Source organism: Chelon labrosus (assembly GCF_963514085.1).
Source record: "Chelon labrosus genome assembly, chromosome: 20".
NCBI lineage: Eukaryota > Metazoa > Chordata > Actinopteri > Mugiliformes > Mugilidae > Chelon > Chelon labrosus.
The window spans coordinates 2,860,778-3,004,956 of NC_140353.1; the positions used below are offsets into that span (position 1 = coordinate 2,860,778).

Here is a 144,179-nt window from a genome sequence, read left to right on the forward strand (position 1 = left end):
CTGTTGCCTCCAAGGTTGGACGATTTCTATTTCCTGACGGACCCAGAGGAGTTCATCGATTCGCACTTCCCCGATGAGGAGAAGTGGCAGCTCCTAGACACCCCCATCTCCCTGGAGGAGTTTGAGAGGAGGGTCTTCAAGACGTCAGCCTTCTTCATCCTGGGGCTCAGGCTGATTCAGCCTTATCACTTTCACATTGTCACAGGTTCAGCATCAGTTTTTTTATTTTTATTTTACAAGGGACGTGCCAAAATCTTTTGAAAGTGAGAAAGTTTGCATGCCATCTAGTTTTTCTCCAAGAATGAGCATTAACTTGATTCAAATCATTTGAAAACATTTGTTTCCTACTCAGATGACGGCGAGGCAAACATGTCCCTTGGCTTCTCCAGGCCGACAACATTTACCTATGAGACCACGCATCACCAGGACCTCCTCCACAGTGGCGCTTCAGAGCAAAAGGAATCCAGCAACTCCTCGTTCGGCCTCCTGACAGTCTCCCATCGGAGCATGAAGCTGCAGCTCCTGCCTCCTGCAAGGGGCACGTACGACGTGAAGGTGTTTGCCAGACCTGAGGCTGCTACCACACCTCTGGTCTGGGTGTGCTCCTTCACAGTTGAGTGTCCAACCCCCAGGGCCATGGAGGAGATCCCAGAGAACCCCTTCTTGTCTTGGGGGCTTCAGCCCGTTGCGGGGTCATTGGGTGTTGCAGGCAGCAGTCAGGGCAGTGACGCTGCCGAAGTGAAAGAAGGCGTCTTTGATTTGCTGCTGAAAACCTCCAGGCCTCTGATGGTGGTCTGTGAACTGGTTCACCCGGAGATGGACGCTGCTGTTGCCAAACGCTGCCTGGCTACTCAGATTCAGCCGGACCTCCTGACCTGCCACGTTCTGTGTCCCATGCACGGCTTCTACCGGCTATCTGTGTTTGTGCGGGACTATGAGAAAACAGAAGTCAAGTTCCAGAACGCGGCAAACTTCCTGCTGCACTGCAAAGGGAAGGTGGTTGGTCCAGGTGAGCTGTTCCCACCGAACCTGGGCTCAGCGTGCGGGCCGGGGACTCGGACATCCGAGGCTGGGTTGATCAAATTTAGTCACACGGCTGCAGTAGTGAACACCCAGCAAGGCAAGTGTAACATCACCTTCCACAACCAGCGGGATCTGGAGCTCCACAGCGTGCTCAGCAAAGAAGAGCACCAAACGGCTGCTTTTCCACTTTCACGCCACCTGTTCTGCACATACACAGACACCAAGGTGACAGTGAGCATCACCCTACCCGGTGCTGGGGTGTATCGGCTGGGTCTCTACGCTAGGATCACCCCCGATGGAGATTTCAACCCCATGTGTGACTTTGTTCTGAGGAACAGCTGCGATCAGCCGGGGCCTCCGTTCCCCTGCGTCTATTCAGCCTGGAGGAAAGGCTGCGTGCTCTTTGAGCCTCGCGTGGGCCTGCTGGAGGCCCTCTCCTGGGTCCGCTTCAGAGTGCGTGTGCCCGGGGCCCAGAGAGTGAGCGTGGTGGGCGAGACTCGAACTGATCTGAAAATGAACAAGAGCCGAGTGTGGGAAGGGGAGGTGCACAGCGGAGCCGGCGTGCAGCAGCTGAAACTGGCCGCCTCCTTGGAGGAATCCAGTGACATGACCGTCCTGATGACCTTCGACGTCAAGCAGCCGGAGAGAGAAGAGTGAAATCCAGTCGAATGAAGATGCTGATACGGACTAATGCAAATCGGACTGAATGTCAAAAACATTTGCAAACTCAAACTGTGATCCACGATCCTTCAGGTTTAACTAAATCACCACAATACACTTTAACGCAGGCACAATAAAGTGGATTCAAAGTGATTTTAAAATCCTTGTGAATGTGTAAACTATTTAGCTTTCTGTATATAGGAGTAGAAATACAACAGCAAACTCACGTGGCATTATTTTGGAAGCTGTCTGTGTTTAATCCAGGTAGTAATCAGTGCTTAACAAATGAATAAGTGATTCGCTTGAAAACGGTGCTCAGCTGTGGTGCTCAGCTACATCTCACAGATCGAGAGTGGATTATTATTTTTAAGAGAAGCAAATCTGGATTTTGAAAATGATGTTTGTGTGCAATAAAAATATGATGTGAGGACAACAACTAAATCCAAGTCTTCTGTTTTCAGTTGTCACAGTAGCTCATCATTGAAATTTAGGATTTTTTGAATGGGTAACTGTCTTGGAAGCAAAATGACAGTTTGAATTAGAATTCATTTATACACCGGTCAGGCATAACATTATGACCACCTGTCTAATATTGTGCAGGTCTTGCTTGTGGTGACTCATCAGAGAATGGACATGGGCCTTCTGAGGGTGTCCTGTGGTGTCTTAAAACAGAATGTTGTTAGTGGGGGGGCCTTTGAGGGGAGGGGCCTCTGTGGTCTGTGTCTGAATTTGGAGGCCAGGTCAACACCTTGTTCTGTTCTTCATGTTTTTTTGTAGTTGTTCCTAAAGAGTTTTTGTGTGTGTGTCTGTGTCAGGCTGCATCCTGCTGGGGATGGCTGCTGCCATCAAGGAGTGTCATTGCTATGGGGTGGGGGTGCCTGGTCTGGTCCAGGTGGGTGCTACATGTCTAAGTAACATCCACACCAATGAATGCCAGGTCCAGAAGTTTCCCAGCAGAACACTGAACTGTCACAAGACGGCTTAAATGTTATTAACTTCTCCTGTCAGTGGTTTTAATGTTGTGGCTGATTGGTGTGTATGTACATACTAGCATGTATAAAGCAGTATTGGGCTAGAATGTTTTCACACATGAGAAGAAGAAACCGGACAGTCAGAATGAAGAATCTCACTAAAATAAGTGATTAGACCACATTACTTTTAGCTAGGTGTACCTAATAAACTGCCAACGTCACCACGATAGACGCAGCCAGAAACAGTCAAACCCAGGGGACAGTTTAAGTTGGAGATACCCTTCTTTCCATCCCACCAAAACATGCAACATATCACCTCATTAGCCTCGGAGCTAGAAAGAACGCCCCAGCAATCCCACGTAATAAAAGCGAACAAATCCAGCCCTGTACAGTGATCCATTGTTGTAGTGACCTGGGCCCACTCAGCAGGCTTTGGCAGACGCCAGCGGGAGCGATGAGTGTTTACATGTGGCTGTCATAATAGCCCACAAATAGCTCCGTGCCTCAGTAAAAATACAACAATGGAGGGGTGTGGAGGGAAAAAAAAAAAAAAAAAAGGGCGGTTAACGGTGGAGGAGATATGGAGAGAGCGTGCTCTAAGTGTGCTAATCGTATCTGGGAGGGTACGCTTGCCTTGAGTCGCTGGGGAGAAACTGGCGGCGCGGTGGTGGCAGCGCAGAGAGGCGAGGAAACGCTGATGTCAGAGGTTAGCCATGTGGAGGACTGTATCTGCCTGGCAACAATACAAGGACACACGGAGAGACGCTATCTTCCTTTCTCTTTAGACACAGAGACAGAGAGAGTGAGGAAATGGAGGGATATGTGGGGTGGGATTCCTCACATTCCCTCAGCACTGTTTCAGCTGCCACTTCTCCTCAGCAAAGTGAGTTAATGCTCAAAACACACAAACAGAACAAGCTCTTACACACACACACACACACACACACACACACACACACACACACACACACACCATAGACGGTCTGTTATCCCATTAACAGGGAGCTCTGTGGCTCAGGTTTGAGCGAAAGCAAAAGTACTTATGACACCGAGTACAGCAGCAGAACGGAAAACAATCGCACTGAGTGACAAAAGAGCAAACTCCGATCAGCCGTATAAATATTTAATGTATTATGTGGTGCAATAAATACAACAATTAGTTTATAAAAGCATCAGTCACAGGAAAAAAACAGAAGTTACAGTAGTTTTTTGTGCAAATGCAGTCGCTTTAGCTCACGTTCTGTGAACATCCTCAAAACAAACGTGGGAGTCAGCTTGGCACATTTGAAGTTGCTTCTCATCGCTATGTGGAGACCTCAAAAAGGTAGATTTCCTTTTACTTTGGACGTCCTGTAGATAAGGGAGGAAGAAATGAGCCCTTTGCTTTTTTTTTCTTCATAGATCTAATTCTGCCATGGAGACATGAAACGGTTCTTTTTTTTTTCCCGCTCATGGCCAGCTGGTGCGTGGCATCAGACAGAAGATATTAACCACAATTTCACCTCCATCTTCTTCTGAGAGGCTGTGAGAATTTGATAGGGCAAGTGTGTAATCTCAGGTGCGGGAACAAATAAGTACACCTGAGTGAAATCTTCTCGCCGTCTGAGGACTGCGAGGTGACGAGTGCGCGATTCCCTTTTCCACCTTGATAGGACAGAACAATTAGTATCAACGGTCCCCTGAGGCCAGAGAAGTATTTGGTCAGTCATTCCAAGCCGCCTTTTTTTTCCTCCAATAAGCACAAAAATACCATAAAAACATCAACTTCTTCAGGAAGTGCGTGTGTTCAGCACCGAAGGGCCGCTTTGAACATCGTTCAACCAGCCTCACAGTACAAGAACTTTTACATTTCCCTCCACCGAACCAATTAAAAGCAATTAACACCAAACTTTGTTTTTGTCCTATAACTTCAGCTACAGAATGGCTAGCCTCCACGTACAGGATGAAGACACCAGAGTGCTCAAGTGTTGCCAGAGGGCCGCGCAGCCGTCACACGTAGAGGCTTGTGGGGGGCTCGGTGGGGCTCCCATGTGCAATAAGTAGGAGTCACCCAACTTTAGTCACAAACTCAATCCTCCTCCTTTAGTGAGGGGGAGGGGGGCATACTTTGCAGGTTTTATATCCTCACTAGGGCTGCTGGGAGTAAACCATAAAAAATTTAAAATTTAAAAAATAAATGTTTGAAAAAAAAACGAAGCTTTTGTTCTAGAAACCTTCGGAACTTGTTTTTCATAAATAACTAAATATAAATACATCTAAGAACGGTCTTTCTATGGTACCCAGCCCTGTCCCCTCCCCCCATCCCTCCCTCCCCCCTCACATCTTTTTGGTCAGTTTGTAAGAACACCTGAATTATCCTGAGCCCGCCAGCGGCCTCCTTTGTGTGACCTTGCCTACTCTGCCCTCTGGCTCAGTAAAAACACATTGCTTTAAAGAACGACTCCACGGATTCCTTTCACCAACACTGTTGAAGGACGGATCCTCGCCTGACAACGCCTCCTCCTCCTCCTCCTCCTCCTCCTCCTCCCCGCCTAGTCCAGTTGCGGGGAGAAGGATGGAGCTCTGAACGCAGCTTTAATCTCTGCTTTTCTTAGCTGCAGCCAAGGCACTGCTGGATCAGAGAAACCTGATGTCTCGCAACGGATCAGATCCTCGAGTTTTGCGCTAGAAAAAAAGTTGCATCTGCTTTTCTTTTTTTTTTGAAGCTTGTGCGAAAAGGAAACTTTTTGTTTGCATCTAGAACGCTCAATTCACAGTCTTATAAAAATACTATTTGTTGTCTCGAGGTAATTCAAATTCTTAGCAGATATGTAAAATAAGTTGTTTTTTTTCTTTGCTGTACCAGTTTGGTGAAAGGCAATTCTGTCAGTTTATATGTGGCGTCATATTCACTTGACATCTCAACACATGCAGAATAGTGTAGACAGACTTAGTAGTAGCCGTGTATATGCGTCTATATCTGTTAGTGGTAATTCGATTTAAATCTCACAAACATCTTACATAACCCTCGACTCTTTAAGGACTCGTTTTTGATCTCTCGGCCAATTAAGAGTTTCTGTGGCTCCGCTCGCTGACGGGCAGCGGGGGTTTCAAAGTCGTGAAACTTTCAGTCTCCCGTACATCTGCCCCACAGCTATTTCACTGTCACTCAAGGTAACTCTCTGCAGTATTACATAAGCTAAGAATGACGGCAACTGTTGCTCCAAACAGACAGCTTAGAGAGTGCATCTCTGAAAAGAGGATCCAGCTTAAACGAGAGTTGTTATTTTGTCAGCGAAGGATTTAAGTTATATATTATATTATTTTTTTAAAAGCCCACTATAATCTATTTGCATTTTTTTTAACACCAGGCGTTTGTACGCACACGTAAGCGTTTTTTTTGGCATTTAATTTTACACCAAACCCTTGACTTGTTACATGAGCGACAAGCACTCAGAGCAGGGATCCAGCGGACCGCAGAATACAAGCTGTGAGAGACTGAGAATTTAGCAGCTCATTTGTTTCCCCAGCTTTGTCCTTAAAGAGCTATTTGAGGGTACCGCAAGTAGAATACATAAAATAACACAAGGAACAATTGCACTTCTTATTAAGAGTAAAAGAGAAGGACAGTAAGAGAGGAGGTAACAGACCGAGCCCCTCCTCTCCACGCTGGCCCCTCTTTTGCTGGCTATCTGGAACATGCCTGGGTGATACACGTTAGGAGGCGTACAGCACCGCTATGTTTTGTGCTATTTCATACTATCTGTGATTTGTCTAGGAGACGGCGGCACACCTAGCAGAAGACGGCACGGCTTGTTCAGATTAAAGTGGACGGATGGGGCCAGCAGCGTCGGGGCTGAGTTCAGGCTCAGAATTATTTGAATCTGCACGGACAGACAGAGAGGTCATCTGGAGGAAAATAGCTCGCTATAAACGTAATCACTCTGTTCGTCTGGAAGAGTGAAAAAATGATCAGTTGTTTCAATTGTACTGACGGCTGACGGCGCTGTCAGACTGACGTGTACGTTTATTTTTGGTTGCCGGCGGCTGAGACACGTTTCTTACATCAGAAAGCTTTCGTCTCACCAGCAGACTTTGCTGTGAATTAGGTGATGAACTTCAAATATACTCTGAGCAGAAACCTCATTCCTCTACTAACAGGCATTTTTTTTGGTAAGCTGGTCAATGTACGCTGCAGCCGTAAGCAACGACCAATTGACCCAAACATTGTTTAGTCTCCATGTTACACTGCTAACCCCATAGTGAATGAAAGCCATCCATCTCCAGATACTGTGACAGGGCTCCGACACATTCTCAGCTTCTAAACATTTTTCAAGCTTTTGTACTGTTCTTATAATTTAAGTAGCGTTTACTGCACCTATATATATGCAGCTGCACAAATAGCAGCACAAGACAATCTTCAGATTGTTTATCAAATGATTTTTCTTACTAGTCATTAAATTTCAAAACCTGTGTAGGAGCCCTGGTAAGAGGAAGACATGCATAGAACATTAGTGTGTTACACCATCGCAGAGAAAACAGCAGCATAACTACTCATTTAAACAGGACACTAAGGCTGAGTCTCTGGAACATCACACCACTGATACAAAGCCTGATACCTTTTACTAACGACTCCGATCATGTTTACCCCTAATTACCCCCCAAAAACAATAAAGTGAATCAAGGTTTTTCCAGACAGCTTCCTTTTTTCCCCCCGGTCCTACCCAAACGTATCGACACAAAAGATTATGGGAATGTTCACACTTATAACAAAAGCAACAAACGGAATGGTGCAATGTGTGATCCACAGCCGGCTGCACTGACGCTGAGCTTAACATCCTCCATCTATCCATCTATATAGTACCTCACTGTTTAGTAGCAGCAGTACAACGAGCAGGATACGCTGCTCTGAGGAAATGTTTCTGAGGGACGTGGAAGCTGGAAGCTTGGAGTGGTTCAACGCGTTTTGCGACAGCTGTTACGCAACAGGGACAGATCAGTTTTATTGCACTTTCATGAGATTCACTTCAGGAGTCTTAAAATAAAGCAGTGGGACGGCGTATAGCTATGTGATTAATGGCCTCATTCATCAGCTGTCTGCAGCCAACAGGCTGTCTAATGTTTACAGCTCTATGGCCAAGCGCTGCCTCTGCCGCAGCGTGGCTTTGCAGACAAGCTAACAGGTGGACCGTGGATTGGGTGACAACAGAGGAGGAGCGATTCTTGAGAAACCCCACCAGGGAGCCCACAAGAATCACACGGCTACCCAGAAATAGAAGCATTAATTTGCCAACTGTGATGAAGAGAAACACACACGGGCTGTAGGAGTGTGTGGTTTGGAAATTCCCTTCAATTGTGAAAGTCTCATAGCTCGCAGGCTTCATGGCGTAATCACGCTAAAACTATCTGGAAACATGGGGCTCTTGTGTGACGTTATGTTTCAGATTTGTCTGCAGTTGTGAGCAAGTCCCTGTCAAACATCCCTGCCCTGATCTGAATTAATACAAGTGACCACATCAACTCGTCACTTCCACTTCATAACAATGTTCCCGGGCTCAACTGTTCAATAAATAGTGAAGCAAGAAGTAAGGCAAACAGCCACACTATGACATAACCGGACTTGATAGGTTTATGCTACCTCACAGGGAAACAAAGTGACATAGCACATAGATGAATGGAGTAGACTTCTAGCAGCTGCAGTTACTCAAGATTCATGCGGTGTGAACACACATTGACCATTCTAGTGGAGTGTTCAGTACGTAACCCCCGTGCCCTCCCCGTCCCTCCCGCAGTGCTTCCCTTAAAACTTCAACAAGACAGATGGAGTGAACGTACACACGCACTCCATCATGGTTCAAACAGGTCGGGCTGGCCCTGCAGCTCCAGCTGACGGTTGAATTGGTCGATCTCTTTGTTGGCCTCAGCGATATACTCTTTGATAAACTCGTCCATGTCTGGAGTGAAAGCGATGTAGGGAAAACGACAAACCAGAGCACACAGATGCAGCCACATCTGCAGAGTGACCATGTGTCTAAATGTCAGCCTCCTATCCACATTAACGGTTGTTTAAAACGTATTTGTGCCTGATTGGGTGTAACTGGGATTCAACAATGGAAAGGATACTGGGATGGAAGCTTCTTTTCTCCCCGAAGATGTCAAGATATTGATAGCCGTTGTAGAAGTAGCCTGGTGGTAGTGGGTCCAAGTGTCGGGTCACCTGAAGAAAAACATCAAGTCAATATCAAGTTCAGATTATTGATCCCACATTAATAACCCTGGATTTCCACAGGAGGCGGCCATGTTGCAGCTGGCTATGTTCTGTCCTTTGCATGGCTTTAAAGCCCACTGGAAGCAATTCAGAAGCTGAGAGTTTTGTCTGCGTCTAGCTGTTAGTTTGCTGATTGGGTCATTTTTAAGTGTTCACCAGTGTTCTCATCCTGTTAGCTCTCAGGCTCCGGTGGCCGTGTCACAACCAAAAAGCCGCCTGCTGTGGATATTAGAGGTAACACTTCTCAAACTAGCCCAAGCTTTTCTTTTCAAGTCATTTTGCTCTTTGGCACCTTTTATAAAGTAATTATTTTCCATTACATCATACATTATTATAGTTTACATTCTGAATGTCCTACCACTGTGACAGTATTACACCTTATATTCTGACTACACCCTTTATTTATTTTCTATGCTCAGAGTTAAGTTTATTTTCTTTATTTTAGTTTAGTAGTTTATTTCAGTTGTGTGACGGGAACTCGTAAAGTCAGAACTTCATTACTCAGCGGAACCTTTGCTGTGTATACGACAATAAACTTGTTGAATCTTTTGCAGATGAACACAGCTCCCTGCAGTTTCGAGCTCGTAAACTTGACACTCACGTGTATGTTCTTGATTTCTTGTGTTGAGAGAGTATTTTTAGTCTTCCTTGCCTTCTCTGTCTGCCTCTGTAAACATCAATAAGGAACAACAGCCTTGTGGTTAGCACATTTCATTTCCCTACACCTGATTCAAGCTACATGACAGTATATTTATACAGAGAGTGTACTGGGAAGTTACCGGCTTGGCACACAGTCTCAGCCAGTCCTTCAGTCCATCCTCACGGAGGCCGACACCATCAAAGATCAGGAAACAGGAAGTGTTGGTCTCTTTGGGGCCTGGGGTCACAGGGTCAATGCTTTGCTCTGGGAGGACACTCAGGCTCCCACTCACGACATTGTAGCTCACCTCCATCAGTTGGTCTGAGTCTGGAGGTGTCAGAGATGAAGGAGCTCAGATTCAAGTCTCATAAAGTTCGCACCTTGTGTAACACCTGCTACAGCGGCTTCATATAGTACCCAGCATGCTGTTGGTGGGGTGTTAATGTTTTAGAATCCATAAAGTCCCTCTGATCCCAAAATGGCTCACAGAATTCACATGTAGAACAAAACGTAATAAATTATAGCAAATATGTTCTAATTCAATGATGTGTAGAATGTAAAACAGCTAAATACAAAAACCAAAGTAAAATGACATTAATGATACGCTACCCTAAAGACAGTGACTGAGATACACACTGAGGAAATGTGAGTAGTCGTCTCAGGATCATCCAGCAGCCACACTCATTTCATACTGCACTTTCCAAACTATACAAATATCCGCACATTCGTTGTACATCTTCTCACAGGCACCTGCACTCTCTCCTCATGCAACACCTCCATACAGGTCTTTAAATCAAAAAGGAGTGAGAAAAAACTACGTGGAGGAAACCAAACCAGTGCACTATGAGCTGAATCCTAAACACCAGACACCAGAGCAACAAGCGAGCAGTATTTCCTACCGTCTGGAGCTCCTTGCCTGCCTTGAGAGAAACCTTTTCTCTAATAATTTCCCCAAGACTGGGAAATGCAAATGCAGGTGAAATATTTACCAAGGGAAGAAGTCACATTTGTTTAGTAACGCTTATCATTAGCAAGTTCTGATCTGAAAAAATGTCAAAGGTTGTGTATTTTATAAGATGAAAATGAAATGAAAATATGAAGTACTTACCGGAAAACTTGACTTTTCCCCAAATATTGTACACATTTCCTCGGAATGGGCTCGGCCTTAGTGATGACTTGATCGCTAGAGGGAAAATATAAGAGTTTTAGTAGCGACTGTTGTCAAACAAGTCATAAAATCTAACAATAATATTGGAAAGCAAGATTGGTGAAAAGAATTGTAAGTGCATCCTTAGGGAACACAGATTATTTCACATCAACGGCTGATAATTACTTTGAGACCTCAGCTGTCTCCATATTTGGAGAGAAAGACAGCTTATGTAATCATAACCTAATCCTGCCAGCTCATATCTGGAGCTTCTGTCACGTGTAAAGAGTAAAAAAAAAATTATAGAAAAGGAGGGAGGGGGAGCTTTCTTTCCATCTCACCTTTACAGCGGGTGACAAACAGAGGCCTCTCTAGGGGCCGGCTGAAAGCCACACGCTGCTGGGTGAGGACCAGAGTCCCGGAACCAGAAAAGAAGCGTCCTTTGCACCTGGAACAAAGAACATGTGCACATTATACAAATGGTGAGAAAGTTAAGTGCAGAGCAAGCCAAATGTTTGGGCTACATTTTGTCTTTGGCTGGAAAGTTGTTTACACTACCAGCTGCTCACAGAAAAGAGGCCAGTGTATTTGATTTGCTGGCGAAAGTGAGGGTGCGAATGACTCGATCTGTAAATGTAGATACTCGTGTCAGTAGGTGAAAAGGTTTCCTGTACTGGTCTAAGAGCGAAGGACGTGTAAGAAGCCCTTCAAACACAGCACACAGACATTAATGCTGGAAGATGAGTGAATTAAAGAGCCAGACTACCCAGAGTATGATCTGAGGGGAGGATTTAGCAGAGGTACATATTAGGCTGACCATCGAGGCATGAAGGCTAAATGGACCAGTTCCAAGGGGAAAGAGACCCCCTCTGTGTACATGGCAACTGCGTGGCCAACAGCTTGTTACTGTGCTGCCAGAAGGCAACTGGTGATAGAACACGAGATGCCCTGAGGGGCTTTACAGCAATCAGCAGCCGATACCCCACCACTGCAGCTGAGTGGCAATTAAACTGCAGGGAGGCAGAACTGAGGGAAGCCAAGGCAGGAATGAATCTGTCGTTCAGCAGCCAAAAAGGTGTTTGAGTGTGGATACAGGAGGACACGCGGTTGTCTTACCATCCAGGGTAGAGGACGTAACGTGCTCTCAGCATCTGCGGCTCACTGAAGCTGCTGTCAGACAATATCGGAGTCACATCTTCATTCCTAAAGACAGAAAAGAAGTATACTTTACTTTCAATGATAAACTGTAAAATGTCCAGAAATATAAGCATATATAAACAATTACTTATTAAATACCCTCTATCCATAAGAGGCATTTAACATCAAGAATGAAATATTGTTTTACAATATGCCGAGCAGTCCTCGGACCCAACAGACTCAAACATAAGACTCAAAAAGTGGAATACAATGTAGCCTAGAGTGAATATTTTAGGCGAAGATAAAAGCGGTTAAGTGACAGCGTGCAGCATTGATCATGATTCTGTGGGCGCCTACCTGGTGACAGCTCCTCTCTCTGCCAGTATGAAGGCAGCGGTGGGGTTGGCAGAGCGTACCAACTGCTGAACATGCTGCATGAGAGGGTGCTTCTTCTCTGCTGTCAGCCCAGTGAACACCACTGTACTCACAACACCTGACACACAACGAGGGCGAGAAAAAAAAAAAAACAGAAAAAGAAAATGTGAATGTGAATTCTGGGAGAAAATGGATCACTTTCCTGAAAATACAAAACGCTGTCTCTTGCCACTGCTGAAATACCATATTTTACACTAGGTTTGATTCAGTGGCTGCTACTACTACTGCTGCTGCTACTGCTGCTGGAAGCTCAACTGACATGTTGTTTTCTTCAAACGACTGAAACACCATAAATGGCATAATGGGGGATTTTGAAACAGGTTGTGGTGATTGTTCATTCCATCAGACAGCCTTGTTTATGGATCCAGAAACAAAGATGATAATGTTGATGACAGTAATCCAAAATAAAAATTATGTAATTTCAGATAAAATTTGAATATTAACTGTAAAATCATAAACTTTCACTGATGCTCGGGGGAAAGTGTTACTGTGAATGTGTGATGTTTCAAGGTGACTTTCATTCTCCCTACAACAAGAGGTCCCTCTCCAACAGATTTCACAAGTAAAAGTCCCTTGATTCAGCATTTAACACTATTTAAATCACCTGATATTTTTTCTGTTAATCAAGAAATTGTATTAATAAACAAAACACAATGTGGCTTTAAAAGAATGTATGTGTTTTATTGTTGGGAAGGAAGTAGTAAAATGCAACAATTGACTAACCTTGACTGCACTGCTCCAACAGCTTAGGAAAAGCAAACCTAAAGAGACGAGAGACAGAAGGACTTAAGTTAAATATGCAGTATATCTGAGGATAGTGCTATCAGCTGGCCAAATTAAAATATAATTTAACCGCTGCACTGTAGATATGACTACAAGGTTAATGTACAAGATCTGTGTTTTAATTTATTCATTAAAAATCCTCTTTATTTAACCTTCGCTTGCACAGTATCATCACTAGAGAGAAGTCTATTTATGACTGATGTTTGCATGCCAAAGTTGTGCAGCAATAAACAGACTAATTCCATGTTATGGCCCTTGGCTAGCAAGCCCCCCCCCCCGCCCCGTCCCGTCCCGTCCACGTTGAGGCATTTTTCATGGCATGACATTATGGCTATGACTGGCAACTGACCAATGTAAAAGCTTTCTGTAATCCAATTTATATTATTTATTTTAATAATTCATCCCAAGTTTTCCGATCGATCAGTGTTACACAACGCTTTCTGAACAGCCACTGCGAGCCAAGTCTCCCTCCCGCCACCACAGACCCTCTGCTGCAGCTCTCAGGGAGCCTGCAGGCTGGTGGATCAGCAATTTGAAAGGCATTTATCTTTCCTGTCCTGATGTAATGAACTGTCTACATCCATCACAAAGAATAGATCATGACTGACTGATGAGCTTCAGTGAGGAGGGTGTGTTGGTCGCACATGTGGATCTGAGGGCTTAAAGGGGCTATGCTGAAGGGGGTGACAGTCGGGTCAAGCCTAAGCTGGGCTAACCACACCCAATTAGCGGGACAGTAAGGGTCCATAGACTTCCACACAATCTATAGCAAGAGAGTGACAGGGGGCTTTCTGAAGATGGCTCAAATGGAAAAGTCATTGCTAAGCGCATTGCTAACTAAACCACCTATTACACATTTTTTCCACTGCTGAACAACAAGCCGTTTGACTGGAGGGTCATTACAGCATGTTTGGGCACACGATCCAAAATATCTGCAAGATTTATTATTGATGCTCAGCTTTGTGAACAATCACTGTGTTTACAATGATCATTTTATACGGTTATCTCAGACCCGTGTGTGACAGCTGAGATGGGCTCCAGCCTCCCGTAACCCTCCAGAGGACAAGTGATGATAGATAATTGATAGATGGATATTTATGTCATTATTTAGTGTTTATGATTGTTACTTTTCAGAATCGAATACAGGATGTTTGCTATAACACTTTAACGTTTTCCAATTGAATTCCTGGTGCAGACAGACAATGGCAGTAGTCCTCAAAGCATGTTGTATAAAGCAGACCCTCTAGATTGAATTCATCTGTGTGTCAGTATCACTGGCCAATCCAGTTTGCTTGTGCACTGGAAAACAACCTATTAACCGGAGTGGTATGTCATATTGTGTGGAGCAGCTCAGTCAATCTAGGACACCGACAAGCTCAGTAAGCTACATCTAAAGCCTGTAACAAAAGGAGAGTGAGATTAAATGTGGGGCTGATCCCCTCTGTAAAAGGGACCCGGCCGCAACTTTTAACAGTTAAAAATGTCATGTAACCTTATCCTAGAAACCCCCAGGGCTTCAACAATTTATCAACATCCAGCACTATCTGTAATCATCTGCTCTGTCTGTGTTACTCAAAAATATTTTAACAATGGTTTGTTTTAGCTTATGTAACCTCTTTAACTTTGCACAGAGGGTCAAAATATGCCTTAATGCGCGGTTAACATTTGCCGCTAGCTGTTCACCTTTGCTCATTGCTATTTACTTTATCCTGTCAAAGCTCGTTTCATGTGTTACGTGGCAGAGTCGAGACCCGGAAAACTTACCTGTGCTCCATACAGGAGGCGAGGGGGTTCACACAGGCAGTGACGGCGCCAATGGTGAAACACGCCTGGACGACCGGGTCGGGGTGGAAGAGCACGGCCTGGACCACATCCAGAACATCCGTGTATCTGCGAAGTCAAGATTTCAATTGATCTGAATACCACAACAAACAAAGCAATGTACTCAATAGCATTAAAGTTACAGACTAATGAATGAATGTCAGATGGTTATTTTCACATATTTTGTGGATTTAATGCTTCTTTAGCTCAGTTCTGCTTTGCTGGATGACTGCTTTCTTACCCAGGTGAGAGCAGCAACAGACGAGGCTTGCCTCTTGTGCCTCTCTGGCTCTCTAGGAAGCTGGACAAATACTGCTGGAGGTGAGAGGCTGAAAAGCTGTTCAGACCAGGCTCATACACCACCAACCTGTGGATGTAAAGATTGAGAGTATTATTTAATTGTGCATTTTTTAAAATTTTTAATATTATGATTTTATATCGAAGATAAAACCTCCTACTTTTCGCACTCCTTGTTTAGTTGGACGAGGAAGTTGCAAAGTCGCTCCTTATGGCTTCCTGGCAGTCCAGTGATGATGGTGATGACAACCTTTTGACAAAAGCCAGATATTAATAACTGTGTTAGGTTTACCGTGATTAAATTAAAAAAAGAAAAACTGTTTACTGTAGCTACACTGTTCCTCCACTGCGTCTAAAGTCCATGCACTCACCTTGTCTGCATGGCTGGACCCTGGTTTCCTCAGCTCTGCAGAGGGGAAGAGCACCCCCAGGTGGTCATACAGAATGGGCTCGGGACCAATGCTACTCAGGGCAAAGTGCTGAAGAAACCTTAGAAAGGTCAGGAATGTGGACACAAATTATTGGCAAGTGTGTAGTGATCATTCATTTGTGTTATTTTGTCAGGTTAGATGGTCAGCGCTGATAAAAACAGTAGATCAGGAAGGAGAGGCTTAAATGCTATTTTGGGAGTACATACTCATGATTAAGCAATACCTAGCATCAGGTTTTATTACTTGTTTAGTGCCACTCTGAGGCACTCGGTGTGTACTAACATTTCCTGCTCTGGCAGCTGGGAGTATGAAGTCTTCAGGCTGCCTCTGCGTTTGGCCACTGGTGGCTCCTGACTGTCGTGTAGTTTCTGCAGCCTGGTGTGCCTGACAGAAAAAAAATAAATAAACAAATAAATCTTTCTAATTTCTTTTATGAGCATTTCATGGACAGATGTCAGTATAATTATGGAAACTGGAAACTATTCAACCAATTATACTTTGTGATAACTGAAACTGGTAACGTAAAATCTGTCTCCTTACATGTTTTTCTGGTTCCAGGTCAGGTGTTCTTGCTCCAACACATGCAGAGTTAGTCCAGACTCAGAGTTTTTCCACACGGACAACACCTACAACAAAAAAATAAAAGCTGTATCTTTAATGGGCAGGATATGAAGAGGAAGTGGGCATTAACGTTTCATTCGAATCATTTAAGCATACAGTTGTAATGTACCTTAAGCACGAAAAACAATGTAAAACCAATGCACACATTTCAAACATTCAGATGAAAATTCCAAATAACAATAATTGAGTCAAACTGAAATCAAGAATTTACAAGTAAAACCTGAATTTTGTTTTTTCACCATATCATAAACTTAATTTTGTGAACAACTATAAATGAGCTCATATGTATCATCCCTCTGAAAGGTGTCAGAGGTCTCTCTCTCTCTCTTTAGGTCTCACCTGGGAATAGAAGGCCCTGTGGCTCTTAGACCTAGGCTGCAGGGCAAAGACCAGACACTGATCAGAGCTGTGGAGAGGGAACGGGAGGTGTGGCAGCAGGCTGGCGTCGTATTCGACAAAGAGAGAAGCCACGGCGCTGTACTCCTGGTAAGAAGAGGACACAGAAATCACACATATGTAGGTACCAGGAGTTCAACGGTACATGCATATGTACAGCATGATCCAGTCAGTTAAATTAAATTAACAATGAGCAAGCAGCTCTGGTACAGAAAAAAAGTCTACTGTGCAGCTTACCACACAACACAACTGATATTTTTTTCAAGAAAAACACATAATAAATATACATACCGGATGATGGAACTTGATGTTGCTGATGTGATCCTTGGACAGAGTAATGCTGCCATACTGAGAATGGACAAACAGGATCCCCTCCGAGAAGAAAATGATCTTCCCTAAAATTAAATTTGAATGAATAATTAATTATGTCACATAATGTACAACTCTGGTCCAAGTTCAAGACAAGATTACAAAATAACTCCAAACATTTACTACATGTGTAAGACGGTCACCTTCTTCAGGTGTGGAGAGCTGGCTGCTGGAGAACACATACGCAGCATCTGCGTCGGTCAGAACAGTTCCCAGACAGGTGCCATCCTCTTTCTGTTTAAAACACATATTTTAGGTCATTATGATAAACACAACTACTGAATATAGACTACCAAATATCAAAGAACTTTGAGTACAAGGCTTCTGGACTTACCTTAGTGAGCTGTTGAGCTTGCTCAGACTGCTTGACATCAGATTCCATCTGAAAACAACATTAAGCATTAACATGTGTAATTACTTTAAACATATGTTCTGTATTGTATTTTACATTCATGGCCATTTTATTTTTCAGCACAACACACACCAGCCAGCAGGCGTAGCGAGGCACGGTTGTAGTCAGGATGGTGTAGCAGCTGTCTGAGGACACAGTGCCATCTGCAGGACAAGAAGACAAGAAGAATCAGACACAGAAGATGAACGACCAATAAAATCATCATGGAAGGGAATAAGACTTATTTAAACTTTTTTTTGTTAACAGTGACCCGTGGATTTGTTCTGCTAACTATGTTAATCAAATTTCCTTTGTGGATTCAACCAGCAGTCCATTCTAATTAGTCATAATCTGATCAATATCGTACCTCTCTGTTGAATGTTGATACTGGACTCTAAGAAGGATTCAGAGAAGACCACAGAGCCCAGGTCTCCCATGTTCCTCTGCAGATCTGGGATGTCATGGACAACCAGGGATGCCTTAAAGAAAGTAGAATTAATAAAAGAAAAAACACAGAAAGCTGTGTACATGTGTTGTTTCATTGCTATCCTGTATTAAAATAAATAGTAATGATATGCTTCTGAAACTTACTGTTTTTATAACATAACGGCTGTCTTTATCAGTCAGTGGAATTATTCTGGGGAAAAAAAAAGTGTCAGTTTAGGACTTTTATAACAAAACCCAAACACATTCAAAGAACCGTAAGGATTGTTAACACTCACTTCCCTTGGTTATTCACAGCCTGAATGCTGAATTCACATTTGGACCTTAGAGAGAAAACACATAACGAAAACGTACATTAATAAAATGAATTTCAAGCTGCAGTGTAGTTGTCTTATACAGTTGACAAAGGTGAAAAAATATAAATCTGTACCTGAGAGAACTGCGGTACTGACTTAAGTTGTATGCATCCAACCCCATCAGAAAGGTGTTCTCTGCCACATCTTTAGCCTACAAAAATATTAGGGTTAGGGTTAATGAGCAACTGTACATGTTACAGTACATGCTATAAAACCAATGTAAAATGCGGGCTCTTTTTTTTGTTACCTTGGTAGCACTGGTTGTAGAGGAGTAACATTTGATTCCTGAAAGGACTGCTTCAACAGCTGCTGAATAAATCTGCGACAAAAGTCTGAAAATATATTTTTTTACTTTAGACATTCTCAAAACTTTTACAGCAAATAAAGAAAAAAAAATATCATGTAATAAAAAATTAAATCACTCACAAGACTTCTGTTTGCTTTTGTTCTGTGTTTTTGTTTCCTGTGGAAGAAAAACACGCACATAACGAACAAATTATAGACTCAGATGCCACTAGTTATTTAAAATATAAGAAAATGCTATTTTACAAATATGCAGGTAATATGCAGTATAACACAAGCGAAGTAATACACTAAACCTCACCGAGGTACGGGGTGTGGGTGGTTCCAAAGAAATAGGTTCGGGAGCAGGCGAGAGGTCCTTTGGGGGCCACACACTGCAAAAGCTGATGGGATAAAACGTGTTAGTTTGAATTATACTCGCCACAGCAGCATGTTCCCAGTTAACCAATGACGCAAAATTGCCCATATGTCATTTTTATAGGAGACATAGGATCGGCAATAATGTTTCTTGCCACATGACGATGATTTATCAAAATAATACTGACTACTGGTTGTACCAAATTGCTTCAGCAGATGGTGCTGCAGCAAATCTTTCTCTTTTCTCTCTTTCACTTGAATACCATTATTTATTGAACTTTACTTTTTGTACTTTTTGTAATGTTCATTAATTATACAGATTTTGAAGTTATAGTTAACCTGTCCAGTTGTATTTATCAATAACAGAATACAGATAAAAAATTCACTTGCATATGTTTATCTACTCTTCTGTGCATTCTGTATAGTAATATATTGTAGAAGTAGTTAATAGTAAAATGAGTGAAGTGTAGTTGTAGTAGTAGTAGAAGTAGTCATTGTCTGTGTTTCGTCAGCATATATATAGAACAATGGAATTAGTAGAAACAACTCTGTCTGTAACATACTGAGGAAGTGACAATAAACATGACTTGAATCTTAATTAGACACAGTGGAAAAACAGTTTGCAATACTGGAGAGTGCTGACAGTGGCAAGTGTCCTGCTTTACCAAACACATTGGCACAAGCCCAGATTTGAATAAGTGTGATATAGTAATGTAAATGTGAGTGTTGTTGTCCTTCACCGAGGTGCCGCTTCTCACCATGTGTCTGGCTGCAGAACCCTGAGGCCCTGTGCTGCGGACCTGATGACTCTCTGACGGAAAGTTAAAAGAATAACTCTTCAGTTCCTCCTCCGAGGAATGTTTCCCAAACAACACAAACGGCTGCCGACTTGTACTGTAACAAAGAAATATTTGATTTGGCAATAGTATTCTTTCATTCTACAACTGTAGACTATACAAGAACATAACTTGATGCATTTGACACTGTTATAAAGAACACCTTTTGTCTGTGATGTTGCTTGAGATCAGTCCATGAGAGTAATATGTACGAAATGCCTGTGGATTGATGAGAATACAGGTTATGATCACACAAGTACACTGCACTACTGTAAGACCAGACCATGGACAATGCTGGCTAAAAACACTGTTGTAAATTAAATAAAACTTAATCGGACTACGGCTCAATATTCTCTCAGCCATCACCTTTGGCATGTCCAAGTTCAGTTTGCAGGAAGTGGAAATGGACTACAATGCTCTCCAGAGAAAGTGGTTCAAATACACTTCCCATAATTTCCCAGTTTGGGATTAATAAAGTATCTATCTTCTAAAAATATATTTCAGTACAGCACAACTCACAAACACAGTTGGTTATTAATCTTCTTTTCACATCTGATTTTATTAAGATAAGTTATTTGGACACATGTTCCAAAACCATATATTTAAAAATTAGTAATATCTTTAGATATTGTTCTCTTTAATAGGAATATGCAGATATAAACCTACCTCTCCTGCTTGTGCTTCTGACAGCTCCAAGATAGAGAGATGACTCTCCAGGTCCATGCTGGAGAAAAAGCCACTCCACTGCTTCTCAAAGGTCACCAAGTCCTATAACAACAAACAGCGCCTACGTTAGAGTACATATCTTATTAACTGGTTAGGTTCAAGCCTTTACAGACTTGAGATGACCCTGAACCAGCCAAAGAAATGACGACTGCATTAAAACCATTATGATTCAATTTGTTGGAAAATATATTTTTAGATACTGTAACTGACAAGGAGGACACATTTCATAATTTAGTCAATTCTTAAGAAACGTTTTTTAAAAAAAGTATGCATAGTTCTTAATTAAAGCAACTGACTTATGGGCACTGTGTCTGTTACCTCTGAGAGGAGGCCATCCAGGGACACCGGGTCAAGCCTGTTGTAAACCTTCCACAGCTTCTCACTCATGTCCATTAGCTGCAAAAGCACAAATATATAAAACCAAATGAAACAAGAAGCATGGGACCACAAGATCATACGCATTCTGTTTGTTCCTTTCTGGTGGCGTTATTTTTCATTTCAAAATACCTTGTATTTCGTGGTAAAAAGGCTTCCTCCACCGATGCCTTCTAGGGCAAAGGCTTGAATCAGGGGCCACTTTTCCACCATAAACATATCAAACCTTTGGGTGTGTCCTAAAATAAACAACAGGGCAAGTAAGACTTCCTTTTACTGGTGGCGTAATTATAACTAATGAATCTACATTGTACTATAACTTATTGAGATGTACAGTGATTCAAACGAAAACAATTCATGTTTAGATGAAGCTGTGATGATCCATACCCTGGGAACTGTAAGGTACTCCGATACGACAGCAATCCTGCACCATTGTGACAAAACTGGAGATTTTGAATTCCTCTGCAGCTTCTTCATCTTCATACTGTGTGTGTAGAAAAGAAACTTCAGGGGTTGTCAACTTGAGAAAGGCGTTAATCTCAGCTGTGCACAAATTGTAGGCACTTTGGAAAACAACTATGCAACTGATTGTGCAGTCATTTCGAGGTGGATATGACAATATTTAAATACTGTGGACATGGTTCACACGCTTAGCTCGGGCATACAGGAAGTGTAATAAACAGGAATGATAGGTTTATAAGGGAAGGGAAACGTTTTGGACCTCTGCCTCGGTCATGCAGTAGAGATGCAGGTTCCTCCAGTGTGACACATATGGTAACAGGTAACTGTAGTTTAGTGGGTTGCAGTACAGGTGAACACACTCCGCCTTAATCAGCAGGATCACATCTGGAAAAGAGACATGCGCAGTGTCAAGAGTAGATAAATACAAAAGCAAATGACACAAATATGATGACAAACACAGAGATCAACACTCACCATCCAGCATTTCTTCGGGAAATTCCTCAAGGACATTTTCCAGATTCACCTGATTCCGTCCGTATAGTCCATAAAAAAGGAACTTGGCCAGCTCAGTGCATCCTTCATTGTATCTGCTGTCAATTCCTATGACAGACAAAAAAAGACTTTGGAATGGCCACGCGAATGCAATGCAGTTAACCGGGCCAGATAAACAATCTAAAAACTACTTAACATACCTAGAGAGCACAGGATGCCATCGGGGGCGGCAGCACCACCCTCGCAGAGCAGAGCTTGAACTTGACGCAGGCGACAGCAGCTGGAACACGTGACAATAAAAAATGTAAAATAAGAATACTGTCATGGATTTGCTGGCTACTAATACAAAACTCTCGAGTACATTTTAAGCAAAAGGGTTCATTCTTAACTTTGGAAAGAACAGTTTCAAATTAAACTAGTTAAGTTGGAAATTAGATTTTGTTTAAACAAAGCTTTTCCCTGAATACACGCTCGCAGTTATATTTTTATTTATTTATTCAAGATCAGTGTTACATTTTTAATTTCAGGTTGTTTGTTTTAGGAAACCCAAGTACATTTACTCAAGTACTGCATGTGAGTACAGTTCTGTGGTATGAATACTTGGTTATTTCTATTTTATGCCACTTTCCATAATAAAATTGGTAAAGACATTTCCAACATTACTGGCTTATATGATATCATACAAAACGCAGTGTGTGCTCTGGGTCACATTTCAGGTGTTTATGAGTCGATGACAGTTAAACCAAATACTGACTCTCCTTCTAAACTTCTCATGTGGTGTCATTTCAAAAAATGCTCAAATAATTAAATAACTGAACATCTCACCACCAATCACAGATAGAGGAAAAGTCCCACCTGGAAACACCTCAGATTTATCTGCTGTCTCTTTATATTTATATTACTTTTATATGTTGCTGTCAATACCTCTATGACTACATTTTTTATACAAGACCTTTATTATTAATTAAGTATTTTTACATTGCTGAATATCTGAATACATTACACACTGAACACATTAACGGTAGGGTTTGGCAATAAATCATGGGATGTAGGATATCTCTAAGAATGGATGCTAATAGCATAGCCGGCTAATATAAAACTGCATAACCACCTCGCTAACGTTAGCATTATTGATAACATTAGCTACATGATAACTGACGTTGGAACGTCGATTATTAACGGACAACGGCTCGTGCTAACGTTAGCCGGGCTAGCTTGACAGCTTCCGTCGAGCGTTTTCTGTAAACACAACCTCGATATAAGCATTACCTGACGGCTGTGTTGATGCCAGAGAACTTCCCGTTCACTCTCCTTATACCGGCCATTGCAACTGTTATCACGGCACAACACGAAATCGAACGGCGTAGTTATTTTTCTCCTTTGAGGCCGACAAACTACATTTTCTTCTCCATCACCCTGGAGAATGTCTACACAAGATAGCGTAGCAACGGGGCGAACCATTCGATGGTCAGGTGGGACCAGAACAGCTTATCTACACTTCCGGGAAATCCTGACACAATAAATCACTGGTTATTTTTACATCCAGTATTTTACTCACTGGTATGCTATTTTATCTCATTTCAGCCAATTTAATCTATTAAGAGACGGATGTTTATGAACTCAACAGATGATTTACCCCCATTTCACCATAGTACTGCCTTGTTTGGGCCGCTTTGACAGCAGCCAGCAGCCCGCAGCTGCAGGTGATGGTGCAATCCCCTAGCAATCTCAGTTGTAGAATATGGGGGAAATCCTGCCCATGCTGTAGTTATATTTATTACTTTTATGACGCTATTATAACCTAAACAAATGCAATATTATATTTTTTTTATTCATTATTCATATTTATTCCTATATATATATATATATATATATTTTTTTTTTTTTTTGCTATAGGAAAGGAAGTTCAGTTTTAAGCATTTTATCAGATAAGTTGCCACTTTGGCTCACATCTTTTCCTGCTCTGCAAAACACACTATTGTTATGGATGACTGTCTGCAGTGTGGATGATTCAGCATTAATCTACGAGAGAAACAATCACAGGATGTCTTGCAGACTAGTTTTATTGTGCAGAGGGCACTTAACGTAGTAGATTAAGGCAGAAAAAAAAAGGAAACGGAATCAGACAAAGTGATTATGTGTTTGCAAAGTCTCTCAGTGGTTCAACTCAAACTAAAGTTTTAAAACGGACATAGATGTATCAACAGTTTTGGGACATAAACTGCAAACAGAGTTAGGTTTTGTCATCCCAGACCAATAAAGGGCAGAGTTGTGGCCTTGGTTTTGTTAATGGTTAAAGGCAGATTTTATCTTAGGTCTGTAGTAGTTTATGTTTATGTTTGTGTAAAGTATTCAGTGAGCAATTATGTGTTTGTGTGAAAGAGAAAGTTGTTCTGTGCATGTTGGTATGGAATGATATCAAGTAGCCTGCATGTCTTTTCAACTAAAGCAGTTTTCATTGAGGCAAAGACAGGGCACAGTTCTTTTGTATTCTCAAGCATGAGGAAAACACACGTTCATTCCAGTTTGAAACGTGGAATGCACTTCCTTGACAACGGCTCTGCGGGTGCCACATGAAATCAGGAAGAGTCTCTCCTTTCAGACTTTATAATGCTTGTTTGGGAGCCTGAGAATCCAGTTCAAGGTGTCATCCTGAGCTGACAAGGACCTCTGGGCAGACTTGCTGGAGCACCTGCGAGAAATCATGTCCCCCGGTGAGTAACTATTTTCTGTAAATTAATGTTTTCAGAAATTCTTAACGCAATCAGTAGCTAGGAGAACTTTGTTTTAATTATCAATATAATTATCACTTAGTCTGAGCTTTCATAAAATCACTAATAACCCATTGCTGTGTTGTTCAGCAGACAGTCTATCTAACACAAGGCAGAGGATGGTGGTCGTTTCTGCGGTGGAAGTATGGGCCTCTCTGAAATCTCTGCTGCAGGATAGCTCTGGGGAGAAGAGTCCCCAGTCAAAGTTTAGTTCTCTGGGGTCAAACCAAGTATGTGATTTGACAGTGGAGGGTAACTTGATCAGCTTGCACTATGCAGATTTAAAAGAAGACATGACCGAGGAATGCATCAGCCAGACATTGGATGGCTGCTTCAAGTCTTGCACAGAAGGAATCAGGTCATTCCTGCTGCTGATCCAAGGTGGATATTACACAAAGAGGGACAGAAGAATGGTAGAGATCCTGCAGGCCCAGTTTGGAGCTGAGGCTTTGAAATACCTGGTCATCCTCTCAGTGGAGAACGGAGAGGTTGTCGACACACTGGACGACATCCTCCTCGATCTGATCAACATGTGTGACGGCAGGTATTCCCGCGTCGCGTCGTCTGCCCCGAGTGACGGGCTGCGCGCGCTGCTCGAGATGGTCGACTACATGCTGGCCGAAAACGGCGTGACCGGTTACACCGACGCCACGCTGGCTGCCGTCAGGAAAAGGAGCACGGAGAACTCGGCGATGAACATGCTCAAGCAGAAGGTGCAGGAGGCCGAGGAGAAGGAGCAGGCCTTCAGACTGCTGATCCAGCAGCAAGAGGACAGGAGAGCCAGGGAGGTGGAGGAGCTGCAGGCGAAGCATGCTGAGGAGAGAAAGAAGGAGGCGGCTGAAAGGAAGCAGTATGAGACGAAAAGAGAGGGCCTGGAGGAGGCTGTGATGAGCCATAGGTCCATGTTGCAGTTTCATAAGGCCGCTCCTAATGGTAAGAGTTACTTTTCAGTTGCTTAGTCATGACTAGACTGTATTTCAAATACTTATCTTTGCACAAAAACACAGGAACATGTCATGTTGCAGAATAATACTTATCTCACACAACTTTTCCTTGAATGTTTTGACACTCTGATGCAGCAATGTCTCACTGGGGGGTGATATAGTTGCACATTTCACCCCTAGTATCAAATATTTAGTTTTGCACATAGTTTTACACATAGTTTTGCAAAGACAACTTCAGCATTTTTTTGTTGTAATGTTACTAAAGATGCTTTCTAACATAGAGTTTCTTTCCCCCTTTTTTGGCTTTAAGATGAAGCAAAGAAGATATCCGTCATCCTGCTGGGCCTCTCAGGCAGCGGAAAGTCTTCTGCTCTGAATCTAATCGTAGACAGAGCAGATAATCAGTACTCCGTTAACGGGTCCAGTCACGAACCAGCCCCACCAACTTTGTCTTGTGAGAGAAAGGAGGCGCTGGCAGCCGGGAGGCAGCTCATCCTGGTGGACACCCCAGAGCTGTGGGATGAAGACGGAGTAGAGAACGTAGAGCTGGTGAAGGACTGCCTGGCTCTGGCCCTGCCCGGACCCCATGTCTTCCTGCTGGTCCTCCAGGTGGGGCGCTTCACCCAGGGAGAGTGCGAGATGCTCGGGCACCTGCTGAAGATCTTTGGCAGAGAGTTTGCGGAGCACGCCATCGTCCTGTTCGTTCAGTTTGAGGCCAACCAGTACCGGCCTCAGAAGATCAACGACTACGTGACCGGGGCCCATTCAACCCTGCAGGAGCTCATCCGGAAGTGCGGCTGTCGCTACTACGAGCTGAACATTACAAAGAGCCAGAATGCTTTGAGCTACCCTCAGGTGAAAGATCTCCTCGCAGGAATCAACAAACTGGTGGCCTCGCACGGGGGACGCCCCTACTCGACGAAGAGATTTTCCGTGCAGGAGCTGCAGAACAGGAATAATGTGATTGAAGACAGGAAGGAGGGGGCGCTGGAAGACAACTACTTATTAAGGGGTGATTAATTTCTGCTCTCATATGCAGAGGGAAAGAATGATGCAATGAAATACAATGCATCAACCAAGCATTTAATGTTATCTCTGTGACTCTTCTTATGTTTGTTTTTCTTTGTATTGATATGTCGATTCAGTTATGCGCTTGAGCTGCCAGCGCAGATATTTTCAGTATGATTGAATTACATTCCAAATGCTGTTTTTTTTTTTTTTTTATATGATATCATGGTTTGATGTTCAAAGGTAGATCACATGCACAAAATTTCCACTCTGAATGATTTGCTTCCAAACAGATCGTATTTACATGGCTTATTTCCTCCTGAAAAATCAAACTGCACGCTGAACACAAGTCAGACGAGTCGGACGAACGCATCAGGATTTCTTTCCCGTCTGTTTATCCGTGCAAAGCAGAGCAGAGGGAGGGAGGGAGGGAGGGAAGGGGGAAGAGCAAAAGCTGAGCTGTAGATTTGACTCCCTGCAGGACGCACCCGTCGGTATGCAGGCTGACAAGTTCACCAGATTTACTTGTTGATATCTCGATTGCCCAAGAGTTCCATCCTTGAGGGCCTGCCTCCAAATGCACTCACTTGCCAACAAACTGACACAACTGCATAAAAATAACGCCGATGTGAAATTGTGTCAAGATTTGATTGTAGCCGTTATTGCGTAACTCTTGCTTTAACGCTGTTGTAGGTATGCTTTAATGTCTTGTGGTTTTTATTATTTAGCTTTAGTCTGCTCTGTAATGTCTTACTTTAGGGGCTTTTATGTTGTTGTTTCTTTTTTTTTTTACTTCATGTGACGCTGATTGTACAAAACTACTAAAGAATTACATGACAGCAGAGATGAGATCAAGTGTATTTTATTAATGCCTTCATACATTTGATAAAATAATGTGAATTTTATTGTTGCAGGTTTGTACAGGTGGTTTCATTATGTCCATTATGCTGGACATCTATCCCTAAAGACATGTGCTAGTTACAAATGAGCAACGCATGTAATAAACACAGCAGCTTCATGTGTAATAACCAGTGACTGAGAAGAAGCAGAAGCTGTGGAGGAGACAGCTGTGCGAATGCGCCCTCCTTTATTTAACTGCTCGGTGTCGGTTCCACGATCGACTCCACGCCCATGGTTCTGTCGATCCACTCGGTGTAGTGGGAGATGATGGTGTAGATTCCAGGCTTCTTCACCTGGCCACACTTCTTCCCTCCGTTGGAGGTGATGCCCACTGCGACGCCGTTGTAGAGCAGCGGACCGCCAGAGTCGCCCTGGGAGAGAAGAGGAAAGAAAAGCGAACAAACGTGAAAGGCCGTCGCTGTGTTTAAATCTGCATCTGACGCTGGGTGATTCCCATTAGGGAGCAGCTAGGGCCGTGTGGTCCCAGATAACAGGACCATTCAAGGGGCTTCGTGGAGATTATATCAAGCCACAGGAGGTGCTTTACCTGGTATGCTGCAGTAAAAACAAATAAACACATAAAAATCTAACTTTCTCTGGACAATATCTGACTTGTGATATCAGAAATCCTTTCCTTTTCTCCTTTAAGCCTCTCTCCTTTTCTGTACATGGATTTCTGCAGTATGAGCAACAGTAGCATTAGAGACGTGGTTAATCTTAGCTCCCTGATGAACAACAAAGGAGCTGAAACTTACATCACAGCTGTCTTCTTTCTCGTGTGGTTGATCACAGGGGTCTGGGCACACCCTGTGCGCACATATCATGTTATCGGTGAACTTTCTGCCAAAGTAGTCGCTGCGCTTGCACCGCTTGGAGCTCATGACCTCGATGACCACCTCTTTGAGCTTGTCCGGTCTGGTCCCCAGGTTGTCGGTGGACCCCCAGCCGGCCGTCTCGACCTCGGCGTCGATGCCGGGGTTTGTGCCGCCGGCTCGCAGGAACTCCAAGGCTTTCACAGCCTCGGTGACGTTAATAGGATGATTTAGCTGCAAAAAAAAATCAAATGTGACTGTTTGATTTCACAGTTAGAGTTCGGTTTATAACCTCTTACTAGAATAACAACAACTTTAGGCAGATTGCTGGCTAAAAAACACACACTTACTTTGATTAAAGCAATGTCGTTATCGTAATTTATCTCGTTGAAGTCTGGATGATTGTGAAGTTCCATAATATCAAAGGTTTGCTTTGTCTCTTCAGATTCACTCAGAGAATGTATACCAAGCACAACTATCCTTCCATTTGCCCTGTTAAAAAAGAAAAAGCAATAATACCGTACTGAATAATCAACACATGCCTCCATAAAACCATCGTCGGCTCCAAAACAGAAACACTCGCGCATAGAGAGACCACGAGATTTGACCCAATCTGACAGTTTCCGTCGTCCACACATTCATCAAGATTTAAAGGATGTTTCCTCACCCGGTTGGCATACAGTGTACGGCAGTCATCACCCACTGATCGGCGACCACAAAGCCTCCACATTCATGTTTCCTAGTCTCTCCTTCTTGCACCTGGATGGAGGCCATGTAGGGCCGGGAGTGGGGTGCAGCCTCCCTGCCCCCAATTATCCCCTCGCCTGAGGCAGTTAGAGGAAAAATTTACATTCTGACACCAGCACCAGTGTAGATTTGGAGAAAAAGTTGCATTAACGGCACAATAACACAGTCTGAAATGATATAGGGCAAATCTAAAGGATGAATCATTGAAGACTTACTCTGCAGAACGAAGGCAAAAAGGAAAAAAGCAGCACCAACGAGCGCTTCCCTCTCTGACACCATGATGCCGTCTGACTGACCCAAAAGAAGCAAGTGTCCTGTTTTAAAGGTTCGAAAGAGAGGAAACATAAATCAAGCTGCTGTTGCGCAAACATAACACGAGTGGGAGTCTGACTATCCTCCCGTACTCCTGTTTCCTGGAACCAGAAGCAGGAAAGCATAAAACACGTTCTTGAATTTGTTTTTATTTTATTGGATCTTTTTCTTTTTTTTCAAATGTTCTTTAAATCCAGATGAACAAAGCATTAAGGTTTCATTAACGGGTGACTTTTCAATCAGAGCTTAACGCACCTCATCAGACGTGACGTTAATTCAAACCCAGTCCTGACCTCAGGCACCTGAACACAGCGCTCTCAGGAAGACGACGTAAACTTCTTATCTTCCCGTAAACGGAGCAGGAAAACAAACCAGAGGGGAACACGGTCATAAAATGTGTTACCCAGTGATTAGCAGTGTTGTGCTCACTCATTCCAATGTGCAACACATATCTACAAGACGTTAATGTTGAGGATGTAGTGATAATCCAGCAAGACTTTGGTGCAATTTGACGAAAGGGAAGAATCTGAGACGTACAAATTCAGTCAAGGACATAATTTCTAATATATGTCTTTAACAACATGTGAAGACCTCAGTAGAAAGGATAAAACATCTTGAACAGTGTTTGGAGTTTGGAGACATTTCAATGGTTTAAATTTTCATTAATATTTAACATGCATCAGGATCAACACTATTATGGCTTCAGATAAAAAAATACTGATCTGCATTCACAATGACAGTCAGTCTAGTCCGGTCCAGTTGGTCTATACCTGAGTCACCAGAAAGTTCCTATACACCGATCAGCCATAACATTAAAACCACTGACAGGAGAAGTGAATAACATTGATCATCTTGTGACAATTCAATGTTCTGCTGGGAAACTTTTGGACCTGGCATTCATTGGTGTAGATGTTACTTAGACGTGTAGCACCCACCTAGACCAGACCAGGCACCCCCACCCCATAGCAATGACACTCCTTGATGGCAGCAGCCATCCCCAGCAGGATGCAGTCTGACACAGATATACACACAAAAACACTTTAGGAACAACTAAAAAAAAAACATGAAGAACAGCACAAGGTGTTGACCTGGCCTCCAAATTCACTAGATCCCAAACTGATCAAGTATCTGTGGGATGATCCACAGAGGCCCCTCCCCTCAAAGGCCCCCCAACTAACAACATTCTGTTGCCAGACACCACAGGACACCCTCAGAAGGCCCATGTCCATTCTCTGATGAGACACAACTGTTTTGGAGGTGGTCATGATCTTATGCCTGATCGCAAATGTGAGTTATTGTTATTTGTAGAAACGTGAAGCCAGTGCGGTGTCTGCAGCACCTGAGCAGATAAATGACGTAACCTAAATCCTCTCTGACTTCAACACCTTGTGTCCAGATATTAACAGAACCTGACAGCAGCATCAGTTCTCTCCAGCCGTCTTCAGTGAGGTGATAGTAGATTGATAACATGTTAGAGCAGGACTGTGGAAGCTCTCACGTGAAGCCATTGATTCAGTAGGATATTTTTTTTGGTGCTGTAACCGCTGCTTGCAATGGTGTGTAATTATTCTCTGTGTGAAAGACGATCCAGCTTGTGAAGGACCTGAAGCTCCACCACTGACGTGTGTCCTTTTCAATACAGGTCAGGACGTCACCTGTCAAAGGGTTTTTTTATGCTCCAAAGAAACTGTAATTACCAGTTATTAGTTCCCACCAACTGTCTCAAATGTAATATTCCACCTTTATTTCCAAAGTTTTCTAAACTTTTTCATTTAATTTCTTTGTTTTCATGAGGATCCACTCAAACCGTGCCCCTTTATTCAAGCAGCTCAGAGAAAATGCCGTTTAACTAAAAACCTCTTGGCTGCTGTTTGGACAGAATAATCCGGCTGTGAACGCATAAAGAAATATTGCCGTGGGTCTGGAACATTTCTGTTTGGGGTGGAGTCACGGGGGCAGATTTAGGAGTCAAACATTTTATCCAGGGAGCATATCTTAAAGTTGTTTGGTTTCATAAGGGGCTGTTGCACCTGGTAATTATTTTTATGGCGGGCGTCCTGTCAACTTCAATTTATTTGTTCCCCTCATACCACCAGCCTGTGCCTGTGGTTTTCAATGGACTGTAGCGCTGCTTTGTTCTCTTAAATATACTCTACATTTAAAAAGTCTTAAATCATTAAGCGTGCACATCAAAGGACGCAGAAATATTCACACACAACCCGTCATCTGCTCCACGATGCTTTTCAATCATTGTTCATGCACTAAACCGTGGAGTAGAAGAGAGCGATGAGGTTAGGTTGGCACCAGACAGTTAAAAGATTTATAAATAATTCAGACTCAGATTCAGAGTCAAATAACTTTATTTGTCCCCATGGGGACGATTTAACGCACATGTGTGACGTGAAAACAAACAAACTGAAGAAGTGACTGAAATCGAGAAGACCTACCAGTGGCTGGAAAAGACGGGACTTAGAGACAGCACAGAGGCACTAATCATGGCAGCACAAGAACAGGCCCTAGGTACAAGAGCCATAGAGGCCAAGATCTAAGAGGAGATCAGACCCAGGGTGCCCTGAGACAGTCCAGCACATAGTAGCAGGGTGTAAGATGCTAGCTGGGTCAGCGTACATGGAGAGACACAACCAAGTGGCTGGTTAGTGTACAGGAACATCTGTACCCAGTATGGAATAGAAGTACCCAAATCCCAATGGACCGCACCACAGAAGGTGGCTGAGAACAACAGGGCCAAGGTTCTGTGGGACTTCAGCTTCCAGACTGACAAACAGGTCCTGGCTAACCAACCGGACATAGTGGTGGTAGACAAAAAGCAGAAGAAGGCGGTGGTGATAGATGTGGTGATACCATCAGACGCCAACAACAGGAAGAAGGAACACGAAAAGACTGAAAAGTGCCAAGGGTTGAAAGAACAGCTGGAGCAGATGTGGAAGGTCAAGGCGAGCGTGGTCCCCGTGGTAGTAGGAGCACTCGGGACAGTGACCCCCAAACTGGGGGAGTGGCTCCAACAGATCCCAGGAACAACATCTGAAGCCTCAGTCCAGAAGAGCGCATATATCAGTATCTTAGCAAACAGCTCTGTTGGAGCCACTCCCCCAGTTTGGGGGTCACTGTCCCGAGTGCTCCTACTACCGCAGGGACCACCCTCACCTTGACCTTCCACATCTGTTCCAGCTGTTCTTTACTGATACTGATACTGATATATTCAGATTCTACACGTACACTTTAGTCAGATGTATGTATCTATGACAGATGTATGTTTATCTCGTTTTCCTGCTGTTCTCTGTCTCTACCTGGCCGGCCTTAGGCAGATGGGTCCTTCCATATGAGCTTAAGGGTTTCAGGCTGCATATAGTAAAGCGTCTTGAGACAATTTCATATTGTTATTGACACCATATGAATAAAACTGAATTGAAATGTTGCCTGTGTCTGCAAGGAAGAAACTTGGATATTACTCTCAAAGTGTAAAATGATGTCCGACAGACATTGACATTTTAATTTATGTAATTCAATCCCAGGTTAAACATATCCTCTGTAGGACACGGGGTTAAATGTTGCACATGCGTTTTTAAACCTTTCATAGTTTGATGCTGACACACGGAGGCAGACAGAGGAACAGGTCGGTTTTGTAAAATCCAGACTTACATCGCCCTCTGCAGGATTAAAGAAGAACAGCAGCATGTAGATGGAAACAAACAGGCTCATCAGTGCAGATGTAAAGTAAATTTAAATAGTAAATACTTTGCTGTAAGTTTTAGGTTTAGGTGGAGTTACGGTAAAGAGACTGAACGTTAAACAGTAAATTACGCAAACAAATGTGTTATTGAACTAGATGCCAGTTTATTATTATTATTATAGACATTTGCTCTGAAAATGGGCCTATTATGATAATTAAAGTGGCACAGATGCTTACTAAGAGCTGCCTTTCCTAATGCCCTTGACCTGACACTGATCATGTGATTTTATTACCGTAAAGTGAGTGGAAATGATGCGTGTGCAGGAGTTTTGTTGTAACATTTTCCTCCTCGTTGCCAATTAAGTCATGAGTCATGAACTTACAATTACATGTTGAGGAGGATATAATAGTTGGAAATTACAGGTTAAAAACTGACAAAAAAAACAACATCTGTATCCACCTGGATGGAGGATTTACCAACTTTTTTTATTATTAATTTATTTATCACATTACACTGCATCACATTACAGCTGATATAAAGTTTATTTAGAGTCACGCACGCGTCCCACACGGCGGCTGAGTGACACGAGTTGATCATCAACATTTCTAATTGCTTTGCTGCACCCCCCCCCCCCCTCGGTTTCGATCATCACTCAGGCATTGTTGTGGTTGCCATGGAGACGAATTAAACCTGCAACCGTAGCCTGGAGCGGCTAAGCCCACCCAGCCAGGGATACAGTGTGTGTGTGTGTGTGTGTGTGTATCTGCTCATCCATGTGTGTGGTCTGGCACTGAACCAGTTATCAGTGGTGAGTTAACAGACTCATTTTCAACTTCATGTTTTCTAAATGTTTCATTGCTCTCTCTCTCCCTCTCTCCCTCTCTGTCTTCCTCGCTCGCTCATTCCACCTCTGCGTCTCATTCTCAGACACTGAGTCAGCGTGGCTGGCTGTCAGTCTGTCTGGCAGGCTGCTCCTTCCATCAATCAGTTTGTCTGTCTTCTTCTTCTTATTCATTCAGCTCGACTCTCTGTTTACGTCTCTGATCTCTCCTCTGATTGGCTGCAGTTCATTTCGCCTTGAGAGCTTATTCTCCCTCAAAGGACGCAGACAACCGCAGCAGCTACGCTTCAAATACAAATATACAGAGCGGAATATAAACTGATGCTAATGCCTATAATCCAAATGCACGCAGAAAAAAATAGTTCTTAATTATGACCACCTGACTAATATTGTGCAGGTCTCCCTTGTTGTGACTCACAAGAAAAAGGACATAGGGCTTCTGAGGGTGTCCTGTGGTGACTGGGGCCTTTGAGGGGAGGGGCCTCTGTGGATCATCCCACAGATACGTGATCAGTTTGGGATCTAGTGAATTTGGAGACCAGGTCAACACGTTGTGATGTTCTTCATGTTTTGTTGAGTTGTTCCTAAAGTGTTTTTGTGAGTTTTGCTGCTGGGGATGGCTGCTGCCATCAAGGAGTGTCATTGCTATGGGGTGGGGGTGCCTGGTCTGGTCTAGGTGGGTGCTACATGTCTAAGTAACATCCACACCAATGAATGCCAGGTCCAAACGTTTCTCAGCAGAACATTGAATTGTCACAAGATGATTTAAACGTTATTCACTTCACCTGTCAGTGGTTTTAATGTTGTGGCTGATCGGTGTATATAAGAGGGGCTTTACGCAGCAAGGCATTTAAATGACATATAGTTCAGATATTGCATCTTTGTTGAGCTATGAGCTGTGTTCACCTCTCAGTTTAACTATGTCTTCAGATTAGTTCTATTAAGCTGCAGATGATTCTAACTGGGATATAATTAGTTGAACAAATCATATTTTGCAGTAAAAAGTTAAAATTTTCTACGATGCATGAGGAAATACCTGCAACTTAAATGTTAAAAAAATAAAAAAATAAAAATAAAAAAATAAATACAGATTGACCGTGTTTTAATTGCTGCTGCCACACATACAAAAACATTGTGAGCAACTTCAAGGAGAGGGACTGAACCACCGACCCTGTGATGAGTTCATGGGGATGTGGTTTCAAAAGCATCTCACAGATAAAAACATACACAATAAAAAATGAGTGTGTTACCCGGGGACACTCCGGGGATCGAGCCACCGACCCTGCGGTTATGTGCAATCACGCACACACACAAAAATAAACAAACACATGGAGAAATTCAGCTCTACTCCAGGTGAACAACAACACCTGCTGCATGTGCACTCCCAGATATAACCATGAGTTTTAAACCTTTTAAAAGAAATTCTGTTTGGTTTAAACCAAATTCACAAATATGCTTCTTTTAAACTTCAGTCTTTTTTAGAATTAATGCATTATGAGACAAATGTCTCACTGGGACACAGAGATACACAGCCTGGCCAAAAAAAAGTCACCACCAAAAAACACACACACGTCACACACTTTAATATTTCGTTGGACTACATTTAGCTTTGATTGCATCACACATTCTCTGTGGCATTGTTTCTATAATCTTCTCCAATGTCTCCAGATTTATTTCCATCCAGTGTTGCATTCATTTTTCACCAAGATCTTGTATTGATGATGGGAGAGTCTGACCACTGCACAAAGCCTTCTCCAGCACATCCCAAAGATTCTCAATGGGGTTAAGGTCTGGACTCTGTGGTGGCCAATCCATGTGTTAAAATGATGTCTCATGCTCCCTGAACCACTCTTTCACAATCTGAGCCCCATGAATCCTGGCATTGTCATCTTGGAATATGATCCATTGATGGAATAACCTGGTCATTCAGTATATTCAGGTAGTCAGCTGACCTCATTCTTTGGACACATAATGTTGCTGAACCTAGACCTGAGCAACTGCAGCAACCCCAGATCATAGCACTGCCCCCACAGGCTTGTACAGTAGACACTAGGCATGATGGGTGCATCACTTCATCTGCCTCTCTTCTTACCCTGATGCCCCCATCACTCTGGAACAGGGTGAATCTGGACTCATCAGACCACATGACCTTCTTCCATTGCTCCAGAGTCCAATCTTTATGCTCCCTAGCAAACTGAAGCCTTTTTTTCCAGTTAGCCTCACTGGTTAGTGGTTTTCTTAAGGCTACACAGCTGTTCAGTCCCAATCCCTTGAGTTCCCTTCACACTGTACGTGTGGAAATGTTCTTACTTTCACTATTAAACATAGCCCTGAGTTCTACTGTTGTTTGTCTTTGATTTGATTTGACCAAACATTCAAGTGATTGCTGATCAAGGTCAATCAGGATTTTTTCCGACCACATTTCTTCCTCTAAAATGATGGTTCTCCACTATCCTTCCAGTTTTTAATAATACGCTGGACAGTTCTTAACCCAGTTTTAGTAGTTTCTACAATCTCCTTAGATGTTTTCTCTGCTTGATGCATGCCAATGATTTGACCCTTCTCAAACAGACTAACATCTTTTCCACGACCACAGGATGTGTCTTTAGACATGGTTGTTGAAGCTACTCATTGCATCAGTTGGGATTAAATAACTTGTTGCCAGCTGAAAGATAATCACCATCACCCATGCAGTAATTATCCAATAAGATAATTAGGATGACTTCAATATTTTGGTTAAATTAAAAAAAAAATGTCTGATATGAAATACAAATCTCTTATTGTTGTTTCTTTATTGTCTCATAAAATTTGACTGTCCAGGTTTTGATTAAATGAACGAGATTACGTTTACCGAATGACTCTTCCCAGAGCAGCTTTTAAATGCTCTGATGTCAAGTAACAGAAATCCTGATAAACTTTATTAAAAGTTGAAATCTCTCCCACCGCCGTCTGCCTCTCTCCTCTCTCCTCTTCGTCCTTGCAGTCGAGCGGTGGTCGTCTCCTCGTCGCTGGCCTTGCTCCAGAACAGAGGGATTACCGTTAAACGGGTATAATCTCTCCTGTTTCCTCCATCGGCCCGGGCCCATCTGATGGGAGCCGGTGTTTAAAGGGGGCTCCACAGGACGAGACGCTCTTTAACTGTAATCTCTCTAATCTCTCTTCTTACTGCAGGCTGGGGTCTCACAGGCCCGTCATCCTCACGCGCTGCGGCTCACGGTCATATTTCACCCAAAAACCTTGTTGACAGCTTATATTTAAGCTCCAGAACATAGAGTTTTACAGTTCCTTTTCAAATACAGACCCTCTAAAAATAATTATAGTGTTTAATTAATATAATAAATTCTAGTAAATATTAAAGTAATGAGTCCGGTTTTGGTGCTTATCACTAATCTGATAAGAATTTGCTTTTATTTGGATAGAATCAATGATTAAAGCGATTTTAACAGGCTTTAGTATTCATGCATTTAGCAGGAATTTATTGTTTTAAAAAGGATTATTGTCAAGTAAGTTTTTATATTGTTAGATGCCGAGAAAAAAACCAATATTAAATTATATACATTTCAATGAGATAAAAATGAAAAATGCTAATGTGAATAAATAAATGCCAATAAATCTTAATTTCAAATGCACACGAGACATTGAATAGACTATTTTAAAATAATTTTTGGATACTCAAATGCACCTCTTTTGGAGGATTTATCAAATATTTGTTTCAGATGCATGCACCATGTTTGTGTGCATGCATGCATGAATGTGTCTGTCAGTGTTTTCCCATCAAATCATGAATCTAGTAATCTGATGCTCATCAGTGTGTGTGCATTTGCATATAATGATATGCCTACAGCATGTCTGCTCGTCCAGCCACATCTTAAAACAAATGTGTGCAGGTTTGAATGCGCCCGTGAGCGCGTGTGAAGCCCGTCAGCTCGTCTTCTCAGGAACGGTAAAATGTTTAAAAGCATTCACCTGCGATCAGTTGTTAAAGTTTTTCCCAGAAGACGTGTGTGAAAGTAACAACTCTCGCATGTGAGAGCGTCAAATCCTCCATGTTTCCCAGGAGAACGGTGAATCCTGCAAATCTGACGTTCCTCTTCCGGGTGTTTGTCCCAGGAGGATCAGCGGGAGATTCCACCTTTCCCACATTGCTCCTTGATCCACCTGACTCCTCCTCGCCTCACCCATAAGCCTTGGCTTTTGTCCCCATCTGCGCAGGGCGCTCAGTTTGTTTGTACATCCAGGCAGCGTGGTGAGAACGTACGGCGGTCCCACAAAACTCCCGACTGGCTGCACACATTCCCACAAAGACAGAAAACGTGCCTGGAAACACCTCATGGAGAGGATACAACAGGATGTAACGGTGTAATTACAGTGGAGGAATCAATATTAATCCCAAAATAAGCAGCTCAACTTAAAATGTATTTGTAAAAAGAAGCTCTCCCATATCTCTGAGGTCAACTCATGAGTACACTTCTGTCACACATTTGGTAAAATAGATACATGGTTCAGGTTTTAGACAGAAAATTAAGTCTAGAGACAATCAGCCACATTATTATGACCACTGGCTGGAGAAGTGAATAACATTGACCATCTTGTGACAATTCAGTGTTCTGCTGGGAAACTTCTGGACCTGGTATTCATTGGTGTGGATGTTACTTAGACATGTAGCACCCACCTAGACCAGACCAGGCACCCCCACCCCATAGCAATGACACTCCTTGATGGCAGCAGCCATCCCCATCAGCAAAACTCATAAAAACACTTTAGGAACAACTAAAAAAAAAACATGAAGAACAGCACAAGGTGTTGACCTGGCCTCCAAATTCACTACATCCCAAACTGATCAAGTATCTGTGGGATGATCCACAGAGGCCCCTCCCCTCAAAGACACACACTAACAACATTGTGTTGCCAGACACCACAGGACACCCTCAGAAGACCCATGTCCATTCTCTGATGAGTCACCACAGGGAGACCGATACAATATTAGGAAGGTGGTCATAATCTTATGGCTGATTGACATGTAAAATATTTAAGTCACTTTTTTTTCTCCATTTTCATTGTTTGTACTATGAGAATGTGATTGATAAGGAAGATGGAGTCAGTTTTTCATACGTCTACATTTACACACTTACTGACTTGGAACATACAGATCAATTCTTTGTTGTAGTCGGCATTGTGGACCTGCAGAAACTGATCCACAAAAAGATGTCATCATCATTGTGAAAATCTTGAAACCATCAGCCCGTTTCTTCATTACTCTGCAAGAAGGAGTAGTCTCCTCTAGTTTTGCCTCCACGTACTCACAGGCTCTCTGCAGACCGAGCTTGCAGACGACTGTGCAAAGGCTGACATTGTCCGTTTTCTCAAACAGCCGCTGACATGCCATTTCCAATTACACTGAACAGAAACGCCGCAAAAGTCGTTAACATCCAACTTTCTGCATGCACACTTAATTAAAGAGTTTGAGTGGATGTAAATGGAACGAGAGCTCATCTCCTTTGAACCTTAGGTCGCAAACCTGTCAGTCAGCCTTCACGAATGCTCTCGTCTTACCTGGGAAGGACTTTTGGCATTGCCTTATCCCGAAAGAAAAAAGATATTAACCATGAATTGATCTTAGACGAAGCTGTTTGAAGTTCTGCACTAAATTGGTCTGAAACGGAAAAGATTACAATAGTGAGGGGTTGGGAAAGAATGAAATTAAGTGAAAAGGATGAGATGCAGAAAAAACAGAAAAGAAAGACATAATGAGAAAAAAAGGAGGGAAACTTAGAAGAGAGAGAGAGAGAGAGAGAGAGAGAGAGAGAATGATCTGTGGGCGCGAGCCTCGTCTGAACACGTCGTGAAAGTGAGGTTTTCAGACGCTGTAATTTTCGCAGAATCAGATTCGGATCACTTTGGCAGAATATCGGACCACCTGCACTTCGGCTCATGTGAGCGACTTCCAAACTCCCGAGAGGCGAAGGCGGAAAAGAAAACTGGTGTTTTACTAAAGCGTGAGACCCGAGGCCGGGGCCGGCTCACAGTGGCTGTCTGACACCTCCGCCGTGTTGTTTGGGCGATACGTGTGTGTGCGGGTGTGTGTGTGTGTGTGTGTGTGTGTGTGTGTGTCTCAGCCTGGAGGTATTCTGAGGGTTTAGAGCAGCTGCCAGTGTTAAGGAAGATGAATCTATATTGGAAGCTGTCAATGTCTTAATTAAGGTGGATCAGGGCACGGTTTCTTCCCTCTGAGTCTGCAACCCAGTAGAGATACAGTGAAATGCATGTACATGTATGAAGCTGGAGCTCCTCAGGCAGACTGGAAAGTAGAGTTATGGCATGAATTTCTGCCAAGCTCTTAAGTGAATATGTAAAAGCATGTTTTAATTATCATGATAATAATTTACCAAAGAGAAAAATAACAAGATATTCATGCTTTGATCTGATCTGAATATCTGTAATAGGATTACACTGAGGACAGATCCAGAACATCCAAATCTTAACTCAAGTTTTTACAAATTTTATAAATTCACAAGTGAAAACAGCTCCAGTATTCTCTGAAGATAGACGTGATAGACAAAGGGTCTTTCTAAAGTGAACAACTATCCTAAAAACATCTCTGCCGTCCTCTGCTGCTTTGATTTTTGGCTTGATATTCCTTTCTGTGAGTTGCCTGAATTAATAACGAGACACTAAATGGTACTGGTTCCTTGGGAGAAGTCGTGGGTATCTCTGTAACTCCAGTACAGTTTTTTGAAGCCAGCAACTAGCTGAAACCAGAATTACAGCCTCCAGGTTGTCTCCTCAAACCGATCCCGTTTGTACTCGGGGCTGCAGACTTCACATTTGTTTTAAAGTCGACGCCGACTAGTCTCTGATGACGTCACTGATAAAAACACAGTAGAAAGTAATGAAATCTATGTTCTTGACCTGAATACATATGCTGAGAACAGACAGCTCATGTGCTACATACTGTGAGCTGCAGATATGTATAGCCTGTATAAAAACATGCAGCACCTCAGCACCATCAGTAGCATTTAATAGTACTCCACAGCGTGTTGTTAGATGGGATAGTGTAGCAGCTAAAGGTCTAATAACTTTATCAGATAGCTGAAGTGCAGCCTCCTTCTCTCTGTTACCACAGGACGTTTGGTGAAGTTGTTAACCGACTGCTGTCCAGAGGATTTGGACCGTTCCTCTGCTAGCGTTAGCGTTAGCCTGTTTTTGCAGTAGTACTTTAGTTGTATTTCAGGACTGATTAAAATTAATGACATTACATTTGTACAAATCACCAGATCTAAAGCGTTTTTAACAAATCATAGAATCATTTTAGGAAATCACCCTGTAGTGATTCCGAATCAGGATGAGCTCCATTAAAATATCCAAACTCTTATTAATTTAAACCTCATGATTTCTTTTCTTTTTTTTTTTTTTTTTTTTTTCACTTAGATTTTTATTAACAAGTTGTCAACAACAAAACAAATATTAACAAACTAACAGAAGCTGCCCGGGAAAAACACAATATTGTAGTCTTGCTGATAATTACATCCATCCATTTTTATTTCAGTCCAGTATCGTCGTTTTGAGTCTTGTATCTCATGATTTCTTTTCATTTCAAATTCAGTTTTATTTATATAGCGTCTAAAAACAACACAAATAATCTCAAAATGCTTTACAGCACCCAGAGCCTTAAAACCCCCAGAACAAACATAAAAGTGACGGTGGCAAGATTTCCCAAATATGTTCCCATGATGTCAGATTGAAATCTCCCAGCTACAGGGGGTCACAAGCCAGTGTACTTCTTGTGCCGGTCCCAAACCCGGATAAATGTGTCAGGACAGGCATCCGGCATATAACCTTTGCCAAATAAAAAATGGAAAGCACAAACAAGACTTCCATATCTACGGGGTACTAGTGGAAATTGGGCTACTGGAGAGGAAGAAGGAGTGTCCGTAGCCAGAGAGAGACATAGGACAGGGCAAGATGGAAGCAGACGCCTGAAGGGAACAGCCGAAAGGAGGTTTGTAGACTTGTAGGTTTAAAGCACTGACCATTGTTATTTTGCATGTAATACTTGTTCTCTCCCCCCTCATTCTCTGTCACTACTGCCTCCTGTCTTCAACCTATAAAATGTCCAAAAGACGTTCACTAGGCTGATCTCTAAAGAAAGCTTCACGGCTCATCCATTCAAAGATCCGACATCATACAGATACCAGCTCCTTCGCTCGTGCGTACAGTTTGACTGGCGTATGTGCAGCGAATGTGTCTTTCATGTGCAGGCTGTGACGGGCTGCCTCCTTTGAAGCTGCTGTGGCTAAGTGTCGGACGCAGACACGGGACAATCAGAGGAGCGAGGAAAGAGCTATGGGTCGCTCCCCCTGCACTGACCCTTCCAACCGTCTTCACATGAGATTGAGAGTCACTCAGCAGGGAAAGACACTTCTGCTGATCTTTGATCCTGCTTTCAGAAACTCTTGCACGTGCACACGTATCAGGCCTCAATAGGAATATGCTATAGCTGGTGCAGGAGGGAACATAAACTACAGCTTTTTTTAACCGACAGCCACCATTGAGATTTGTTCTCCTGTTGATCTGGAGACAGGCTACAAGGAATGGAAAGAACAGTGTGCTAATACAGTTCGACCCTCTGGCAATGACACACACACTGATCTGATCTGATGTGAATCTTCAGACTGGCATCTTGGAGTGGGTGTCATCCGCCGTGCCCATTCGCAACCGCAGCAATGAAAACAAAAGGCCAAATCTGAAGGATCCCTCCGCTGTCAGTCTGAAGAAAGGCAATCTCTTTCATTTCGGGGAGTGTAAACACCTGAGGATTCTGCGACTAATTTGTTGAACATAGTTACAGTTGTCAAGGTAAAATCTGCCACATTTGAAGCTCTTCCCCCTGCAATGTTTATGTTGGAAGTGGATGATTCCTCTGCCTCTGGCGTATTATGGCTAGACGGGGCCGGTTGTCAATAACTGTCACCCGCAGAGCGGAGGAAGAAACAGGGCCCATCTGCCTTTGCCTGCCGTGTAATTAGCGCTAAAACAAAATGCTTTGTGTTGAAATGCACAGACGGGCACCCCTGCCAAGCCATGCACGGCCAAAGAAAACATCAATGGGTGGCATGATGGAACATAATCGTCCGTTTCCTGCTCGTGAGGTATGCAAACGACGCAGAGATGTGACACAAAGGCACTTTTACGAGCTAATTAAAATCATTTGAACTGTGCCGTCCATTCTGCAGCGTCGTCTCCCAGTGTGTGTTTGTGCAGACGAGAGCGGCGAGAGAACACACCTAAAATCCACCTGTTCCCCCTGGGGCTCGGCGCTAAACAAGCCTGCACCCCAAACTGGTAACTGATATATGTGAATATTAAAAGCACTTCATATTATCCTTTTCACTAGAGAAACAATTGCGCCATTGTGTTATCCTCAGTGGTTTTTACTAATGGGAGCGATAAACACAGCTCTCTAAGTGGCTTCCCTCTGGAGTTCTCACAGACACAACATCTCTGCCAGATCGCAGCTGGATTAGAGTCATCTCTGCATAAACAGTCACCAGCAACGATTTATACATGTGCAATTCTTTTATAGGAAATTCCAAAATCAAATTGTAAAACTACATACTTTCCCTTTTCCCTCTAAACTCCTGCTCTTTGTGGGCATTTGCAGCTGAAAGTTGGCGATCTGAGGAGGATGGCTGAGCACACAGATCAGGTGTCAAGGTTGGTTTAGCCATGATCTGTCCCTAAACTTAACCTGCAGGTTTAGCAGCCTAAACCAAACCACAAGCAAACCTCAGCAGGCGCAGAGAATCTTTGTCAAACTGTTTTTTGTTGTGCTTCATGTGGGAGACGCACAAGTCTGGTAGTTTAAATGGAATTTATTCTGTTTGCTCTTTGCTTCTTGGACTTTTTCTGAGGTTAAACGGCCTTAAACTTCCTCTGCAGTATAGTATAATATTCCCTTTACGATGCGAAATGTGCGGCTGTCAGGACCTTAAATCCGTAAGCGTAAGTTTCAAAAGCACCAGCCTCTTTTAGTCTCGCTCCATTACACGGCAATCAAACTTTATAACAGCTAATCAGCGTAAACCGTTGAGATCACAAAGATTCCGCCCGCCTTGAGTTTACGAGATCATAATTAGACAATCAGTCATAACTCAGGAGGAAAAACAGCAACCGGCGGGACGGTTCAGCAACAACACCACAAGGAATTTAACCCCTTTACAGGAACAAATCACTTGAAATCCCGACCAAGTAAAACAAATCCAAGAATTTGCTTTTGACTGTTATGATGCCACAAGACTCCCTATGACAAATTATTATTTATTTTTTGTCTGGCACACGCTCTTTATCACACGTGCATCTGCAAAACAAGACCATGGTGTTTCTTTTTCTTTTTCTTTTTCTTGACATCAAGTCAGTTTGAATGGAACAAATAGGAGCAACCACAGTGAGCTGCTAGATGAAGAGCTGCACAACTCAAACCAACTCCTTTGACTGTGACCTGCTGTTGACAGACTCATGTATAGCATAAAGAATGATGCAAAAGGGAAAATTATTTCCTGAATTTGCTTTGCTGCCATTGCAATTTCTTGGCATTAAAGTACATTTGAAGTTAGCTGTACATGCTAGCGCGAAGTCAACCCGACTTCCACTGCTCATTAAATTTTTGCAGCAGAGAGTTGGAGTCTCTCCGTTGGGAACTGATCATGCTCCAGCAAAGATCTGCCAGGCTAATCATATCGTTTGGGCGGGGCTTTATGCAGCGATTGCCACAAAACGTCATCTGAGCGCCTCAGAGTTGAATTTGTTCACAACAGAAAAGCCTCTGATTGGTTGAAGGAGGTATATAATTTCTCCACGTTGGTTGAAACGCCCCGTATCAGAATCCAAACGGAGTAGACTCATATCCTGATGATAACTGAGTGTGGCTACGTCAGAATGAGTAACTGCAGGTGTCACCAGATCCTCCAGGACTGAAACGTTTACCACGTTAATGGAGACGTTTTATCTGATGAAGCTCAACGAGCCAACTGCTCCACCGCTTTACTCCAGACTGATATAAAGCCACCGTGAAATTTAATTTCAAGCCTTTCAAGCCCAGTTATGATGTTTTTTTTCCCTTATCAGTTTGCCCAACAGCTTGGTGTATGGTTTGTACACCTAATTACATTCAGGTTAGCTCCATCTGCAGTTTAATAGAACTAATCTGACGACATATTTAAACTGAGAGATGAACCCAGGTGTGTTTAATGGCTGCAACAAAGATGCAATATCTGAACTATATGTAATTTAAATGCCATGCTACATAAGGACCCTCTTATATACACTGATCGGCCACAACATTATGACCACCGACAGGAGAAGTAAATAACATCGATCATCTTGTGACAATTCAGTGTTCTGCAGGGAAATTTCTAGACCTGGCATTCATTGGTGTGGATGTTACTTAGACATGTAGCACCCGCCTAGACCAGACCAGGCACCCCCACCCCATAGCAATCACACTCCTTGATGGCAGCAGCCATCCCCAGCAGCCATCCCAGATGCACACACAAAAACTTTAGGAACAACAGCACAAGGTGTTGACCTGGCCTCCAAATTCACAGGACACCCTCAGAAGTCTCATGTCCATTCTCTGAAGAGTCAAAACTGTTTTCAGGTGGTCATAATGTTATGCCTGATCGGTGTAAGTTGCTTTCTAAGAGCTCCAAAGCAGCCATTACCTCATGAGCCATCTTGAACAGAACAGAAAGAGGTGCAGATGCAGGTTAAGTTCTTTATTTGTGCTGTAATTGCCCAATTTGTTGCAGAGCATCACAAGAGATAATGTTGATGGTGGGATATCAAACGTGCATAATGGATGATCTTTATTCACACTGGAGAAAATCTATGTGCAATTAAATCTTTCTCCACACGTTGAGCAGGGAATATCTGCGTCTGACGGGGGCGACCGAGAGCGACAGAGGCTGTGGCACTGATCACACATGGTACAGTCCCACCACCTATAAAAGGTCTGGATCCACCACCGCCGTCTGATCACACTGCTGTTCCGAGGTTATATTTTAAATTTATTTAAGTTCTGCAGCCCGTTTCCCTGCTCCTCACCTGTCTACCGACTCGGCTATCTCTTCTCCTCTCGTCCTGAAGAGCCTGTTTGCTCAAGCCTCGTTCCAGCTTGTCAACAAGCACAGGAAACTCCTCCCGTCCTCTCCTTACCCTACTTCTTTCTCTAGCCAGTCTTATTGTGAAACCTCCCTCCTACTTCCCCGCCTCCCCCCCGAACGCCGGTTTGATTTATGGGCTTGTCGAGCTACCTGGCCCAGAACGACAGGTTATTTCCATTACTGCTGGGATTCTCTGTAATAAGGGGATCTGATGTAATAGCACAGCACGGGGGCCAGCTGTCTTGTCCCAGCTGAGCAACAACAACAGACCTCCAGAGAAATGAAAATATTCGTACGCTTCTGCTCGAGCACCTTTGCCCTGTTGCTGCGTTTATCTGCGGTAACACGTGTTGTCAACTGTGTTTCCCTCATTAAACCTTGAGTGATGTGCTGTTTTGTAATCTTTATCTATAATTTATGTTTGAGTCACCCAATGGAAATCCACCACACACAGCCACTTACGTACGCGAGCAGCTAAAGACTTGCCCACGTTCGCCCAGGACAGTCACGGCTCTTGCACACAAATATATTTGCAACATATTTAAATGTGTGTCAGGCGGCGGGAGTGACGTGACACCACACTGATAGCCTCTTTCACGGCTGAAGCACCTCGTCTGTCAGCGGGGCACGCTGGCTCCTTTGAGCCGACGCCGGGCCTCTTTGATTTTTCGGCTCCGTGTTGTTTTTGAATCTCCAGGCTCGACGTTGCATCACTTCCCCCTCCCGAGGCAGACGAAAAGTGTCACTCGCTTGTCGTCGTCTGTGCTCCTCTGACAAAGGCGAGTTCACACGTTGTTTGAAAGCTCCGCGCCCCTAATGGCTACTTGACGAGGGCAACCTAAAATGACTTCTGGCCTAAAAGGGGCAACTCACTTTAAAATGCATCTGGGACGGTTGCTATTCTGGAATATGTGTGGCGATTTTCCATTTTGATAACATAAATTATAGATACATCGATGAGTTAGTGAAGTAAATATCTGCAGGAGGGCCATAAAACCGAGTTAAATCTAGTTTTGATGGTTTAAAAACTTCATCCTTAAACTTTCTTTATGTAGTCTAATTATCAGAAATGTTAGCAAAGTTTGGAATTAACTGGTAACTGTCTACTACAGATTGCAGATACCTGTGGATGTAACATATCTGCTGGTGGAGGCAAGTTACCGAAATTTGGTCAAATCTATCTCAACTAATACAACTGACGCAGCCATCCCCAGCAGGATGCAGCCTGACACAGACACACACACAAAAACACTTTAGGAACAACTGAAAAAAAACATGAAGAACAGCACAAGGTGTTGACCTGGCCTCCGAATTCACTAGATCCCAAACTGATCAAGTATCTGTGGGATGATCCACTGAGGCCCCCCCCCCCCATGTCCATTCTCTGATGAGTCACCACAAGGGAGACCTACAGAATATTAGGAAAGCGGTCACAATGTCATGCTTCCATGATGTTCCTGAAGGATTGAAGAAGGATTGTGAAGCTCAGTGTGATGCCTCCGGCCGCTGCCATTTTTGCAGCTCCTGACACTGTGTAACTCTTGGCTAATTCATCTTCATCTTCATCTTCTGTAACCGCTTGTCCCGTGAAGGAGGGCAGCCTATCCCAGCTGTCATTGGGGCGAGAGGCGGGGTACACCCTGGACAGGTCTCCAGTCTATCACTAGGCTAACACAGAGAGACAGACAACCATTCACACTCACACCTACGACCAATGTAGAATCACCAGTGAACCTAACCAGCATGTCTTTGGACGGTGGGAGGAAGCCAGAGTACCTGGAGAGAACCCACGCAGACACAGGGAGAACATGCAAACTCCGCACAGAAAGTAAAGCAGGACATTTTAACATGGAGGCCTATGGGGATTAACTCACATCAGCCTCTAGTGGACATTAGAGGAACTGCTGTTATGGACACTTCCACATTGCCTCCATTTGTTGACCCCAGATATTGCTGCTTGGAGGAAATGTATTTCCAGATATCTTCAACCACAAGAAGCATTAACAACGCTGGTTTGTCTCTTTACATACCCCAAAACATCCACTCTGTTGAACAAACTACTCAACTCTATTTCTCCATTGTAGTTTTACCAAAGTACACAATGTTCTTAGAGATGCTTTTTGTACCAGTATCAAACCGACCAAACAAACAAAAAAAAAAAGTTCATTATGAAGTGCAACATGAATTGACAGATGTTTGGCTCGGGCTGCTGAAAATTATGCCACACACCAACTTTGCAGCTCAGCTCATGCATAAAAACGTTGGCTGCGGTGATTTGCAGACCGCAGCCCTCAATGAATCACAGCAGTCACTAATAATGGGAAGTTGTTTATGAACCCAAGCCGGTATATTACTTATTATCGTCATCAGGCTGCTGACAGACACGCTGTCTGCTCTGTCTGCCTCTCCCCCTCTATTAGTTGGTTTGTTTACAAGCTTGTTTAGAACATTTATTAGGATATAAAAGGCCAATTTATCAAGGCAAACATCTGTAAACACCAAAAAAAGATATGGCAGGTGAAGTGAGCAGATGAGCGTCGGTTATTTCCACTTCATGCACAGTTGCACAGTTTTGGTTTTGGTTCTTGACAATTTCCTCCTCTTTGACAGAGTCGTTGATCAAGAACCTGGTTCTAGATGAGTAATTAAATAATTAATGAATGTATGGCTCATTGTATATACGAGATAACACTGTATGACACTTGCTATACTGTTTAATGATGGAGTAACATGTGGTTTCCCGATTGCTACTAACATGACAAAGTTGGGCATGATTGGATAGTTCCCATAGTATAATATATATAGTATGTGGTTTTCATGGTAACTGTCCAACATGCCGTCATTTATGACTTACGGGGGGGGGAGGGGGGATCATCTCTGAAACTTTCAATCAGACTTGAACCTGTTTACAAGCGCTCCGTTTCAGGATCACGTCCGTGTGCCAAGTGGTGCACCAGGAATTTGACTTCATTAATTTGCGCTGGCGCAATACGAGGCGGTTACATAAGGCGTGAAAAAAAAATAAATATATAAAAGAGGACCTCACATAGAGCCCAGACAAGGTGCACTTTTTAGACAGTAGACTAAACAAAACACAAGTGTGCCCCTGAAATAACATAGCTGTCGCACTGCACCAAACCTCTTCCCTCTGTCTATAATAATAATTTATATCCACTTATTATATTCACGGTGGACATGAATATAATGGTGTGTGTTAAGATATCAGAAAGAAGACATCTAATAGTTTGAGCACATTAAACTCTTTAAAGCTCATTTTTTTAGCCTCATGAATTTAGTAAAATCTCTAAATTTACAATTAATTATGTCCATACTAGGGGTTGTACAGACTAGTCGACTAGATCACGTGACAATAACAACATGGCCGCCTCCTAGAAGACAAGTGAGGAGCCTAGTGGGTCGTTGCAGCAAACTAGCAGAGGTTCATCAAGTGTGTGGAAATACTTCACTAAAGATGAAGCCCATGCTACCGTGACATGGCAGTCCTGAAATACAACTAAAGTACGACTGCAATGCATCTGAAAAGGCTAACGCTAACGCTAGCAGAGGAACAGTCCAAATCCTCTGGACAGCAGTCAGTTAACAACTTCACCAAACGTCCTGTGGTAACAGAGAGAAGGAGGCTGCACATCAACTATTTGATAAAGTTATTAGACCTTTAGATGCTACACTATCCCATCTAACAACACGCTGTGGAGTACTATTAAATGCTACTGATGGTGCTGAGGTGCTGCATGTTTTTATACAGGCTATACATATTTGCAGCACACAGCATGTAGCACATGATAGCATATGTATAACATAGCTCCAGTTGGCAGCTATTCTGTAACTTCATAGTCACAGATTCTTGTTTTATATTTTTATTTTTATGTTGTTTCCTTGAAATGTGTCACATTGGTTTTCACGGTCACTGCACAGGTTGTAATTTTCAAAATAAAGGCGCACAATTTTGAATACGATTTATCTTCAATAGATTTTTTTAGATTTTTTATATAAAATCTTCCCTGCGCTCAGGTCATCTGTACCTTCCTCATTCTGCTTCAGAGCCAGCCTCGGTGCAGGCCACCTGCCAGCAGAAGGCAGGCCCGGGGCGGGGAAGCGCTGTGGGTGTTCTGCAGCGTCTGGGCTGGACCAGGATAGCGCTGTTGGGTGTGTGTTGTGTAACCCAAAGCTGTGGATGGATTTTTTTTATTTTTTTCCCACATGAGCTGTCAACTGGCTTCATGGCACACAAAGACAAAAAGACAGAGAAAAAGAGAGAGAGAGAGAGAGAGAGCAAGAGAAAGAAAAATAATTAATTCAATTAATTCCTACAGTGACAGTCTCCTTTATGAGAAAATAATAAATAGCACATTGTTAAACTGGAAACAGAAAAGCACAAGGCTGTTGTGTTTGTATTAAAGTGAAGTGACTCAGAAATGATACTGCAAAAACTAATATGAGCAACTGTTCATGCTTTGCCCTTAAAAAAAAGACTCTAAACATGAATTAATGATCAGTTTGTTTATAGTTTGTGTAAAACGTCCCATAAAAAAAAAAAAAGAAGTTTTATCTCTCGTAAAAAGGTGTAGCTGCAAATTAAAGGGCATTCAGTTGCATTTACCCTTTGTTACATGCTGAAATTTGCCTCGGATGTTTGAGGGAAAGGTGGTTGAGCGACATCAGAGATGTAATTTGGTACAAACGTGGTGCTTTTGCGGCAAAAAAAAAAAAAAAAACTCAGGAGAAAGTCAGCGCATGCAAAAAGCAACTGATTTTACCTGCAACCAGTCCTTTCTCCTCCTTCTCCCCAGACAAGACGCTCTCACGCACCCAAACAGGCGGTGGTTGTACACTTGTGTGCGGAGAGGAAAGCAGGAGGGGGGTAATTTAAAGCCGAATTAGGACCTTTTATACTGATGCCATATTGTCAACACGGCCCGTAAAACCTCCCCCTTCACTCCTCTTCCCTCCCCTTCTCTGCCATTCTTCCCTCAGTTCCTCTTTATTTGTTCTAATTCCAGGGACTGGCTGGGTCTTGCCTGGATTTGGAGAGTGCTTGGTTTCAAAGGGTAATTGACACCTTACCTGTAATTTCATGGTTTCACTCCACCTGCCTTTGATGTCTGGGTCTTGGTTGGGGCTGGGATGTGGAGGGGAAGAGGCGATGTCGGTGTGCTGCTGCATGCTCCACCGCGAGTCTCTTCCAGCCCGCCTGAGCATTTTTCTGAACATGAATGACGTCCCATGCCAACCCAGGTTATTAAAGAAGGGGTTGGGGGTGGAAGCTTTTCTTGTGGTGACAAATAGGCCTATAGAGTTGTCAAGAGGCAGAGGAATAGGAGATGACTCAGGGGCAGAGATTCAGACTTCTTCTTAAGTACATCACACGAAATACCACATGAAAAAGTCTATTAGTAGATTCACTGATTCGCTGCAGGTTTGCTGTTGTACACTTAGCTCTCAGTGGTATGCCACTAGTTTCTTCAGCGAATGTACAACACAGTTTATAGAGAGGGAAGCATTTGTTGTCACTTCTTTTCTCATGCAATCAGATCTGAGGGGTTTGTATTCCCTAAAAGATCTGGAGCAAAAAGGAGCAAATTCTGGGTTAAGATTGTGTTAGAACAGACGATTTTGGAGAAGAAACACCAAACAGGGAATAAAGAAAACTGTTGCAGCAGGAGTCCCGTTGTGCAGGCTTGCTACCACCTTGACTGAAACAAGAACAAGGATATATCACAACTTTTATTTGAATAAATTAAGGTTTCTTAACATCTGTTGGAAAATCCTTTGAACATCTCCAAAAAAACAAAGCTGAAACAACGGCAGCGAGATCTTTGGACGTTTCATCTGAGTAGCTTCTTCAGTTCTAAATGACTGGTGGGGAGTTGGACATTTTATGGTGGTGTCCACCTAACAAGACTAAGGTCTGGATTTTTATCCTATTTTTTCCCAACTGAATGTTACTCTAAAACTCATTAACGGCCAGAGTCTCATTCTCAACTTATTTTTAACTGTTTTCATTGTACAACAAACTAATACTTATTAGGGGTTTGTTATGCCCCATCTAAGGGTGTCTAGGACACAACATGATTTAAGTCCCAAGTAGCCACCAAGACATCAAATAGTTTCAATATAAAGTAAGATAATTTATTTACCAAAGAAAGAAACTACTTAACAATGAGTGGATGGTATCTTCAGGGTGGACTGAGGCCAAAATAACAAACCAAACAACCCTACATAGAAACAAATCAGATAACCTAACAAATGCAACAAAACTGAAAGTCCACCCCTACTACTCAAAGTAAACTAACAAGTAACAGAACTAATAAGCAACAAACACAGCAAGAAGCTGTGGCCGGTTGGGAGATGAGGAATTTGCCTGTTGCCAGCACCGGCCCACCATCTTGGCCAGGAGCCAGGGACTAGTTGACTAATCAGTTTGTCGACATGACGCTTTAAGCATCATGTCGACTAGTCACTGATCACGTGACAATAAAAGCATGGCCGCCTCCTAGAAGACAGGTGAGGAGTCCAGTGGATCGTTGCAGGAAACTAGCAGTGATTCATCAAGTGTGTGGAAATACTTCACTAAAGATGAAGCCCATACTACCGTGACATGTCAGTCCTGAAATATAACTAAAGTACTACTGCAATGCATCTGAAAAGGCTAACGCTAACGCTAGCAGAGAAACAGTCCAAATCCTCTGGACAGCAGTCAGTTAACAACTTCACTAAATGTCCTGTGGTAACAGAGAGAAGGAGGCTGCACATCAACTGTTTGATAAAGTTATTAGACCTTTAGATTCAGAGAAATACCTGCTACACTATTAAAGTACTATTAAATGCTACTGATGGTGCTGAGGTGCTGCATGTTTTCATACAGACTATGCAGCTCACAGTATGTAGCACATGAACTGTCTGTTCTCAGCACATGTATTCAGGTCAAGAATACAGATTTCATTACTTTCTACTGTGTTTTTATTAGTGACGTCATCAGAGACTAGACAGTCGACTTTAAAATGACTTTATGTTCATCAATGATTTTTGATGCCATAGCAACTGTAGGCCCGCTGCACTCTTCTAATTGTGGGCTGTTATAACTTAAAATCTGCTTGGTAAGCGAGAGTAAGCCGTCTCTGCCTTGCGCCTCACTACCTTCCGGCATGCTCACACACGCTGACTGGAAGTGCTCGGGTCGGATCGTGCTTGTGAATCATCCCTCTTATTTGTCGGCGGCAAATAGTAATATTCAGGGAAGCGTGTGTTTTGGTGCGAGGCATGAAAGGAACACTGAGTGCTGGAAGCTGAAGCGCTACCAGAAACGACGTCGAGAGGAAGAGCATCACCTGAACTGATGGAAAGTTGTTTTTTTTTAAATCAGCATGGCAGAGATGCCCCTCGTAGAGGTGATAGGAAGGCTATCTGCAGATCCAGGCGAGCAGCAGTGAGTGATGAGTGGGGGAGTGACAGGAAAATTGCATTTGTGCAACCATGAATCATTACAAACAACCCTTTAAAAGGCTACCCCTCACTGTAATTACCTCCTATGCGATGCTCTATTACGGGGTACTTTATCACCTTCTATTACTTTGCTGTGCCTGCCTTGGCAGATGGAGACCTCACACTGACTAACAAAGCTTGGCAGGTGAATCGACAAGACTCTGTTCTGTTTTTGAGAGCAAAAAAAAAAAAGAGACAGAAAAAAAGAGCAGTGTTTGAAAGGAGGATTACGCAATCTGACACTCTTTGATTCCAACAACAACCGAGCTTACAGCAGAGGCCATATTTTAAAAGAGAGGTCCCAGAGGTCTCTGCTGAATACTAACCTTCCCACCAAAATTAGAAGATGCTTGTTTTATGGGGACTTTAAGTTGCACCAGTCAACATGAACTATGGTCTACTGTATGAAACTGATCACCTTGTCAGTGGTGCAGGCAGGTAAATGGTGCAAGTCCAGAGCAAAAGAGGTGGAGTGCCCCGTCATACCCTGCCAGCCAGAGTTTGAATCTCTTAATTGAACGTCGTCTTTCAACACCGACTGAATTGGTGGATTTCAAGTTGTTACAAGTTCCCAGTCGGACCGCGAATGGATCAGCGCGCGGAATAGAAAGGCTTGAAAGTCCAAGTATTCGATAGCTACGCCAGAAGCCCCGAAACATTGGCACTTGCCCCAATATGCTCATCAGAAGATAGTTTGAAATAAGAGTCCATGCTGAGGTAATATTTGACAGGTGGAAGACATGATTTTGGATAAACTGGCTGCTAATGTCGTTGGATGTTTCCACAGGGGGGTTTCCCTGGAAGTTCACTGTATTCAGCAAGCTTTAGAAACTGATAGAATTTTTATCTGCTGACATAAAATGGTCAGAAAAAAGCTAAACAAGCTAGCTGCAGATTGAAGATTTTAAAAGTCATACTTTAAGTGGTGGGGGAGTGGGTCTTCATCAACTCAAAACACAATGTTCAAAGCAAAGACCGCCAGTACAACGGTGGGCAACGAGGTCCCGGTTTTGTAGCAATAGGACCCAAATGCCAGACACAGGGATGAGGCTGGAGTAGGAAACAAAAGAAATTTAATGACAACAAAAGGCGCTGCAGGGATGGTAGGAAAATCCTAAGGTCGATTAAAAACCAAAACCAGAATGAGACGTTTGGAACACATGAAACACAAGGAACTAACAGGGGTAACAGAACAGAGAACGATGAGACAGAGACCAAAGGGAACGGCAGGGATATATGCACATGGGTAGAGGGGTGATAAGACACAGGTGGAACTAATGAGAGGGGAGAAACCAATCAAACAATCATTCATTCATTCATCTTCTGTAACCACTTGTTCCTGTGAAGGGTCGCAGGGGGTGCTGGAGCCTATCCCAGCTGTCATCGGGCGAAAGGCGGGGTACATACTTTAAGTAATGTCGCCAGTCCACCGCAGGGCTAACACAGAGAGACAGACAGCCATTCACACTCATATGCACACCTACAGCCAATGTAGAATCACCAATGAACCTAACCAGCATGTCTTTGGACGGTGGGAGGAAGCTGGAGAACCTGGAGAGAACCCACGCAGACACAGGGAGAACATGCAAACTCCACACAGAAAGGAACCAGTTGGTCTCTTGGGAAAAAGACATAATCACGCACACTACAGGAATTAATACTTCTTTCTGCTATCGATAAGGTCTCAGCGATGGTTAATAAAGCAAACTTAAAGCTCAAATATTTTTGGCTGTAAAAAGGGGGCCTTACAGGAACCACTTCTTTAACGGATGTGAGCAGAATTCCAGCAGAGAACGCTGGGTAATTTGTGGGTTGATCTCTGCACTTAAAGTTATGTTTGCACATTACAAATCCACATACACTGTAAAAAGGGACCAGCTCAATAAGTTATCCTGGCTTGTTTCTATCATTTAAATCAACTTAACATAATGAGTTAAAAAATTTCAACTTAATTTATTTAGTTCTTGGTATTCCAACTTAAGGGCTTAAGCCAGTTCAATGAAATGGAAATTTCAATTTGTCAAACTAACTTGACAATATGAGTTATACAATGGTAACTGGACCTTCCATGACCTGACCGTGACCCTTGGTGTGGTAGCAATATTATTGCGCCGTAAAAATAGTGCTTAAAATTTCATCTTGATTTGATAAGGGACAAATAATTATCATATAAGATCTTTTAAAATACTTCTCCACCCGGTTGCAGCTGCTAATTAAAAGAAGAAGAGGAACAGTTGTTGTCGATCAGATAGGACGGTTAAAGAGAAGTGGCGGAAGACTACATTTGTCAGCAAAATCAGGACGCGACCGGATCGGCTTTCTTTTCTGGACGAGCTGCAGGTGTAGAAGAGAAATTGGCGGGGAGTCAATATTAAGGTAAGTAATTGCATTTATTTTTTATAAATACAATTTATGAATAGTCGAATTTCACGCGTTCTAAAAACGAAATGGTTAAACAACAGCTTGTTGTGGGAAGTAGTGTTGGTTAATTTGAGCCTAACATAGTCTTATTTCACTTTTTAAACTTCAAGTAGGCTAGTATTGTGAGTAGTTAGCCAGAGTTGTATGGTATTCAGTCCTTTAGAAGAACCTTCATGGCGCTTGGTAAAACTTTTGTTTGAAACTGGTGCTTGTTTGTAATGTTTGTCGAGTTAACGGCTTCACTAGGCTCTGTATCAGTAATTAGTCGCGACCCGCGCGCGTGTTCGTCCGTCATTAAGCCTAATTTATGGTACTGCGGAGGTACTGCTCTCTCACAGTGAGACAGCTCAGCCAAACTGTTGCTATCTTCTTGGGTGCAAGACCCCAGTCTGCAGAGGTAAATGCAATCCTCTTTATGTATCAACTCCGTTACAAGTGTGTATATATAGGTCGCACTGTTACGTTCTCCCACACACTTTCCATCTAGGCCTACACACTTTTCAATCATACCACATGTGAAATAAATTAAAAAATAAGTGTTTTTGCTCATGTTTCCATTTCACGTGACTATGGTTTTTATATCATAGTCTAATGTATGTTGTGCTTTCTTTTTTTAAGGTGCTGCTGTCCATAGAAGTTTGGCAACATTTGGATGAAGTGGAGCTGTAAGTTTTGCAGTTTTGCCACATACAATCAAAAAACCATAGTCACTCATTACAAAGACAGACATGGACGTGGAAGACAGGGCTTGAGCTGCATTTACCCCAGCTGTCTAACTGTGCTCCAATCGCATGTGGATTTTGCAAAGCATATCAAGGGGCATAAAAAAGGATCAAATCCAGTTGCTAAACTACGCTGTGAACTTTGTACTTTTTCTGCTCCAACCAATATAAAACAATATTTTCTTCACTTAAAGACACATTTGAGAACTCGAGAGACTGTGACTTGTCCATTTGAGGGGTGCTCTTTTAAGTCCAGCATAGTTTCAACTTTTACTGCCCACAGGAGTCGATATCATCAATGTGCTGATTTTGCCAATTTCAAACCTGACCTTGTTGTAAAATGTCACAGTCAAGCCTTTGTAAATGATGATGAGGAAGACTTGAACAATTCGGTTTCATCAGAATTTTCTGAATCAGAATTTCAGCCTGTGCACAATTCCATTCAACGGCGGATTGCATCCCTTTTACTTCGCCTGCAAGCAGTCCTTCATGTGTCACAGTCAGCAATTCAAGAAATTGTTGATGACTTATTTGATGTTGGTGAATGTGCAGGACGAATAACTAGACAGACAGTTAAAAATATTTTAAAGGAGCATAACTGCACATCTGAGGAATTAACGGCATCATTGACTGAAGCATTACAGAGCACCAACCCACTTTCTTTACTTTCAAGAGAGGGGTCTCTAGGTACAGAATATAAAAGGCAGGGATTTTATAGACATAACTTTACTGTCATAGAACCTGTTGAATATGTTTTGAGTAGACAAAAAAGTTCTCATACTTTTGTTTATGTGCCTATTCTAAAATTACTTTCTGAACTTCTAAAAAGAGATGAAATATTGAATGAGTTGAGGGTAAACAGACCAGCTGAACAACCTGGACATTACTTATCATGTCTGGATGGTGATTGCTTTAAAAGAAATTCGATTCTCTCACAGGAAGATATTAGTTTATGCATAACTTTGTACATTGACGATTTTGAAATTTGTAATCCTTTGGGCACATCCAGAAAAAAACACAAAGTCTGTGGTGTATATTGGATCCTTGCCAATTTGCCAAAAAAATACAAGTCATTACTTTCATCAATTTACCTAGCTTTACTCTGCAAGACTGAACACATAAAAATTTATGGTTATAATAGTGTTTTGGAGCCACTGATAAAAGACATTCAATATCTAGAAACAGTTGGTCTGTTTGTTGAGAAATTCGGTTGTAATGTAAAAGGGACCATTTTGTACGTGGCTGCAGATAACTTGGCTGCACACTCTTTAGGTGGGTTCCAGGAGTCCTTTAATGTGGATAAATTTTGTAGGTTTTGTCTGTGTAGTCGTGAAGAAATACAGACTTGTGATGTTAGAAGTGGTAAATTTATTTTACGGACTCCAGAATTGTACAATGAAGCTGTAAATGTGTTGAAGCAGAGTGAACTTGTGTCTGTGGATGGCGTCAAACGAGAATGTCCTCTTAACAGATTGACGGGTTTCCATGCATGCCAAGGCTTTCCTCCTGATTTTCTACATGATGTGCTGGAAGGCATTGTACCCAGAGAGCTAAGTCTGTGCCTTGCAGATTTGATTTCCAAGAACTATTTCACATTGGACGAACTGAACTGTGAGATAGAAAGTTTTCCTTTTAAATTCTCTGACAAGACAAACCGGCCTCAGAAAATTCCTGCAACTTTCCAGCGGAATAAGACACTTGGCGGTAATGGACACGAAAATTGGAGTCTTGTGCGTTTCCTTCCCCTCATCATTGGTCACCATGTTCCAGAAGGTGATCAAACATGGGAATTAGTCCTCGAGCTCAAAGACTTGGTTGAGTTATTGTCGACCCCATATTTCACTCCAGACTCGCTTTGTTATTTGCAAGCAAAAACATCGGATCACAGGCAATTGCTGCAGACAGTTTTCCCTGAAAAAAAGTTGTGTCCCAAACATCACTTCGTGGAACATTATCCACAGCTTATTCAAAAGTTTGGACCTCCAACTGAGTGTTGGACAATTAGGTTTGAGGCAAAACATTCATTCTTTAAAAAGGTTGTGAGGGATGCCAACAACTTTAAAAACATTCTACTTACCCTTGCCTCAAGACACCAGCTCATGTTGGCATATTACCTCGAATTGCCAAGCATTTTTAAGCCCGACACTGAGACTGCAAAAGTGTCTGATGTGTGCCTCGAAGTTTTAGACGCTACCATCAGAAAAGCCATCTTGGAAAGATTCGGACACGTTAACGTAGTAGGACTGACCCCACACATCTTTCTAAATGGAACAAAATATTCAAAGGGAATGATTCTTTCTGCTGGGAGTACAAGTGGGCTACCAGACTTTGGAAGAATTCTGGAAATATGCCTTGTGTTGGATTGCCAAGTTTGCTTTGTAATTGAAGTTTTTACAGCGTACTACGTGGAGCATCTGCGGAGTTACCATCTTGTGAGGAAAACTCCTACCGAGTGTCTACTGGTGAAACTAGAGGATCTCAACGACTACGTGCCACTGGTGTCATACTTTATTCGGGGCTGCCTCCTGGTCACTCCCAAGACCTTCTTACTGAGATGAGCCTGCTGTAAGTAATTAAACACTCATATTATCCTGAACAATTTTGAAAAACTGTTTTCCAGATGTGGAAATTTTTACTGACACTGCTGAAGATCATATGTATTGGAGGGAATGCTACTTTTACATTTCTCATTTCATTCTTCTCTACCTCCTTCTTCTCCTCTCTTTCTCTTCCTCCTCTTCTGCTTCCCCCTTTCCTTCTCTACCCCCTCTTCTCTTCCTCCTCTCATCCTCTCCTTCCTCCTCTGTCTCTCTGCCTCCTCTGCACGTCCTCCTCTCCTTGCCTACCTCCTGAAACACTAAACATTCATTAGAAAAATATTCTACAGTCTGGACAGGGACAATTTAAGGACAGGTGTGTGAGGTGGAGTGATTAAAATAGTTTAGTGGATATCAAGTGCATCTTTTTTTTTTCCATTTTCAGGTAAAAGTGCCTACAATGCTTCTGCGTGTCATCGTGTCAGAAAACGAAATCAGACGTCTGTCAGTCGAAGGCATCCCCTCAAGCGTCGAGGAGCTGTACCAGATCTTGCGAGCCAACATTGGTCTCAGAGGAGGATTTATTTTACAGTTCGAGGATCCTGATTTTAATAATCAGTTGTGCAACCTAACAGACATCAAAGACCTTCCTACAGAGCGGGCAACTTTAAAAGTATTGTTCTCAGCTGATGACTCCTCAGATTCTACACTGGATACAGGCAGCCTTCCATCACTCAGTAGTGGAGATTCTGTCGAATGGCCTGACCCCTTCCCAATTCCACAGTTCTCACATGATGTAGAGCTACAACTGAGAGAAGCTAACTATAGATACTCAAAGGATGAATCTGTGATGGTGATTCCGAAAAGTGTAAAGACTGATATTCTTGACACACTTGCAGATAGTATGGTGAAGATTAGTGCTTATCCTGAGAGGGCTCACTATGAGAGTGTAGCCAAAGCATTGGTGGAGAAGCATCCCTGTCTGCGAGAGCCAGGGTCCAAACAGGGATGGTATTCATGGTTTCACAGCCTGAAGTTTAAGCTCGGCAACTACCGGCAAAAGTTGAGTGCAGCAGGATGCCCTGAGGTCGTCATTAACAAGCGTAAAGGAGAAGGCTCAAAGGGAAAACGGTTCAAGAAGTCAAAGAAGGGTGAGGTGAATTACTGTCCTGATCCACCTGAAGGACAGTGTCCTGAAGACATGGAGGAAAAGCGTGAGATAATGAAGGCTGAAATGCAGAAGAAAGACCCTGATCACCAGCTATTGGAAGACCTTATGGCTGCTACATTTTCCCAGCGCAGAAAAGAGATCGTTGGAGATCAGCCACTCATCACAGAAGTAATTTCCCGGTGGCCAGCGCTGTTTGTTGAGAGACAGGTAATCACAACTTCTTATGCAATCCCCAGAAATGTTATAATTTTTTTTATTCTCCCCTTCTCTTTCTCTTCCTTCTCTCCCTCCTCCGCTCCCCACTCTTCTTCTCTATCCCCCCTTCTCTTCTTCCTTTTCTCCCTTCTCCCCTCTTCTACCCTTTCCTCTCCCTCTCTACCTCCTATGTTACGTCGAGAACTATGTTGATTAATATTTTCTATCTGTCTCCTCAGATTAGGGCAGAATTCCAGCGTATTGTGACTGAGGACCTCCTGGAGAAGTTTTTTGCAGGACTGGATGGCCTTGTGCCAAGACTATTGGCAGTTTACAGAGCAGCGACTAGGAGTGGAAAGAAGCAGTCGCTCCAGAAACTTTTGGACTGCCTTGAAAAAGATGTAAGTTGAAGAGCAGATGACTAGGAAGAGACATTTTTTTTGTTTGTTTTCAACATTTTCATCTTACTGCATGTTTCTTTGTCTTGTAGGACACAAATGGGAGAAGAAGGGCGGCTGCGCTTCTTGGCCTGCCACACTTTATATCGGGCGAAGATTCTTCTAATGTCATCAGGATGTGCGATGTAAGAATAATTGTAATGAAAAATTGTATGTTTGTGCATTTTTGTCTATCTCCTAATCTTTCTCTTCCTCTTTCTATCCCTCCTTTCCCCTTCTTCATTTTCCCTCCTTGTCTCTTTCTCCTTTACGCCCTGTCTCACTCCTTTTCTTTCCTATACATATAGTGTGTTGAATTATGAAAATGGTCTTACTCTATTTCTCTTCTTTTCAAGGCACACACTGACATGCTGGACGACGCGATGAAGGGTATACAGCTGGGCCTGCTGATCGCTTGCGAAGGGAATGAACAGGGACCCATTCCACACAACATTTTCGACATTGCTGTTGTGGTTGAGGAGACAGTTGTTCTCCACAACCTGAAAGACATCTCACAAAGTTTTGCAATGCTAATGGGAGTAATATACTCCGTTAACCTTGAATATCCGGATGCCATGAAATACTCATTTGAGTTCATTCAGAGAGTTGTTATGGAAGTCAAAGCAGAGCAAGCCTCTGCGAGAATACATGGATTACGAAACAGGATCCTGAGATACAAACTTTAACAAGTTTTCCCTCTGTCTCTCACTCACACACACACACACTTGAATTTATTTTGAGTGGAGGAATTCATTTTGGCCAAGATTGTTTTATCCTTATGGTTATGTTTTATTGTTATTATTGTTCAATAAATGTATATGAACAGTAAGTTTATTCAGTGTAATATTTAGGAAACTGGTTAACTTGCTCTCATGAGTCGAGACGAAATCAGTAATTGAAAACTTTAGTTTGCTCAATTTCCAACTCTAAGTTCAAAAGCTGCCTTAAAAACAAGAGTTAAAATAACTTGAAAAGGCAATTGGTGTGAATATATATAGTTGATTAAACTGAAAAATGTAAGTTGAAAGGGTGTGTAATTGTATGCTTTATTGACAAGACATAGCAAGTTTTCTCCAATGGGTTATGCAATATAGTTAGTTGTTTGTACTCAAATTATCAAGTCCAAATGCTACAGAATCATGAGTTAAATAACTAGTATAACTGAACTTTTTGAGTTGAAACAACGTATAATCATACGTTAAGTTAACAAGAGAAAGTAAGTTTTATTTAATGCATAATGTGACATAACAAGTCATTTCAACTCAGAGTATCAAGTTCAAACAATAAATGGTAATTAATTAAGCAATTTATCAAACTTGCCTTCCTGAGCTGAAATAAAGCTTTTCTCAAAGTTGAGTTTACTCATATATTTAAGGCAGCTTTTGAACTTAAGTTTATAAGTTAAACCAACCTGAAATTTATTACAGTGTAGTTCCTGACTAGTTTTTATTTAAAATGTTAAATCTTTCTTTTTTCATCATGTTACATATTTGATATTTCTATGTTATATTAAGTGTGTGATCTATAACATTTTCAAAGTGAATTACCCAAACTCTATCTCTGCAGGAATGCATTGTTAACAATGGAGTCGATGAAGCGTCCTAGGAAGCAGAGACAGACTAAGCTGATCACAGAGAAGTGGATCGGTACAGTGAGAGACCAGGAGGGGGAGGAGGAGGAGGGGCACGGAGGGGCGATGTGAGGAAACAGCAGAATGAATGAATGAATGAATGAATGAAAACTCATTGGTCATCCCGAGTTCAGCCCCACTTCCCCGCTGCGAGCCCCGGCTGTGGGCTGCTTCACCGCCTCGCTGCCCAGGCTCTGCTGGGCACAGATCCAGCCTTCTGTCCAAATTACCAGCTCCGCTTCGCAGAAGAAGGCCAGCGGGGTGAGGAGATCTCACCCCTCCACCCCCCCGTCTGAACCCCTCCGTGGCCCGGTGCGAAGCTGACGGAGCGTCGCGGATGGCCCTGGGTTGCACCTGCACTGGGGGCTTTCCAGCACCCCACCACCACCCTGCCTTTGGTTCACACGTACAATCTACAGACCATAACCCTCTGTGGCTTTCTGTGAGTGCTCCATAAATTCAACTAATTGTGGCCTCACTAAGCAGCAGAAGGAAGTTGATAAAGAAAAACGAAGGTTTATTAGAAGTTCTCACAGGAAAATGACGTTTGCTATCTATTTATAGAAGGAGACAGTTTTGTAATTAATAACCTGTTCTTCTTCCTGATCATCAAGTGTCGTCATAATTTTAATGCTTGAGACGGAAAAGAACTGGATTTATTTTCTCAGGAAATGTTGCCCAATGCAAAATCCCTGAGCCACAACATACGTAATATTTCCTAGCGGAGAACTCGTGTCCGCTCTTCTTGCATTTTATGGAGAATTATGGTAAAAGTTTAAGGAACTGGAGTAAAATCTTGGCACCTTATAGTTTAACAAATGAAACTGAAACAAACATTCCTCAGAGTTTGACATGCAGGCAGCAGCGATGGCACTAAATGCAACACGCTCAAACTTTTGGCAAACCTGGCGTTCATCGGTGTGGATGTTACTTAGACATAAAAGCACATGTGGGAGCAGCTGTGTGGTTTCTCTATCTTTCTACATCCTGGGTGTGTTTTTGTTTTCATGTTTTTCATTCACACATGGGCACATACACCAATCAGCCACAACATTATGACCACTGACAGGAGAAATGAATAACATCGACCATCTTGTGACAGTTCAGTGTTCTGCTGGGAAACTTCTGGACCTGGCATTCATTGGTGTGGATGTTACTTAGACATGCAGCACCCACCTAGACCAGACCAGGCACCCCCACCCCATAGCAATGACACTCCTTGATGGCAGCAGCCATCCCCAGCAGGATGCAGCCTGACACAGACACACACACAAAAACACTTTAGGAACAACTAAAAAAAAAACATGAAGAACAGCACAAGGTGTTGACCTGGCCTCCAGATTCACTAGATCCCAAACTGATCAAGTATCTGTGGGACGATCCACAGAGGCCCCTCCCCTCAAAGCCCCCCCACTAACAACATTGTGTTTCCAGACACCACAGGACACCCTCAGAAGGCCCATGTCCATTCTCTGATGAGACACAACTGTTTTGGAAGCACAAGGGAGACCTACACAATATTAGGAAGGTGGTCATAATGTTATTATGTACATTTCCTTTTGAGATAAATGGTTAAAAGTGTCTGTCCTGAAGTGTGGTTAATGCTTATTTATGTGCATAAATAAAAATACTTCAAACAGGATCAAATTTAAATCTAACGCGTCGATCTTTAACGTACTGACAGTTTGTAAAAAACTTCATATTTATTGCTCTGACTTTTTAACTTCCCAATCATCTCCTTTCTGCCCAGACGAGCCTTCTCCCTGAAGCTCTGCAATCGGGGGTATCATGGAGGACGGGCGGCTTCCTGGGGCTGTGCTGTTTGTCCTGGCCCTGCCTCCGGGTTGGAGGTTGTGTTTACCTCAAAACAAAAAGCAACATGGTTTTGATGCTCTGCCAGTGTGCTGCTGTGTAAACTGTAAACAACACACACACACATGCACGCACACACACACACACACTTAACACAAACTCTCTCTCTCTGCCTGTGTCATTATTTCTCTCTGTCCGGGTAGAATTCACACAAACTAACATCGTATCCCTCTCATTACCAGCATTGCGCTGCCCTTGGGCAAGGCACTTAACCTCCGGTTGCTGCAGTGTAGCTGCCAACTCTCATAGTACTGGGCGGCTTCCAAGTGTGAAAGTTTTAATGTTGATGTCTGGTCTTCTTGGTGACCACTGGCCTGATATTTTTCAGGGCTAAATGGCTTCCTGGGTTTAATTTTATTTTAATATAAATGTTTAAATGTTGAGGAGGAGCCTTTAACGTGCCAACGACAAGGCTTCTGAGTTGCATCTGCTCTTGAAAAAATGAAATGATGATATCATAGCTTTTTGACAATAATTATGAAAAATCTAATTGTTTTAAGGCATTAAAAAGAAGATTGCTGCATTTTAATTGAGAAGTACTGCAAAACTATATGGTTATCAGGGCCTTTTAAACTTTTCTAGCTCCAGTTTTACTTGATTATGTGTGAATCACGAACCACACGAACAAGAATACTAAAGCAGCATTGTGCGAAATAAAGCTCCCCTCATGACCCTGTTCTGACAAGCCCCCTAAAATCATCTTTTAGTGTTCCCCTCCCTCTAAGATCTGTGCTTTCAGTCAGCCGCCGCGACCAGCAGCGGACCGGCAGCTCAGCCGTGACCCCTGAGCGCACACTCAGAGCAGTGAACCCAGACAAATGTGGGCGAGGAACCTCCGAAACCAGTCAACCTCCGACACACATAACCCCAGCATCTACTCAAACCCGTAGTAGAAACTCGTGCACGCACCCCAACCCGACCGAATCAGCCCCCCCATATCCCAATTTAGTGAATAATACTTCTTCAGCTCTTTGCCATGGAGGCTGATTCCGCCCTCTGGATGAACCTTTCCCTCGGACCCTGGGCTCAGAGGGGGCTGGATTATAGGGTGAAGGGAGGATAGAAGGGTGTGTGTGTTTGTAGATAGGTAGATAGATACACCAGAGCACAATAGAAAATAATAGAATTATACCTTTATTGATCCCTAATGGGGTAATTCTTTATCTACATTTAACTCATCCATTGGTTCCCATATTAGCGTGTACGCTCTTGGCAGCGGGCTGCCACTTGTGCAGCAGCTGGGGAGCAATTTTGGGAGGTTAGGTGATTGATCAAGGCACCTCAGCCATGGACATGGGGGTATGCGAACCTGTGACCCTTCAGTCCCAAGCTGCTTCTCTAACCAACCAAACCAGAGCTCCCCCCCAAACCAAGGTGGCCCAATCGGAGGGGAGGTGTAAACCTTGGATAATCCGCTTAATTGGGCATTATTATTAGCTTCTAATGACCGTGCAAACTCTTGATGTGCTGGTTTCTCTGTGGTTATTGGAATGAATCCATTCTCTCTGAGCATGTTTGCCCCACGTTGGTGAGTACTTTCCAGGAGAGACAGAAACATGGAGGCAGAAGAACAACCAGTTGTTTGAAAAGATGAACCAATCCGTGCGAACAGCAATGTTGGAGACGTTGAAACATCTTGGTTCATCTTCTTCGATTGAATAAATCAAGTGCTGTCAAGAAAATGTAGAGGGAGAAAACCCTTCTTCTTCTTCTTCTGTTATATTTCCTGCAGATTTGATGCTCCAAGGAGGGCACAGTTCTACAAGGACTGATGTTTTGGGGCATGTAAAAACACAATATATCTATACAACATTGCAATCTTTGCCATTTTGATATAAAATTAATAAAAGATGTGGAAGGTTTTTTTTTGTTTTTTCTCAAAGAAAAGGAGCGTAGTTGAATCTATGTAGGTAAAGTCCCTCTACACCCACCCCAACGTCTAACCACACACACATCAATCTCACACGTTAAACCACAGGGGCTCCTCCCTGGACTCCCCCCCCATCATGCACCTGTTCACAGCTCTGTCCCAGCCTGCTCCCCAGCATTCCTCCAAACACCCACAGACACACACACACACACACTCACATATATATGCACAAACTTTGACATCACTGATATCCTGCAAGATAAGAACTGTTCCTATCATAAACTTGCTCACATTTGATTTACATGTATAATAATCTGCTGCTGGTGACAATTGAGAGACTGACGTTCGGCAATGAGCGTGAAATCTGTACATCCCCCAAGTAAAACACGGCTCCTCGCTGCCAGGGCTGAGTATTAGTGCCTCAGACAGGCTGTAGCGCCAAGGCCTTGTCTAACCCCCTGATTTTCTGCCTGGAGGTGTCAGGACTTGTACGGGAGCTGTAATAAGTTCAGGAAGGTTTTTTTTTTCTCTCTCTCTCTCTCTCTCTGTCTCTCTCTCTCTCTCTCTCTCTCTCTATCTGTCTCACTCTCTCCAATCAGGCAGCGCAAGTTCTCACCCTTCATCAAATGTGTTTTGCAAAACACAAATATATGCGACACAAGTGAAAACAGAGCATTACCAATCTGCCACTTACGACATAAGACATAAACAGAGCTAATAATGTGGTTAATTTTCCCAGGATTGAAAATGAATCGCACTGTACACCGATCAGGCGCAACATTATGACCACCTTCCAAATCAGAGGAATGGACATGGGACTTCTGAGGGTGTCCTGTGATGTCTGGCAACAGAATGTCAGTGGGGGGGCCTCTGTGGATCATCCCAGATACTTGATCAGTTTGGGATCTAGTGAATCTGGAGCCCAGGTAAATACCTTGTGCTGTTCTTCATGTTTTTTTTTAGTTGTTCCTAAAGTGTTTTTGTGTGTGTGTCTGCATGGCTGCTGCCATCAAGGAGTGTCATTGCTATGGGGCGGGGGTGCCTGGTCTGGTCTAGGTGGGTGCTACATGTCTAAGTAACATCCACACCAATGAATGAATGCCAGGTCCAAAAGGTTCCCAGCAGAACATTGAACTGTCACAAGATGGTCGATGTTATTCATTTCTCCTGTCAGTGGTCATAATGTTGTGGCTGATTGGTGTATGTGTCCATGTGTGAATGGAAAAAAAAAACAAAAAAAAACACATCCAGGATATAGAAAGATAGAGAAACCACACAGCTGCTCCCACATGTGCTTTTATTGACGCAGGGATTTGCTGAAGATTATTTTTCTCTTAGATTAATTTTTTACCACAATCTCAAAACTTTGCAGCTTGTGACAGTAAAACTAAATAAAAAAGGCTAAGTAATGTTATGAATATAAATCCAAATAAGGAGATTCATTTACAGTTTGGAAAATGGCTAAAATAAAGGTGATATAATCTGTAAATGGAGCGCTTTTTTTTTTTTTTTTGGGACGAGGCAAAAAGTCATATTTTTGCCAAAGCAAGATGGCTGAACCAAAGGTGTTACAGTTTGTTTTGTTGTTTCCCCGGGGGCAGTGAGAGTGAGTTCACCTCTCCTTGATCTCCCCCCTCTGTTTACCTCTCCTTCTCCCCCCCACCCCTTGCCCCTATCCTTCATGTCTCTCCGAGCCAGGACATCCAAGGCTCCGAGGTCCGGGGGGAATAACAAAAGCCCGACTGTGCTGTCCTGAGTCCCAGTCCCACACAATGACCATGTCCATGTTGATTAGCGTAGGGTGGCGGTGGAGCCCGGTCCGGCCGGGGCTAATAGCTTATTACACAGCGTAAAGTGACAGTGTGATCTGGAGAGGTGCCAGGAGAATGGGCCCAATTAAAGGAGAAAAAAGGGGAGGAGGAGGGAGGGAGTGTGTGGAGTGGTGGGAGTATCGGGGAGGGGGGGTAAGGATAAGGGCAGAGATGTACATTCCTCCGAGCTTCGGTCTAATTCGCCCATGACGGACGGGCTCCCCGGGGACTCACACTCTCCTTCATTAAACATAGTTGAGTATCCTCCTGCTCTGTTGTTTCGCATCTGAAACAAAACCCCAAACACAGCCACAGGCCGTGTTACCGCTGCACCGTTATGGGTAAACACGTCTGTTTACATGTTGATACAGTTTGAGAAACGGGACACGGAGAATATTGCGGAGGAGTAAGATTCTTATTTACATCAATACATTATCGTATCGAATGGCTGCGCAGTTAATGGCATTTAAGTTTAAGCTGACGCGATCAGCTGATGCTCTTAACCGGAGCAGATTAAGCCGTGATGAAGCAGAATGAGCTGCTTAAAGCAACATGCTGCTGCTGCTGGTTTTCTGCATGTTTCAGGCACATTTTGGTGACTTCCAAAAGCATCCTCTTTTCAGGAGTGAGCTCCCGCCTTCCAGTCAAGTGTTAGTTTGTGGAAATCATAACATCTGCATGCACATGGACATGCAAGCTGGCCTTTCCAACATGTATCCCTTATGCCCGACCATGACTGACTGACTGAGCTGTTCTGGTGTGTTTTAATTAGAGAAACGTGAGGTCAAGTCACTTTCTTTATATATCACATTTAAAGACAACAGAAGTTGACCCAAAGTTCTTTCCAGTCAGGGCAGATGAAAACATCTGCCTCCATACAAGTAAAACCCAATAATACAGAGCAACAGTAATGCACAGTTCTAAACCGAAGCCAAAATAATAAAATAAAAGTACAGTAAGAGAGTTGGTAAAATACAATAGGAGAACAATACAAATCAGTTTAAAATGGACCAGACAGAATTAGTCATAGAGCAACCTCAGACCAAACTAAAAGCAAGAGAAATGAGATTTAAAACAGTCGATAGTGGAGCAGGATTTAACGTGGGATGGAAGACTATTCCAGAGTTTTGAAGCAGCAGCTGAAAGAGCCCGGTCACCTTTTGATTTAAGGTGAGAGTTAGGAACTGAGAGGAGTTGTTGTGAGGATGACCTTAGTGACCTTAGGACAGAAGGAATTAGCATGTCGGAGATGTATTGTGGAGCTAAACCATTTAGGGCAGAAACGCTCAGACACATTCTGATCTGCATCTTGGCGCAGGATCAGTTCAGTTACCAGATGACGGTAAACCTGATATTTTACATATATACTGTTTGATCTGTGATCTGGATAAAAGTAAACATTTAGCATGGATTTGGTTCAACTGGGAAGGCTTTTGGTTTAAGGTCTATATAGCATGATATCAGAGACTTCCTCAAGTTCAGAAAGTTCATTTCATGCATAAACGAGATGAAAATAATTTACTGATCTGGCACAGTGTTTTATTTATGGGTGTTAATGACAGTGAGAAACATGTACTAATCATATCTAAAAAGTGTTAAAGAAAGGCAACTGGACTTGTAGAGTCTCTTGAAGACATTTCATCCAAGTAGCTTCTTCAGTTCTGAAGGACTGGTGGAGGAGTTGAGGTATTCTTTGAGGTTGAGGTTCTGTTATAGAAACAAGTCAAGCAAGTGTTTTTTCTGATGGGCTACACCCACAGATGTTCCTATTTAAACCTCAACTTCCAAACAGTTCTGGTTGCTTCTCCCATGGGTGCAGATCACAGGGGGGACAGGGGGGACATGTCCCCCCCAATAAAAGTAACCTAAATTATTCGAAATTGAGCAAATGTATTTTCAGACTTCACATTCTTCACATTTTAGATTCACATCTAAAAAGAAATGATTGAAATGGTGGAACAAATAATGTTTGACAAATATATTTCTGACTCCACAAAAAAATCACTTTTGTGTCCCTCCCCAAATCCTGACATCAGATCTGCACCCCTGGCTTCTCCATCTACGCAGTTTTCAAATTGATTTGATTTTGGGTCAATAAAGATGGAACACATGGAGGAAAGGTTAACTGAGGAGGTTCAGAGATACAAACATCTGTACGACTCGTCTTCGGTGAAATTTCGGCGAAAGTTTCAGTCGCCATTGTTGAAAGTGAAGCAGCGAGCCAGACTGACAAGCGCACGAATATAAATGGCTCGCACAGGTATAGTCTACGTACGTAGGTTACGGTGTCTATGTCCCGCAGTACCTTAAATGAGCCTTTACTCTTCAAGACTTTAGGGGAAGAGCTTCACTTTAAGATTTACTTCGACTATTACTTAGTTGTTTATGTAGATCTTCTTACATGTTGTTGACTGTCTTGTGTTTGTGATTAAAAAGTGAATGTGATCAAAAAATTCCCTCTCAGAGGTCATTATTTATTTTTTTTCTCTTTTGATTGATTAATTTTGTTCATTAAAGTCTGTTCTGTTCTTATTTCACTAACTTATTTCATTAAACATTTTTTTTGCTGCTCACATGTGCCTTAAAGTGCCCCCCGGGGTCAAATAAAATTTTCTGAATCTGAATCTGAATTTAAGTCAACGGCAACAAGCAGTATCAGTAAAAAAAAGAAAAAGAAAGAAAGAGCAACTGTCCAGATCTTTCCAACACTTAATGAAGTCATCACCCAGTTTAGCGTTGGAGACAGACCACTGGATAAACTGGATAAACTGCTATTGTAAGAAAGTGTTACTGGGATTTTTCTCAATGGGATGTGGAGTCTGTCAGTTCGATGTTTAAGCTCCAGGGGGAAGAACAACAGAAGGGGTTAATGTAATCCATTACAGTGGTGGGGGCCTCTAATAACTGGTCTCTCCCTGCGCCTCCATTGGCCCGCGGAGTTTCCATTGTGCCGGCCGGTGCAGGTGTGGGACATGCTTTGTTGATCATAATCCTCCCGGCGAGGGGAGAGGCTTTGAGTGTGTTTGACGTACCCCACCGGCAGGCCCTTTGCTCCTCGGCCGCCGAGCAGCCACCGTCTCCAGCGGCCGCTCATGGGATCCGACAGGCGGAAAAATAATGAACAACACCTCAACCCGGAGCTGACCTGGCTCCAATTCGCCGGCTCCACACGAGGGGTAAACGAACCACTTAATTGAGCCTTCCAGGATCAAATCGTACTCAGGACCCCCCCCTCTATCAACCCTCCCACTTCAAACTCCTTCACGGTCTCAACCCATCAAGATGTTTTCCTGCGCACCGGCTCCCTCAGTCTTACCCCACAGCAATGCTCTTTGCTTTAACAGTTAGGCACAAAAAAAGAAGATTAACTGAAGAAAGACATGTTTTTTGTCAAAATTAAAAAATATATAATTCGTTTTACAGAGCCCAAAACCCCCAGAGGAGGCACTAAAGTGACAGGAATGAGGAAAATCTCCCTTTTAACGAGAAAAAAGGCGATTGAGGCCGGTCAGGTAGAGAGACAGACGAAGACGGTAAATTCATACATGTGGCTAAAGAATACAAACATGAAACTTCTAGGCGATGCATGATACCTGGAAGATAAAGGATAGAGCAACAAGTTAGCGGCTATCAGGGGGGATGCAAGACTTCAGCTCTTTGAAAGTCGACTGATATGTGACGAAAATCCAGTGGACACCGACCAGTCTCTGATGACGCCACTAATAAAAAACACAGTAGAAAGTAATGAAATCTATATTCTTGACCTGAATACATATGCTGAGAACAGACAGACTTACGTGCCACATACTGTGAGCTGCAGATATGTATAGCCTGTATAAAAACATGCAGCACCTCAGCACCATCAATAACAGTACTCCACAGCGTGTTGCACGTTATTTCTCTGAATCCTTCTCCGTGTCCTGCAGCTAAAGGTCTAATAACTTTATCAAATAGTTGATGTGCAGCCTCCTTCTCTCTGTTACCACAGGACGTTTGGTGAAGTTGTTAACTGACTGCTGTCCAGAGGATTTGGATCATTCCTCTGTTAGCGTTAGCTGATGCCTTTTCACATCAGTGTGCATCGCAGTAGTACTTTTGTTGTATTTCAGGACTTGGGCTTCATCTTTAGTGAAGTATTTCCACACACTTGATGAACCGCTGCTAGTTTGCTGCAACGACCCACTGGGCTCCTCATCTGTCTTCTAGGAGGCGTCCATGCATAAAGTGTCATGGTACTGCAGGGAAGTCGACTACCTCTAGCGGGTATACAGCGCACTCATAGGGCTACTGTTCAAACACAGAGCCAGAGGATCATGCATCGTGTTGTCTGACGTCAGAGAGATGCAACAAATCAAATCTTAACTCAACCCAAACTGTTTAGCAAAAGCATCTCTTAATCCTGGGAAAGCTTCACTCACCCAATTTTCTTTTACCTGCGTTGGAGCCCTTTGCAATATCTTGAGAGACTCAAACTGGTCAATCAGGAAGTCTAGAGTGTGCCGATCATGTGACAACAATTAAGCAACAGAGTAACAGGAATGTGACGTGTACAGCTGTCTATTCAGTCACGTGCAATAACTTCACTGGAAATCAGGAGAAGGTCTGACTCAGTAAGGACCTTTTTTCTGGTTGTAATAGAGCTTGTTGGAAAAGGTATGATTGGATCCAGGTACATTAAATCTCCTGCGTCAAATTAAAGACATATGGCAGGATTAGGATTTAGAAACTCACTTCAAATGAGTAGGTTTTTAGTAAAATCTCATTAGAATCAATCTGTTTTGTGTTTGTGGATTATTCCCGAGTCCTGAAATGATCCATCACCCTGATCCCCATCACTCCACTGTCCTTATTTAACATCACAACCAGAGATCCTCCACGAAGCCGATCTCAAGCCCTTCATGTGAAACTCTCATTAGCGAGGCATCACCTCTTCCCTGTGCATTATCGGAGAAACAATCTGTGTTGTGGGTCTCGTGGGGTCGTTTAAGCCCATGAACCTACAGTATACAGTCACAGATCGAAATAGCACCAACAATCCCGTGGTCAGCCCCGCTTCCCAGCCGCTCCGACAATGCCGCTTTTCAAATGTCACCCAATAGAGCCGTGCGAACGCCAAATTAGGACGGGGTGCCCGGTGTTCCAGGCCCGAAAGATGCTGATCAAACAGAGCCCGGGTCAGTGGATCCTCTCTAATTGAGAAGTTCACACTTGGCAGCGGGGGCAGTCATTCAGCAGACAGCGCTGGCACAGTCTGCCCGAGTGGAAAAGTTTAGGAACCGTCTGTGCCATACATACATCGGAGTTCAACATGTCAGATGGGGGTCATCCGATTGTTGCTCAGGGGTCGTCACGTCATTAGAGAACAGAAACACACTTCAGACAGCGGGACCGGCGGGATGGAATCGCGTTAACTGATCCGTTTTCTGAGCAGAGGACTTGGGTGCTTCTACAAATTAGACCCTAAATGTGTTTTTGGCTATGAAGCTGTGTTTATGCAAAGATAAATTCATAAGGGCCTTAATTAGTAGGTCAAAGTATGACTAATTAAACAAGGGTCACATTAGTGCACAGAGTTGGGATACTCTATCATATTGTACTATTATCTTACAGTTTTTATCCTTCTTGTAAATTTAGACCCTCCAAATGAAAATAAAATTTGCTCATACTTTTTTTTCCTCTTTATGAGATATTCAGCTTTAAGTCACTGAGGCCCCAAAACAGACACAGATCCACGATAATTGGAAAGTACAAACATATCACTGTCACGGCACTTTGCTTAAGTATCTGGACACATTCACGGTGCGAATTCCAAACAGCGAAAACCCAAATAAATCGCCAAAATCACCGCGCTCAGCCTGCACGCTGGGTGGTAAATATTTGCAGAGGGAAGTTCTCGATGAGTCGTTTCTTAGCAGGAACAAAGCAAGATGGCCTCCTCTTAATTTGGGGCAAACACTGCCAGAGAATGGAAACAAAGGAGATGCTTAAACCCCATTGGTCTAAGGGGGATATCTTCACCTCAGAGAGTCCCTAATTGATACACGAGGATTGGCATGAAGGGCGGAGGACAATGGCTCTATTGTTTGGCGTTTTTTCTGTATCAAGACGTCTGTCAGCTGCTGTGTTTTTGGAGAGGCTCTGGCTTCGCTCCAAACTTGAACTTTCTTAATTTTTGCCAAAACGTCTCTTGGCAACTGCTCCTCCCAGCGATAGAGGCTTTAAAGTTTGCATCTTGGAGAATGCAAGGGTGTAAATTTAAAGCTGAAGGGAGAATGAGGATGTAATTTGAAACTCCTTTTAATGCTTTTCAGAAGCAGAACATTACTAAAGTGCGCTCTTCACAAATGCATGCACCCTCCTCGATGCCTTATAGGAAGAAGAATTTCCTTGAAAGAAAAGTTTGATCTAGAACTCTAACCCTCTAACCCCAACCCTAACATTTATGCGATGCTCAATTTCTAATTAAATCTCCACATATAACAGACCTTCCTATTAATGCTTTGCACTTTTTGCAAGTTCCACCGTGCAGCCACTTAACTGGAATGAGTTACAAATTAAGCGCCGTCACACTTAATTGGTAATTAGTTCCGATCTACAAAGAAATTAAGGAAATTCTGAGAAAGCGCTGAATGAATTACTCAGCTTTGTTGCTTAGATTGACCTTAGAGATGACAGATGAGGCAGCTTGGGCGTCGACCGGCGTACTGTAAGTGGTCGTTCTCCTTCTCCCTAAGGGCAGAAATCAAACTGAGGACAAAGTTTGGGATGAACCCTGCATGAGAGTAGGCGTCATTCCTCTAATTTGACGAGAAGAAAAGCTGATTTAGTGGAATAAAAGAAACAGACAGGTTAATTTAGTTCTTGTGGGATCTGAGCTTAACTCGCGACACCTGAAAGTAAAATTGCAGATATCTTGTTAAAAATAATAGGCTGAGTATATGTGACAAATCCTCCAGCTAAGCTTTGCAGAATATGTACATATTGATGCAGCAAAAATACAAATAATTAAAGTAAATTAAAGGGAATGCATTTAAGTTACAATTGAAGCCCTGAATGCACTTGATGCCCCGTTTGAAAAGGACGCATGACAAAAACAATAGAGACCAAATAATATTTATTTATGATCACAGTTGAAACTGTCTGCAAGCCGTATGCACTGTATAAAGATTAAAAAAAAGACAATAGTAGATACAAAAGCCATTCAATGATTGTCACACTGAATCCTGAGAGAAACCATGATATAGGATATAGCTTTTAATATATTTATATATATATATATTTATATATTTATATTCATGACGTCTGAGCTTTTTTTTTGTGATACTGTTTTCGGTGCATGTCGTGAGCTAATATTCACTTCTGCTTTAATCAAACTAACGGTAGAAAAACAAAAAAAGAAGAAGAGCCTATTAGCATAAATAGCATAAATAGTCACAAACTATCTTTATAATTTACAAAAATACACATTTATCAAGTCCACTGGTATTTACAGGAGCCTTTCAGTCAACATGGAGGACAGAAAAATAAGAGAGAGACAGAGACAGAGAGAGAGAGAGAAGCCCTGTTTGCTCGATCAGTCATTACTGCATGTGTCTAGATACGCAGGTAAACCCTTCATGACAGGGCACTTTCATCTGGAGTGATCTGAGGTAACGGCGGTCTCACAAAGGCAACTTTGGCTGTGACGGTTGGGGAATTTTCAATAAAAAACTAAATTAAAAAAAATTGGCCACTCCATAGAAATATAAACTAGATTTGGCAAAATAGGCAAAATATATAAAATGCACGTTTCAGATCTTGAACATGATGGAGCGGTTTTGATTAATGCATGCATAGGGACATTTTAGTCTTCAGTAGTTTGCAATTATATATATTTTTTGTTTTACCACTGACAGCAGTGGCTTTGACGTAAAGAAGTAAGTGCTCGTGTTTTGTTTCGACTTTAAGGCTGAAATTTATCCACGGTTTGAACGCTTGTCAAGTTAAATTACGCACAGCAAAGACACTGTGAGTTTCCTCTGGAGCGCTGATCAGGGGAAGGAAGGGCTTTTTAAATGAAGAGTCTCGGCCTGTGCAGCACTCTGACCTCAGCTGGAATAAGAGCATGCGTGTGTTAGTTTCAGTGGGATTCACAGAGCATCTAAAAACAGTTAGAGCGGCGAAGCGGCTCCTATAGCTCAGTCCCTTCCCTGGGGTAGATCAGGCTGTTGACGCTGAAGCTGTTGTAGAAGTGGCTGTTGAACTGTCCGCTCTGCCCGCCGCCAAACGTGTTGTAGTACACTCCACGGTTGAAATGCAAGCCGTCGCCGTGCTCTGACGCCCCCGTGTCCTGCTGACCGCCGTGGTTGGCGTGGTACGGGCTCAGGGCGGTTATGTTCCTGTTCGACAGCTCGTTCACCAGTCCGAGGGAGCCCTGTCGGCCTGGGGCCCCCGAGCTGAGCGTGGACATGTTGCTGTAGAAGTTATTAAAACAAGGGGTGGCCGAGGCCAGTCCGGGCGGCGACGATGAGCTTTTGTGGTTTTCACTTATCGCTTCCATGTCCGGGGAGGGAGGCCCCAGGAGCTGAGGGCTGTCTGAGGGCTTCAGCGAGGCGGCCCCTGCCGGCCTGCCGTCGTCGACCTTAGTGGCCCCAGCTGCTGCTGCTGCTGCTGATGATGATGCTGCTCCTCCTGCGCCGCTCGGATCCGACCGTCTTTTCCTTTTCCTGCGGAAATTTCCGTTGTCAAACATCTTTTCACAGTTTGGGTCCAACGTCCAGTAGTTTCCTTTTCCTGTGGGAAAATATTAGAACTGAATTACTTCAGGTTCAGTCTGTTAAAGCTTCACGTGATGGATGATGTACAGACTAATATATTAATGAGACCGTTCTAGGGCTGACCAGGTTTTTAAGTCTGGACGGAAGTTGCAGAAAAAATCCCTCAAGACATATAAAGAAAAAAAATGATTAAATACTGGAATTATTCTAAATCTAGAGTATGTGTCTACAATTTGCACCTGTATCATATTTTAAAACCTAAAAAATAAAAGGTTAACTCACAGATTAGAGTTCAGACAAAACTTTTAGAGAAAATAATGCAGAGTTGGGTGATGATAAAACATTTAACCGATTCAACGATTCAAAAATAAAGAAATGTACAGTTTTTATTTTCTATTTTACATTTGAAAAGATTTAAGTATCATACTTTGGCCTCTATACGGGCTGTACTTCAAATGCCACATTATTTATAAGCCGATAACTTTTTCTTTTTCTTTTCTGTGGTGCGTTCACGGTACCTGGATCGTCCTCGTCCCTCGGCACTTTCTTGAAGCAGTCGTTCAGAGACAAGTTGTGCCGGATCGAGTTTTGCCAGCCGGCTTTGCTCTTCTTATAAAAGGGGAAGTTGTCGGCCACGTACTGGTAGATCTGACTCAGGGTCAGCTTCTTCTCGTGCGCATTCTGGATGGCCATGGCGATGAGCGCGGAGTACGAGTACGGCGGACGCACCAGCTTCAGGAGCTCCTCCTGGCTGGCGATGGACAGCCAGCCCAGGTCGGGCCCGCCGAATCCAGGTGAGTTCGTTATGAACTGCCGCTGCGAGCCGTAGGAGGGCGGGATGAACGACGCCGGGTTGTTGCCGTGCAGGTAAGAGGCGGAGGAGTTGACGCCCGGCCCGTTCAGCCACAGGTACGGGTTTGGAGACGATGCGTAATCCCCGAGGCCGTAGCTGGCGGGTCTCTGCGCGCCCTGGAGGCTCTGCTGGTGATACATGCTGCTGAAGTTGTCGCAGTAGATAGCGGCCATGTCCGGGGCCTCCTGGGCGCCTTTAGGTGGGAGAGAGCCGACGGTAGGGGAGGTGTGGTGGTGCTGGTGGTGCTGGTGATGGGACTGAGGGTCGATGGAGTTCATCACTCCCCGCGGGAAATCCCAAAGGAAATGCTGAAGCGGTTCAGGTGGCCTCTCCCGGCGGTGCGCAGGCAGCGGCAACAAGTGTCAGGGAGGATGGAGGAGTTAAGGGAGTTTTATTAGTATAAACCCTTGACAGCAGCCACATCCAGGCTCCAGACGACTCCCAGCAGCCAATAGACACACACACCGAGGAACAGGGGGTGTGGTCATGTTCCACCTCACTCCGCAGAGAGTGGGTCAGTGCTTCCCAAATGTCTCCCCCCTTCCCTTCCCCTCCCCTCCCCTCCCCTCCTCTCTCAGATCCTCCTGGAGGAACACAGCAGACTCCTGCTGGGTTCACATTTTCTCCGAGAGTTGGAGGCTGTGATCATTTAACCTCATTGGTCAACAAACGTGACTCAGGCTGCAGGAGGAACTTTTTAGAGAATGAGATTTCTTGGCCTCCTGGCTGAGGCCTGCAGTCGCACTTTTAAAATCGCCCCAGTCACTTTTTTCAGGACTTTGAAACTTTTAATCTTTCCTTTCCAAAGTGAAGACTGTTTATTTGTCCCAGTCACAATTAATATTTAACACGCTTTTATTCGTTTACTGCACAAAACACATCAACAGATCTCTCAAAATGACATCTGATAGGATATTCAGGGTGTTATCTGCGAGTATTGAACAATATTTCAGTAAAGGTTAGAGAAAAAAAATAGTTTTGGGCAAATTTACTCAAATATGTAGTATAATATAATATATAATAAAGTCAAATAATAAACCTCCCCCTGTGTCCATGGCTGCGGTGCCTTGAGTAAGCACCTAACCCCAACTTGCTCCCCGGGCACGGTCTAGTTGGAGGCTGCAGCCCACTGCTCCAACTGTGTGAACGAATGGATGGGTCAAACAGCAGGAACATAACTTACCAATACAGTATAAATTAGAATTATTATTATAAATATTTTAAAACGGGTTACTGTTGTTAAAGAACGTGACATCCAGAGATGTAGCAGGGAGTTATGGATCGTTAGATTTGTGCCTGATATCTACAGCTCAGTGATCCACATAATCGTTAACTTTTAACAAACCAACAGTCTGTTCTTTCCTGTTTAAATACAAACTGAACTGGTGCTTTAGTTTGCACGGGACAAAATGTTTGGTGGTTCGATCCCCCGGTGGACCACCTCCTTCACAGAGACCCTGAACTTGCACTGGTGTGACTGGAAAAGTGGTTTGAGCACCGACAGGTCGAGAAGCGCTGCATCAGTACATTAATACATCAATACAAGATCAGATGTTCATATATATAAAAAAAGAAAAGTTCTCTAGTCATTCTGAAATCACAGATCAAGCATACATTAAGGTTAAAATTAAAATATTCATGTGACAGAATAATGCAAATAATGCAATAATTTTTTTTTCACTTCAAAGCACAATTCATTTTAATATATTTTTTAAATTTATAATATAATAATATAATTTAACCGTTAATTGTCCCACAGTGGGGAAATTGCAGTTCCTGCTGGTTGACCCATCCATTTGTTCACACAGTAGTGTGTACCGTTGGAGCAGTGGGCTGCAGCCTCTAAGGACCACACCCAGGGAGCAGTTTGGGGGTTAGATGGTTGCTCAGGGCACCTCAGCCATGGACACGACAGGGGGAGAGCTTAGGACCCTCTAACCACTACTCCATATATATATATATATATATATATATATATATATATATATATATTATATATAGTTATATAGTTCAGCTCATGGTTGGAACCACTCTTCCACTGTACGTTAGTTCTTTTAAGTCTTAAAGTTTATTTAGTACATTTATTCATTCATATTGCTATCCCAGCTGTCACTGGGCTAGATGCCCTGGAACCTAACCTAACCAGCATGTCTTTGGATGGTGGGGGGAAGCCGGAGTACCCAGAGAGAACCCACGCAGACACAGGGAGAACATGCAAACTCTGATCTCCACGTACAATGGATTCCGATGGATTGGAACCAAGAACCTTCTTGCTGTGAGGCATCAGTGCTAACCACCACGCTGATATATTTTATATAAAACATATTTTTTTCCATTCCAGTACCCTCATTACTGCAGTCTTTCCAAATTCAACAATACAGGTACAACAGCAAACATGCAAAGCAGTACGTGCGACTCTATGAGGATACGTAACAGAGTCACACACTCAAACACTCTACAGTTTGCATGTAAGCTATTGCTAACAGCCTGTTCCCAAAGCTTTACTTCTAAAACTTCTCATTAGCGATCAAAAGTTTACATTTAGTGAGATACTTCTGACGGTAGAAAGTCTGCAGCTAATTGTTTCGTTTATATCGGACTGCTCTGATTTGTCTCTTAACGTATTCTTACGTGAATAAACTTTTGAAATCCCTCATCTGATGTGGCTTGTATGTTGGGCTGACATGATGTATATGGTGTAAACGTTCAGTATGCAGCAGCAGCAGCAGCAGCAGCAGCGTGAGGTTGAAAGAGAACTTCCTCTTTTTGTTTAGCTGCAGCCTAAAGAGTGCAATTAACCTCCATCTCGTAGTTATTGTGATCTGTCAAAAGGTCTCTGCTGAAGATTTCCTGACAGTCCTGACGTGCTTGTCCGTAGGCCAGAGAGAACAAATCCGCGCCTTTGAAGAGTTTAAACCTCGGTTTTGTGGCTAATTAAGGCGTCTAGAGAAAACGGAGACTTCTCCTTTGTAGGTTTTTTTTTTCTCCTCCATCAAAGCATTTCTTAATTTTCTACTTCCATTCAGACTAATTAATGTTTTTATTTTGCAGAAAAACAAAGCTCATCTCGTACGTGGAGATGAGTGAATAGGGATCGAAGCTGCTGCAGCTCCACATATAAAATGCTTTACTGACTTTTGAAGTGGTCAGTAAATGTTAAATATTTCATCTTATGTGATGGCAGCTTCACTGAGATGAACTTAGTAATAACTGCAGACTTAAAGTTTATTTTTATTACAGATTGATGTACTAATCTTAAATCAAATTGTCATTCAATTACAAGAAGTAAAGAACTCCATCTTTTTCATGTTAATGCTCCTCCATCCATCATCATTTATCCTTCCTATGTACACAGTGTATATTTACTTCTGTATGTTGTTGATGTTACATTTTATTTTACTTTAACTATCTTACCTTATCTTTCCTCCTTTCCCTTCAGCCACATTTCAGTTTTTATCAGTAAATCATGAAAAAATACGTTTTAAATATAAAGTGCCACTAATAAATTTGCCTTTTCACTTTTATATATTTATGTTTGTAAATATATATTTTTTATATATGCCATGTTTGCCTAAATAAGCATTTACGTTGGTTAAAATCATATTTATCAAACTCTCTGGAAGGATTTTCTCGTATTAACTTGATTACATCCGCTGCACACATCCACATCACGGACACTTCTCTCTGCTGGCCTCTGGCAGGAGGTACCGCAGCCTGAGGTGCAGAACAGCCAGGCTCTGCAACAGCTTCATACCTCAGGCCATAAGACTTCTGAACTGCAAACAGTTTGTAGTCAGGTATGAGGATGATGCAAAATACAGTACAATAACTCAGTACAATAATTTATTAATTGCAATAAATCAAGTGCAATAATTACAGTCCAGTACTCATATTCTTATGCACCTTATTACTGTTTACTGTTTTTATATATATATATATATATATATATATATATATACACTTTTTATTGTTCTGTTTTTTAGACTCTTATTTAAATACTTGCTCCCTGAGCCATCCATGTGTGCACCTGTGGTGTGTATTTTGAATGACAATAAAGATCTACATTACATTTCTACACATAAACTTCAGTCTGACACATTTGGTACCTTTGTAAAAGTTTCACTAGAATTAAAAAAAAAAAAAGGTCAATAGGAGACTGGTTTCAAGATGGCCCAGGTTTGATGAGTTTAAATATCATGTCATGGAGGGGTAGCCTAAAATTGTCATTTTGCTATAACCTAACATAAAAGAGGACAACTGAAGAACTTTTAAGGAGGATTACAGTGTTCGCAGTTGCTCTGGTGGGACAGCTCCACCTTCCAACTATCTGCAATAAAACTCCCCTACTGCCACAGCGGTGCTTCCAGATATACGAGAATTATCGTATTTATATATACAATATAAAAAGGCAAATATATACAATAGTTTGCCGTTTGACTGACAATGAATAAAGCAGTTGATTCATTCAAATGGCCAAATCTCGGTGTTCCATGCACATGGAACAGCTTTGAATTTATATTAAAAATTCCAAGTTGTTTTAGTGCATACAATAGTTTGGGTCAAAACACAATCATTTTAAAGTGACGGTACGATATTTGTTAATTTCCCATCTGGCAACACCGTGCCACAGCCTGCTGCTTGTGCATGCGATATATAATGAATTAGGTTAATGATTTATCGCTTTCTGTTCAATATGCCTTATACTAAACAGGCTTTCTGCAGCTTCTGCATGGAATATTTTGCAGAATGACTGGAAACTAACCGAGTTCATTACCACTGAGCACTTTTAAATCCAAACTGGGGAGGTCATCTCCACAATATTCACTTGTTTTCTTTTTGTAATCAGCTTCTAAATTTAATCTCTTCCTTTGTCTAATTGTGTAGCTCTGTTTTGTATTTGCTGCTGCCCGTCTGTCTGGGCTAGGACACCGTGGAAAAAGAGGTTCTTAATGTCAATAGGGTCTTCCTGGTTAAATAAAGTTTAAAGAAAAAAAGAAAAAAATCTCTTTTAAACATGAGGACTAATTGTTAATTGGTATAGCCTACTAGTTATTTAAAAGTATAAATTAAAAGTTCTTATTTATTGTGCTACTTGTTATTTTGCATGTTTAAAACACTCAGGCCGCATCTTTTAAATGCAATCTCCAACTTTTATGATTAAATGAAAGTTATTGACTCTTATTAGTTTTATTTTTCTCCTGCAAACACTTCAACATGCTAGTTACAAATATAAAGACTAACACGGCAGAACAAGGACACAGCAGTTTCTTGCTGCAGACTTCTGCTTCAGTGTCGACTCTGTCTGTTGCTTCTGGCTCAGACTTTCCTTTTAATCAAAGAGTCACTTGTGGAGCCACAGTGCCACCTTGAGATCTTGCATTTTCCGACTATATTCTCGGCTGCTCTGAAGACGTGTGGGGTTTTCTGTAGGACATTAAACTCGCCACAAGATGGAGGCAGCTCACTGCTCAAGCGTCCACAGGAGAGACAGCTCAACTCTTCAGCTCTTCAGAAATCTAGTATGGAAATGTGGTTTAGCTGTGAGGGCAACTTAAAATGTGCTTTTAACAAAGAGACCAGCAGACTAGTAACAGTTTAAATAACTTGCCTTAAACAGTTCAAATAAATGTTCCTTTCACCAGAGCGTGCATTCGCTTTGCACGAACCCGACGGTGTTGCATTTCTTCCTGGAGAGGAACCTTCTAATAAAGTTAAGCCAGACCCCCTCGGAGCCCCGCCGTGATTACTTTGGTTGGTATTGACACATTATCTGCCAACACTTCCCTGTTTTTCAGCAGAGGCTTTTCCCTAATGCGGCCTTTCCACCGGGATCCAGGCCGCAGGGTAATTGCCCGCGCAGCACCAGGAGTCGCTCTGTCTGACTGTAATTCTATAATATCGGGGTTGGCTATGACAATAATCCGCGGGCTCGTCTTGCGCCGCCAAAACTCTTTCACAAACTCAAATGTATGTATGAGAATCGAGAGTTTGTGGAAAAGAGAAGACAGCTCTGAAGCTCCTGTCAGCAGACTCGAGCTTTTTTTTTTCTTGTGAACGCGGCAGCTTGACTATGAGAGCTGTGACTTTAGATTTTGAAGTTAAAAATCTGCATCTGCAACATGACTATGGTCACATGAAGGCCTACTTTGTCATCAAACACCATCTTTAATAACTGTTCTTTATTAGTGCGTTTTTATGGATTCATGATGTGCAGCTGGACAAAAAGAAACCTAGCAGACGTCTTTAAATCTTAAGATTTTCATAAAACCGTAACAGGAGGCAAAAAATAAAAAAATAAAATAAAAATAAAGGCAGACTGTGCGTTCTGCTCGGCCCAGCTGGTGCAACCTCGCAGCACAGAGTCAAAGCATGTCGCTGGTAAATCTTTAAAGGAATGCTCGGAGACGGCTGGAACACGGCAATAGCTCACGGCGCGATGATGCTGCATGTGAATTATGGAGAAAGAACTCCAGAAGAACTGCTCTTGCATATTTGAAGATCCCATCGGAACAATGGATTTAACATCAATTTGTTTTGTATTGTTCCGTTTCAAAGAAAATCATAGTTTTAGAAACCCTTAAAGGGTCTGAACCACATTATAAATGATTTCATGGACATTTTATTTGAAATGAGAACATGTAATTACAGACAAAGAGGCGAAAAAACAGGAAAAAGGACAGACATCAGTATAAAAATACGTCATTTTTTAAATTGTTTTGTTGTCTGCTTTATTTAGAGACCGTCTACTTTTGCTGTCACCAGACTGGTGAATTATACGACAACAACAACAAAAAAAAAAGAAGCAATTTCACAAATAAAGAGAGACAGATGACGAGTGTTATTCTCCGGCTGAGGCAAGAGGGATGTAACTTACAGTAAAGCGTTACCTCAAAAAAATTGCACAATGAGGAGACAAACAAAGTGTGCACGACGGAGCAGAGGAGTTGCACAACACGGCGACAGTGTTTGAGATTAGGCTCCAGACAGGAAATAAAACATGGCCCAACCACTTTTAGCTTTGTTTTTTGTGTGTTTTTGTCGCTCGTGATGTTTGTCACGGGTAAAATATAGCGAGGAGGATTTGTGGGGTTTAAGCAGGACTAGTGTGACATGAAAAATATGTAAGTCAGCCCTGAAATACAACTAAAGTACTACTGCAATGCATCTGAAAAGGCAGCCGCTAACGCTAGCAGAGGAACGGTCCAAATCCTCTGGACAGCAGTCAGTTAATAACTTAAAATGAGAATGAGGCTGCACATCAACTATTAGATACAGTTATTAGACCTTTAGCTGCTACACTATCCCATCTAACAACACACTGTGGAGTACTATTAAATGCTACTGATGGTGCTGAGGTGCTGCATGTTTTTATACAGGCTATACATATCTGCAGCTCACAGTATGTAGCACATGAGCCGTCTGTTCTCAGCACTGTCTGTTCTAATGTACCCTTAGCAAAAAGAAGTTTATTCAAGTGTACTACAAGTATACTTATTTTATTCTAAAATTGAGGTAGTATACTTGAAGTTCATTCTATTAAGTATGCTTGAGTATAAGTATACGTATAGGAAGTATACTACAGACCATGTACTTGTAGTGTACTAGAAAGTATACTAATTTAATACTTCTTCTGACTAAATTGGAACATTTTTAAGTTTATAAAAGTATACTTTAAGTATACTTTCTAAGGTCATTTTAAGTTTACAAAAGTACACTTTCAAGTATACCACAAGTACTCTCATCTATATTACTAGTGGAATATACTTCTAGTCCACATTTTAGTTTATAAAAGTATACTTAAAGTATACTTTAAACGTTCTAATTTAGCCGGAAGAAGTATTAAATTTGTATACTTTCTAGTACGCTACAAGTACACTCATCTATATACTACTAGTGTAGTTATATACTTCTAGTCTACATTTTAGTTTATAAGTAAACTTAAAGTATACTTTTATATACTGAAAACGTTCCAATTTAGCCAGAAGAAGTATTAAATTAGTATACTTTCTAGTACACTACAAGTACATGGTCTGTAGTATACTTACTATACTTATACTCAAGTATACTTAATAAAATGAACTTCAAGTATACTACTTTTTGCTAAGGGTATTCAGGTCAAAAATATAGATTTCATTACTTTCTACTGTTTTCTTATTAGAGACGTCATCAGAGACTAGTCGGTGTCGGTAACTTATCGCTACAGTTCACTAAATTTCATCGATGCTTTCTCGTCACCACGTCGTTTGTCGGTTGTTGTTGAGAAGTTAGTAATGATTCAGACTAGGTGATCACTTTTGTTGGTTTAGTTGCAAATATCCCGCTGGCAGAAGGAGACGTACGCACGGAGTAAAAACCCTGAGAGCACATCACCCCGAATGAGGGGTCGGGAAAAAGCGTTAAAAATGCAGGACGGTAAATGTCAGCGGTTTGCACCTAGAAAGTTCAATACAGAGTTACACTTACCATGAACTTTTAGTGAACTTACACAGACTTCTTATGAACTCATGTGGAACTAAAAGGTCACATAAGCAAATGCAGACGGCGTATACGAGAGAAGTAGAAATAAAATGTAATTTTACAATACCACCACGTTGCTGCTAGACTCTCCCTCCGAGTACAACTATCTTGGAAAAACTAAAAACTTATTATACTTATTGCACATTAGTTTTAGCTAACTCGCAACAGAGTGTATAAAACATTGTAAAATACATGATACAGGGTACATGACACATCTGAAAGGTCCTTTATGTCCAAGAGATTAAATTACCATGATGTGGAGAAGTGGTAGGTGGTCTACTGTTAAATGGATTTACATTTAAATACCGTCCTTTCTAAGCGATAGGGGTTAAAGATGGAAACTTTGTGGACCGATACTCTTGGGGAAGTATGCAAATATTGAATAATGAATATGTGGTTGTGTGTGTGTTTTTTTCACCCCCAGAATGGTCACCCTGTATATAATCAATAAAATCCTTATATGTACATAAACACGTAAACTTGTCAGGATTTACTGCTCTACCGCGGCCGGTTAGGGAGGAGGCCCGAGCCGCATATCTGTGGATGCAAAGACCTATTTATTCCCGCTTCACGGACAGTCGGGCCCATTCAGCGGATGCACAATCTCCGCCATTTACCTGCAGTCTATTTCTGTGGCACGTTTACGCCCATGCGTCGGGCCCCCGTGAATCTACCTGTGTTGTGCCGAGCGGGGATAATTTACACAGGAAGCTTTTGGAAATAAACATTTGCACTTATTATGTAGCATTCCTCTCAGGACGTACATGCGAAAGCAGCAGAAGATAGATAACGACATGTATACACACAGACGGCATTCATAGCAGGCGGTAATAACATAGTGCTGCTTTTGAGGGGGCCAGCCACAGGTCTGCGGGCTGAGCGGGTACATACAGGAGATGTTATTGCTCTATATGTTTATAACGCTGCCATGGAAAAATAAGAGGCTCGGCCACAGGCATTTCCTCAGTTCCTCTCTCCTCAGTTACCTCTCCAAGCCTGTGTGGGAGGGAGCGTTTAGATCAGGGCTGAGCACATGTCACACTTCATCATTTTCAGAAATAGGCATCCTAATTTCTCTTTCTCCCTTTGCATATATTTAAAGCCCCTTTCACCACCCTGCTCTTGTTTCGTTACACAGCTCGGCTATTTGTCACTTCCATTGTCTAGATTCTGCAGCGGTGAGCCCCGCAATTGTGCTATTTACCCAATATGTTGATTCAGTGTAATGCTAGAAACGTGGGACTTTAGACATAAATATTTGAAGGAGACTATCTGGTGCATCTATTGTTTGCTTTGACCTTCATGTCGCTCAGTGCTGGTTGCTTACACTGGAAGCCGCAAAGAAGCCCGAGTTTATTTGGCTTTTGTCCTGTTTGGAAGTCGATATGAAAACAAATATGATGTAATGTCATTACCAAAAATGCAATGTCTAAAGTTGATGTTTGCTAGAAAACAATATGTTTATGTGGGTTTACCAAGAACCACTCCAGAAGAATCACTCTTTTGGATGAGGCAGAAGTATTTATCTTAGTCTGGTCAGCCTTAAAATCTCAGTACAGTTCAAAAGGACTCTTTTTTAAATAGATGGACAAGGCTTAAATGTCTAATTTTATAATTTTCACTAATCCACATCCATTCACAAACAGCTTCACGGTGTAATCATTCCAATTTCTACAATTCATGGCATCATGAAAGTGTCATAGACTGTAGAAAAAAAAAAATGGACGACGTGTCTCCACTTCCTCCCATTGGCCAAACTGGTGCTAGCATCTTGGGTATATGGGCTGAGCCATCTTGCAAATTCAGAGCCAGAGTCTGCACTGTGCTGTCCGAGAGTGCTCTAGCTCCACGAGTTACAAAGAAATGTTGGATTATACGCTGTACCTATGTTGTTCTTTTATTCTCCCGGTCCTACTGGACAAATTCATGGAGCAGTTGTGTACTACGTGTACTTTAGTGTTTTAGTTTGTTCCGAGGCCCATCCACTAAAATGGAGGGGGTGGAGCCTATGATCCCATACTGCAGCCAGCCACCAGGGGGAGCTCCGCATGCTTTTGCGTCACTTTTGAGGAGCTGTCATGGCGTCCATTTTTTATACAGTCTATGAGAAGCGCCAAATACGGCAGTTCTCCTCAAATGGCCACTTGAGGCTGGCTCCAGAAGCGAGTCACGTGTTTACAAACTGGTTCAAAAAACTGTTTTGGTCTCTGTTGCTAATTTTTTAATTAACCGTAAGCGTAAGTGGAGTGACACACTTCCAAGATGGTGACGGCTGGAGACACCACACTGAGCTTTAAAACCACTCTTCAGAAAAATTGTGCTTAGGGTTCACAGAGGGAAATTAGGACATACAAAGTCCTAAAAAGCTTTTTTATCTGCTTTAATTTTTCCAATTATTGACATTTTAAATGAAGCATTTAGAAATATTGCATCAGCTGTCAGACAGCTACAGTTAGAAACAAAGAAGAATGAAAGATGAACCAACTTTCTAACACATAATGTATTTATGATTCTGAAGACAAGGACAACCACTATTATCTGCTCCTGTGTGCACTTCATTTAGTGCAACTTTCCTTTCTTTTCCTCTCACAACTATAAAAGAAGCTTCAAGGACAAAGGAAGCAAAGGAAATGAAACTTTTTCTACTGTTGTTGCGCTAAATGATGTTGTCAGCCGATATTGGGAATGTAAATATGTCGCATTTGATTATTTTCAGATACAGCCGTCTTCTGCTCGCCTGTTCAACCCCGAAACCAGCTCTCTGTCTGTGATCCAAAAGGATAATTAGGCCTCAGAGCATGGCGGTGGATGTTTGGTCCCTCTCTGCTCGGCTTTAAAGAGAATGCTCATTTTGGATGCATCATGCACCGGGAGCATATATATAGCCCCTTAAAAAGGCAGAACTGTAGCTGCTCGTGCCTCTGATGTGCCATCCAACTTTAAAATACAGCTTTGCGAGCTCAGTCTTCTTCAAAGCCTTCTTTTGCTTTTTTTTTGGTTTTTTTTTGCCGCCTTCTGCCAGCTCCAACTCGGCTCAGCTGGCCGTCTCCACATGATGAGTGGAACTGAGGGAAGAAGTCAGGTGAAAAGTCTGGAAAGAAACTGCAGCTAATGCATGAAACAAGCCGCTATCGCATGAGCTAAAAAGCAGTTATAGCTCAGAGCTGTGAGATGTAGCACGGAGCTGCTGGTGTTCAGTGTTGATCAAACTTCTGTTTAAAATTCGCCTCAAGTAATCAGCATAAAAACACCAACCCCTTTCATTCTCGTTGACTCAGAGGCCTAATGGCTTTTTTAGTAATGACTTTGTGTCTTTAACGACACAAACATCATTAACCCAGGCCATTGTTATTGTAATCTCTCTCTGTCAGTGCCCTCAGAGGCGCAGCCCTCGTCTTTCTCAAACAGTTTCTTCATTGTGAGCCCTGTGCGAGGGGGTGGGGGAGTGGGGTGGAGGTGTTTCAGCCACTGCCACCTGAGTGGGCATCAGCAAACCTTACATTTAGGGTGGTCCAATCCACCATCTCCAAACCGCGTCCTCCTGGCACTCTTCTTTATGCGGTCCTACTTCCACCTCCCCATTCTACCTCCCACCAACCCTTTCCCCCACCCTCTCGCCACACAACCTCCCTCACAAAAAGCCCCTCACACGATGAACAAAGTTTCACTGGCCCTCATTTGTTGACTTATCTGGCATGGCAGACGTTTGCCTTTTGAAAGGGAGAAAATCTTTAAACTCCATTTGTTGGGCTTGTGTTGCAGCGGGGAGGACGACTATCGTCGCCCCCTCGGACACACAGGAAGAGCCTCTGCCATCTCCTCTGTGACTTGAGCAGGTGCAAAGACAAGGCTCAATGACATCTTTGTATCGAGTGGAAGAAGTTTGGGGCTTTAGCGGCACTCCTGGCCGGGCCCTGGCACCGCCTCCCCTCCGCCTGCCTTTAGTGGAACATGAACGTGAGAAGTTAGCGGTGACAGACCGTGCAGGGGGAAACCATATATCCCAAAGTGACACAGACACCAAAGGTAGTTGGTTTTTTGGCCTCCACTGCTGCCTGTCACGCTGCTTTTATCACACGCTGCTCTGGCTTTTACTGGCTGTAGTTTGTCATGTCGACTCAGTGCTGCCTTCAAGACCAGCTCACAATGGTCCTAGTTTGGAACTGTGACTTTTCTATAGTCCGTTTGGCTCCATGGTAATGCTTCTCTGAAATATTTGATTTCACCATTAACCAAAGAAAACTGGTTGATCTTTTAGTTAAACACATTTTATGTAAAGAAAAAACGGTATATCTCTGAAGCCTTTTCTGTGTATAGCAGCTAAACGTCTAATAACTTTAGACAATGAAATTCACCAGTAAATAGTTGACGTGCAGCCTCCTTCTCTCTGTTACCACAGGACGTTTGGTGAAGTTGTTAACTGACTGCTATCCTGAGGATTTGGACCGTTCCTCTGCTAGCGTTAGCAAACTAGTCGGTACATTGTACCTTGTAGTCCATACCCAAGCATCACAGGTGCACATAAGCTGCAGTGTGGTCATAAGCTAAAAATGGCAGGAAAGCGATTTCCGGTGTTTTTAGGACACTATCAAAGATTTATGTCCACTGGGAAACTTTCCAGATTTCTGTTTTCAGCTCTGCTCACATGTTGCTATCAGATGTGACAGTTCTGCAGCCTGCTAGTCCACGATGTAATCCACACTGTGTTTTTGGGTTATTTTTTTCCCCTCAGTATACATGTCTCGCTTCCACCCTCATTAAAAAAGAAAAACAACTGCTATTGTACATTCACAAAGGAGAATGCGAACAAGTGTCTGTTAACAATAAATAAATACAATTCTGGAATGCATTTACACTTGACTTCTTTACATGATTTTTTTTCCTCAAATGCCTTTTTTTGTGAACATGGACAGATTTTCAGGCTGAGGCAAATTGTTTTCTGAACCCATCTAAGGGCGTTGGTGATAGTGTACGATTTTGTACAACAGTTTCTCCTCAGAAGAGATTTGATGGTGTTGCACTTAGTTGTAAACAGAAAAAGTAAAAGAAGATCAGTCTTGGAGATAAGTCAAACCCTTGCTGACTTTCTCATCTCTGCACACCTGACCAGTCACTACTGTGACTATTACAAAGGAGGAGGAGGTCAAGATGTTTTGATCTCTATCAAATGTCTGATGCACCAAAAGTCTGGGGAGGGAATATGCCTCTTACATTTCTTGAACTGCAGCTAAAACCATCTTGGCTAAAGCTCCAACACAGTCAGCAGTGAATTTAAGAAAACACATTTCACAGATGACCGGATTAAATTTTTAAAATACAGGTCAGAAATTACTGGAGGAATCTGGAGAATGACTCTAAAGCTCAGTTCTATGGATGCAGTGGGACCTGGCCAGACCCTAAATACAGAAGTCTAAGTATAGATAAATAATATAAAAGTACATTGGATTCATCAAAAGTGAAATTTAGCCTCTTTCTGATGCCATGATGCAGCCATTATACATCCCTATGCTGCACTAGGGGAATTTGGGGATGAACATACGACAACCATAGAAGTTTGGTTAAAGAAAAACCTAAAGATTTATTTTTATAGTAAAAAAAAAAAAGCAAAATGCTTTACACATACACAGTGGGGAAGGATTGGACCATGTGGCTGCGCCAAATAAACGAAACCAATATAACAAAACAGAACCCAACTAACAAAAGTCTCCAAGTTGAAAACAAGAAACAAAAGGCCACCCCTTTGTCTACAAAAAGGCGTAATCAAAAATAGGTACGTTTAACAAAACGTTACCTACGTGAAGAAGGTGTAGAGAGTACCCCAGTGCCTACTAGTTCACACCTTCTACCACATCAAGAGATTAGACCCATTTAATTCTGTTATATGCCTTAGTTTTTGATATTTTTCATCTCAGACGTTTGTATTTCTAGTTCAGGGTTTAACTTGTTGCATTGTGGATATTTGAGTAATTTCAGTTGTCTGCATGTGCTGCACATATTGCAGACTTTGACTCCACATTAACAAAGGTAGCATATATAGGTCCACACATCTCAAGAGGAAACACAAGCAGGACAACAGCAACAAAGAGAGTAACCAGCAGAATGAGCAGCAGAGCCTGGATCCTCCGGTTGAGTCCCTTTTCATGAAGGCCCTGGGCAGTGGTTGGACAGTCTGGGGCTGAATCAGCCAATCAGCAGGCACTATCAGACAATCAACACCTACGAAACAAACAGGGGAAGTAAGAACTCTAACAAACGGACTAATTCAGTTTGGGAGCAGGTGGAACAAAGACTCTTGGCAAATGATGAAACTTGCAGGTGCTGTTTGTTAAAGAGCCTGTCCAGTGAACAGGAGAGTGTCTTTTAATTGGAGTTCTTGTTAAAGATGCGACTTTGTGACGGCACAGCATGGCTGAGGTTGCACGCTATTGATAAAGAATTTCTCCATGAGCAATCAATAATGGATATCACAAGAACAAACCACAAGGTGCTGATGAAAACTGAAGTAGTGGCTGGCAATTAAACAGTTTTTCTCTAGTTAATGAACCTGCTATCCTCCAGTCAGTGTCAACATTTGAGGCTCTGCTTCACCACTATTAACCGTATACTGTCACAGCGTCTCTCTATCAGTGCCACTGCCGTACATTTGTTATGCATGGTGATTATTTCTGAGCTTAATGATCAGCCGCCATAAGCCATTCCCTCCGAGTACGAGGTTTTATTCTTTCTGGAGTCTGTCCCACGGCCCGAGCCCCTGCAGCCCACCCTGAATTTCATGGAGCTCTCAGGCGGTGACCTCAGGAACAATGTGGGGTGCTGTGCTGATTGTGGGGACCAGGCAAGCCCAGCTGCCCCCACCTGCTAGCAGCTTTACTGGCCTGGCCCAGAGCCACGAGGCCTCTTTCTGCACTGCAAGAGACATCAGTTTATCACTCGGTCATCATTTCAGTCTGGCTCCAATTCTTGTGACAGCTACAGTTTTTCTAACCAAGATTATTTCTTATTTCCATGTTATTTCATGGTGTTATCCACCAAGTTTGGAGTCTGGAAAACATCTCAAAGACTTATGGCGGTGGTTTACTCACGCTGATTCCATGACACGTCGCCTTGTAAAATACCAGGACATCCATAATAATCAATAAATAATAATTCAGAATATTGGGTTTTGTCCGATTTATTTAAAAACAGATTTCAGTGGACAGCTTTAAAATAAAAGGACTGATTTGTACATTTAAATTTCTGTTTCGGGGCTTCTGCTTTTACCAGCAGTTATCCTCATGACTAATAACAGAAAACTGAGTTTAGAGTTTCTATTCCGTTCGTCAGAAATTGTCAACAGTCGCTCACTTCGCAGGTATTCGCTTGACAACAACGACATGTCAGCTTGCTAGCTGACAAGGTATGAGTTAGTGTCTGTTTTGCACATTGTGTGGACTGTTTACTTCCATGCAGCTGAATCCCACTCATACTCAGAGACTGGCAACTCCAAAAAAAAAAAAATATCCTGAAAGACATCTACTAGGGCCAGCTCCAAAAGAAAGCCAGTCACATCTCCAGGGACCAAACCCACCCTGGATGCAGACTGTTCACCACACTGGCTTCTGGGAACAGATGCCGAGTTATTAAATCCAGAACGAATTGACTAAAAAACAGCTTCTACCCTCAAGCCCTCAAATGCCTCACACCTTCAACCTCTCCTTCATGGACTGCTGTGCAATAACCCACATATTTATTCCCCAGTCCACCTGCCTCAGTAGGCATATTTGCACGAACAGAGATACCATTTGCACTATTGTTTAATTGTTTACTGTTTTAAAATGCTGCTATTTTTGTCCTGATTGTACCAATTACATTCATTTCTGTGCTACTGTGTGCTTTTATTGTATATATTGCATTTTATTGTGTATAGCAGCTGTAGCTTTTTTTATTTTTATGTTGCTGTAGTTCCTGTTTTTTTTTATTGCTCCCGAACCAAAGAGCTGTCAAACTGTATTTCGTTGTTTTTCACCAGATAATAAAACTTCTTATTCTTAGAGAGTCAACGGACTGCATTCAGTGTCTACAGTCAAATCAGCTGCTAGTGCATGCATAAACATGGCGTATCTCCGTCTTTACCTCTAACACCAAAACATTCTAAACGGTCCTCATTGTCCAAAAATGTCCCCTCAATCCTCAAAATAGTCCTGTGTCCTCACAGCGACACAGAAACAAAAGAGTGCAGACATGCGGCGTGTGGATCATGTGGTCGCTCCACCTGCCTCGGATGTAACGGAGGCCGATGTGTGAACAGTGGTGGATTGTGACGCAGCACAGTGATTGCGCAGAGGCAGGAGGGAGGGAGAGAAACGCGCTTTAAGCTCATGACAAGGCCGCAAGAAAACATTGCTCTGTGTTCTCCTGTTTCTCTGCAAGGGCTCTGTTTGCCTTTTAACCATCTTTTGCGCTCAGTGACTCTCTGTCGATCATCTTTGTTGCCAAGAAAACATTTGTTACACACGGTTAATGTCTGGACTCAGGAGGGAAGCACACATATCTTACTTGCCTGTGATATCATTTTATCACAGGCACATTATTTTTTGGCATGGTACAAATGTCAATAATTTAACATGTTAAAATACAAAAAATTCTTCTCCAGAGAAAAATGAAAAACAAAATGTTTGACAGTTTAAAAGCCCTGCAGTAAAAAGAAAATATATCCAATGTCACTGTTTTTTTGTGATTATATTTTTATTCAGTTAAGGTTTCAGATGTTGGAAAAGCATGTGAGTGTCAAACCAACATACCTCGTTGCATTTTAGAGGTTGCACGACTTCACATTTTTTGTTCTGTGATGAAAGTCAAGCCGACACCGACTAGTCTCTGATGACGTCATTAATAAAAACCCAGTGGAAAGTAATGAAATCTATACTGTTGACCTGAATACATATGCTGAGAACAGACAGCTCATGTGCTACATACTGTGAGCTGCAGATATGTGTAGTCTGTATAAAAACATGCAGCACCCCAGCACCATCAATAGCATTTAATAGTACTCCACAGCGTGTTGTTAGATGGGATAGTGTAGCAGCTAAAGGTCTAATAACTTTATCAAATAGTTGATGTGCAGCCTCCTTCTCTCTGTTACCACAGGACATTTGGTGAAGTTGTTAACAGACTGCTGTCCAGAGGATTTGGACCGTTCCTCTGCTAGTATTAGCATTAGCCTTTTCAGATGCGTTGCAGTAGTACTTCAGTTGTATTTCAGGACTGACATGCCACAGTAGTATGGACTTCATCTTTAATGAAGTATTTCCACACACTTGATGAACCGCTGCTAGTTTGCTGCAACGACCCACTGGGCTCCTCACCCTCACCTGTCTTCTAGGAGGCGTCCATGTTGTTATTGCGATCACACGCGTGATCAGTGACTAGTCGACATGATACTTAAAGCGTCACATCGACAAAGTGATTAGTCGATTAGTCTGTACAACCTCTATAGCAATTGCTATGGTAGAGCCGTCAGCACTGGAAGCGATCTGGAGGTTCAGACAAGCTCCAAGCAAAATCTTCCTGGTATAACGGAATTATTGGGGGTCTAAACTGAACTGCTGGACTGATATTAATTCCTCATTCTCCCCACTCTCTGTGGACACAGGTTTACTGTGTAACATTTTATTTTATGATGGCTATTGTCCTAAATAAAAGGTCACAGTATTCTCCGAGGCCTCTGAAACCTCCTGGTATGTGCGGTCTAGATGAAGTTGCATCTTTTGCCCATTTTTATGGTCTGGTATTCCAGCCTAGGAAACTGCTCAACATGTTTGCAGCTTCCAAGAAACCTCTTAGTCTGTGAATGACAAGATATCTATCCTAACCAGACAGTTTGATTCAGAGAACCGTGTGGGAAGCCTGTCCTCGGAAACAGTTTGGAAAGGCTTTTCGAAAAATGTACTTGGCAGGGGATCGTACAAACCATCCATCTATCAACGTCTATCACGGACTAACCTGAGTTATTCTAGAGAGAGGCATGCTGTTTTAATGATAGGTACCGTCTCTCAGCCGATCACACCCCCCCACGCTGGATGTGTTTCAGGCGGCGGTAAAAATGTAAATAGCAAAAACAGGAGCACAAAGTAAAGCATACACTGACGTTCATTTACAAGCTAAACCAAATCCAGCTGGAGTCATTTTGCGTCCTGCGGCTTTGCCTTTTTGGATAGTTATGTATAGTTACAACACAGCGAAGGTGACAGATAAACAAAGCGGGCTGATTAAACAAGCTGCTTAGAAACTTTCAAACCAGCTTGCTTAGTCATTCCCTGTTGTTTGAAACACACATAATCACAGTTTATTCAGCGCCACATCTGCTTCTTATCAGTCGTAATAGATTGAGTTTGATCCTGTGCTTATATGATAAACTCCTCTGGTGTGCAGGTGCGGACACACACCAAGCTGTGCATCGCTTTGATAGAGGGATTTCCCACTGAACCAGCAATAAAATATTAAATCATGACAAAATATTACAAGAGAATTCTTTTATTCAGTTTATTTGAACTGTTGATTGAAGATATTGGTGCCTGCAGCCTGGAACCATCAACAGGGAGTGTGTAGAGGTGGTTCAGACCTATAAGTACCTGGGTCTACAGCTGGATCACAAACTGGACTGGTCGGCTATCATAGACTCAGTATATAAAAAAGGTCAGAGCCGTCTTTATTCCCTCAGGAGACTAAGGTGGTTTAACATCAGCCGGAACCTGCTGGACATGTCCAACAGACTATCGTTGCCAGTGCCCTCTTCTACGGGAGGGCAGCACTAAGAAGGACACCTCATGGCTGGACAAGCTGATACAGAAGGAGGACTTTGTGGTAGGGGGGCAGAGCTGGAGTCTCTGAGGTTGGTGGCAGATGCAAGGACCTTGAATAAACTCCGGTCCTTAATGAACAATGTCCACCACCCTCTACAGGACACCATAGTGAGGAAGAGAAGCTCGTTCAATGACATGCTGCTGTCTCTGCAGACAGGTTGAGGAGGTCGTTTGTCCCTCAGGACATAAGACTATACAACACCTCCCTGTGAGATCTATCTATCTATACACCAAAAGTACTGTATAGGTTTCTGTAAGATTTAAGGACACAGAGACAAATATGGGGGCGGCACAGTGGAGTGGAGGTTAGCACTGATGTCTCGCAGCAAGAAGATTCTGGGTTCGAATCCATGGGCCAACTGGTTCCTTTCTGTGTGGAGTTTGCATGTTCTCCCTGTGTCTGCATGGGTTCTCTCCAGGTACTCCAGCTTCCTCCCACCGTCCAAAGACATGCTGGTTAGGTTCATTGGTGATTCTAAATTGACCGTAGGTGTGCATGTGAGTATGAATGGTTGTCTGTCTCTCTGTGCTAGCCCTGCGATAGACTGGCGACCTGTCCAGGGTGGACCCCGCCTCTCGCCCGATGACAGCTGGGATAGGCTCCAGCACCCCCCGCAACAATTCACAGGACAGAAGATGAGACAAGTATGCAAGAAACTGACAAAAAAAGAGAGTCAGGAAGTCAGAAGGAAACAGTACAAAAATGATTTTCAAGATGTGATTTCTTCTGAAGATCACTTTATAATTGGTCCAGTTCTCCACATTGTCGCCCTTGAGCTTATACACTGAGTCAAAGATGGACGAGACACTTAATGAAATGTCTTTTTGGATTAAATTAACTCATCAGTGGTGTGTCACAGTGAAATCAGAGGCCTGGCTTTGGAAAGAACTTAATTAAAGGCTGTAAAAAGCTATTTTAAAGTTGAACAGTTAACCAGGAGACCTACTTTTAAGCATATAATGAACAGAAACATGTGACCTGATGAGTAAAATGTAAATTTATTGTAAACATGTTCTCAGTATCCACCTTCAGGTGAGGTAAATCAAGTGGTGACAAGACTCCGCTGGCATAATATATATGTTAAATGCTGGTGTCTGGGTTCTTCTGGCCCCTTGTTTGAGCCTGTATCTAAAAATCTAACGTACAGAACATCTGGCAGCGGCAGGTGAATTTAGGAATATCAGCCAGAACGAACTGGAATGAAATCGTTTTTTTATTTTTTTTTATTTTCAGGAATCCGTCCAAGTCAGGAGACCTGGAAGTTCAATTTCTCCCCAGTTCCTCATTAAGTGCTTAAAACAGGAAACCCTCAATCAGACCAGCGCAGGGAGCTCGCTGGCCTTTTAGCTCTGCAGGATGTTTGGAGAAATTCCCCACACTCAGATCAATGCTGCTGCTGCTGCGCTTTTTATTAAATACAGCTGTAATACAGTATGTCCTGCACCCCTGCCAACAATCTTTTTTCTTCCTCTTTTCTCTTTTCTTTTTTTTTCCCTTCCTCTCTCCGTGTTTTCTCTTCCACTGTTCTGCTCTCCCCTGGTTGTCTTCACCTCATTGACGGCAGATAGAAGCCAGAGGAGCGACTTGACACCAAACATTCATCTCCCTTCCTGTCTGTCAGCGCCGCCTTTTGCCACAGCACCTGTTGAACTGTGTGCCACATGTGCCGTCACCTGCCCCTCGCTTCACCTTGCTCCTTAGCACCTTACTACCTCCCTCTCTCTCTCTCCATGGCTCCAGTACTTTCCCAGAGTGAGCTCAGCTTGACTCCTCTGCAGTCTTTTCTTACATTTAAATCAAATCTATGTTATTTAACACCATACAATGAAACTCGAAAAAGCCAAAAATGCGTTGCCATTACATGTGAAATATGTCTGAACTGGTGTGCTATTTATGTAAATGTAATTCACATGGCTTATTTCACCTTTTTGTAAATGAGTTTGCGGTCAGGCCTTCCTCTGGAGTCTCATCTTACAAAGAAAACTTCAGTCAAAACTGTCAAAGACTCTCAAGCTCAACTAACATGACACGTAATTTAAAATTCATTTTTAACATTAAGTAAATCTTGTGTGTACAACAGCCAGCGGCAAGCAAGAAAAGAATGTATGAGAAGAAATAAATCTTCATACCAGCAGGTAGTAGTAGTCTGTATTCATCATTCATGAGGGGAAATGGGAATTAGCTGGGAGGCTAGGAAGCTAAGGAGGGCTACATACTTTCATAAACCATGCTGATCAGCTGGTCTACAGTTAATTCATGCTAGATCAGGCAGCCACGCTTTTTTTCTTTTCAACATAATCTACCTGCATTAAAAAATTATACACCAATCAGCCACAACATTAAAACCACTCTCAGTATTGACCACCTTGCATCATTCACTGGTGTGGATGTTACTTAGACATGTAGCACCCACCTAGACCAGACCAGGCACCCCCACCCCATAGCAATAACACTCCTTGATGGCAGCAGCCATCCCCAGCAGGATGCAGCCACAAAAACGCTTTAGAAACAACTCAACAAAACATGAAGAACAGCACAAGGTGTTGACCTGGCCTCCAAATTCACTAGATCCCAAACTGATCAAGTATCTGTGGGATGATCCACAGAGGCCCCTCCCCTCAAAGGACCCCCCACGAACAACATTCTGTTTCCAGACACCACAGGACACCCTCAGAAGGCCCATGTACATTCTCTGATGAGTCCCAGTTGGTTTGGAGGCACAAGGGAGACCTACACAATATTAGGAAGGTGGTCATGATGTTATGCCTGATTGGTAGCAACATCAGGAAGTTGGAGAAACACCAAGGGCTGAAAGAGGAACTAGAAAAGATGTGGAAGGTGAAGGCAACAGTGGTCTTTATGGTGATGGGAACACCATCCAGTAGATTCCAGGTACAACATCTGAGATAAATAAATTGGAAAAACTACTTCGAATGTTTGATCGCACAAACGTCAACCGGTCTATCGCAATTGACGTATTGGGCACCCCAGGTCTAGAAGATCATGTTGAAAATATTTGTATATTGGATGTCCAGGTGAGATAAAGAGGAAAAACAATAAGTGGCTTCTGTGTTTGCTTTTGACACTTCCATCTTTAGCCAACGGTGCAAAAACCGGGTCCACAGATGCTCAGTGATGACCAGACACTAGCAAACGGTAGACCATTGGCTTAGACCTTAGACTTCAGCAAGGACAGGGTACCAACACTACTGGAGAACAAACTTTTTTAAAGACATTTCAAGTCTAAAAACAAAAAATAAATAAACTAAACCACGAGGCACGGTGGAGAAGTCACTGATTCCTTTAGACCAGGCCGCTGCAGAAAGGAAAATAGAGCAGTAATCACAGAAAGCAAAGCAATGGGACCTTCAGATAATTCCTTATATATCATCTTGAAAAGGTGTTGATTATCTTCATTTAATTTTGACCATATATATTTTATATGCACCCAAGAAGAGTCTTAAATCAGTTCACATGGATCAGCTGATGGGCGTGTCCACCCACTGGGAGTTTATGGTGAATAAATTCAATCCTGAATTCCCTTTATTCAGTATGTATTTTCATATTTTGCTTATTTCTTCTTTCTTCCCACCCTCTCATGAGCACCTCGTCTCTCACCTTTTTATTTCTGACCTCTGATCTTTCACACCGAAAACTGTAGAATGCGTGTGTGTTGGGTTTAATCGGAGCCTGAGGCAGATCGCTAACGTCTGCACCCTAATCCTCTCTCGTGAGTGCAGACTGCCTCTTCTCGTGTGACTGATGATCTTCAGTAAAACCCTCGGTAAGCTTCAACCGCTGGACTTTCACTTTTCCCACCTTCTCCTCCGACAGACGAATCCCACCTCCACCCAGCGCACACCGCTTACTGTAGGTTGAGGCTGGCAGGCAGACAGGGCCGTGTCAGATGTTGGTCTTTGATATGCTAATACCTTCCTCTTTTTCATGTCTTCTTAAAGTATTGACTGGTAGCCATGCGAGCGCTGCATGATCTCCAGGCATGTTACAGTGGAATAGGGAGGAGATACTGTAGAGAGCGCCCCTGCTTAGTCAGTGATTTACACTCTTTTCCCTCGTTGAGTCTTAAATGAAGACTTCAATTAGCTGAGAATGCGTGTTGAGGAATTTGTGGCGGTGACAGGGGCGTGGCCTCCTGCTGACAGGCAAGCAATCACAGCCTGGTTCCCTTTTGTAAAGGACCAAGCTCAAAGGTAACTCTCAAAAGTGAATGGCTGTGCAAATAAAGGCTCATGAATGGGTGCAGGTCAAACACGGGGCAAGAGGCAAACATACATATCACTCATTTATTTGCTCATTTAACAAGAAGGGATGGTGCTGCTTTTATATTTGACTTAGCGGACTTTGATTTGGATTTTACCGCTTCATTGAGACTTCATCGAGCATTTTAGAGGTTTACTGATTTAGTACTGGATTTGTTGGAGGGATTATATACTCACTTGTCAGTTCATTTGGTACACTAGGGAAAACAAATGTATTCTAACATACCAGTCCTGCACTTAATCTTGCTTTCATGAAGATTCTGGTATCCATTCATTCATTCTCTGTAACCATTTGTTTTCTGGAGGGAGTCCTTGCAGGGGGCTGGAGCCTATCATAGGGTAAGGTCTCCAGTCTATCACAGGGCTAACACAGAGAGACAGACAACCGTTCACACTCACACCTACGGCCAATTTAGAATCACCAATGAACCTAACCAGCATGTCCTTGGACGGTGGGAACCCGTGCAGAAACAGGGAGAACATGCAAACTCCACACAGAAAGGCCCCAGTCGGGTGGTGGATTCAAACCCAGAACCTTCTTGCTGTGAGGCATCAGTGCTAACCACCACACCACTAGACCACAGAGAAAAAGAATGTTGTCAGCGAGTATATGTTTCAGATGTCAATTGGGAGAGTGTTCCAAAGGCGTGGAGCTGGGCGACTGAATGCTCTAAAACCCATGGGGGATAGTCGGGCAGGTGGTGCAATAAATTGAGTTGCAGAGGAGGATCTGAGAGTACGAGAGGATGTGCATAATTAATTGAGAAGTTCAGACAGATATGATGGATCTTGGTTGTGAAGGGCTTTGAAGGGAAATAGAAGGAACTTCTAAAGCCAGTAGAGCTGCTGAAGAACCGGGGTGATGTGGTTTATGGAGGGAGTTCGGATGACGATACGAGCTGCAGCATTTTGGTTCAGTTGATTGGAGTACATTTGGATCTACAGTAATTGATGTGAAATGATGTGACTTGTGAGCGTAGATCTTGACATTTCTTGAAACATGTTTGGGTTCTACAAGAGGAACTAGAATGTGTTGCAAAGGAGAGGAGCATGTGGAACACCATCCTTACGTAGGTGTCACTGTGAGCTTCCGATAAGTGTAGACAAATGGATAAGAATCGGTAATAAGAAACCAAACAACTTCTAAGATCTTTTATTTTTTTCAATGTGAGAATGATTTTAATGTCTCATCGTCGTGAATGTCTTGAGAGCGACCATGCAGATGTCATCTGCGTGGTCATAAATGTGAGATAAATTTTACAATTTTTATTTTTAAAATGTCTGAAACTCATCCTTAACAACAACTTACCATCATTTAGAACTCTAAACCCATGAAAGTGAGCATTAGTAAAGCCATTAATAAAGGGATCTTCTGTTAAATTCATTTAATCAACTTTGCGATTAAAGAAAATGTAAGTAATGGGTTAATGGAAAGGTCATTCAAGTAGTAATTCAAATATATCCATCAGCACCTGTGCAGACCAGCAGCTGTCCAACAGGTGAGTCTTGAGCTATTTTCCTGCACGCTCTGCAGCCCTGAACTTATCTGCAGGTTGCTGGAGTGCTGCATCAGCTCCCATTCATACTTTGCCTATCACACATTTTAGTTTTGGTTTTAAATTAGCTGGTAGTCAGGTGTAGTAAGACACGTACAAGATGGCAAACCACGGGAATCTTATAGGTTTAATCATCTTTATATTCAGTGTGTGGTAATGACATAAAAAAGTAAAGTATGCCTTATTAAAAACTGGAACACATACAGTATGTTGGTATGTTTAATGCATATTCCATTGTTTGATACAAAAATGTGGAGAATCTCCTGCATATTTTAGGGAAATAAAGAATTTAAACTGTATTTTTTGTATATCAGATTCAGTTGTGCAGTACTAGACTACATATATCACAGCAGAACAGGGCCATCTGAAGTCTCCTCCTGTACCCATATTCAACCACAGGCGGACCGTAAATCACGCAGGCTGTTTGGCAGAAGTCGTGGATCATTGTACAATGGTTAATTAAAGCTGGATCAATCTCAGTGCCAGTGCTCCTGGTTTCTTTTTTTTTCTGTTTTTTTACACTGTGTCTACAGAATGCAGTCCCACGGTAGCTTCGGCCCAGCAAGGAGGAGGAGGAGGAGGAGGAGGAGGAGGAGGGTGAGGAGGAGGATGACGAGGCCAGTAATGTTTGCTCAGAGCTAGAAAAGAGGCTGCCACTCATATTTGTACAGAGGACAAAGCTTCGCAGGCTCTCTGGCACCATATGAAAGACGTGTTTTCACAGCTCCAACTGCAAATACAACTGTTCATTTTTTATTTATTTTTTTTTCGCTCTTCTCCAAAAAAAAAAAAATAAATAAAGCCGTGGCCAAATTTCGGGGAAAATGACTTTTGTGCCAGTTGCCATGGTAACTGGTCAGTGCAGCGGGCCGGGGGATAGTCGGGGGGCAGAGTTCACATCTGAGTTCCTTATTACTGTGGCGGTGGCGCGCTGTGCATAATTACACTGAAAGGCAGTTTTAGATACTAAACAGTGATGCAAGCGGAGGTGAAAGAAGAAAACAAAGACTGTTCAGATGGTGAGAACACACGAGCAAGACCTTTAGCAACAATTAACGCCAATTAGTCCTTTTATCACCGGATTTGTAAAGTTGAATTTTCAACCAAAGTTCTGGGTGCAGCGTGCATGACTCTTCCTGCCTCTGTCCGGCATGAAAGGAGCAGATATTTATAGCAGTCTGCAGTATAGTGAGTTTAAGGAACAATTCAAATGGTTTGCCTCGACACCAAAGACAAATATTTGACCGACCCTGCATCTGCACCACTAATAATGACAAAATATGAAGTTCGTAATGCCTTTGCTTCCTCTATTTTGGACTTTCCTGGTCTCGATTCCACCAAATATCACGACTGTCGAGGCCAAGAAACCTGCAGCTGAAGTGTGTGCTTCACTGAATTCTGAATTTGAGTGAATTCATTTATTTTCTGTCTCTGTTCACAGCTTTTGCACTGAGATAGATTCCAGTGGGAGATTTTACAGTTTTAAACCCGTCTCTGATGTTTGTGAACATTTTTTATTCTCATTCTTACAAATTCCAAGCTAAAACTTGCCACTTTATTCATTATTTGTGAACATATGGTTGTATAATTGCAGTATCTGACTGATCCTTAACTCGTCTTAATACAAACCTGGAGCACTAGTTGCACATGTGATACTAAGTGGGACTGCAACGACTGTTACAAAAGCTTCTTATCTGTCCTAGCTGGTCCAGCTCTTCCATTCCTCTGGATCTTTCTCCTGCCAAGGATTTTTCTGGGCAGAGACGTGAGGAGAAAAGAGAAGCGAGAGAAAAGATGCCAGCCACTGTAGAGTTGTCATCTCTGAAACCCGGATGACGTGCCAATGAGCTTGCTGCAGCTCCGGCCAGTCAAACTTTAGAGCGGCTAAGCAGCATGAGATGATGGGGTGATATGAAAAGGGCTCTTGGTCTCCTTTTGCAGACTTCCTGCACTGGGTCAATCAAACAAGACAACTCATAACACACTGTACCCGGCATCCCCAGGAACTGGTTTGACCCTGAATGCAGCTCTGACCTCTCTCTGCAGGCCCTCAGGCGATGAATTGGTTTGATTTGTGTGTGTGATGATGGGATTTGTCAGTAAATGAGTATTTAACGAGACTTGCAAGAAAGCAGGAACAATCTGCTGGTGAAGAAAAATACACTGCCTAGCCAAAAAAGAAGTCGCCACTAAAAAAAAAAAATGGTCACAGTAATATTTCGCCTTTAGCTTTGATTACAGCACACATTCTCTGTATCATTGTTTCAATAAGCTTCTGCAATGTCACCAGATTTATTTCCATCCAGTGTTGCATTCATTTTTCACCAAGATCTTGTATTGATGATGAGAGAGTCTGACCACTGCACAAAGCCTTCTCCAGCACATCCCAAAGATTCTCAATGGGGTTAAGGTCTGGACTCTGTGGTGGCCAATCCATGTGTGACAATGATGTCTCATGCTCCCTGACCCACTCTTTCTTTTTTTAATGGGCAAATATTAATCTGTCATGTAATCTGAGGAAATGTTCTTGTTCTACAAAGATTTAGTTTGTGTGATAAGATGTTGCTTGATATATACACAGAAAAGGCATAACATTATGACCACCTTCCTAATATTGTGCAGGTCTCCCTTGTGGTGTCTCATCAGACAATGGACATGGGCCTTCTGAGGGTGTCCTGTGGTGTCTGGCAACACAGTGTTGTCAGTGGGGGGCTTTTGAGGGGAGGGGCCTCTGTGGATCATCCCACAGATACTTGATCAGTTTGGGATCTAGTGAATTTGGAGGCCAGGTCAACACCTTGTGCTGTTGTGATGTTTTTTTGAGTTGTTCCTAAAGTGTTTTTGTCTGGGGATGCTGGGGATGGCTGCTGCCATCAAGGAGTGTCATTGCTATGGGGTGGGGGTGCCTGGTCTGGTCTAGGTGGGTGCTACATGTCTAAGTAACATCCACACCAATGAATCTCAGGTCCAAAAGTGACTCATAACATTAAATTAGTCCTTTTAGGAACAGGGTCCAGTATTTAATGCAGATGAGGAACTTTTTCTGCGTTCTGCAAGCTAGACTTCATTTGACTAGAACCACACCATGAGTTCTTTTTTCTTTGTGCATCGTTGTGTGTTATGTTTGGTCACTTTAGATGTCATTTGTGCTTCTGCAGATCCTTTTTTTTTTTACAGTGATCCTGTTGATTTGACATCTGCTACATTTTGTCTTTGTTTAACTCTAATAAACGTCTTTGTTTTATACGTCTGCATAAGTCTTCATCTCCCTTTGTGACGGGGTGTGTGTGTCTGTGCTGGAAAGTAAGGGGGAAGGAAACAAACTCCTCAGAGTTCAGCAAACTGTCAGAATCAGCAGACAGAAGGTGGATGATGAATCACAGAGAGACGAAGCCGCCTTCTGCTCGCCCTCCACGGTCTCCTTTGAGACGGCGTCCATGTGACGGTAGAGCAGCGGTGGATATTTTAACCAGCAGGCCACGGTTGAAAGGTGACCAACTGCTGGTGACTCATTCAAAACAAACCAGCTTTTTACACGTCTGTTGGGATGGAAATTATTCCCTGTGCGGACACGGTAGAAGAAGTGGTGAAAAAAAAAAAAAAAAAAAGTTCAACTTTAAAACAGGGAAAGTAATAATCCACGACAGTTTTATATAAATACATGTCCATTTTGCTTAACAGTGATTCAACCTGCAGACGGTTCTTGAAAGCTTTTGCATTTTTGGTCTTAATATACAGTGTCTGGTGGTTGTTCTCCAAGAAAAACCCTGCATTGCTTGGAAATAAGTTGCTAAACACCTACTGTAGGGTTGGCCATGAAAAGAAGAACCTGAAAAAATCTAATCTATATTTACTGACATTCATTTAAATTACTAAACAAAGCAAGATGCATTATAACTGAAGAACTGAAGCAGAAGCAGAGGAAAACAACATTACCTTAATGTGTCATATTCTGTAATTACCAATATCTTTAACAGCAATGACATTTTTGCATATATTACACGATAAAACTATATTAATCTCCACTAAACACAGGATGATGAACAGTGCATCATAACCAAGCTGTTCTTTTGTCTGTTATTTGCATCAAACCTCTTCCAAACCCTCCATATCTCCCATCAGACTGGCCTCCAATCCACAATTTTCCCAAGAAGCGAACCAAGGGAATGATGATCATACGAACTCTGCAGGAGAAATAAAAATTCCTTGGCTCTTGAACTCTTCTCAGAAGATACTAGAATTTATTTTGTGCTACAATAACAATGATTCTGGGTCTCTACTGACTAGAATCATTACATCGGCATTTAACCCAGACTCAGCCAAAAAAGACCACTAATTATTTGTATTCACATATTTCTTTACCTCGTAAGTCACGATGAGTCAAACACATTTTAGTTTAGGGGCTGCATACAACCCCGTTTGATCTCAAGTGGGTCACACCAGTAACATAACAGCATAATAACCTTTTTTAATAATCATTTCTCCATTCGTTTTAGTGCAAAGAAGAACAAGACAGTTATGAAAATGTTAGCGTTTAATGAACTATCCTTCTACAAACGAGTTTATGAACAACCTGAACTCTCTAATAAGTAAATAAGTGCAATTTCGGCAAATTGCTGCCATCTAGTGTTTAGTTCTGGGTCTCAGTGTTGCGTTATCGACGCAACAGTGCGACCCCTAGTGGATAAATTAGGTATAGGTGCCAATTTTACTGAAAATTGCAGTTAATGTCTTGTATGTCATTTTCGAACTTTGCAAATTCATCCTGTGGGCCAGATTAGACCCTCCGACGAGATGGTTTTGGCCCGCTTGCCATATGTTTGACACCCCTGCCATATATTGTGAGCCATAATTCCAGTGTGGTGTAAATAAAGTTGTTATTAATTCAGAAATAAGCTATAAAGACCAAAAATATATAGATTTTTTCTGTCTTTCTTCTGTAAAGTTGGACATTTTAACTTGGAAGTCTATGGTGATTGACTCACTTTTGGAGCCGGCCTCTAGTGCCCATTAGAGGAAATGCAGTTCACTTTTCCACTGACATGGAGGGGGTGGAGCTTATGACCTATACTGCAGCTAGCCACCAGGGGGAGCTCTACTTGCTTTGGCTTCACTTTTGAGGAGATGTTTAGCCGTCCATCTTTATACAGTCTATGGTTACTTCTGTTCAGATGTCATAAGAGAGCTGGATCTTCTACTGATCGATTGTTTCCTAATGGTAACCCGGTGTTCAGCGACAGAGCGCTGTTGTTCCACAGGCTTGTTCTCAGACACAGCATCTCTGTGTGAAAGCATTTGACAGGACTAGCCCTCACACCTTTGTCTGAGGCTCGTCAGCTGACTAACACATCCTGACGCTGTTTGCACAAGGCCCGGCCATGGATGATTGATTACCCCTTATCTCCCCTGGCGAATCGGAGGCTTACTTGAGCACGGTCTGGTTACAGACCCCCTTTTCTCGGTCCATGAAAGGCTTGGCCGGTGCTCCGGGTTCTCCCTCGCGATGAATGGCTGCATTCTGGGCCAGGCCATGCTGTGGGCGGACCTTTGTCCGCCTGACTGATGGCTTTGGGTTGTTGAACGGCTTCCAGGAGATCGTTACCGACTTGATCTGACAGCGCTGGTGACTGCCAGAGCCCCAGTGGCCTCGGCTGCCAGCACAGACAGCTGCAGAGAGCGGAGGGCATCGTTCAAGCACGCTGACCCCTGCTTGTGTAACTCGGTTTTATGGCCCAAATTATTTCCTGCTGCAGATGTGCCCCGGAGCAAGGCACTTAATCCTTAATCACTGGTGGTCAAGTTGCTTCACAACAACAGATTGCATATTTCTGATCGAACAATGTTCAACAGGCATGCAGCTGAGTTAAGGATGCTGTCAGCGGGAAAAGAGGATATTGGATCAAGCGTCCATATTCTTCTATACACGTCTTACACCGATCAGCCACAACATTAAAACCACTGACAGAAGAAGTAAATAATATTAACCATCTTGTGACAGTTCAATGTTCTGCTGGGAAACGTTAGGACCTGGCATTCATTGGTGTGGATGTTACTTAGACATGTAGCACCCACCTAGACCAGACCAGGCACCCCCACCCCATAGCAATGACACTCCTTGATGGCAGCAGCCTTCCCCAGCAGGATGCAGCCACAAAATCGCTTTAGGAACAACTACAAAAACCATGAAAAACAGCACAAGGTGTTGACATGGCCTCCAAATTCACTAGATCCCAAACTGATCAAGTATCTGTGGGATGATCCACAGAGGCCCTTTCCCTCAGAGCTCCCCACAACTAATAACATTCTGTTGCCAGACACCACAGGACACCCTCAGAAGGCCCATGTGATGAGTCACAACTGTTTTGGAGACCTACACAATATCAGGAATGTGGTCATAATGTTATGCCTGATCGGTGTATATGAATGGCCTGGTTTTGTTAAAAATTTAGGAGGTGTGGCAGACCCAAGAGTTGCTTATATTTAGATTGCTGATATAGCGTTTTTTGGGGAGCTGGGATGAGGGCCGAATTCTCGTAGTTGCACAGATCACCTGTAAAATTGCACACTAGTCCACAGCAGAGTATATGCTAACAGAAAGTGTTGGTGTTATTGTGAAGACGTGGACGTAGAGAAGGCGACCAAACTGCCTGCTGCTGCACTTTTTAATTACCTCCTGCCTCCATCCTTATTTTTTTTCATTCAATACTTCACAATTAAGCTCCGTTCAGAGTTTATCTGTGAGAAACAAGAGCTAACCTCTCAACGCTGGGTGAACAAGAAGCATTAAAGTATTTTCTCTCCATGCTGAAGGTCACCAACAGGGCTCCGACGCACTTTGTTTTCACTGGAAACACTACAAAAACGCAGACTATCTTCTCCCTTCATTTCCCTTTTCACGAGCTTATCTGGTCGCCAACCTGGATAAACATTTTCTGCAACACACAAAGCCGCTGTTTAGTTTCTGCCCTGGCTGTAATTAATGTCGCATGGGCTTGGAAAAAATAAAATCTAAATATACAAACTCTTTTCAGCTGAATGTGGCACACCCAGTGAACTGTATACATTTATTGTTTTTTTTTTAACTCCGTGTGGCTGTTGTTAAAAATAAAGTATAGCGAGAGCCGGCAACGAGAACCGCTCTACTCCGTGCACTTGCTTGTGGAGGGGAGGAGAGATGAAAGCCAGACTGGTCCTGCAGCGCTGACCTCGCCTGAACTCCTCACATCACAGGAACCGATTCCTTTTAATGCCTCTTCTCCTCGCTGACGCTTTCCTGAAAGAAAATCCCCAAATGGCAAACTTTCTCAACACATTTTTCCATTCGTACAGCTGGGTGTTTAATGAGGCGCTGCAGGTTAAGTTTCAGGTTAAGTGCTGAATGTATTATAGCAGCGGGGACTCTCTTGAGGCCTGAACCAGTGACCGTCTGTTCATTGGCTGCTCCATCCTCCGGCTAATGGATACACTAGATGTTCTTGACATGCTACAGCAGCCCACCACAGAGACCGCGATACGATTTGCTTTTCCTCTCAGTGGAACGTTCTCTTCTTCAATTATATTATACATTTATATAGTAGGCCACGGTAGATTCTGATTGGCCGCCATCCGGATAAAGAACACGGTTCTCAGCTAAAGCGCCGGCATGGCCTGTATCGAAGCCAAAGCCTCAATTTATCATTTAGTACAGCTTGTTAACAACCTTACATCTAATAACCGTGAGTATAGTCTTTCACCTTTGAATGACACAGGATGTCTTAACAAGGGTCACCGTCTCGCTGAACATCCCATTCAACTCGCCAGTTCAGGCTGCGGCTGACAGATACGTGGCCTGTTATTGTGAAAATCGTTGTCCGTTACATAGCTGAGCCAAACGAGCCTGTGGCTGGACCCCAGATCGCAGCTGCGCCTCGCCATTGTATTCTTTGATAGAGGAATTGCTTTTAGCTTATTGCTGCTGCTGCTGCTTCATCAATCATTGTTGAGACATTGGTGGTTAGCACTGAAGCCTCACAGCAAGAAGGTTCTGGGTTCTTGCTGCATCATGGAGTTTGCATGTTCTCCCTGTGTCTGCGTAGGTTCTCTCCAGGTACTCCAGCTTCCTCCCACCGTCCAAAGACATGCTGGTTGGGTTCATTGATGATTCTAAATTGGCCGTAGGTGTGAGTATGAATGGTTGTCTGTCTCTCTGTGTTAGCCCTGTGATAGACTGGAGACCTGTCCAGGGTGTACCTCACCTCTCGTCCCAGTAACAGCAGGGATAGGCTCCAGCCCCCCTGCAAGCAGTTACAGAAAATTAATAAAATGAAAGAACTTTACATGAGGGGAGTTGAATATTTGAAGACACAGATGCAACTTTGATAAAAAATCAACTGTCTAGTCCTTATGCTCTGGATGTGCCGTCTTAACTTTTGGCATTTTAACTCTAATGGTTTCAAACTGCCAGAAGTTACTTTTGGGGGTAGTTTTTTGGCAGTTTTGACAGAGCAGTGCCCACCACAAGGGTAAAATTATTTGCAAAAACTGCACTTTAGATTCTGCTTTCTTTCCACAGCGTTACAACCGCTTTTGACTTAGAAACCGGATTAATTATTTATTTCTACATTTTCAAAAAACTCAAGATTAGTTAGCTTTTGTGGTGGATAAATATTTAGCTGTAAGAAATCTGTATCTGTTTCCAAACTATTAATTAATATAGCGACTATCCCACCCAGAGCAGGACAACTTTCTGCACTGTTCACCATCTCCCTTCCAATCACATCGGAAAAAAGAAATGAAAATTTAAAGCATGTCACATAACGCACTGTGGTCTCTCATCATTACCCACGGTGGTACTGGTAAAGCTGAGGGTGATTTACGCCTCGTCATATTTTCTGTTCTTTGCTTTGGACGTTGTTTGGATGAAGACTCGTCCTCTGCTGTGCGTTTAGCTGCCTCACAAACCTCTCCATGCTATACTAACAGTGCTCAAACAAGCATTCCCATTCCCCCCTCTGCAGTAGCTCCTCACACCCCCCACTTTGGGAACCACTGCCTTGAGGGATGTTTATGTTCCAGGTATTAGTCAAACCTCCAGGTGTTGCAAGATTGCAAAGTGCATCAGTAAAATGTTATACATCCAAGACTGGCTACCTGTCCAGGATGTACCCTGCCTCTCATCCAATGAATGCTGGGATTGGATCCAGCCCCCCCCCCCCCCGTGACCCTTTAAAGGACAAACTATAATAGAAAATGGATCACAGGGCTAATTCAAAGAGACAAACATCCGCATCCAAAGCCACTTTAGAATCACCATTCAACCTGAGGAGCATGTCTTTGGGAGGAAGCTGGCGTACCTGGAGGAAGGCGCCGGGAGAACCCTGCACACAAAGTCTGGGGCATTTCTGTGCCTTCTTGCTGAGAGTCTTGTAAGCATTTTCTCTTTCATAAGCTTTTAGGTGGTTAAGACAGAAAGCAGACACGCGTCACAGAGAGCCAGCCTCCCTCCTGCAGCACCAAGAGAAAAAGCAAAACCTTTTCATTCATCAGCCAAGTTTGCTTCACTGTCATGTTTGCTCCGTCTCTCTCACCTTAGCAAGTGTTGGCTTAATAAATACGTGACAGCAAGATGATGCATGAAGGTTGCCGCTGTGAGCGTCCAGTCAAGCTAATGTTAACACTGAGCCCAAAACACCACCATCCCTAAGTGGGCTATCCAGCCGTGAGCTGCTAGCATGGCTGTAAACTCTTGTCTTGTTTTCACCTGTTTCACAGTTTGATGAAGAGCTTTTCTGCAGCGCTCTCTGAAAACCATTTAACTTCTCATAACCCTGACAGAATCCTTCACGCCACCAAGAGACCTTTTCAATTTACACACGTAAAGAAGGAGTCAAGCTTTATTGTGCCTGACAGAGCTGCTGTAAAACATATCCACCAGGGCCTGATAACTAACACGGTGGCTGTCTGTGTGTTTAAATTTCAAACATGGCAACCAAATGTAAATCCCGACGGCCTGTTTAGGCCTCATCCTGCCCCCCCCCCCCCCCCCCCCCCCGCCCGCCCCAACCCCATTTCCACCTCCCTGTTTCCCACTGCTGCACCGTGCACCTGTCTCGCTGAAATCACAACAGCGCACGAAAGCCCCCCGTCTCAGGATCGTTAATTCCCCGTGACTACGTACAGAACAGTTGTGAGTGTTAGTGTAAACATTACGTTTGGCCAGCGGCCACCCCATCCTGCCATCCAACAGCTGAAGCTGAACAGAGGCTGAGCTGCTCCCAGAGGGACGACCTCCTCAGAAAGGAGCTTTCTATCTGTTCCTGATGGAGAATCAATCACAGTTCTTCCCCTGGATCACACCGACCTCCTGTTTTAAAATGGCATCTGTTCCTACACCACCTTCTCATCCATGTAGAAATCACTCGCTTTCAGTGGAGCTTCACTGCAAAGACCTGTAATGGATGACTGGAGGAGAAGTGGAAGCGGAAAATGTTGATTTGATAAATGTTATAAATGGGCTCGAATCACTCATTCATCCACGTTCGGCGACGACGCAAAGCTTTTCAAGTGTTTGCTTCTGGGAAAGCAGAAGGCCCTTGAAGTGACAAACTGCAGAAGAAATGGAGAAATAATGATACACAGTTAACGATAACAGACAATAATTAAAATGAGCTAAAGCAATGAGCCGAAAACAATTCCTGGAATCATTCTGCTCATTAAGATCTAATTGCAGATGGCATAAAATCTTAATTGCGGAAAAAGAGGATATAATGAAAAACCAGGTTTGAAATGATTCAGCCTTTTATTTTTTCTTAAAGGATGAGTTTTTAAATGGATTGATCGACAGTTTAAATGAAATTTAAACAACAGGAGATTAACCTCTGCAGTCCTGTCTTGTCTTATTATTAGCTGTCAGTAGATTAAGATATTTGATCGCCATTAATCACATCATTTCCGTAGTTAACACATTATAACTGTTGTAAATGTGGAATAATTTAATATAAAGTAATATTTTTTCATGTTTATGTGCATTACTCTGAACATCTCAGCTCATTTCAGTGATAATTTTCACAAAATAGTTTTGTCGAGACAAGCATCTGGAGGGGCTTCCGAGCTAAAAAGCTGAAAAATACCCATGGCTTTTATTCTTTTCTGCTTGTTTGAATCTCACAATCTCTTTCTTTTTGGGGGGAGTTTTTGGCTGTTTTGACAGAGCAGTGCCCTCCACAAGATAAAATTATTTGCAATGACTGCACTTCAGATTCTGCTTTCTTTCCACAGCGTTACCACGATACGATACGATGCGATACGATATTTCTACAGTTTTGACTGAGCTCATAATAACAGAACTTTTAACGAATTAATTATTTATTTATTCAAATCTAAACTGACACTGAGACAGAGATGGGTGGTAATCATGGCTAAATATACATAAATAAATAAACCAATAAACTCAGATTAGTTGGCGTTTGTGGTGGATAAGAAATCTGTACCCGTTTCCAGATTATTCATAATACAGCCACCATCCCACCCAGAGCAGCAACAACTTTCCGCACTGTTCATCCTTGACACCATCTCTCATCTCGTCCCATCGGAAAAAAGAAATGAAAATTAAAAGCGTGTCCTCTTCCCACCCCCTGCCCTGGACTTTGTAGACCATAAAGATTTAATAGGTGACATGGGGGAGAGAGGGGGTTTCTGCGTGGCAGCGGTGGCCATACATCTCCTCCTGCCTCAGTCCAAACAAAGCTCTCTGGGTACAGAGTGCTGAGGACTGTCTCCAGGAATAGCCCAATTCTGGCATCGCTCAAGGCCTTATAAAGCCAGGTACAGAGTCCGGATGCCAGGGATCGAGCTGTGTCTGGGCTCGAACGCCAAGAGAGGAGCTGAAATACTGCAGGGTTTCTTCAGTCTTTACAGCCAAGCTATGTTTCTCTCCCTCTACCCTCAGACACTCTGACAGGAAGCTCTGTGATAGATCAGGACTCATCAGCGGACTTTCACTCAGAGACAGTGAGTTCCTGGTTGTTAGAGGGGCAACTTAGAAATCCAACTCAACTTACAGCAAACTCTTTGAAAGCAGATGCTGCATTTTTTGCTGCCCACTAGGTTCGGATGTAACGAAGAGACTGGTAATCAGCTGTCTCTGGAAAGCTTGGAGACAAATTGGTGCAGAAGATTTCCCGAACACGACCAAACTTAACAGCATTTTAATGACTGCGAACATCTTACATTAGTGAAAACTAAGATTACTCATTATGCAGTGAGTGAAGACATACATCCAAGAGGCCATTATTTTTTTAAAAAAATGCATTGATTAATGATTGAAATATACTTCTATGGAGCTTTTAAGTGCAAAGAAGGCTAACATAGCATTTGTAAGAGATCAGTCAGTGGCGTCTCTTAAAGCCAGATGTTAATCAGATGTTTAGTTGAATTAGTTAAAGGTTTCCTTGCCTGATTTGATCACAAAGCAATTCCTTAATTCAGTGGTTTTCAAAGTGGGGGCCGCGGCCCCCTGGGGGACCGCCAGGGGGCGCTAGGGGGCCTCAGACAGTTGGAGGGAAAATAAGAAAAGAAAATATCGAATTATTTATAACCATTATTATAAATTATAATCTAGTGATTTTATGAATCATTATTATAAAATAGAATCTAATTGTTTTTTTAAATCATTATGATAAAACATAATTATTAATAATATATCATATCTAAATGTTATTTGCCATGCTCATCTTTCTGATTCCCTGCCAGTCAAAACATTGTTCTTGACCTCATAATCTGTGTAGACCTGGCGGTTTGCGCCATTTATCAAGCTGCTTTGCTCCTCAAGCTAGCATGGAGCTAGCACAAAATGGACAGGTTTTTGGCAAGAAAGAGACCGAAGGAACAGACCAACAGCCCTGCTGTGGAGGACACTGTTGCAAAAAAAAACTCCTAGCCAACTAAAATCTGAAAATATGAGGCAGCACTTATGCTTAACAAATGTAATAGTTATTGAATAGTGAATAAAAGTAAGAAACATTATAAAAGATGACGTTTCTTTACATATTTTGTAGCATTATCTGTAGGTTTGCAAAGGGGGTCCCCAGCCAGAAACTAATGTTGTTTGGGGGGCCTTGGCATGGAAAAGTTTGGGAACCCCTGCCTTAATTCATTCATTTTCTGCAACCGCTTGTCTTCTGAAGGGACAAGCGGGGGGACTGGAGCCTATCCCGGCTGTCGTTGGGCGAGAAGCGGGGTACACCCTGGCTAGGTCTCCAGGGTGCACCTACGGCCAATTTAGAATCACCAATGAACCTAACCAGCATGTCTTTTGTGGCTTAAGAATAGTTATTTAGCGAATATAAAAAAACTTTATATGTGTTTGTTTTAGAGACATAAGGGACATGTGGTTACAGAGACCTTTGACATCTGGATCTGCATGTGTTTTCATCTGGGATTTGTTTTTTTGTATTATTTTTTTTTTAAATCGCTGCCAGAACTCTTTCCTGAGTAAACATTATTATCTTTGTGAGAATGGTTCCCTGTTCTTTTCCAGACTTCAGTCCACAGTCGCTCTCCGTACCCGGAGCCCGGAACGGGAGGCCGATTTAGACACAAGGTCAGAGTGACCTCCGGGCCGAGATAATAAAAGAAGACAGAAACAATGTGTTTGAGGTGAGCTCTAATAACGTGGGAGCGAGGACGGGGAGGGGGGTGGGATAGCAATGCTGGGTGTCCTCCTCAACGGATTCTCTCCATCTCTCCCACTCAAGGACTGAGCGTTAAATCTTCATACTCCTGTATGTCTTATTTTTGCAGCTGATTCTGAACATAACATGACATGTGTTATAATCATATTTACCAGATTTTTAAGTTGGAGTAGCCAAGACCAGAGTAATGCAAATCTAACTGAATTTAAATCTCTCATGTTCATATCTGTGCTTAAAGGTTCTGTATGTAAACGCTCAAAATTAGACTATTTACTGTCTGTCTTCTGTTTCTAAATCTTTGTCTTGTCCCGTGCCAGAATGCCAATAAAGTTTATTCAAACACCGGAAGAAATGCATTTCACACCATGTATTCTAAATGTTTCCACACGTTAAAGTCAAACCCAACCCCACAGTACTATGACACTTCATTTCACACCTTACCACGCTCACGTCAAGATCAGCTGCTACAGATAAATAAAAGATAAAAGAGGTTGGTTGGACTCCGTATGCATTTCTGCTTCAGATGTGTAAGCCATGGGGGAAGAATGAGTCAGACAATGATATTTATTTTATGTTCTGCTGTTGTGCGCCAGGTTTGTACACTGCCCTGACCAAAAAAACAAAGTCGCCACCAAATAAAAAGGTCACACACTCTAATTTTTCGTTGGACAAGATTTATTTCCATCCAGTGTTGCATTAATTCTTCACCAAGATCTTGTATTGATGATGGGAGAGTCTGACCACTGCACAAAGCCTTCTCCAGCACATCCCAAAGATTCTCAATGGGGTCAAGGTCTGGACTCTGTGGTGGTCAATCCATGTGTGACAATGATGTATCATATATAGGCATAATAGAAAAGTTTTAGTTGCTCATGTTTGACAGTAAGTACAAGTCAAAATGTTGAGTTTTGATGCATTTGAAAGGTAACTTATCTGAAACAAAAATAATTAGTTGAGACTGCTGAATTTTAAGTGTGTAAAAAAATCTAAATTTGAAGTTATCTCGAAGTTAATTTATGAGGTATCTCAACAAAAGATCATTTGTTATCTCAACAAAAGGTTATTTGTTGTCTTAAATTTATGTAGTTTTCTTCAAAACTAGAGAGTTTTAGTTGGACTCAAAACGCAAAAATCTATTGCAGCCAGTTACCTAGAATTTTTGAGTTTTCATTGCTCTTTATTTTTTACGGTGCATGCTCCCTGAACCACTCTTTCACAATCTGAGCCCCATGAATCCTGGCATTGTCATCTTGGAATATGATCCATTGATGGAATAACCTGGTCATTCAGTATATTCAGGTAGTCAGCTGACCTCATTCTTTGGGCACATAATGTATAGACCTGAGCAACTGCAGCAACCCCAGATCAAAGCACTGCCCCCACAGGCTTGTACAGTAGACACTAGGCATGATGGGTGCATCACTTCATCTGCCTCTCTTCTTACCCTGATGCCCCCATCACTCTGGAATGCTCCCGGGTGAATCTGCCTTCAGCCATCGACTTCAAGAAGCCACCCTCAACAACAACCAATCAGATCGCGAGCTACAGCACAACCAATCAGCTCATGCGGCATCCATTCGAAGCGAGTGAGCGCGACTTGTTTGAACACGAAGCGGTAAGCTGAGTGAGCCACCGAGCGAACTGCTTTAAGTTAGATGCAAACTGCTTTTTGAAGTAAGTTAGATATTTAAGCTAATTGATTGCTTCGACTAATGCAAACAAGAGCTGAATAATGACATGCAATATGAAATCATCATTAGTCTAATAATCAGCCTGCAAGGGTGGCGCTTGTGCAGCCTCCCAGGCTGAGCAGCCTGAAAGTCGACAGCTGAAGGCAGATTCACCCTGGAGCCTCTGGAACAGGGTGAATCTGGACTCATCAGACCACATGACCTTCTTCCATTGCTCCAGAGTCCAATCTTCGCCTTTTTTCCAGTTAGCCTCACTGATTAGTGGTTTTCTTAAGGCTAGACAGCTGTTCAGGCCCAATCCCTTGAGTTCCCTTCACAATGTACGTGTGGAAATGTTCTTACTTTCACCATTAAACATAGCCCTGAGTTCTACTGTTGTTTTTCTTCCATTTGATTTCACCAAACATTTAAGTGATCGCTGATCACAATCGATCAGGATTTTGTTCCGACCACATTTCTTCCTGGAAGACAATGGTTCTCCACTATCCTTCCAGTTTTTAATAATGCGTTGGACAGTTCTTAACCCAGTTTTAGTAGTTTCTACAATCTCCTTGGATGTTTTCTCTGCTTGATGCATGCCAATGATTTGACCCTTCTCAAACAGACTAACATCTTTGCCACGACCACAGGATGTGTCTTTAGACATGGTTGTTTAAGAAATGAGAAGCTACTCATTGCATCAGTTGGGGTTAAATAACTTGCACTTTGAATTTGTTCCTGTGCCAGAAGGACGAGTAAAGGAGTTCAGTTTGCAGCTGCAACATTTGCAACAACGAAAGTTGCTTCAAGCTGCGACCTTGTAGTTACAAATCCTCAGTATGTCACAGTACTTCATCTCCTTCTGTGAATCTGTGCTCCGGAGGAAACCACAAACAAGGGCCCCGAAGCACATGGCTCTTGTACATCAGGTGCAAAAAGAGCAACAAGTAAAGTTGTGTTTCAAAATCCACAGATGGAAAAACAAGTGATTTATTGTCTATAAAATGTTCACACATAAGCTCACTTTACATTTCCTACAGACACACGACCATATTTATGAGTGTTTGTGCCTAAAACTAACTAAATGCAAATTCCAACTATTTATTAACTTTTCACCTCCCAGCTTAGGTCACAGACTTCTCAATCTCTCCTCGTATGACTGAAATAAGCAGCTCCTGAGTGTCCATTAATGTGTAGATGCATTCAGCAGCTTTAATGTTTAGTATTTGTTGGCGTTCCTTCCAGAAGCAGAGCTCTGTCTGTTTTTTCTGGCCTTAATTATTGTTCTGTTTGAAATCCATGTCTGGCTTTTTGTGCTAAAACCCACCTTGAAGCCATCTGTAACACTCTAGAGGTTTCAGGGGCTAATGGAAACATAATCAACATGAGAAAGCTGATGAGCGGTGGCGGTGGTGGTGGCGGTGGCGGCTGCTGTCCTGCGTGGAAGAAAAGTTCAGAAGACGCAGAAGTTTATCGTGACATGCTGTGTTACGGTGAACAGCAGAAGTTTTTATGAGGACGAGGAACACGACGCAAGAAAAGGGAAGAAGGCAACAATTCATGCGAGTCCGACAGACTGTAATTACTGCATTGTCACAGACAGAAATGAGGTATATGGATGCGGTTTAAATGGCCTTTTAATAGCACACAGGGCTACTTAGCGACTTCTAATCATTCGTGGCAGCGGCGGGTGTAATTCAGTTCCTTAATCTGATCTCATTAGCCGGTCCCCGTCTGCAGCGGTGATTTATATTGATCGCCGGGACTCGTGACTCAAAGTTAATTAAGCGATAAACGAGGAAACAAATTAGTGAGCTCTAAATGTTGGTGTTGTTGCAGAGGGAAATCCTGGCGGGGCCTCGAGGGCCACAAAGACAAACAAGTAGGAGAATCCCACACACAAACACACACACACACACACACACACACACACACACACACTACACAAACAGCAGCAACCCCTGCAGTGTTGTGCAAGTTCACACTAGACAAGAACTAGTTCAGAGTTCAAAGTGAGCAGCTTCGAGCTTTTCTGTGTTCAAAAGAATCTCTGACTGACCTGCCCATCCATCCCCAGCCTGTGATATTTTTTTCCACCAGGATCTGCGCTGATTTTTTGAATAACCATTGACTGTATATATACTAGGAAATAACTGTTTGTGTGGATCAGCTGCTTCTGGCTTCTCTTTCAGCTGCACCAGCCGTAAATCGCACATCGGCTGTCAGCTGTTGTAAAAGTTTATTCTCCTGAACGGGGGTGAACGTCGTTATTTCCCTTCAGATTGAGCGAAACTAACGTCTGTGCTCACAGTTGGAAAAATGATGCGTTCAGTTCACAAAAATATGAACACTCATGTGAAACACTGAACCCATGGTACAGCTCCTGATGCACCTGCTCACCTGAATCTGGTTTGTGTAACCAAGAAACTCCTCATTTGTTGCATTAATGAGAACATAAACTGTGATTATTTTTCTTTTGCATGATGTTGCAGCCATCACTTTGACTTAAAGCTACGTGCATATCAAGGCAGCTGCTAGTCCGAATCCTCGGATCACGTGGGAGGATGACTGTGGCTGAATAACAAGATCATTCTCCAATGTTCACCACGTGACATTTAAATATAAAGGGACCAGAATATAACAGCTTGGAGCGTATCTAGTATTAATGCAGCGCAGATGTGGAGTCATGTGTAATCATGACATTCCATGACACAAGTAAATGGCATGAACGAGAGAAAATGGGAAGGGAACGCTGTCATTAATTAAAAATTAATGAAGATGAGCATATAAATCTGGATGTTTCTGCCTCATAATATACCCGGGGAGAGTTAGCATCACTTCTATTAACAGATATCTGTGTATGGATATCTAGAATGTGCCAGAGGTTTTTGTTGGTAATCAGAGTAGTACTGATCAATCTCTTTGCCTTTGGTTGCATGAAGTTGGAGAGTCCATGAGGAATGAAATCAGGAAGTCGTGGTTGAGATAACATAAAGCTGATGGTCAGGCTGAACTTGAGCCTACATCACTGCAGTAAAGGTCTGTAGTCTCACATTTTTGCAGCGTTTGCTCATCCAGGTGAGCTGGGGTGTCACAAATTTAGCAGCACCAGTTCTTAAAACTGAAACTATATACTGTATATATGCATGCACTTGCAATGTAGCCTACTCTGCAAGGAGGAGAAAACAGCGGCTCTTTAAATAAAATGGTTTCAGCAGTTGTTTTGATTGTGCCAAGGTAGCAAATTCTTTTAAATATGAATCTGAAAAACTGCAGGATATTACAATAATTTAAAAAAAATTAAAAAATAAATAGATTCATATATTCACCAGGACAGACTTGAGGTCCGTGTATCTGCCTCATTTTTATAGTAGAACACTGAGAAGGCATGAACATTGTTCTTAATGTAGTCTTAAACTTGTAATGATTATCTCTTCCAGCAGACACAGACACATTGTGAACATTATAACTTTGTGAAAGGAACAGACAGTAAAAGACATTCACAGAGATCAGAGAAGCTTTTCCCATTATTTAAAAATATTTGACTGGATGAACCTCACGTGACTTTTTTTTTCTTTTTCTCCCCCCTCCATTAATTTCCATCGATTTAACCAGAAATGCTGCATTAGGCATCAGGATGTGATGGTGGTGGTGGTGATAGCACAGCCACTGAGGACAGCCCCAGCAGAAGGACAATCTGAGCTAATGCATGTACCCCGGAGAAAATAATTGAATTTTTATCTGTTTTATTCTATAATGAATCCTCAGACATTAGCACGGACTGAGCTCTGAGGAGTCTGTGGGGCATGGATAATTACTTAGCTGAATCTATGGGCCAGTCAGAGAGAGAGAGAGAGAGAGAGAGACAGAGAGAGAGAGAGAGAGGAGAGAGGGCGAGAGAGAGAGAGAGCTTCATTATAGAGGAAACTGAAGAGGTGGTGGAGGCATCCGTTACTGCAGCCACACACATTTGTCTGTAGTTGGGACCCAAAAAAATCTTGAATGCACACACATCAGTTTGGGACATTTACTGTATATGCACACATTTATACACTGATCAACCACAACATTATGACCACCGACAGGTGAAGTGAATAACATTGACCATCTTGTGACGATTCAATGTTCTGCTGGGAAACTTCTGGACCTGGCATTCATTGGTGTGGATGTTACTTAGACATGTAGCACCCACCTAGACCAGACCAGGCACCCCCACCCCATAGCAATGACACTCCTTGATGGCAGCAGCCATCCCCAGCAGGATGCAGCCTGACACAGACACACACACAAAAACACTTTAGGAACAACTAAAAAAAAGTGTTTGGGTAGAGTTTAGTATAAATGGCTCACACCAGCGTCTACATACGTAGGGTACGTCGTCTGTGTCCAGCAGTACCCTAAATGAGCCTTTAGCAGGTCAACTATAGAGTCAGTTGTTTGAGAAATCATAAAAGTGTGCTCATAAAATCCTCTTATGGACGAGTTTCATCTGCAACTCTTCTTATCTGGCCTATATTTCTATATATGTGCAGGTGTGTTTCCCTTAAACATCAGTGTTCCACAGTGCATGACGATGTGTTGGATTGTGACTCGCTCTGTATGTGTGCACATAGTCCTGAGAAGGGTTTTATCCGTCCATGCTTTGGCGCTTCACATGTGCGTGGACGTGTGAGCATGCGACTGTGTGCATCTGCTGGGACTGAACCCATTGTCTGCGCTAAATAAAAGCTCCACCAGTTAGTTTCACAAACATAACGATAACCATAGCTGCTCGGTCGACCGTCGCTTATGAAATCATCGCCTAAATCTCCACAGATACGCAACTGTTGTCAATGGGCTCATCGGCTGCTCCCACTGCCCCGCCTCCTGCCCCTCTGCTCCTAAAGAAAAGGCCTTGTCCTCGCCTTCCCTCCTCCTCTAGAATCCGGGGGGAGATTAAGACGAAGGTCCGCAAAAGACGAGACGGCCAAAGACCAGCGTCATGAAGAGTCTATTTCACACATGAGTGTTCCTCCATCTCATGCTGCTGGCCACTCTTTGAATGGGCAGAGGGAGAAAATGGAGGAGGGGGGCGCTGGGGGATTCCAATTGATCTCTTTAAGCCGCCGGGGCTTACTTAACTCATCCAGGAGCCGGCGCTCTGCTGAAGGTATCGCTAGGGCCTCACTTTGCATGAGAAAACCAGGATTAATCCAAATATTTATCCACGCTGAGAGAGATGTTTTCCCAGTCTTTACATCCCCAAAAGAATTCTGCGCATTTTTTCAAGATTAATAAACTCTCCTCGGCCTGAAGTCTGGTTTGCATTGTTGCTTGTGTAGGAAATACTGCGTGGTGGATGGCATAAATATCTCACACTGAGAAAATTCAGCATCTCCTGCCTGTGGAATGGGCCTCTGGCAGCGTAGAGGCCGTCACACCGAGGCGTCGCTGGCTGGTTGCTGGCTGGTTGCTGGCTGGTTGCTGGCTGGTTGCTCCACTACCTGCAGACAACAACGGCCCCGCTTGTGAGTCGTGTCTGATGTCAGAGCTGTCACCACGGTTACACCCGGCCACGACGTCATCTGACAATTCTCTCGGAAAGACATCGAGCAACTCCCCGGGACGCCCATCTCTCTCATGCTGCGAGGTGTCCATGGCAACCGCGAGGAGAGCCGAGTGTACTGTAATTCCATTGATATCTCGCACTCTGCGTGCGTCCAGATCAGCTCAACTCAACTCTCCTGCTACATTTCCATCTGCCCCCCCCGTCTGCCACCCTCAGTCACTGTCTCATTACACCTGTCATCCTTTCGCCTTTAATTGAGTCCATATTTATCTCTCTCATTTCTACTTCTGTCACCTCGACAAAAAAACATGTCTCTTCGTTATAATCATCACACCCTGCCCTGCTACTCTAAGTACTCTCTAGATTTAAAGATGTTCCTTTAACCCTTTACAGGGCACTCATTGAAACACTTGAAAAGTCTAAATTGCATTGAGTGTTATTGAGGGACATAAGAAGACTGTTTTACCTAAGTGAAATTTTTGAAATTTTTTAATTTTCATGCGGAAAATCAAGGTCAGTGAAGTTACCATGTATGGTTCCTTAACCCTTAAAGGGGAACTACTGTTTTTACTGCCTGGACCTTATTTCTGGCATAAAATACAATCGTTTACTTAGAGTTGTTTGTCAGATATTCACATCAGCGTATATCCATATAATGGGAGTGATTGGGGCACCGAAACGCAGCCTCTAAATAACGCATTATCTGCCGCGAAACTCATTCATTTCACCAATATTTTGTTATGATACGCTAGTGCTATTCCCCGGTGAGTCCGGAGTTACCTGTTATCTATTCGCAGACATGCAGCGGTTTGTTGTTCTTTGGCCAGCTGTTCCTCTATCTGCCTCCGCATCCTCCTTTCAACGAGCTCCTCATCCGTATACTCTGGCTCAAAACGGTAAAGACGTCCATCATAAACAAAGTCGTCGTCCACAACCTCAGAATCGGAAAAATATTCAGCCATGTTGCAAAAAACTATCAGTAGCAAATTGCAGGTAAACAAGTCGACCGTTGCGGGGTGCGCGTAGCGCTCAGAGATGACATCATCCAGGTCAGAGGTTAGAAGGTCAATCTACAGACCACGGATGATGATAACAGGTAACTCCAGACTCAACAGGGAATAGCACTAGCGTATCATAACAAAATATTGGTGAAATGAACGAGTTTCGTGGTAGATAATGTGTTATTTAGCGGCTGCGTTTCGGTGCCCCAGTCACTCCCACTGTATGGATATATGCAGATGTAAATATCTGATAAACGACTCCAAATAACACCAAAGTTATATGGGTGAGTAAACAATCATATTTTATGCCAAAAATAAGGTCCAGGTTGTAAAAAACAGTAGTTCCCCTTTAAGTGGTAAACAAATGTAAACATGTATTTGAACCATACACATTATGACATTAGATAACAGTAGTACACTTCTTCTTTCTGATACCTAATAAAGAAGTTCTATGCAGAGGTGGATCTTGCAGACCACATTAGACCCTGATTAGACCTGAGACTGTCGCCTTAATCTTCTCTGATTGGCTGGCTGAAAACCAAATACTTCTCAGCCTCACTATGTGGTATGGGGACGCATGGGGACGCCTTCGCAAAAATATATCTGAGTGAGTGAAATGCAATTCCAGCACATCTGCACTGGAACAACTTCTTCTTTTCTCCTGAATGTGTTTGGTCTTTGCCGGTGCACGGGCAGACGCAAAAAGTCCCGAGACAGAAGTGGTATCAGACACCAGTTCCAGTCTTAAGCTTGTACTGGTCATTTGTTAGGTGTCTGTGATGACGTTTAAAGCTTCCTAAGACATTTAGGGTTCCATAACCCACCGGGACACTCATCTGGTTTTGTTTTCTTGCTTCTGTTTACTTTTGCTCTTTGACTTTATCCCAATTGTCCAATCTCCACGAGTCTGCTTGATTTCCTCCACTCCTTTCACTTTCCATATCCCTTTACTATCTTTTTATTTAATTTTCCGTATCTTCCCACCTTCCTTCCTCTCTTCCACATCCTCCCCTCCTCCGCCTCCCTGCCCTACGGCTTGTTCTTGGGAACCGTCCTCTCTGTGTAAACTGTTAGCTTGGCTCCGGCGGTATCTCAGGCTCAGCCATAAATTGTGCTGTCGGAGAAAGGGGCTAGCGATCGGGTCAGTCCGGTAGCACGGCTTTCTTTTGTTTCTCCTTTGTTTTTTTGTGTTCTGCTTTTGTCTTGGAGCTCTTTAGCGAGGGGCATGGACAGACTCTGGGGTTTTTCGCTGGTGGTGGAGGGGGTGATGGCAGGGCTGAGGGTCTCAGAGACATGAGGGACTATGCTGTGGGCCCTCAGACCGTCTCAGAACTCCACTGGAGGAGTCAAACAGAGCTATTGAGGCGGGAGAATAGACGAGCTCGGCCAGAAGGAGGGTAGAGTCCAGCCCACGCAGCGTGAGACGTGGTATCATGGGAATGCTTAGCGAAGGGGAGCCGTGAGCGGATCTGCCTCTCACATACACGCCGCAGAGAGCTGCACTCTCAAACACAATGTGGCCCTTTTTCATACTTTCTGCAGCACGCAAACATTTATCAGTATTATTTTGACATTTATCAGTGGTTGGCAAGGTAACAATAACCCAGGCTGGCTTTCCAGTCCTGGGATGTGTCTTTTTTGCAGAGCTCTGCAGACTTTTTATTTTCACCTGTGCCTCCCCTTCACCAGGCGCACCCCTGTCTTCTTTTTGTCATCGTGTTCTAATTGTCTGGAGCATTTAAACACATTCTGGCTGTTTATAAGAATTAGACACACATATGTTAATTGTCAAGCAAGAAAAATACATGCATCAAGGAAAGAAAATGAGTTAGAGAACCAGATTTTAAATGGAAAAAAATGCATGAATTAAATTTAAACCTGAGTTTATTTGAAAGAGTTGGGACTTATTCTTAAAGTCCTGTATCCCTGATTGTTGGGTGGATAAAAGGCTGCAATGGTTTTCGAGTATAGATTAAAACAACTTGGAAACCATTTGTTCATGCTTTGTTTTGTGCATGTGGATGAACATATCGTCGAACAGGCTGCTTGGAGAACTTTTCTCACTTTTCTCACTCTACTTTTGGAGTAAACTCAGACAGAGACGCTGCATTTGTGCAGCGAGGGGAACAGCGAAAGTGAGGATGTAGAATTTAATGTTAACAATCAATAAAATAAAGACAGTTCTCTCCGTTGCTTCCTCTCCTCCTCTGCAAGAATGCCCACAAACTCAGACGCCTCAGGGCACCGCTCCATCACCGAGACCTGCCTCCACCAGTAGAGGGCACTTGAGTCACACTTCCTCTGGTCTACGTATGCCAGCATTGCTTACTGTATGTACAGAACAGCAGGCCTCCACAAAACACCGTAGATCACCGCACCCAAACCTGCACGCAAAAGCAGGAGGGCTGCAAGAAGTGTCTGCAAGCAGGAAGTTTCCCTTTTTGGAAACAAAAGACGTGAAAAATATTTGCCCCGATTAAAAATTCACAATCCTCTCATAACCAGACGATGACTGTGCCACGGCTCTGCAAGTGTAATATAGATCCTGGCTGGAATTCATTAAAATTAAGCACTGATTAATCATTTAAATGAAGGTGATTTTTCCATCAATATTTCACAGCCAGCCTGAAAATGTATGAAAAATAAGTCTCTCATTAAACGCAGTAATGAGATTCTGCTAGGAGACTTTTTAGCCCCAAAGTAAAAGTTTATTTGGAAAGACAATAATTATAAAGAAGGATAAAAATGGGATGGAAAACTGTTATTAAAAGCAAACGGGGCTAAAGAAAATGTGTTTAAGTTACAGGGGAAGGAGAAGGCTGCCAAGGAGTATGAGCTGTGTGGTTGGAGGACTCTCTGTGGCACATTTTGGAGGGAATGTCTTGACTTTATTTAGCCGGACAGCTTAACTGGCGGCCATTTATAGTTAAAAATATATACCGAGAAAAACAATACTGTGTCATGGTTAAATGGTTAATATAATGAAGAAATATGTGCATAAAATGCTTTTGAAATAGCACGCTGGGTTTTTAAAGAACATATTTTATACCAAATAAGAAACTGAATTATATAGTGAGGTAAATTAGAATAAATCTGCACGTAGCATGAAAGTGTTCTGGGACGTCTCACTCTGTGTGTCAGGCCGCTTCTGGTGGGAACATCTTCATTTAGAGGGGAGCAGAAAGCTGGTACACAGCAGGCTCTTTCACTCCTGCCTCAATGGGACGAGCTCAACAATGGGCGTCATCAATGTACACAAGGGCCAACAAAGACCAGATAAGGAGTTTCTCAAGGATCAACAAGCCCTGGCTTACCATTTATATTGTCCCGAGGAACTCACACCCCCCACCTTTTGAAAACACATGCCTGAATCCGATAGACCTAAAGATCAGATCAGTATTCAGCTAACCCCCTGTATGCCGGTGTTCGGTTTCAGCAGTGATCAGATTGTGGCTCTTTACCTGCCTTTAGCCAATGAGACGCACTCTGTGACATGTTTAAAGGCCCCGGTGGGTTTTGTTCTCTGATGTTTTTGTTTTTTTTGTTCAATGTGAATGGATAGAGTAGCAGGAATCACATTGTTTCAGTTCAAATCGGGGGCCGAATGAAGATGTAAGGAGTGGAAAACATGGCACAAGATGAGCTGCAAGGCCTGGAAAGATTGTAACTGCTGCAAAATAACATATAAGCTTAGTGACATGAATTAATAGTCACTGATTAATGTGATTAATGTGTTCAGCTAACTAATTAATTCATTGTTTAATTAGTATCTAGTATTATAGATCATGCATGTTAAACATTCACATCCAGACTCGTTCTGATTTCAACTTCTTCACTGCTGATTGCAGGTGGGGGAATTCGATAAAGGAGCCTCAGGGAGCTTCTCTCTTTGGGAACCAGGATATGCTGAGGCCTAGAGTAGCGTTACATGCAGCTCCTGACATCTTATTCAGAGGCTCATCCCTCAGAGAATGGCCAGAAGCTCTGGGAATGATCCCAGCGGTTGAGCCTGATGAAGATTCGTCAGCACAAATTCTCCCCAAAAGCCAGAAAACCAAAAACAAATAAAGACATTCCCTCATCACCCATCTCTAGTGGCTGACAGTTGGTCAGTAGTGGATGTTTCAGACTTTGGTTGCCTGGGTAACCTTCTTGAACATCTCCCACAAAGGTTGAAACAAGTAGAGCATGGTAGGGGTTGCACAAGTTATTTTTTTTGACTGTTATGTGGTGAAAAGTCTCTAATAGAAACACAGTAGAAAGTAATGAAATCTATATTCTTGACCTGAATACATATGCTGAGAACAGACAGCTCATGTGCTACATACTGTGAGCTACAGATATGTATAGCCTGTATAAAACATGCAGCAAGTCAGCACCATCAAAAGCATTTAATAGTACTCCACAGTGTGTTGTTAGATGGGATAGTGTATTTCTCTGAAGCTAAAGGTCTAATAACTTTATCAAATAGTTGATGTGCAGCCTTCTTCTCTCTGTTACCACAGGACGTTTGGTGAAGTTGTTAACTGACTGCTGTCCAGAGGATTTGGACCGTTCCTCTGCTAGCGTTAGCATTAGTACTTTAGTTGTTTTTCTGGACTGAAATACTGAAATACAAAAATACAGGTGGGAACCTAATTTAAAATCTCAATTAAAACTCACTTGAAACTCAAGTAGAAACCAGGAAAGGCTCTCTGATGAAAGCATGTTTTAAGCACCCATTTAAAAGTTATCAATTACTTACACTGGAAAGATTTGTACTGACAGAAGAGTAAAAATAAAAACACAGATAGGTTTTCTTTTGTATTGCCCAGAATTTTGATTATGTAAAATCTTCAGCTATCATAAGAAATGTCTCCATTTATCAAATAAATGCAAACCTAAGGAAGATAAATAAACGAGGATTTATTGTCAAGGATGTAAAATGACAACACTGAATCACAGAACTCAAATATATACCAGGAAATTCCAGTGTAAATCTAAAAACGAAGAGAGCTGCAAGTAGAATTGAAATTAAACAAACTCATTTTAGTTTGGGGGCCACGTACAGCTAATTTGATCTCAATAAAATTACATGTTAAAATAAGTGCAATTTGAAAACATTGCTGTCTGCGGTTTAGCCCTGGGTCCCATATTGTTGTGTGTCCATATCTCTTTCTAAAACAGTGGACAAATTAGAAATAGCAGATATTTTCATTGAAAAATTGCAGCCTTCTATGTAATTTTCACACTTTGCAAATTCATGCTGCGGGGCCAGATTACACTCTCTGGGGGGCCTCTTTTGGCCCGCGGGCCGTATGTTTGGCACCTGCAGTGTAAGGAGTGAGGACGCTCCTGCTTTCCTGTCTTTCTTTTTTATAGTCAAATTAATCAAAGTGCCTCGGCAGAAGAATGATCTCCTTTAACCTGATGATGTTGTCTCTGATAACAAAGCCGTGTTGTTGTAGCCGTCAGCCTCGCCCGACACGGCGTCCCTCACCACTCCGCTGCAATCCCTGACTTGTCAGCAGACACGTTGGAAAACACAAGTGGAGCCTTGTGTAAGTGCTCGATCAGGAAAACTGTATCCAAACAGCTCGGCTCTAATCTGCACAGCGCGTTCCATCAATCAGGCACGTCATGTGGCGATACCGAGCTTAAGTGTCAGACAACACAAGAGGCTGGAGATGAACAAAGTGCTTCTGAGCTACATCCATCCAGGAAAGACAAATTTATTATGAAAGTTGGCTTTTATGGAGCTGTTGAAAGACAAAAGTACACATACGAGGCCAAACTGTGTGTGGGTGGCCTATCAGGTGAGTTCCTCCGCAGTCCTGGAAAAGTTTTTTTATGATCTGTGAGACATCTCTGCTGCGTTCAGTCAAATATATGGACTATTTAGTAGCGTCCAACCTGTTATGTTAAGAAAAACACTCAGGAATTCAGTTCAATCCATCATCATGATCATCTTAAGGAAAGGACCAAAAGGAAGAGATTAAGATTCATATTTTAGCAGCTGGAGGACTTTTGGGAAATGGTTTTAAAGTGCCAAATAAAACATCTGAGGACGTTTCATTTGACTAACTCGCTCCCCACTAAGACACCAATAACTCTCCATGAACTAGTGAGTTGTGAAACAGTGTTTTGAGCGTCTTGAACCATTATTTAAAGTCTTCTGCTGCAGAAGAGACACACTCTGTAAGTAGGTGAAATAAATCTTCATGATGAGAAGATCTCTGTCAAATCCCATGAAAGGGATTCACTCCCTCAAAAGGACTGATCCCCTTTATGTTGTGATCCAGCGGTTGAGTGAATGAGGTTTGCTGATCGGTGTGCTGTGATCCTGGGGGGGCCCCCCGAGGCTTTTCGGGGTCAGGCGTGAAAGGGACAGTTGTCTGGTCGTGTTTGTAACTGGTGGACAGATAAATCCCCTCACGCTGAGAGGTTGCAGATGCAGCACGTTGAGGAACGTCCCCTCGTCATCCCCCCCGGATTAACCTCCCATACAAATCAGAGGTTATCTGCTGAGAGTAAAGAGCAGGGATGATGATACCAAACACACCCACCCTCGCTGTGGTAGGGATGGGGGGAACCAGTCCTCCAACCGACCCCACTCCCACTACGAGCGCGTATAATTCCCGGTCTGCAGTGTGTGAACTCCACCACACCACATCCATCAGTGTCTGCTCAGAGAGCTGGAACGTCACTGATAGCTCTGATTGATCTGAACCCTGCACAGGATCAAACACTGAACCCAGAAGGGAGGATCAGAAAACACTAACGCTCCACTTCTGGTTCTCATTTTAACCGATTACATATTGATTTTACTATTTTATCGAGTTGGTTTGTTTTTCTTTTGGCCAAAACATTAAAATATATGTGTGGATGTCATTTTCTAGGGGCTACCATAGTAGCACTGGGGAACAGTTGGGGTATAGGGAGACAAGGAATGACTTACAATAACAAAAAAGATAAGCAATCAGTGGTTGCTGAGCGTTAAAATGCAATCAGTAAATGGTTGTCCATGAACCAGAGGGTCCGGTATATGGACCACGTGTCGAAGTGCCCTTGAGCAAGACACGGGACCCTTATTTGTGTGAATGTGAGTGTGTTTGTAACAAGAATATGTGTGTGTTTCCGGCAGAAGGAAGACAAAGGAGTGCTGCGGCTCAGTAGGGGGTTGTCCGTGAACCAGAGGTTGAGCCGTTCAATCCCCTGTGCATGGACCACATGTCAAAGTGTCCTTGAGCAAGACACTGAACCCTAATTTGTGTGAACGAGTGTGTAGATATGTCTTTGTGACATGATGCAGGTAGAAATAGTGGACAACAGTTTTCAGCTCAGTTTTTCTTTTGCTTCTCTATTTACACACATTCTCACCATTGCTGCAGGCCGTTGCATCAACGTCCGTTAACGTTAATATTGCTGAAACCTTTGATGCCCCGTGAGTCGCTTCTTCTGCCGCGATAAATAAACCAACTAACAGAATATTACAGTCCGCACACAGAGCTGTTCACCCAGGAAACGGATATGAAAAGATTCAGCCGTCAGCTTCGGTTCTGCACAATACATTATGTCTTTAAAAAATATATATATACAAGAGTCACGCCACAGGCAAGAGAGGTAACTAATATTTTGTACAAAATATTTGTTTTCCACAGATGAATAACGCAGAAGTAAGAGTTAGAATGAAATCAGGGAGAACATGCAAACTCCACACAGAAAGGACCCAGTCGGCTTGCATTAGAACCCAGAACCTTCTTGCTGTGAGGCATCAGTGCTAACCACCACACCACTGTGCCGTCCGCCCTCAATTGTGTTTCAGCTTTGTAAGGTGCACATTATAAAATAATAAAAGTAAAAATATAGATATAAATATAAATATGACTGTGGAATAGGGAATACAAATTTATTTGGTGATGGAAGGTCATACACGTCATGTGAGTGCTGTGGAATTGAATTAGCTTTCAACAAAATGGCTCTGATTGGTTGGAGGACTACCCAATTGCATGCAAAGGTATTTTTTCTTCTCCATATTGGCCCACATGGCCTAACCAGACTCACATTCTGATAAGAATTTCAGTACCATGCAGTATATAATATAATACTGTACAGTATCTTGGAGAGAAACCCAATGATCCCCCCTGAGCTTCAATTTAGGATCAAACCTCTGAAGGAACCAGACTCGGATGATCAGTTGGTTGGAGTGAGAGGAAAGAGTAGAGCTAATAAAATGAGAATAAACGGCGTCTTTGTGTTCTTTGTTCATGTCTGCAAATCCAATGCAATGATGAATTATTGTGCTTTTTACTCATTAACATAGATTCGTTGTCCTGTTCCTGTATCTGAGAGGTTCTCTTTAACTTTAAAGCCTGCTATCCTCAGTGAGCGATCCTCTCCGCAGACTCAGCAGCCAGCTGCAGAGACGTACAGCTGTAGATTAACTCCTAAGTATGCAGAGTACGGCGACTACCTGAACCCCTCAGGCATATCATGCTGAATGGATGTAATGGCTTATTGTAAGAGCTGGCATAATGCCTCATTTTCAGGTAATACACCACGTCGTGCCTTTGTATAAGACTCTGACACCAAGTTGGAAATCTCTTTAATTCTTGCAGTCTGAGTGGAACCTCTCTCTCTCTCTCCCTCTGTCTCCCCCCAATTACGATTCACTACCACTCTGTTCCCCTGACAGCCAACCAATTATGTGTTTTTTTAAACCCTTTTCAGTGAACCCATCTCTCGCCTCGTCTGAAACCTCCTTCTCAGAAGTGCATTAAGCCACAGAGTTCGCCGCGGCTGCAGAGGTGTGAGGTTAATCAAAATAAGCCTCTGCATGCCGACGCTGACCCAGAGCTCCATTAATAGAAACACCTAGAGCCTAAGTGACGCCGCTGATTGTTGGCGGGGAAATTGAGGGCGAATGCTCGTTTGCCAGAATTCCCCAAAGTCTCCCGCCGCCCCGTTCTCCCAGAGAGAGTAAAATGAATTAGAGCCTGTTTTCATCTCTGCTTGCTTTCTTTAATTCAGAAACCAATTACTTCAGATTTTCCACTTCAGGAGAGAGACTGTGAGCAGTAAAAGATAGAAAAAAAATGGGATGAGAGACAGACAGAGAGGCGAGAAAACAGCACAAAGACAATCCTTCTTGGAATTAGTTTCATATGGAGATGAGAGTAAGGAAGAAATATCTCTGCACTTCTGCTCCCTCGCTTCATGTACTCTGCTCTCTGGATGGCAAAATTGCCTGACGACATATCTCCCGGCAAAATATTGTACCCACTGTGCAGCAATATCCAAAATAAATTCATCCCTGATTGAACATGGCACTCTTATTGTGTCCCCATTAAAAATGCATATGTTACCCTGCAATCTGACTAGTTGGGCTGAGCCGCTGCATTTCATTTACCAGCTGAGAACACATTTCCCCGGCGCTGATAATTTCACTGGAATGGGTTTGCTTACACGCACATCACAGCAGCAACAGTGTTTTTTGTGATGCTGTATCTGCAGAATAGGCAAAAAAGAAAAGAGAGAAGGATGTTACATTATGTATGACAGCAGGAGTAGACAGGCATCTAACATTACTCCGAGATGAAAAATCCTCGCAGGCTTCCTCCTCTTCTCTGACCCTGTGATCTACTGGAGGAAACCCCAAACTCCAATCTTGTCTCTCATCTCCTCTCTCCTTCTCATCCGTTGCACCTCCCTGCCTCACTACCTCCCTTCCTCCCTCCCTCCCTGCGCCCCACAGCTCGAAGTGAGACATTTCACTCAGGCAGCGCTGCTACTGCTGCTGCTTCGGTTCAATTTACCTAAGAGCTCTTGTCGAGGAAATTACACAAGAGCAAGGAAACTGCAGCTCGCTTAACTGACTCGAGTGTTCAGTTGTATGCAGGCAAGCACATTCAGACTCATAAAATCAAACCGAGGCGTCCAAGCGTTTGAAGTCGACCAGTAGGTTCAGATGTGATGGTCAACAGGGGTTGCACGAAAGATCTTTTTAGAGTCAACTGCTACGTGATGAAAGTCAAGTCAGACTAGTCTCTGATGACGTCACTAATAAAAACACAGTAGAAAGTAATGAAATCTATATTCTCAACATGAATACATATGCTGAGAACAGACAGCTCATGTGCTACATACTGTGAGCTGCAGATATGTATAGTCTGTATAAAAACATGCAGCAACTCAGCACCATCAATAGCATTTAATAGTACCACACAGCGTGTTGTTTGATGGCCTTCTCCGTGCACTGCAGTTGTTAACCGACGGCTGTCCAGAGGATTTGGACCGTTCCTCTGCTAGCATTAGCGTTAGCCTTTTCAGATGCATTGCAGTAGTACTTCAGTTGTATTTCAGGACTGACATGTCACGGTAGTATGGGCTTCATCTTTAGTGAAGTATTTCCACACACTTGATGAACCGCTGCTAGTTTGCTGCAACAACCCACTGGGCACCTCACCTGTCTTCTAGGAGGCGGCCATGTTGTTATTGTGATACGGTTAAATTACCACCTTTCCGATGATGTTTCAACATCAACTGAACGTCAGAACAGTCATGAAGGAGGATTCAGTGCAGGACTGTTTTATTAGAATGCAATTGTTTTCTCTAGGGTGCCTAATAATAGTAAATGTGTCACTAAAATCCATGCGTGGTCCTGTGTTATTTAAAATTCACGAACAAACATATTTTTAAGCTGATACTGTGATTAATATATAATATATAAAGTGTGCAAATAAATAATGTAAAAGCACAAAAACACTGTATTAAATTCAATTATGCATAAATGCAAGTTTACACTATTTTCTTTGCATCAGAAGACACTGCAAAACACAACTTAATTGTTAATTATAGTTCACAATAGACAGACCTATAGTATGCATAGACAGATAAAATAGACAGACAGTATCACATGTCAGTATATTGCTCCTCTTCTTCCTGTTTTCTTTTTTTTTAGGGGGGAACTCGGCAGCTGTGGGGGAGGCCCTCTGGTACCCGGTGAGATATCAGGGCTCACTCCCAGAAACTGAGACCTAATGTACAGCTGGCAGTGGATCTGTGCCGTTCTGCAGATAATTGGATATTGTTCTATCATCAGTGATTGCGGGGCAAATGGAGAGAGACAGCGAGGCAATTTCACAGACTCAGCCTGTCCCTCGGCTAACGTGATACTTCATTGAGGAGCTCCACGTGAGCATGGCAAAATGAGGACTGGGAAATTAAAGAAAGTTTCCCCTGGCCTGACAGCTGTGGCCGAAGTGTGCATGGGCAAGGCACGCAATGTGGCATATTCTGACAGTACATAGGTGGATAGAAGCTATCTGATATTTAAAATGATTGTGATCATGTATTTTGCTGAAGTCCATTCTAACCAAACACTGGTGAAAGTCAGTAGATTTATCACCACGTCATTTTTTTTTTTTTTTTTTTGCAACTGATAAGAGAGCATTCCAGCTAAGGCTGAAGATAGAAGGGTGTAAGGTCAGTGATCTCCTGCCCTGAGATCTTTTGGCATTCCTAAGGCTTGATGCTCTCAGAGGGACAGAGATTGAAGATCATATTTTAAGGTTAAAGAGGACCAAGATGTTTTATGAGCAGCCAGGGAATCAGATACTACAGTGAAGCATGTACATGAATGCTTACTATTACTGCTCCATGATATAACAGAATTCTCAATGAAAACTGAGCTTACGGGAAACAGTATACACACACACACACACACACACACATATATATATGTGTGTGTGTGTGTGTGTGTGTGTGTGTGATTTCATGTGCTAGCAGTGGTTGAATAAAAGTAGGTCAGGTCATTTGGGAATGACAGTGTTTCATAAGCATCTGTGGAAGAGCCAGGAGGTGTAACTTTCATTTTGAACAGATACGAGGGCCATTGAGTCCGTCAACGTGCTCTTTAACAATGTCCACGTGAAAAAGGTATTTTTAGACAGTTTTGGAAATCGTAAGCCGAAACATCTCATTTGTTCAGTTTGAGCAGTGACCTGGTGGTTGCAAACTTATTTTATTTCACACCTATTGAGGATATTATGTTTTTAGGTGCACTCATAGGCATCTTTGATGATCAGAGAACCGGTTTGGTTCCTGATAGTGAACAGTTCCAGGAATTTCAGCCAAAACATGTTGGTTCCCAGTGAGAACCAGAAGACATTCAGATCCAAACAGTAATCATGACAACCTCTGTGTCATGAGTGGGCATATGGTAAATCTGTGGAAACAAACTTGAGCTTGAAGGCTCTCCTCAGAGAAACTAATTGTATGCAGGACTTGCTGGGGAGTGTAGATCAGGTTTTGTCGCCAACCAGACTGAAATGTGGAACTGGTGGTGTGGTCAAATTGAATCTGGCTACAAGACGATTGGTTCTTCAACAGATCTGGTGCAAGATCTAAAAACTGTTCTTTGTTGGTTAAAAGAGATCATCAAAAATGTAAAACTAGTCTTATGCAGTTGGCCTGAAGTGTACGTCACAACAATTTTATCACAGCTGTCCCACAAGAGTTAAATGCATTTTATGTCTTGGTTTTAGTCTGAAATGCAGTGTTAATTTGACACAGGTAGACTTCAAACAAGGTCCAGATACCTCTCATTTATACCTACAGCAAACAGGATGTCACTGTGAAGGGAGTGTAGTTTCATAACAACTAAAAACAGCACAAGATGTTGACCTGGCCTCTAAATTCGCTAGATCCCAAACTGATCAAGTATCTGTGGGATGATCCACAGAGGTCCCTCCCCTCAAAGGCCCCCCCACTAACAACATTCTGTTGCCAGACACCACAGGACACCCTCAGAAGGCCCATGTCCATTCTCTGATGAGTCACCACAAGGGAGACCTACACAATATTAGGAAGGTGGTCATAATGTTATGACTGATTGGTGTAAAAGAACATGAACAGAGAGTCTTGACGTCATCCTGGTATCAAATCCAGCCCAAGATCTTTTGTCCTAGATGGTGCATGTGATCTAAAAAACACTCATGTCAGCCTCTTAGTGGGAACTCTATGATGAAGGATGAAGTTAGAGGACATTTTATAGACTCACATATTTCCCTACTGGCGCCAGGGATCCTGTATGTACACCACAGTAATAAATATGGCAGCAGATCCACAAAATATGTATGAATATTGATATTATGTTTTCCAGGACCTCATGCTTATCAGTGAAATGACATTCACAGATTTATCTGCACAAATGGAATAAACACAGTCGTATTAGAGGGCTGCCAATTCACACAATGTTTAACAAAGTTTAAATGAACCTGAACGCCATCAGAACTTTGCAGCCCTAAAAATGAAATGAGAGAGTTGTGTGGAGAAGATGAGTGCAGTGCATGCACCGTATGCAGATGGGGCTGTTTTCCTGGCTTGGGATAGGTCCTTTAGTTCTTATTGATGCTGCAGCAGATACCCTTCCAATTTTGTTTTTGATTGTCTTCCCTGTTTCAACATGACAAGGTTTCTGTGCACAAAGACCAGCTCCATAAAGAAATGTTTTTGGCATGGAAGATAATGATTGGCCTGCAGGGAGTTGTGTTCATAACTTCATCCAGTATTAATTTTGGATCTCTTTTGGAACATATACCGTGAGCCAGATCTTCCCTGGACCTCACCAAAGATCTTGTATAGCTCAATTATAGCATAAAATCTGCCTGCAGTCTTAGTCTGCTGGTAAACCTTCTCTGAAGTATAGAGAGTATTATAGTTGGAGATTAAAGGGGAAATGAAACGGACATGTGTTGGTCCTGGTACTGCGAACTATATCAGAAATAACACCCTTTCTAAAGTCAAATATTAAAAAGTTGCTAAAATCAAATAGTTTATTTTTCATAATTTCTACCTAGCTTGCTAGCTAGCGAGTCGCCATTTTGAAATGACACACGGATCAATCAAGGAATTTTAAGTAGCAATGGTGCAAGAAAGTCCAATGAATCTAATGTTAAAAGCTGCAACAACACCCTGCAACGTTCATGTGCTATGTGGAATTAAAAGAGCATTTTACTCTACAACAGTCTGTCATCTTATAACAGACGACATGTTTTCTGACAAACAGACATGAAGTAACCGTTTTCTTCAAGAGCGAGTCCCTGTGGGCCTTTTGTCACACCATGTGGAAAGTCAGTAATGACAGAAAACACGCTGTAATTAACTTAAATAAAACATTCATGTTACTTAGAAAAAATAAATAAAAATATGACAACAGCCTCCCTGCGGATATGTGGACCGTGTTTTTCATCAGAATGCTGAATTGGCCGTCCAAGTGACAAGTCCAGGAATGCTCAAGCCACAGAGCCACAAACAATGCTGAGGCGATAAATGCATGAAATAGCTCAGAAACCTCGAGCCGCTCACAAGGGTCCATTCGGGTGAATTTATCCCCGTCGTCTGAGGCCTGTGGAAGTTAATTGAAGTAATATAAATGTGTTGGACAACCACAAACTGACCTGGAATGCGCTGTAATTGTAGTTTACAGTTGAGACTTCATGCAGCTATGCAATGATGTGCGAGTCAGAAGAGCTCTTGGTTAGACCGAGTGCACGGTTCCACTTTCACAGAAACGAGTCATCTGTAATTCTCTCGCAACTATCTCCAAATGTAATATTTTTGCATAAATAACATGGTATTATACATTTAGCCAACATTTCTGTTAATTCAGTGGTGGGTCGCCGAAATGGAGATTTGCAGTGATGTCCCAAAGACTGATGATAAGCTCATCTCACAGTCAATGATTATTACAAATATGTATTTTTACATTCATCTCTTTAATTTAGACTATAAAAGATTAAGAGGACACAAGTGGCAGCCTTTCTGTTTAATGCTTCATTGCCGATGTTTGACCAAAGGTTAGGGTTAGACTGCAGGAGGCCATGGTTTACTGTGAAGTGACCAGTGTCTTCCTGCAGATGAAAATATTTTCTCTTTTCACAGCATTTAGACTTTATTGATCCAGTTTCCATCCATATTATTGATATTGATAAAGGGAAATTACTCGGTCACAGTAGCTCAGTTGCACATAAAAAACACTCTTGAAAGCCACTAGTAAAAAGAAAAATAGGTGTAAGATAAAAATTTAAAATATTTGCATAAGTACAAATGTACGAAAAATAGAGACAAAAGTAAATATCCACTAAAAATCTATTTTAAAACCATATTTACATGGACTTGTGCAGTTTATTATTATTAACCCTAACCCTAACCCTAACACTTGCATCTTCTTCCCCAACCTAACCCTAACCTTAACTCACTGAAATAACCCAAGTGTTCAAAAATACTTTGAAACAGTCTTCCCTGGTAAAAGTCCAGCATGAGCGGCATTATAGACTCGTGCAGTTTATTATTATTAACCCTAACCCTAACCCTAACCCTAACACACTGAAATAACCCAAGTGTTCAATAATATTTTGAAACAATCTTCCCTGGTAAAAGTCCAACATCAGCGGCGTTGATCTAGGAATACCGTGTTAAGTGTCATGTTTTGTTTTTGCTGTTTTGTTTTTCATGCGTGTGGTGAAGCGCCTGCAGATAATTTACCCAACGTCCACAACCCTGGGCCCATTGTTAGGACAGAACAATCGCTGGGGTGGAACCATTGTCTGGAAGGCGGCGACCCTGGCATCCTTGGAAACGGACCTTGCGGTGGTAAACATTGTGAGAGGGTTTATTTTAACCCAAAGCAACGGTTTTTGCTTTTCCCGACAATAACCAAATAGCTTTGTTGCATAAACTGCACCGAGCAGTGACAGAAAGCGACATTAAACAGTGACGCCCCCAAGTAAACAATGAGCAACAATGAAATGTTTATGCATAAAGCCTTGCATGGGTTTTGCAAACCAAAATCTTCTGGGCGAAATTCCTGAGTGTGACTTACATTTCAAAGGGTTTATTCATATATTTCAGTAAATCTCATGACAACTTCCTTGTGTCTAGCTGAAAGACTTCTCTAAGGAATGTCAGTAAAACTTGTTTTGCTTGTTTTGCACTTACGGTATATTCATACTTGCGATAATGACACATTTTGGTTTAATGTCGGCGCCAAATAAAGGTCAAAGTCTGTTCAATGGCTGCACCTCTGGCAAACATAACTAGTCCAACCAGCAGTGGTTGAAATAAATCTCTGGTCCAAAATGTTGGATGGACACGTTGGTCCTCTACAGGGCTCAGAAAGAAACTTCTCCAGCCAGCAATCAATTACTATCACAGTTTTCAAATGACAGATTTAGTAACTGGTCCTCTTTCAATCTCTGCACCAGTGTTTCCACTGCCAGCTCTTTCATCTTTCCCTTTCTCTCAGTTTTACAGCCTTTTGTATCAAAACCACCAGTCGGGGTTTTGGACAGGCATGTTGCTACTGTAGATCCTGTCTGCCTGAAGACAGAACGATGGTCTAAAAATAGACACAACTATTCATTTCGGGATGCCTTTGATGGGCCAACGCTGCAGAAGGAAACAACTAATCCTCATAACTAATGTCCCGAGTGAAGAGGAAGATTGTTTTGGACCGTCATCAGAGCGGATCCCTCCAACCCAAACCCCTGCAAGTAGGAGACAGAGAGCCATGTGCTCTCCATATGCTTCACACACAAAGCGGGAGGACTCTGGATTTCCGCTGCGAAGCTTCAAACAGGCACATCTCTCCCCATCATTCTTCCACTATCACCCCACCCCCCTCCTTCACAAGTCTAAGCCTCACACTCAAAGAAAGAGGAGCCCAGGAACCCAGGAACCAGTGTGAGCGTGTGCTTTAGGTGGGGGAGAAGTCAGATGAGGTTATACCAGATGAAAGAGACATCAGCCGATAAAGACAAAGTGATCAATTTAAAGTTAACTTTGTAGATTTCTTCATTTGAACCTGAATGCGAGTGAAGAATCAGGTACTATATGTGAGGGAATAAATAAAAAATATGGCGAGGGAGTGAGAGTCCAAGATCAACTGAGAATTAAGAAGAGCAAAACGATTCTGGATACTGGGGCATGTTCACATCAAATAGAAAATAGAAAGCTACCAGGTCTGCAAGTTGAAAAAGACAGAAATAGCAACAAGCCAGACGTTCTTTACTTAGATAGCTGTTCCTATGGATGGCTATGATGGTTGGTTTGCCACTTTTACGCACGTAGATAAGAAATGCACGTCTTCCTCAGCGTAAACGGCTTTTAATGACTTTAGCATCAGGTCACAGTTTTAATTGATCCCTTACATGAGCACATGTCCTCTACTCTCTTCTCTCTCGCACAAGCTCCTATCCTCCAGTTTCTTCTCTCTCGCACTGAGCTCCTATCCTCTAGTTTCTTCTTTCTCGCACTGAGCTCCTATCCTCTAGTTTCTTCTCTCTGGCAATGAGCTCCTGTCCTCTAGTTTCTTTTCTCTGGCACCGAGCTCCTATCCTCTAGTTTCTTCTCTCTCGCACCGAGCTCCTATCCTCTAGTTTCTTCTCTCTGGCAATGAGCTCCTGTCCTGTAGTTTCCTCTCTCACACCGAGCTCCTGTCTCAAGTTTCCTCTAGTTTATCTCGTTCCTCCTGCTGTTCTCTCCTCTCTTTTCCTGTCTCTACCCTGCTGGCCTTAGTCAGATGGGTCCCTCCATATGAGCTTAAGGTCAGATCGGATTTTGTAAAGCATCTTGAGACAATTTGTATTGTTATCAACGCTATATAAATAAAATTGAATTGAATTGAACTATACACCCTTATGTATATGAGCAAATACCAATAAAACAAATGACATTCCCATCAGCCTCAGGTGTAGTTTGTAATTAGAGTTAATCAGTTAATGCTAAATGGCTGATGTTAATATGCAAACACTAGCTACACAAAACTTCGATCGTGTAAACTTGGTGAGCATCTGCCTGTCACTGTGTGTGCTGCAGTACGAACTGTTGACATTCAACTCAAAGCAGTGATGTGACCGTACACTGACTCTTATTATAAATTATCGTACTGCGCTACATTTCTGGCTAATCTCTACACAGTCTATCAACTAGAACAAGAGACTTAAAGACTCAAAGTGCACTCATCATACCACTCTCTCTGGTTCTCTTTGTCTTATCTGAAGTCTTGGCCCCACTCTCCGCGGCTCCATATGGGTCATACGGGGGATTAGAACACACCAGTCGACCGGCAAGCCTGTGCACCATGTGACCCCCGAGCATCGGCTACAGGATTAAACGGCTCGCAGGTAATTTATGACCAGAGATGTTCAACGAGGCGGAAGCTGCACAAGAGCCGACAACGGTGAAAGAATGCAGGGACATGACGAATGCTCTGTCGTACTGTTGTTATTTTAAAGTGATTATTATTTGTGTCTGATCACCACTGACTGATGGTTATAGGGAAACTTGTGAACTTACAACTTTAAAACTTGTCAGACCGACAGATGGAAAGCAGGAGGTAGGATTCAATACGTCTTTAACCTTATAATGTCACTTATGCAAGGATCATTTTTGATCCATTTTCGACCATATTAGCAGATGCACTTTATCTGCACATACACTGATCAGCCACAACTTTATGACCACTGACAGGAGAAGTGAATAACACTGACCATCTTGTGACACTTCAGTGTTCTGCTGGGAAACTTTTGGACCTGGCATTCATTGGTGTGGATGTTACTTAGACATGTAGCACCCACCTAGACCAGACCAGACACCCCCACCCCATAGCAATGACACTCCTTGATGGCAGCAGCCATCCCCAGCAGGATGCAGCCTGACACAGACACACACACGAAAATACTTTAGGAACAACTCAAAAAAATAAATAAATATCCACAGCATAAGGTGTTGACCTGGCCTCCAAATTCACTAGATCCCAAACTGATCAAGTATCTGTGGGATGATCCACAGAGGCCCCTCTCCTCAAAGGCCCCCCATTAACAATACTGTTGCCAGACACCACAGGACACCCTCAGAAGACCCATGTCCATTCTCTGATGAGCCACTACAAGGGAGACCTACACAATATTAGGAAGGTGGTCATAATGTTACGCCTGATCGGTGTAATTTGAAACTTTTGTGTTTTGCGTGTTTTATTTTATGTGCACATTATGGGATGTGTGTTTTATGGACGAGTGAACCCGCTGTGTTTTGTAAAATGGGTTTCCTGTAAAAGTGTAACGAGCCCGAGTTCCTGGTGTTCCGGATCGGTCCCAAAAGTGGCCAGGTGGCCTGTGGCCGGAGCGGTAGCCCACAGATTCTGTTTATTGCAAACAAGCCGGAAACATCGCTTCAAAAACATCCAGGAAAAGCTCCCAGGAACTGTAGGGTAATAAAGAAAAGGAGATGTGATTTACTGCTGCTGGACCTTTACTGCTCACGCTGGACCGACAGATTTTATTACTGGATTGCAGAGTTTACACAGAGGCACGATAATCTGGAAGAAACTCATCAAAAAGAAATAACATTTTCTTATGAGCCGTCACTAT

The 144,179-nt window shown here is 42.7% G+C and overlaps 6 protein-coding genes across 7 annotated transcripts in view; 3 read left to right on the forward strand and 3 right to left on the reverse strand.

Annotated features, from left to right (window-relative positions):
- Positions 1-1,907, forward strand: part of ky (kyphoscoliosis peptidase) — a gene marked incomplete at its 5' end in the record, with an annotated part of 3,691 nt that extends 1,784 nt beyond the window's left edge. Inside the window, 2 exons of the mRNA XM_084568668.1 lie at positions 15-205; positions 353-1,907. Of these exons, the coding sequence (XP_084424794.1) occupies positions 15-205; positions 353-1,680 (1,519 nt within the window). The 3' untranslated portion in view covers positions 1,681-1,907. The remainder of the gene's footprint in view (positions 1-14; positions 206-352) is intronic.
- Positions 1,908-3,763: 1,856 nt separating this feature from the next.
- On the reverse strand, positions 3,764-23,187 carry dnaaf9 (dynein axonemal assembly factor 9). Its single transcript, XM_084568799.1, has 38 exons — positions 22,990-23,187; positions 21,921-22,000; positions 21,703-21,828; positions 21,488-21,612; positions 21,154-21,250; positions 20,899-21,005; positions 20,710-20,787; positions 20,332-20,433; positions 19,829-19,884; positions 19,588-19,723; positions 18,774-18,855; positions 18,596-18,632; positions 18,417-18,501; positions 18,244-18,320; positions 18,092-18,136; positions 17,961-18,006; positions 17,737-17,848; positions 17,463-17,533; positions 17,313-17,360; positions 17,122-17,212; positions 16,901-17,004; positions 16,553-16,696; positions 16,133-16,218; positions 15,875-15,976; positions 15,533-15,650; positions 15,323-15,411; positions 15,106-15,231; positions 14,808-14,933; positions 12,984-13,021; positions 12,183-12,318; positions 11,805-11,891; positions 11,030-11,136; positions 10,650-10,724; positions 9,681-9,868; positions 9,503-9,568; positions 8,757-8,850; positions 8,469-8,587; positions 3,764-4,004 (listed from the first exon to the last, which is right to left on the reverse strand). The coding sequence occupies exons 1-37, from the start codon at positions 23,043-23,045 to the stop codon at positions 8,481-8,483; spliced, it is 3,450 nt and encodes a 1,149-aa protein (XP_084424925.1). The 5' UTR covers positions 23,046-23,187; the 3' UTR covers positions 3,764-4,004; positions 8,469-8,480.
- A 1,052-nt stretch (positions 23,188-24,239) lies between these two features.
- LOC311505733 (uncharacterized protein) lies at positions 24,240-26,856 on the forward strand. Of its 2 annotated transcripts, none has more exons than XM_084569460.1 (3): positions 24,240-24,434; positions 24,582-25,424; positions 25,746-26,856. In XM_084569460.1, exons 1-3 carry the CDS (start codon positions 24,425-24,427, stop codon positions 26,453-26,455), a joined length of 1,563 nt encoding a protein of 520 aa, XP_084425586.1. In that variant the 5' UTR covers positions 24,240-24,424; the 3' UTR covers positions 26,456-26,856. The 2 variants fall into 2 exon arrangements, with proteins under 2 accessions (XP_084425586.1, XP_084425587.1); XM_084569461.1 differs by having other exon boundaries at positions 24,585-25,424.
- A 433-nt stretch (positions 26,857-27,289) lies between these two features.
- cfd (complement factor D (adipsin)) lies at positions 27,290-29,423 on the reverse strand. Its single transcript, XM_084569717.1, has 5 exons — positions 29,118-29,423; positions 28,823-28,979; positions 28,506-28,647; positions 28,099-28,389; positions 27,290-27,714 (listed from the first exon to the last, which is right to left on the reverse strand). The coding sequence occupies exons 1-5, from the start codon at positions 29,245-29,247 to the stop codon at positions 27,535-27,537; spliced, it is 900 nt and encodes a 299-aa protein (XP_084425843.1). The 5' UTR covers positions 29,248-29,423; the 3' UTR covers positions 27,290-27,534.
- Positions 29,424-58,080: 28,657 nt separating this feature from the next.
- On the forward strand, positions 58,081-62,187 carry LOC311504975 (uncharacterized protein). The gene is made up of 5 exons (XM_084568341.1): positions 58,081-59,119; positions 59,537-60,469; positions 60,697-60,858; positions 60,948-61,040; positions 61,251-62,187. The coding sequence occupies exons 2-5, from the start codon at positions 59,552-59,554 to the stop codon at positions 61,578-61,580; spliced, it is 1,503 nt and encodes a 500-aa protein (XP_084424467.1). The 5' UTR covers positions 58,081-59,119; positions 59,537-59,551; the 3' UTR covers positions 61,581-62,187.
- A 12,999-nt stretch (positions 62,188-75,186) lies between these two features.
- Positions 75,187-78,042, reverse strand: foxi2 (forkhead box I2). The gene is made up of 2 exons (XM_084568459.1): positions 77,352-78,042; positions 75,187-76,849 (listed from the first exon to the last, which is right to left on the reverse strand). The coding sequence occupies exons 1-2, from the start codon at positions 77,962-77,964 to the stop codon at positions 76,248-76,250; spliced, it is 1,215 nt and encodes a 404-aa protein (XP_084424585.1). The 5' UTR covers positions 77,965-78,042; the 3' UTR covers positions 75,187-76,247.
- Between the last annotated feature and the right edge of the window lie 66,137 nt (positions 78,043-144,179).

Excerpts from the sequence above, each read along its gene's own strand:
- dnaaf9 (XM_084568799.1), bottom strand. The coding sequence starts at position 23,045 with ATGGCCGGTATAAGGAGAGTGAACGGGAAGTTCTCTGGCATCAACACA. Across the intron at positions 21,829-21,920 it reads TGGCATCCTGTGCTCTCTAG|GAATTGACAGCAGATACAAT; the intron begins GTATGTTAAGTA and ends TGTCTGTCATAG. Across the intron at positions 17,849-17,960 it reads GCCGTTATGTTATAAAAACA|GCATCCCTGGTTGTCCATGA; the intron begins GTAAGTTTCAGA and ends ACTTTCTTTAAG.
- LOC311505733 (XM_084569460.1), top strand. Across the intron at positions 25,425-25,745 it reads TCATAAGGCCGCTCCTAATG|ATGAAGCAAAGAAGATATCC; the intron begins GTAAGAGTTACT and ends TTTGGCTTTAAG.
- cfd (XM_084569717.1), bottom strand. The coding sequence starts at position 29,247 with ATGTTTCCTCTCTTTCGAACCTTTAAAACAGGACACTTGCTTCTTTTG. Across the intron at positions 28,980-29,117 it reads TTTTGCCTTCGTTCTGCAGA|GCGAGGGGATAATTGGGGGC; the intron begins GTAAGTCTTCAA and ends TAACTGCCTCAG. Across the intron at positions 28,390-28,505 it reads ACGACATTGCTTTAATCAAA|CTAAATCATCCTATTAACGT; the intron begins GTAAGTGTGTGT and ends TTTTTTTTGCAG.
- LOC311504975 (XM_084568341.1), top strand. The coding sequence starts at position 59,552 with ATGCTTCTGCGTGTCATCGTGTCAGAAAACGAAATCAGACGTCTGTCA. Across the intron at positions 60,859-60,947 it reads TGGACTGCCTTGAAAAAGAT|GACACAAATGGGAGAAGAAG; the intron begins GTAAGTTGAAGA and ends TTTGTCTTGTAG. Across the intron at positions 61,041-61,250 it reads ATGTCATCAGGATGTGCGAT|GCACACACTGACATGCTGGA; the intron begins GTAAGAATAATT and ends CTTCTTTTCAAG.
- foxi2 (XM_084568459.1), bottom strand. The coding sequence starts at position 77,964 with ATGAACTCCATCGACCCTCAGTCCCATCACCAGCACCACCAGCACCAC. Across the intron at positions 76,850-77,351 it reads GAGGGACGAGGACGATCCAG|GAAAAGGAAACTACTGGACG; the intron begins GTACCGTGAACG and ends ATTTTCCCACAG.